We start from the raw sequence: 144179 nt of genomic DNA on the forward strand, positions 1-144179 counted from the left end.
ATTAATTCCTTAGTTACATGGTTAAATATTTTACTGGTCATTTGAGTGATATTTATGGATGTAAGCTGGTACAGCCAGAAAACACTGAAGTAAATTAAAGGGAGAGTTAAGAAATATTATGGGGATAGCAGTGAGACACCCTTAGGGGCAGTGCTAGCTGGCACTGTTCATTACTTATTTATACTTTTTATCCAAAGAATGTATAACTATGTAATACATTTATATATAAAACAGATGAATATACATACATGGGAACGAATGCATGGGCAGTGGAATGTGCAACATAGTAATGTGAGCTCAATGCTGCATTGTGAGATAGTAATTCATAGGATGAAAATCTCTGTGTTCAATGAAAATGAAAGAAGGCATCTTGCATGTGATGGATGTCAATTACACCAAAAGAAACTAATTTATATATATATATATATATATAAAATGACTGCTTGTTTATAGCCTTTTCAGAATGTGGCTTGTTATATTAGAGAAATAAACAGCTCCTGCCAGGAATGTCTGTGTCAAATAGATTAAGACATTTCTAAAAATCTCTCTTCTCTTGAAAAATTACATTTGAAAGCTTCTCTGAACTCCATAGCTTCGTACAAGCCAATACTCTTAGCTGTTCTGCCAAAACAGTATCAGCACAATACTAATTTGTGAGAGTCAGAGAACGTCCGCCTCACAACAATTTTTTGATAATCTGAAAACCTGATAATCTTTCCCCACAATTCCACAGAAAGGTCAGTTCTGGTGGAGAAAAAACAGAGCAGTAAGAAACCAGTGTGGAAATGATTGAGATGTTTGCACAGCAATGAAGAATTTGATTTACAGTTTTGTTTTCAGACTTTTTTTTGGTACTCTCTTAGTTTTGCCTTTGAAAGGATTTATTTCCAAAGAAACTAAAGAGCTCTTCACATGCCATCATTGAATTTATATCAGGGAATTTACATAACATATTTTGATTTTAAATTAGGCTTTCAAAAGATACTCCTTGAGGATATACAACAGTAAATGTGCTGAATTAATTTTTGCTTTTAAACACATTTTATGGGAGAATCATTGTGCCAGAGAGATTTTAACAAGTAGCGCTGTGGTTTTGCTAGATATTTTATAACTGATTTCTGTTGGCAGTATCACAGTGGGGGTGCTGGGCCCTAGTGCTTGCAGGGAAAACATACTCCAACTTTTGCCACTAGATAATGGAAACATGATAATGAAAACATGGCCCTTGTCCACAGCTTTTTTATAAAGGCAGCTGTTTGCCTCAAATACGTTATACCTCCATTTGTGACAGATGCTTACATAGCTTGTGTAAAATGTATGTGTGATGTTTCCTTCAGCTTTTGATGACACGTTAGCCGAGTGGTACATGAATGCATGGGCATCTTTTCACAACAAAGCATGAGAGAACCCATTACTTTAGGAAGCAAAAAGAACAAAATTAATTAAATCAAACAATTTATTGAATAAGAAGTTTGAAGAGACCTGCTTGACCACATTCAAAATTGATGTCATCTGTATTTTAAGGAAACAATTCAGTACAATTACTTTTTGCTGGCAGAGATTTTACATATAATGAGATGCCAAATCCTTTGGGCCATATGCATGTTGGTACTAATTGAATTCAGTGGAGGTGTATTAATTTATAGCAGAGGTGTTCTTCTAGTTTACGCTAAGCTAAAAGGGGCTCATCCAAGTGCTTGAGAAGCTTTTGATAATGTATTCTGTCAGCTGAATGATGCAATTGGGAAGCAGGCATGCTCTTGCAAGTAAAGAGATTTTTCAGGTCTGCAATGAAACTGGAACTTAAAACCACTTGAGATACCTCATTTGCATGTCAATTTGCCTAACAAAGAAATGATCTCTCCCTGCAGACTTTGCCTTGCTTATGCCCCTGGCATATCAGAGCTATCCCTAACTTCTGTAGGGAAGTTTCCCGCCTTGCAGGTAATGCTGGTGGACCAGTGCATTCTCTTCAGTTTACACATGGCTAAAAATCCCACTAGTTGTCTGTCTCTACCTCTCAGAGACTCCCTGAGGCTATAAAGTTAGTGGTCGAAAAGGCAGACATCTAGTCTAAGCTCATTGTCTGGACTCTTGTAGACGAGGGTGAGACAGGCACCTCCAGTGGGCGAATCAGCCCATTGACTGATGTGACATGGATCTTTGCCTGGCATGGAAAAAAGCACACTTTTGTTCTTGGAAACCTTTTTCTGAACAGAAAGGAAATGAACGTTGAGTTGCTTGTAACATATGCTTCTTTAGAATAAAAGACCACATGTGTGTTTTTGTGTGTCACATACACACATATAGACAATGCACTGTATATCAAGTAGAAAACTTATGCAGGTGTTTTTTTAGAGCAAAGGGAGTATGAACAGTTAGTTATAAGGGACTCTTTGAAATAACCTATCATGTTAATCTAAACCAAGTTTGAAGTTACAAAATACCAGCAACAAACTCAGCTCAGAATTAGGAATCCTCACAGCCACTCTCTTGATTTATTCCCTTTTTTTTTTTTTTAAAAAAAAAGGCAACTTCCCTATTTGGTAACTGTATTGTTTGAAAATCAAGTCCGAATAATTGCCATGGTCCCAAAATCCTTGAAATGTAAATAACAATTAGCAGAACAGAAGTGGTTCAGGCAAAGCTACTCTTAAGGAGATTCTCATTGTCTTTCAAGCTGTGATTCCATGGAAACCATCAAAATAATTCACCTTAAATGAATCCCAGCATCCGCTGTGATGTAGATCCCCAGCAAAGTGAATGGATGAAGAGATCTGTTTTAAGCACTGGATCTTGAGGAGGGAAAATGTCCCCCTTGTCAACAGTGTTGCTTTATGGCAGAGTCTTGCGGCCCTGCTTCAAGAACTATGTAAAACCCTGCAGTGTGTTTCCCAGCACTGTGTTTCCAGCAAGTTTTGACTCGGTAATAAACACAAAGGTTGTATGGGATATTTCTAGTTTAGAAGAAGCAGCAATGAGCAGCTAGATGTTACAAGTTTCACGAAGGGCCACACAGAGGAAGGGACCAGTCTTATCCATGCCAGCCATTAGACCCGGCTCAAGGAGTGGAAAAATAACACATTGGTTGCAAGACAAAGGTTGAGAAACACTGTTGTGGCTCCACAATCTGTCAAGCAGTTTCAGTACTTAAGGGGGGCCTACAGGAAAGATGGAGAGGATGAGGGTTAACAGTTTCAAACTGAAAGAGGGGAGATTTAGATTAGCTGTAAGGAAGAAATTCCTTACTATGAGAGTGGTGAGGCACTGGCACAGGTTGTCCAGAGAAGCTGTGGCTGCCCCTTCCCTGGCAGTGTTCAAGGCCAGGCTGGATGGGGCTCGGAGCAACCTGGTCTGGTGGGAGGTGTCCCTGCCCATGGCAGGGGATTGGAACTGGATGGTCTTTAAGGTCCCTTCCAACACAAACCATTCTGTGATTCTGTGATTGGCAACAAGAGATCTTACTCCTATTTTGCTTCTTCTGTCACAGAAACGCTTAACAGAAAAAGAAATGCAGATGAGATGAGAAACGTAATTTAAGATCTCTCACACAGATGATTTTCTTCCATCCATAGTTAGAAATTTACACATGGCCAGTGTTTGCATTCAAAGCTGCTTTGTAAAAGGAAGAATTTAATAGTTCTAGAGCTTAATAGCACAGTAATGAAAGCTTGCTTAGTTTAATACTTGGAAAAAAAAACCCCAACCCTGAAACATAATGACACTAGATTAAGTGTTGCCCTGAAGAGGAGGAGGGGTGTTAATGATAGAAAACTGCAGAAAGCCAGGGGGAAAGGAGAGTGAGTGCAGAGCTGTATCAGAGAGGAAATCGAACAGAGGTTATGGAGCTAAATCAGGAAGGAGCTGAAGGTCACAGACAGAATAAGCAGCATTCAGGGATACAAGCAGGAGCTTCAAAGAGCGTATGGTATAAGGTGATGGTGAAGAAAAAAAACCCAAGGGGGCTGTGGCAAGAGAATAAGGCTGGCCAGCAGAAAAGGCGGTGTGATAAGAGTCAAAGAAGGAAAATCTCTAGGCTCATGTTCCCTTTACCATGTATGCACCACAGGCTAAGGAAAGTACACATTCAAGACCTTTACATGAAATGAAAAGAAATTTGTTTCAAAGACTTTGTCCTTTCTGCACCTTTCTTAGTAACAAAACAGCCGTGCAACAGTTGGGAACACTCTGCTCCATTGGAGGAAAACACAAAAAAATCAAAGATCAGCTTCAGCCCTGGTGAGTATAGAACATCACATGCACGGTGGCTGTGATGTGAGAAGGAGATCTGGTATGTTTATAGCAGTTGGTTTATGTTTGCTATACCTCTTGGGATTTGTGTATGTTGAACAGGATTAGTTGCTTCAGGAACTGAGTTGTGCTTCTGAACCTGCTAGGCAGCTGTGGGATGGTCATCAAACTCTTTGACCACAGTTGACGTAGTACTAGGGCCAATATTCCTGCACACCTCCATCAAAATGAATGAAGCATGCTGGTAGATTTTTCTCATCCCATAATATATGTTCTTTTCTACATGTTTAAACAGCAGTGTTAAGTTCTATAGCTCTGGAGGGATGGATGAGCAAAGAAGGTGCTTCTTACACCTGTAATGGCTCTGGGACAAATATAAGAGGAAAGAGGTGCTAATCATGGGCCTCTCTTAAGGACTACAAGATACCTGACAGAATTGACAGAATGGGATTACTGTAGTGGGAACAGAGATCTCACTGAACTAGTTGGCACCACTTAAAATGAATCAGGGTTGCATTATCATCAAAGATACACGGATAAACAAAGTTATTTGTACTTCGTCTTCATACTGACTGAGTCTGACAGCAATGAATCCAATTAACTTTTCACTGAAGACAGTGAAATTAAACCAAGTATGACTTTGGCCTTTTGGCTCTGAAATCTGTGTAACAGCATGCGCTTCTGCTGTAAACATATGCTTTATTTTTTTATTTCCTTTGTATGACAAAGGTCAACACAGGGTATTAAACCAGAAAAGAGCAAAAACTTTTCAAAGCAGTAGACAGGGAAATCACAGAAGTACTTCCCCTCATAATATGTTGAAGACTGGGTTTTTCGTTTAGTTGTGTCGCACAGCTTTTATTTCCAATAGTTAAGGTGGGGGGAAGATATACCACTGTCATTTTTACACTACCAGACTGAATGTGATCCCAATTTTAAGTCCTACAACTTCTCCAAAATTCATAGCTTTTTTTTTTTACAAGTACTGCTCTTTATGTTCTTTCAATTACACTAGAAATAGGCTTAAGTGCACCTTGTGTTCTTCCTAAATCTTATAGCAATAAGTGAATAAGAATCACATTGAATACTACTGGTGAAGCTGATGTCTCAAGCGCTGCCTTTGGAAGTATGTCTGTGAAACTCCTCCTGGAGGTTTACTGTTCATTGTGCGGTTGTCATGGTTCAGAATTTAGCTATATGCATTAGTCAAGTGCAGACAATCTTTTCAAAGCTGTATGATGTAAATATCTATCTAAATTAACATAAATTCTTGAAGATATAGTAATAATTTGAAAATCATACCTTCTTGGACTAGATCTGATTTAGAGATATGTCAGAAATGTGTAAAGGGAAAGAAAGGTTCTCCCAGAATAAAAAATAAAAAGAACTAAAGACAAACAAAACAATTAGTGGTTGGCCAATTACATGCCATTTGAAGTAAAATATTTTAGTGGACATGTTTAAAAGATTGACTGATATCAAGTTTTTAAATTCAGATTAATTTTAATATAAAGTCTTAAGATACTGTACAAAATTCCTCTATAAGCTTATCAAAGCATGCATAATTATGGGATGATTTGCATGTTTGACTGAAGAAAGTCTGCAAAACAATATGGATTTAGGAACTGACTGTAGGGATAACCCATCATTGCACTGAAATACGGTACTGTGACAACTATAGTGTGCTACCTAAAGTGAAGCACAGGACGAATTTCCTTATTTCTGATTAAATTCCTTTCCCTTATTCACTGCTCCTACAACTTGAAGAACAAAGTTTATGCCTTTGGAATGCAGCAGATTGCCCCAAGTGTATTTGGTTTGGATTTGTTTTGTTTTGTTTTGTTTTTTTTTAAGTTTTCCCCTTGGGACAGAATGCTTCTGGGGATCTCTTGTTTCCTTGACAAACTGCACGATTTGATTGCCGGTTCCAGCATAAGATACGCAGTTTATAAGAGCAGTGCATTCTTTTGCTCACTAAAAAGTCTAAGGAAAATGCCAGATTCCCAGGAAATAAAAAATTCTGCCTCTGTGTGTGCGTGTGTGCGTGTGTGAAGTTTAATAGCTTTTGAATTAAGTGACATTTTTATTGCTTTGAGGCATACATGTATTGCAATAGGTTTTATTATTTTGGAAGATGGAAGTGTGAAGAAAGAACCTCTAAAAAAGAAAGATAAAAGTGATGTTACATTGAATAGAAAATATTTGCATTTCATTTGTTTAAAAATAAGCTATTAAAATGCATCATGTAATTCTTCACATGTCAGCCCGGACAAATGAAGCAAAGATGCCGTCTTCTTGAGAAAGTAGGTTCTCAGGCGTATCATATTCTAAAATGTTCCCTCGCTTCATGACGATGACCAGGTCTGCCGTTAGGATGGTGTGAACCCGATGCTGCCGTAAAGAAAAGCATACAGAAGTTTTCATTATGATAATTCTCACTGCAGTTCATTAATGTGCCTAATGCAAGGCATACCACGCTGCTGAAAGGCTATCCTTGTTTACTTGGAGTAGGCCCTTGTACTATATCTTTAATCTGAACAGCTCTCCAATTACTTTACAGCCTCTGCCACCAAGCCTGAAAATACTGAAGCATGCACTTCACTTTCGGTCTCTTAAGTGCCATTACGGAAGCACAGCTGTTGGGATAAACCCTACAGCATCACTGAAATACACCTTCCCCTTTAGGAAATATGGGCAAGAAACATCCTGGGTATGCCTGCGCTGTCAGGTGGCTTAGCGTCCTGCTCCGCTTCTTGGTCTCTGTACCCTGACTGTGTACTCTGCTCTCCTGGGCTGTCTCCTGTAAATGAATTAGCTCCCTCTGAGATTAAATTTGAGTGTGCCACAGGCAATAGATTAGCCCCATAGGCAACAGGAATGAAACCAGGCTGAGTGCAATTTCACTGCTGTATGAATACAGCCAGTCAGGTATAGACTGGGCGAACTCTAAAAGTGTGATATTTCACTATATAGGCTGAAGGTCAGGGATTACTTTATGGGGCAGGTTCCTTTGACATCAAACATTCAATGTTAGCTGCATGTCTAAGTTTAGTTAAGTATGATTAGCACAAATAGTCATGAAATTAAACAAACGCAGGAACCACACAATAAACACCTTCTTGCACTGTCATCTCAGAAGCTGTGCAGCAGAAAGGAAGGAGAGTGAATGAAAACTATAGAGGTAAAAATAACTACCAAAGAGCCAGAAGTCTCGTGAACAGTGGGGACTGAGAGAGTCTACTTGTGAGTCTTCACCAAAGTGGTGAACAGGCCGTCCTCTTTGAGGAGTAAGTTTGAGGCAGTGTCACATTCAACTAGAAAGCCCTCAGAAAAGACTAGGACAATATTGGCGTCCAAGATGTGAGATACACGATGCTGGAAAAAAGAAAAGAAAAACAGGTGGGTGAAGGAAGGAACAGCCGTGAATGGAGAGAGGAAGGAAATGAAGCCAACTCTGTGAAGAAAGCTAAATATTAATCTGTGCTATTTTGCTTGAGACACTGACTTTGGAAAGGCAAAGCAAAAGAAAAGTGAGATTCCAGTCAGAAGGACAATACTGACAATTTGAATGGCATGTAACTGAAGGAGAATATGCTTACCGCTAGTATCGTCAGCATTTACACATCCAAGAACCTTAGAGCTTATTGTAAATGAGCTAGGTTAAGTGGTTTGCCTGACACAAACTAGTCACTGACAGACCTGCAACCAGAGTCCCGGAGGCATAACTCTAATCTCTAACTGCAGGACTGGATTCCAGACAAAGCAAATGAAACAGCTGTTGAAATGCGTATTTATCTCGTGCAGAAAACATCTGTTTGTTGACTAGCCTGCCGTCACAAGGTGAAAATTTTTTAGTGAGAATGACTTCAGATTTTCTTGGAGATGGTGTAGATGCTAAAGTTCCATGTAAAATCCTTCTTCAGATCTAAGTGTTTTAGTTTGGCCCATTTGATAGCAAGATAGCATTAACTGCAAAATTTCAGGTTGATAGTATGTGTCTTGACCTGTTCTAGTATCTGGAAATATTCTGACATTGTGTATTAGTTTTATTTTATGATGTTTTTAGTCTTCTATAGTGATGTTTAACCGGTGAAATGTGAGGTAACTGCCTGAGGAATGAGGAAAGAGAGCCTCAAGCTGGCATCAATACTTACCGCTATAGTTACAACTGTGCGGTCTGCAAAGGCAGTCATCACCACTTTCTGCAAGATGTTTTCCTGTCAAAGGAAAAGGCTTACTTCAGTTACTTCATCCTTTTACATTTTAATTCATGTGTCTTCCAGCACATATGAGAGAGGATCATATCCCATACTATTTCTGATCTGTGCACTAGATTCTCAGTAGTGACGTCACACCTGCGAAAGCAGGGGTTTTCTAAAACGTTTTGTCTTTTTTCCCCGCACCACAGGCATCAATCCCCAAAATACATCAACAACAATGGCTGAAACCAAACACAAGAGAAAAGCAAAAAAGCTGTCGGGTTTGTCTGCTGAAGAGATCTCATGGCTGACATTTAGGGAAGACGCCTCTTCTCCTACTAGATCCATGCATCAATGGTGCTAATTGCTATACTCACTGTGGCCATGTCAATAGATGCTGTGGCTTCATCCATAATAAGAATGCTACTCTTGCGGACAAAGGCTCGGGCCAGACAGAAGAGCTGCCTCTGCCCTACACTGAAGTTCTCTCCTCCTTCTGTGACCATTGCATCTGTAATAAAGTCAGTTACTTTGAATGTCATATCACTGAAATACTGTAGATTCATACAGTCACGACCCAATGATTTTGAGTGGGCATCGTGAAAGCTCTGCTTGTGCACTATTCCAGCGTCAAGCAAAATCCCTGTAAAAGCCAATAAGCATAATCTTGACTGAACACTGGAATGGAATGATACCAAGAAAAGTGAGCACAGCTCCTTGGGAAAGGTGCAATATATCATTAAGCAAATAGTTGGCACAAATCTGGCAGGCTGCAGGATAGTATCTTGGTAATATGAAATACACTTAATATGCAAGGCAATATGTGAGTTTCCTTCATGAACCAGATCTGAAATGATAAGAAAAATGCCCTGTCAGTGTTCTAGACAAGAGCTACATCTTTACTGGCAGAGCCAGCTTCTGCTGAATGAGTGGAGGTAAAACTGCTCTTTTTTAACTCTTTGCTGACTAGTCACTCCACTCTGATGCTGAGGTGCTGCAGGATTTTTCTGCAATGAGTGGAAAACCAGACTACTATTCAGCTTTGTAGTGAGAATATTCTCTCTAGCATAGAGACAGAATATTCATTAGATGCCTGACAACTCCCACATGATGGTTCAGAGTGTGAGATCCCATGTATCTGTTTATACGCGTGCATGCTCATGCATGCATAATTTCATTACAGGCTTGTGTTCCCAGAGACTTGCTTCAGACATACCAAGGCCTCCTGGCAGTGACTTGACCATGTTCTTCAACTGAGCAATCTCCAGAGCTTCCCAGAGTCTATCATCAGTGCACTTGCATTCTGGATCCAAATTAAAGCTGCAAAGGAAACCATAATGGGAGGCTTGTTACTGCAATTACAGTTCATCCAGGTCTTCTGCAAAGGAGCATTTTGGCATTATGCATGTCACTTGACTTCCCTTGGACAGACTGTGTAGACAGATTGGGCTGAGCTGGGAAGGTTCCTTCCCTTTTCCATCCCTCTCTGTTCCACAGCACCCGTCACAAATATGCCACGCAATGCTGCTTGTCACCCCCTAATGGCATGCACCTACCGGATGGAGCCACTGAACAATATTGGATCCTGGAGAATAATGGAGAGTCTGGAACGGAGAGTATGAAGAGGCAATTTGCTGATGTCTATTCCATCAATCATTATCCTCCCTGTTTAAAAGAACGTGCAGAAGACATGTGAGGGAATCGCACAAAGCATGTGATCTGCAGGTAGCAGACAGAAAGATGAAACAGCTGGTTTCGGCTGGGCTCCAGATGTTGAGGCAGCATGCCTCTGCGATCTTTCAGCACTGTCATACAAACATGGGGAGGGTGGAAGTATGTAGTAACACAAGCCGGAGGGAACCCAGCTTATTAGGGACACCGTTGCCTTGCTCTCTTTATTTTTTTTTTTCCCTCCACCCTCCATTAAAGGAAATACATGGCTTCCATGCTGTGTGATTAATGATGGCACCAGAATGAGCTAAACAGCAAAGAGAGTGAAAACAAGAGCAATTTATATAATTAGCCATGTCCTGTGCCTTTCTCTGTTCCCCTCAACTTTAACTGTTGCAGAAGATACCTGATTTGAGATTGTGCACAATTTCTTATGCATAATATATGTATTCAGTCCATACATCAGGAGCCAAACTGTCCTTCAAACTCCAGAAGGAATGGGGTAGCATTAAGTTTTTAACAAGGGGCAGATCAGAAAAACAAAAAGGCTGTCCAGCTCCAAGACATTTTAATACTATTCCTGCTGGTTCCTACAGCTCAATTTCATTTGAGTATTTGGTTGTGAATTAGCCACATACTGTTCTGCTAGCATAAGATTAGTGGAAGCAGTCACATTAATCACTCCTTAACCTAGTAGTTCATTCCCCGACAAGAAGTTGCTGCAACAGCTGGGATACTTGGTAAAGTTAAGAGGATTTTTCCTTTTCTAGTCAATAGTTCAGGTCAATGAGCATATGGATCTCATCTGAATGTCTGATTTATGATGTGCTGGGTGTGGCAACTGTGATATTCAGGCAAGGGAGATGGGGGAAACGTACAAGAGAAACTGGTTGGCTGCTCTGTAAGTAGAAGAGGGTGAGAAAAGCAGATGGAATCTCTTCCCTTGAATCCTCAAACAAAAGCCAAGAACTATTGACCCCCCGACTTTCCCTGGACACAGAAACTTCCTCTGGGTTGTGGGGAAGGGATAGGCCAGGGCAAACTGAATGAGGATATGGTAAGGGGTATGCTCACCAGGCTCACTTCTGCAGTTTCCCTGTGGATTACTTCACTGGGCAGCTGCACTCCTCCCTGTGAAGTACCTAACATTAAGTTCATCAGTTCTCTCTCCCAACAGTGAGAACCTAACTATGAACTGGCAAATGCAGGGATATCCAAAGCTGTGCATGTATGCCTCTTCTGTCATTCCCAATTGTCATGATACTATATTTTGTAGGTTACTCTGTGTGCCCCTATTCCGATGAAAGACTTAATCCCCACCTAGCTGGACTACCAATAATCTTATGCTTTTATCAGTCAGAGAAACCAAGATTTCATCTGTTGAATGCAAAGTCCGACTGTTTTCAGACTTTCAGAAAGTCTAAATCAGGTCATAAGACTTCAGCATGAGACATCGGTGGTTTCATAAACGTAAGCAATTCCTTTTCTTCACAAATGAAGACATAAGAGAGGGTTAGCAGAAGATGAGGTGGACTAATGAGAGAAAAATTAATATGGCATGCCTTGGGAATAGGGGAATGCATTTTTGATAGAAGCCAGGGTGCTCAAGGAAAATAAAAGAGCAGATGAGGAGATCTAAGGGAAAAAGTAAATTAGAGAGGAGTTGGGAAACCTGGAAAGTAACGAGGGAAGGCCAAGCAAGACAGAAGAGAAATGAGAGGTAGTTTGAAGAGAGGGCAAGAAAAGCAAACACTAAAGAACAAGGAAAGAAGCGAGAGTAGGGGAACAAAATGGAACACATACAAATTTGAAGAAATAACAGAGACATAAGGAACCAAGATGGACAACATGAATGAAATCTTGGCTCTAGTAAAGTTACTCGAAGTCTTGTTATGTAACTTTTATTAGAGCCAGGACTCCTTCCAAAAGTGGACCAGCATAAAGGCCAAATATGAGAAGATTAAAGTAGAAGGAAACTTAAAGTTGGCCATAAACATAATTATTATTTATTTGCACTATTTATATATCTAGGAACCCCGGTCATGAATCAGAAATCTATTACTATAGATACAAACAGGCACAGAACCACAACCAAAGTTAAGTATTAGCTGCATCAGATTTACTTATCCTCCCGCATTCTACTGGGGTTTCCCTAGTAAATGTTCCATGGGCAATAGTTAAATTAGAAACATGGAAATCTTTGAAACAAAAAGTTGACTTTCAAGTAGGTTTCCATATCCCTGCGACAGTACACATGTATATGTATTATAAATGCCAGGATGCATATCGCTGCATACTAGTTCATGCCGATTAGCTGGGAGAGTGAAATGCTGCAGGAGTGAAAACATAGCAAAATGCTTCCAAAACCTTCACTCAGTTTCTGCTGTAGTTGTGGGAAACCACAATAAAATAAAAAATAAATATCAAGGGAATGGACTTGTTGAGTTCTAGTTTCTATTCTGCTAATATTTGTCAGCTATCATAAGTTACTACAGTTATTCTTTAGGGAGGAATTTAGAGGCTCCAGAGAGTTGCATATTTTTTCCTCCTGACTTAAAAATGGTATATTGTTTTGTCAGAGCATACGCAAAGAAAAAATTAAAAGAATTAGAAGTATAATCTGTGTGTAACATTTCCTGGAAGAACCAAGCGCTACTCACAGTAGGACACTTTGTACTTTGAAGTATCAGGCATAACAAGCCCCATTCTAATAAAGTATCTTCCGAGCCAGAGAGCTAGGATATAAACTATCAAAACCTCTTTGCTTCTTCTTGAAGAAATAAGCGGGGAGCAGGTCAGGAGTGACAACATACTCCCGTGAAAACTAACCATCAAATATGTCCACCATTCTGAAGAACGCCAAAGACAGGGATGACTTGCCACTGCCAGTACGACCACAGATCCCAACCTGCAAAAGAAAGCAAGATATTACTTACTTATAGAGGGGAGCTGTAAATCAGACTTGCAGTCCTTTTGGGAAAGCTGGACTGGATTGCCCTACTGGTGAGCAGGAAGGTCCTTCCCAATGGCCAGTGGCAGACACCACGGAAAAACCAAACTAGCAGAGCAAGTACACTCCTCGTTTCTGCCTCTCAGGATCTTGAGGATTTGTCCCAGGAACATTTTTGAAACCTCAGCATTTTGACCTGTACTCCAATGACACTATATGCTGAAATGTGAGATATTCTTGCATTGTTACTTGGTTCCAGTCTGGTGTTCATCTAATCTCCTCTGGCCACCTAGGCTCACTATAATTGAGGGAGATGGACTTGGAAAGAAGTGGGACTGTCAGAAGGAAACCTGATCCCAGACAAGAATAAGATGTCATCAGTGTAAGTTTCTTGACCCATGCCCAGGGACCTCAGAGAGGACAATGATTGTATATAGCTGTCACTGCAAGTTGTTATTCTTGCTCTTCTGCCACCTTAGAAAAGAAAAAAAAAACAATAAGGAAGGATCTGCTCCAGAATGAGGATGATAGGCAATTGCTTGACACGGTACCTTTTGTCCTGGTTTGATATATGCCTTTACGTGCTTAAGAACAGGCTTCAGGTTGTTTTCATATCGAACACACAAATTTTCAATCTTGATTTCCCCCTCCTGGGGCCAGTCTTTAGGGACTTGAGAGGGATCTGAAATAGTTACAGAAAAGAAAACCCAAAAGAATGCTATCAGAGGGTCCCCCTTTCTGATATACTCCTTTCTCCCTCTCTCCTGTCTGGGTACCTTCCTGAAGCCACTCAAGAAATGGGTGTCCCAGTTCCCTGCTAAGTAGGAGCTGGGAACTGCCTGGCAGGCACGTTTGCATTTAGCTTCCAGATTTTGACACATAAGAAGAGAGGGCAGATGCTAAAGTGGCTCTTGGCAATGAAACGGGGAGAAGCCAAATGAGCAGAGAAGAATGTAATGTCAGCGCAGTGTTAACATGCTCTTCGGTCAGTAACCGGCACAGGAAGGGCAGTGCAAGGAAGGATGTTGTTACTGCCATACAACATGAGCTGTTGACATTATCACAGCTCGTATTTCATCCAGATTTGCAAATACGCAGACAGGTTTTGTCTCCAGACTAAAGGGCTTGGCTTTCCAGGGAAGCTTGCTGACTTGTGAGTGGTTTTGGTCTGCACTTCAAGCACTTCTAAAATACCAATCAAAGCCAATTTGGAATATGTGGAGTACGAACACCGATATGCAGTTCAGGAAAGAGTTGCTGAGATCTGACTGCCAATGTGACCCTGTCCTGTAGTCCCCATTTGCTGCAAAGATCAGAGATTTTGAAACATGTGACTGACAGTGCATTTCTAATTTTTATCCATATTTTTGTTTTCTAAATAGCTACATGGATGTTTTGCTCATCCCATCTACAACTGTCTCCTGGTACTTTCTGATCGTACTACAGGGCCACGCTGTCTCCCTGGCATTTGATAGGTTGGGGTTTTTTATGTTGGCTAGCATGGTCTGCATATCTCATAGCTGCTTTTGGCTATCCTTGTCTCTCGGATCAGTGGGTGTTCCTACACGTCAATGAGAACAGATTTTGGGCAAAGAGGCGTATACATTTTGCATGACCAAGTCTACCATGCTTTCACATTACCACATTAAAACCCAAAAGGATTAGAGTGCAATACCCAAGTAGCCATCATAGTTCTCCGACTCCATGTTCAGGAAGCTGTGTACTTTTTTTACTGCACCCATCTGCACCTCCAGATCAGCCAGATTCCTCACCACCCAGTTCAAATAGTTGGTTATCTGCATCACAAAATGAAAACAAGGACAAGGTTCAACCTTCTGTCTGTTCGTCTACCTGTTTGCAAATAACGGTTGGATAAATTTATAAAAGTCTTTGGCCTGACTCAGCACAGCAAGTCTCTTACTGACGTTACAATGGTTCAAGGCTCAGTGCAACAGCGTCAAATAGGTAATAAGCCAGTCATACTCCAACATAAACAACCCTGACATAGTAATTTAGTGCTCGGCATTCTCATCCATGTTTTTTAGAGGAGAACTATGGAAAGGTTGTGCCTACAGTCTGAAGATGTGATTGATTAACGGGATCTTTTCTTCTTAGCATCTAGTAATCAGTACTGAAAGGCATCTTCTTTAAGCACACAAACACAGAAAAAAAACAATTGGAAATGCTGTTTGGCAATACTACATTTTCTAATCTTTCAAAGACCGCAATTAAGGATTGAGAAAGTTCACTATTTGCCAATATATTGAAAAGATTTGGTGGGCATTTAATTTCTGTTTCTGTCTGTGCATATTTAGATAATTAATTTATCTTTGTGGTAAATGTGAGGGGGTTTAACATAGAAATATATGAGAAAAAATGTATTATCAGCTCATTGGTATTTCCTTCTTGGTTTTTATTCCCACTTGTAATGAAAAGGATTTGATCAATAGTAAAGGTATTACTTGTAGTAGATAATAGTTGACAATTGGTTGTTTAACAATAGTCAGTAGCTTAGACAAAGTGATCTCTAGTCAGGACTGACTATTTAAGGCTGAAAATTGTAAAACAATTTCCTAAACATTTCCTAAACGTTCCTAAGTCTATATTTAGGAGCTCATATAAAAAAGAAAAACTGATCTTATTAGGAAAAGTTGATTGCCAAGCACCTTTAAAAAATGAGAAACTTTACACACCCGAATAAAGGTTTAGAAACTTAACACAGTGAAAACATCCTATACACAAACATATTCAGAGAAAGGTTTTGCCATTTATTTGTGGGAGATTGCTCAAACTGCCAAATAAGAAGTTTATTTTGAATAAATCACCCAGACCCACTTCTTTTCCACTAACCTAATACTGATGCAATAGGCATACAGTAAATAATTTTCACTGAGCTTCATCAATAACATTTGTCAATTTAGAGGATTGGAATAAAAAAAAATTTGCTTTTTCCTTAAGACAGAGTTACTCGAGGGGGTATTATTTTCTTTGTTATTCAGAAACTTGCTTATTCAGTGTCCAGCTTTTGAGTCAGGAAGTTACAGAAATGGGTACGTTTGCAGATAAACTAAACACTCTGCACAACTGCTGCTTGCGGAGTAGCAGGCTGCAACCATAGATCTGGCAGATTTGATAACAACCTGCCATCCAAAAGGCTTTACTCAGTATTTCAACCTTCATTGCAGTTGTGCAAGGGAGTTGGCAGTGTTTATACAAGGGGAGAGAATAAGCTTATGGGTGTCTACTGTAAACACAATGTTGGTACAAACAGTTTGCTCTCATCCAGATCCAAACACCAGCCCTCTCTTAGCTCCAAAGGGAAATGATACAAAAGCCTGTGTCGGGGGACACAGGTAACGATCCACCTGCATTCAAACTTTCATCAGTGTTACTGTGGGGCAGGAAAGAGACAGGTAATCACCTAGTGACTACAGCATTTTTTTTCCTCTACTATGCCAGGCTTCAGCACATGGCTAACTTACACTAATGATCTGTTTGCAAACACAGACTAAATACAAAGAAGCCAAAGATGACGCAGACATCCTGGCGCTTCCAGATCTCTGCTAATGAAGCAGGATTACCAAGAACATTTTCAGAGTGAAGTTGAAGCACTGGGACTGATTCTCTGTTGCTTGCAGATTCTCACACTGCTGCAACAGCAGCACGAAGGGGATCTAAGGCCACCCTAAGGCAGCTGCCAAGAACTTTCTGTTATAACCGTCGGCTCACCGGCATTTACGTGCAAAGCCAAATCCTGGTGTTAGACTCATACCCATATCCCTCCTCATGGCAGTGCCGTAAAGCAGCCAGATTTTTGCCATGCCAGCCATGATTTCAAAAATTCTTCCTGCCACTATCCTCATCGTGCTTTTGTCCCCACTCTCGTGGTTAATTGAGTGGTATTTCTACTCTTTATGGTTATCATACTCATCCTGTGCTCATGATGCATTCTCAGCCTCTCTGACAGCCTGGTACACTAAAACACTGCTCCTTCTCCGTGACTCAGCTCAAATAGCTCAGTGCTAACGATAGTGTCAAAATGAATCGGCTAGTGTGCCACGAAAATCTCACCGTTCCTAACCCCATCTCCTCTGCTTTCCTAATGCTACCAGTCATGATGAACCATGCCCACCAGCCCCAAAGGTCCCAATCCCCAAATCTATTCAGAATTGCATGGACAATATTGGGCATCTGAGTATTTCCCTCCAGAGGCAGAACTGGTATTTCTGGTTCTTAGCAATTATTTTATTTGATCTTTGGTTAAAGATTACCCAGGTTATAAGAGTCTGTGGAAGAGTATTTTCTGGCAGGTTTTGCCATATACAGGCGGAACCGACACTGTGTTGTGCAAAACAGAGTGCACAGCAGGTCCTCTTACGCATTTTTAATTTTCCTGCTCTGCTTGGGAGCACGCAGGGCCTGGGAATGGTTGTGTTTTTTTAATTGGCTCATAAAACCTGAAGCAAGTCCAAGTTGCCCTGAACTCTCTCAGCTTTGGCTCAAATCCATTATTTGCGAGATTGTTTTTTTCAAGATTAAGAAAGCTGGAAGATAACCATGTATATGTATTTTTAAAAATATTATAAAATTAATACATTGGTCTGAAAGCTCTTATGCTTTGCCTTGGTACATACCGTCAGAGCGTATAGGAGACCTAGCCCCACAAACCCTGAGTTAGGTCCTTCAGTGATGGAAGTGACAGCTGCAGTCAGAACTATACAAGCACCGAGGTAATCCTGGAGTGAGAGAGAGGGAGAGAGAAAGACTCTAGGCAACGTTAAAATGCAGCAACAAGAAAAAATTTCTTTAGTTGCAGAGTGGGTTCACTCTATTATTTCTGTAATGACACCTAGTCCTCAATTCTGGTTTGTTTTTCCTGGAAAAGGTCAGGGGTTGTGTTGCCCAACCTGAAGCACTCTAAAGGAGCTTGCTGAACACAACTGAAACAGGCCAGTGTTTTCTGCAAATACGTTTCGGCTGGGGTATCTCGTTGTGGCCACCCCAAAAAGAGCAGGTATGAAAAAATCTAATGAGCGCATAAAAAAGATAAAACTGTAAGAATGGCATAACGATGACACCCCTAATTCCTACCCCTAAAACAAATCAATTCCACTCTTTCCACTCTCCTTCAGGTCTTCTCAAACATGGGCTTGCCTGCCCCAAAAAGAAAAGTATCAGTGACTTCACACAGTCCTTGAAGAATTTTGGTGGCATTTATACAGGTCATGCACCTGTTTTATTGGCTCAAGTGGGCAGACTGACATACGGAGTCTGCATCATGAAACGGGACACTTTGCATGGTGAAGGCATCCCTAAGCCTGCTATACGCTCACAGCCTGCAGTGAAACACTGTGTGTGTGTTGGCAGTGTGGACTCTGAAAGCAGTATAACTGTGTAGTTGTGGTGCTGCAAACGGGCTACTAAGCCTTGCTTCTGCCACAGCACTTTGAGTTTCAGAGTGATTCTGTGGGAGATACCTGAAGGACCCCAGTTCTGTTGCATGGTGATGATTTGCTTTACAGAAATTGCTGTGGAGGCTGTATTAGAAAGATCTGACTTCTTAAAAGCTTTGCAGGAGCTTGAACCCATCTTCTTGATGTGCGCCTCAATTTTGAAGTGAATGCCACATGTGATCTCATGTAGTTGTCAAGGTGCCTGATTCATGAGACTGCTGCTATTCCCGCTCTCCCACTGCTCCCTGTATTATATTTACTTTGGATTAAGGGTTAGCATTTTCCATTCATTTTTTTCCTCCTGTCTGATAACATCCTGCCTGGAATCTTTCCTTCTGAGATTTGAGATGAGGGCTGCCTAGTTCATCTGTCTGTAAAAATTGTTGATGAGCAGATGACAGACTTGAACTTAACATCTACAGGGAGGCAGAAGCACAATGGTCTTGTCTCCATCAGCAGTTGGGACAGGACTTCACAGTTGCTATTAACTCCTACAAACTTTTGAGTGATCTTAGTACCACTGTGCCATTAGGCAGAGATAAATGAACTATTACCTTGGCAAGACCACATTAATTCTAATGCTATGAGGAAGCGATGCATATTCTTGGATCAAAGTCATTCTGTACGTAAGCAAGTCTAAGACTGTAAGACATTAACAGGCATTGCCACAGCTTATTCCAGGATTTGCTGTTGCTTTGTTATTTATCTGTCTTTGATTTGGAAGCAAGTTCAGCTTGATCATGGATGCTGTAGGAAGCTGAAAGCTTCATGCACAAGGGGAAGCTTTGCTATCATAAGAAACGGAGCACAACTTACTTTGTTGATCTGCCAGCATACCAGGAAATGAAGGTGAGGATACAGCCTTTGATGTGAGGACTAATCATGCCTGTTACTATTTGTGTATAGCAGAATCAGGTCACTGCTCTGCTTATTCACTGCTCTTTTAGCGTCAGATGAATAAGGAAATCATAGTGACTTTTCTTGCCTCTCCCTGCCTTGCAGATCAGGAAAGTTCTTCATGTGCTGTCCCTGGAGAGCCCCCATAAAAAGCCAGGAGCCTGTCTCCCTGGCAGTGGCTGCGTTGTGCCCTACTGCCACTTGCTTCTCAGTTGGAGTCTAGTTCTGACATCTTTTGTGATATTGAACAGTAAAATCACAAACAGTATGGCCTCACAGCCGCAGTAAGGGCACTGCAAAGGAGGGGTTTAAATTACAGCTGTGGGATTAAATCTGTTGCTGGAGAGAGACCTCAGGACCTGGAAGCTCAGTGGTGCCTAAAACAGCCCTGCAGAATGATGGCACACTTCACAAAACTACTAAAAAGCCATGTTCTGCTTTGAAAGTAGTTCCTGCTGTGGCAGGTCTGCAGATGCTGAACAGTAGTAGAGAATGCCTTATTTCAAGTTATGTAAACATTTGTTCTTGCACTCTCTTCAGACGCTAGACATCACAACAGCAAAAGATGAGGGAGACTTGTGTTTTCTTACTCCTGGCCAAGAAAGCTGTAAAAGCCCTACGGGTTTAACATAAACAATCCTGATCTATTTTAAGGAACAGTGTGAATAATCTCATCGCAAGATTAATTCTCGTTATTATCTTCTCTGCATCAGGCAAAGTCTCTGTTTGCTTCCAAGGTTTCAAAACCATGGCTGGGATGAAACCGAACGTACCGTCCTGACCTCCAGCCATCTGTTGGCAGCCGATAGAAATAAGTAGGCAATGTTGTTCGTGTCCGTTAGTTCCAGCATACGTTGTTTAAATCTGGCTTCGTGCCTGCCAAGAGCAAAGTTGTTATATTACAACACATTACACAAGGATGAAGCATTAAACTCTTCTCTCCCTCCCCTCCACTGAAACCAAAACTTTTTGCCCTTCTGCTTCTGCCAAACTTTGGGTTAAAAACTCTTCCCTAAGGATCCGTTTCTGCTGCCAGGGCTCTCCTTAACCAAGCAGAGCTACACATGCAATAGGAGGAATTTGTTCGACAAGCAATTACATTGGACTAGATTTAGGATCAGAGCCTGTCCCCTCAAAGAGACAGCAATGCCAGGGTGCTTGGGACAGGTTTTACTTCCCAGAGCATGTCGCTTTTATAGCTGTGGGCTGTGGCTGCTGCTGCCCTTCAGTCCTCTCAGAAGCGAGTGCTGCTATGGCCCCTCGCTTCTTCCTCAGAGGCCACTAGCAAGAGCAGAGGGCTCACCTGTCAGCTTAAAATCTGATTTCAGAAGTTACCTGGCCAGCTGCAGGAGTCTCCAACAGGAGTGACATCTCTAAGCTTTCAACTAATGTAGACTGTAGATTGATCAGTAGATCAATACCTTTCAGCTACTCAGCTCAGCCGTTTTCTCAGCTAGTGACATGTTGCCTAAATGACTCAGAAAACTACAATGAGGGAGAGCTATTGATCATTTCTGAATCACAAAAATGAGCCATGTTACCTCCAGGGCCACTTGTTTCTCTCTCCCTCACGTAATGCCTGTCACGTTTAAAAACCAGTGCAAGGATGTCAGAGCGCCTAAAAGCTGAGGTACACTTTGGGAGAGGAGGGGGAAACCTCTGTTGGTATAAGTGTATTAAATTCATGGTGCCTTTAGGTATGACCTGCAGTCAGGTGGAAACCATTTCATTGTTTCCTATTCTACCGTCTGTTAGATACCCTCACTTGAATAAGCTAGCTGAACTTCATTCAGCAGCTTATCGTGTGTTTTATCACTGCACGCTCTTGCATTTTAAAGTCTCAGGGCCCTGTGTGAGGCACCTGTAACCCCTGTTGTGCCAGAAACTTCTTTCTTCTTTTTTTTTTCCCTTTTCCCACTGATACTTTATTTCCCTCTTCACAGCTTGTAAACATGACAAGCAACGTCCCTGAAACAACTGGTAACAGTAATGACGCAGGGAGGAGCAAAGATACACCGACTATTTTGCTCATCTGCCTTTCTGGCAGCAAAACTCCTGCTTTCCTAATGGAAAATCTGACATGCTCAATCTGTATCTTTTCATCCACATCCAGCTGGGCAGTTTTAGACTTTTATCCTGTCAGATGACAAACAGCAAAGGTCACTGAAATTGCCTTCTGATCCAACTGTACTACTTTGTGGTAAGTTATGTGAGGAGCTGCTGTATTTTATCCTGGAACATACTGAACTCAAACTGCAGAGAATGACTAACAGGACTATTAGTAAACATGAGCTTGCTGACAAAAACTGCTGGAGACTACAGGTTTGGTTGACAGTGGAGCACAGACGGAGAAATGAAATGGCTATGATTAGCACCAGAGATCCTGGAAAACTCAAGTGATGGTTACGATGCCTAGCCCCTCCCTAGGGCTGCCTTTTGCTCTCTGCCATCCAAGTTCCCATTGCCTTTTTGTAAGGTAAAGAAGAGTTGAACCACTCCCGAGAAGTGCTAAGCTCCTTCATCTTTCTCAGGAGATAACGTGATGAAAGGCCAGTCTGAACCTCTCAAGGAACGCTCAGCGTACATCAGCATCAGGCCTTAATTATGACTTACTGTTTCAATACATCATTGCAGTTGATAAAGCTTGTTAAAACATTTCGTGTTGACCACTGGCTCACATCTCTTCAACACAGCAACATTTTTCCATGTCCTGCCGCAGTCCTTACTGTACCACTCTGTACTAATAGCCTAGGTCCTAAGCTAGCTTGAAGTGATGAAACAGATGATCAATAGGTGTGTAAATAGCATTGCAGTGAGATCTGCACTGGTTTGAAGTTCTACATTGTACAGAATGAGTGCAAGTTACACTTACTGGGGAGCAGCATCAAGCTGGCACTTTGTCAGAGTCATGCTAGCTATAATGTATGAGGAGAATTTGTCCTATATTTCATGTAGTAACTAGAGAAAAAAAAATACATGCATGGAAAGTTGGAAGAACTATCTGAATCTTCTGGAATTTATTTTTCAGTTTTGATTGACCAGGCTAGGTTTTACAATACTAAGATCAAGTTCTGTTCTGCTGTAGTTTTCTTGGAAAGTCTCTCAAGTTGCCTACTGACATTCAGTTGGAGAGTGCTACAATGATGTTTCCTTGCCTGAGGAGTGGGTTAAATACAGAAATGATTCAAGGTCACTTGGATAGCACAGCTTGTAGGATATAGCAGGGGGGTCTAAAGGAGTGGTGCCTGTGTCTGCCTGGCAAAGGAGATCTCCCTGCTGTCCAAGGAAGGCATGGTTAAACTAGACACCTTAGAAGTTTAAATATCATATCCTAAAAAAGTCATCATCTTTAATTCAGTGGAAAACCAACACAGATAAATCGGTGTGTTACTGTAAATATGGACAAGTGTTTAGAGGCATGGCAAAGCAACAGGAAAACAAAATCTCTTCCCTTTTTTGAGATGGCTTAATTAAAGCCCACCAGATCCAACAATTTGCCCTCAGACATGCTCCAAGCAAGCTGCACGGGCCAGACCAAAACCCAAGCCTCCTCTAATCATTTGTTTTACTGACCTGAATGCTCTAATGGTGGTAAGGCCTTCAGCTGTCTCAGAGAAGTGGCAGAGTAAAGGTAGCTGGGTGCTGTCATCAAGTTCCTGGAGGTCTCTGGGAGTACGAAAACCAACTGACAGTCATTACAATGCAAACATCTCTGCAGAAATTTTACTGCATAACAGAGAAGAATAGCCATTTTATATACTGCACATATTCTTTTCAAAATCACACAAAATAGTATTTCTATAGTATAGAAAGACACTGTCATGGGAATATCACACTTCTCTTTGCCATAGGAGCCTTTGAACCATCTCCCAGACACCTCCATGACCTAGCTTTTGGTCACAGCTAAGCTTCTCTTTGTCCCACAGTGATAATGACATTATCATATCTCTCCTGCCTAAAAACCTGCTGTCCATTTTAGCCAGATCCTAATTATCTTTTATTCTCAAACATTCTAATTTATTAATATAATTAACTTAAATTCAGAACAGTTGATTTTAAACTTTATAGCATGTTATCTGTGGTTCTTAGGTATAAAATAGTTTGTGTATCTGCAACTTTATCTGTCTTATTGCAAATGTATCAGCTGGCCTAAAAAAAAGGTGCCTTTCCATGTAAATGTTGCCTCATTTTGAGTATCTGTAAGTACCACAACATGCTGAACAAAGAATATAATAGACTACAGCAGACCTTCTATTTGTGGTGTTAACATTATCACATTGGTTGAAATAGACAGGACTGACAGAGAAATAATATGAATGAGAAATTTCCTCAATTATTCAGCAATGGGATTTTCAGGACCTGCATGGAGCAATGATATTTAAGTCTAAAAAGTTCCAGTCTCCTGAAACAGGAATGTTTTCCAGACCACAGAGACAAATACATCTTTCTGTAACACTGCCATTGGCATAGCAGCCAGTTATATAAACAGAAGAGAGGCCAGATCATTAGATATTTAAACTCTTTATTAAAATCCTACTATGTTTGCACCCTGTATTAGATAGGCCAGGAGAAGTAACTGCTCCATGATGCTGAATGTTACAGTATACAGAACTGAATTTGCTGCTTACGTTTTGATGACAAATATGCTCTCTTTCAAATTTATGATGGAAAATACACAGAAGTTTTTGAGAGATGTAATGGAAAATACAACAAAAGGTCAAAGTGCTGCAAGAAATACTGTAAATATTTGCATTTCTAAAAATTAGTGAAGCTTATATGACTGGAAAGTACAGCATGCAAGTAAGTTACAAATACCAGCTGAAGCTATTCCTTCATCCTACATTTCCCAGGACTATTTTTTCTAGAAATAAATTGGATTTATTAATTTCTGGTGTGAATTGAAAGAACACAAGTGAACCCTGAATGCCTTACAAGCGACTTAAAAGAATTTAATTTAAACAGATTTAAAGAAAAGCACTTGCTGATACACTTTTGCCCAGAAAACTGTTATGGAATTAAATGAATGAGGTAGTTATGGACTTGCAGAGCCAATGGATGCATATGTGTGTGTGCTGACTTACAGGGGTGATCAACCTCATGCTAACTTGCATGGAGTGGCTATTGGTACAGCATGTGGGAAAGTCAGGTTTGGAGATGGATGGAGACTTTGACATATAGAATACGGAGAGAAACTAGTATTTCCTTGGGGTCTAAAACATCAGATTTTGCCTACTCTTGTGTATTTTAAGCAAGAAGTTTAATCACTGTGCACTACTATAGGTAGCAAGACAGGGTGATGCTCAGAAGACCACAGTGGATTTAAGAATGAAAACCAGGTCTCCTGATTCCTCAGCCACCCTGAGACTTAGTGTACTGCCATGTGCAGCTTTAGTTTGGAAACCTGGTGGGGAAATAACAGGATTTCTGAAAAATCTCAGAGAATTTAAGCAAATTATTTCAAAATTAAACATCTTTGGTTTGCGAATTCTTATTATAGAGTTTTCTAATGAATAAATCTCCTTGGAAGTTCTGAGACAAGCTGATGAAACGTAGGGTAAAGTGAAGGTAAATTGTTGATATGTTGCTCTTTGCCCCTCCTGCTCCATTGATTGAAGGGGAACAACTGACATAATTCTTTCTCAGGCTACCTAAATGAGAGTATCATCTGTGAAGCCAACTGTACTGGTATGCTCAGTTGAAAATCCCTGTGTCTCTTAACTTGATGCTACAAACCAGCAGCTAATGCTTTACCATGTGACTACTGCAAAGACAGGGCCAGAAGTGACAGTTGCTGATGATGGTAGGTTGTTTTGGCCTTCCTGCAGGTCAGCAGGTGCCTAGATTGGATATTTTTAAGTATCAGAAAGTGCAGTAAATCCAGCCAGAAATCTGGCTGATAAAAAAAACAGAAGCATGACTGATTGAATTTAAGAAAAAACTTCAAATGGCTTGCTTAAGGTGTTTTACTAAATTATATAATGAATTTAGCACTAGAAGCATGACTCTAAGAAATCATGACACTCTTTTTGCTGAAAAATTGTACTCTTTGTAACCAGCCAAACCATTCTGTATATGAAATGTTGCTGAACAGTAGAAATGACTTTCTGTGGAGTTTTTTTTTCCCAATACAAAGAAAAAGCTGTGACTGATCATAGAATCTAATAGAATCATTTTGGTTGGAAAAGACCTTTAAGATCATCAGGTCCAACTATTATCCTAACACTACCAAGCCCACCACTAAATCATGTCCCTAAGCACCACATCTATGTCTTTTGAACACCTCCAGGGATGGCGACTCCACCACTTCCCTGGGCAGCCTGTTCCAATGTCTACCACTCTTTCAGTAAAGAAATTTTTCCTAATATCCAATCTAAATTTCCCCTGGCGCAGCTTGAGGCCATTACCTCTTCTCCTGTCATTTAGTTACTTGGGAGAAGAGACCAACACCGGCCTCACTACAACTTCCTTTTGGGTAGGGCAATAAGGGCAATAAGGTCTCCCCTCAGCCTCCTCTTCTCTAGGCTAAACAATCCCAGTTCTCTCAAGCACTCCTCTTAAGACCTGTTCTCCAGACCCCTCACCAGCTTTGTTGCCCTTCTCTGGACTCGCTCCAAGACCTCAACATCTTTCCTATACTGTGGCGCCCAAAATTGCACACAGTACTCAAGGTGTGATCTCACCAGTGCTGAGTACAGGGGCACAAACACTTCCCTGCTCCTGATGGCCACACTATTTCTGATACAGGCCAGGATGCTGTTGGCCTTCTTGAAGTTAATCCAGGAAGTTATTTTCCATTCTCTACTAACCCTCAAAAGGTCAAAGAGGAGCTTTGACCAGATGCGAGATGGCTCAGTTGATTAACAAACTTCATGCTCATCTGACTCTATAGCCAATAGTGTACAAAAGTGATGCAACTAGTGTTACTTCCCCAAATAGGCCCCATTTGTAGTCAGGTCAGCTGGAAACATCCTCCAAAGTGATCTCAAACTCATACCTCATGATCAAAACCAGGATGCCATGGCCATTTTCCCCTTATACTAGCTAGTTTAACCTCACATTCCGACACAATTCTTTTAGAAGAAATTTTCAGGACAGTTTTTAAATACATACTTGGAAGCAACTCTGAAGTATTTCTGGATGAAATAAAATGCTATCCCGAGAGGCACAAGGGCAACAAGGAACCATGGAGTAGCATAGGAGATCATTCCGATGGCTGACAGGCAGAGTAAGGTGGACCGGGTAAGAGACTCCAGCGTAGGAGGAATGTGCTGGAGCAAAATAAAAACCATATGTAAGGCAAAAATCACCAGTAGTACCACTATATGCCTTTTCCTGTAGAGGACCATAGGGAAAGTGGAATGATACCGCTGTGCACTCATTGATACTCTCCTTATATCAGGAGCCTTTATGTGTCTGTGGGTCTACTACTCAAATGTGTGGAGGTTAAAAAATGAGTCAGTAGGTTTTTTCCTAAAGGTCAGTGCTTCAAAGATCATGAGGAAATAGGAGCCATTCCCACCTCTCTTATACAACAAGGAAAGAAAGAGAAAATTTTTCTCAATATCCCAAATTTTTATAGAAACAGCATGCTCTTTCTCAGAGCCTCCTAATTTTCCTTCCATGTTCCCATCACCCTCACACGCAGGATTATCACTCATCCAAACATTTTAATTCACAGCCATAGTGAAAGCATCCCTTCCTCTCCCTGAATGCTCTAAATTCAGATGTGCTACAGCCAGGATGGAACATCTATTTGTCATGTCTGCTCCCATATAGTTAAAGTTAATATATTCTACCCTATTTCCTGTTTTGAGCCCAAAATCTGGTGTTTTGCTAATCCAGATCTTCCAACAGAAGCACCAGTCTGCATATGAAGAAATTAAGAGCCACCATCTCCCACCATGTTTATTCTAACTGTTACCTGCCCTCATTACTACAAATGTTTGTACTTTCTATTTTGAGTTTGTCTGTTGTCGTTCCCAGAGCCTGTTTTTGCTATGCCTTTCTTTCCTGAGTATTTTAATACATCACCTTATTCAGTAGATAAGTGAAAATTTACAAAGCCAAGACGTAATAAAACAGAATAGATTGATAGGTCTACCTGATCGATGATATTTGTATCAGCAGAGAAGCGATTTAAAATTAGCCCCAAAGGAGTCATATCAAAGAACCTGTTGAACAAATTAAAACCAAAAAGTTACCTGAAAAGGAATTCCAGTTTTGGATAACAGCCCAGTCAGACAGAACACAAAGTTGTGTCCAGCCATTTTCTAAAACCAAGCAGTAAATATGAATAACACAACAGATCATAATGTCTGCATCCTGACTATCTAAATGCTTCTTTTTGCATTTCCTGCCCCCCCCCCCCCCTTTTAAGTCTCCTCTTCCAAAAACCTGCCGTCTTACCTCCTGCTCTTTCATCCATGCTCCTTCAAGATTTAAGATCCCTCTCAAAGATCACAGCCCGTCCCTGGCTGCTACTCAACCTCCTGCATAGTACTGGGCACCAGGACCCAGTTGTTTCACGAAAGCACCATGATAATTGTATTTGTTATGCAGGCGTCCTTCTGGCCATCCTGCTGCTTGTGAGAGACTGTGGTTATCATGCACAGAACCCGTGCCCAGCCGTCAGAGGGAGTGTGGTGTCCACGTCGTTTGACACCTTGCCCATTGCTCAGAATCGGAGGTGGGTGCGCTGGAGCTAGAACTGCACTCAAAGCCATCCTTGACACCTCAGCCTTGAAGGGGGTGCCAGCTATCTGACATTTCAGCCAGATAAAAAAGGGGACAGAATTTCACAGCTTCTGACATGGAATTTTTTTCCCCCTCATTACCTCAGTAGTTATTTTCACTTTCTGAGACCTCAAAGGAAACAAGGCAAATACAAGAGCTTTTCATAGAAGTATGTTCCCAGTTACAAACAGGACAGGTTTTGACCATGTAGCTTTTCAGGAGGAATCTTATTTTTGCTGTACCTGATTGGTCCAAGGATGATCTTGTTGAGGAGATTATGGTGTAGGTTCTTGGCTGCTGTAAGGCCCATCCACTCCACAGTCAGAGATGTGATGAGGCAAAGGACAATCCCTGCTCCAGAGAGGATGCTGAAGACAGCTACATGATAAGTCTAATAAAATGACAAATACATCAATCCTAGAAATAAACACCTTTCTCTTTTCTACTAGAAAGTTCCCAAGGTACCTGGTGCAATCAGCTATTATGTCCACATCACTTATATTACATTGTTATATTAATATAATCTTTGGGAAATAAAAGAACTATGACGGAACTGCATTCACATAATTAGAAGATCTAGCAGTTCTGAGATCCCTCAACCTACTGATGAGTACCCTTCAAGACCTTGACATGATAGTACTTAGAACTGTGAAGATAGACTAACTGGATAAATACAGAAGTATGCAAATTTTTAGCCAAGAAACTCAGACAACCAAAGTAGAACCTCTCAAGAATTAAGGCATTTGAGAGATGTTGGAAAGTTCCACTTTATTAAGTTCAAGCACCACTAAAATCCCGAGAGCAAATCCTAGATTCATCTGCCAGGGCTATAACACATTTAACTGTGTTATTACTTCACATAAACTTCTGAAAGTTTACTAAGTGGATTCCAGCGAGATATTTATATATGAATCAAATTTACAGCTATAAGCAGATTGTATTTAAGTAGTACATTTGAAGATTTTTTTTTTTTTTTTTTTTTTATACTGGTAGGACAGTACTGGACAGCCAGTACTGAGCAAAATGGGGTCATTGACTTAGGTGTTAAAAATCCAGATGGAAAATTTTAGTATGAGATTCCTTCCTTTGAAAGGTCAATAATTTTTCTAACCTCAAACATGCTTCTGTTTCAGTTTTGCATGTTCGAAAAGACTGACAACATTTGAATTGTCTTGTGTTCAAGCGTGAACAGTTCACCCATCCTGTATAACAATTAATCTTACTATATCTGTCTTTCCAATCTAGCTGGCTTCTAGATGAACAGCAAATAATTACTTTAGAACATTCTTTCCTTTTTTTTTTTTCCCCTGTCAAACTCCAAGATATGGCTCACCTTATTTGTACTCTTAAGATCATCAACGTTCCTGACTTCATTTGCATTGTCCATGGATGTCCACGTAGCAAGCCAGTAATCTATGGCCACTATAACTGAGTGTTTCAACAACTTCGAGAAAATCATCAGAAAGAGCAAGAAAAATCCTCCAGAGGTTAGATATCTCCAGCAGGTTTTCCATGGCATCTTTGTCCTGAGCCTCAAGACAGTTGACATATTATCATCTTCATCTTCTTCCTCTTCTTCCTCTGTGACTCAGACATTGATCAAGTTAACTTGGATTCAGTAGTAAGAATTACACCTGGTTTTACTAGATTTCATCAACTTTTTTTTTGTTTTGAATATTAATTTTAAGGGCAAGATTCAATTTGTCATTTAAAACCAGCAAACACTTCAGACATATTTCCGTAAGACTTCCCCTGTGCTCTTTGAGCAACTCTATAGACTGTCAGTCTTTGATTTGTTACAGTTTTGTTAATAAAATATTTTTGTAAATCAGGTCTTCAGTACTGACCATTTAGAGACTAGGCCGTTCCCAACCTGTTCAGCTGCTTTTATTATACAGTCAGCAGAGCACTTTGGGTCACATGGAAGGTTCTAGAAAGCTCTCCAAAGCTTTCCATCTAGAGGCTCTGTCATCTGTTGCATGAAAGAGTTCTATTTTCTCTTCATTCAAGATTACTAAAGTTTTGTCTATGACAAAATGATAATTGTTCATATTATACTGAAATAAAATTGGTGGAAGACTTCTGCTGTGGGAAATATATATTTCCTAAGTGCATAAACATGACATTTAAAAAACTTTTTTTTCCAGGTAATAAAAATATACATCTCACTGCCTTGCAGGCTGCACTTCAGGGAGAGAAATGTTGTCCTGCTCTTGACAGTCCTAAACTAACTGCATTTCCACTCATTTCTGATTTTGAATATTAAAAAAGAATTAGTAAGTGATTTCTTGAAAGTTGCAATTCTACACTTTTGGGGACACAGAGACTTTGTGTACATTCCATAGGTCACATAATGAGTACGGATGACCTAGAATGCAATGTCAGTTTATATTTCTGCCCTGAAGTTACTGACACGTGGTTTTGATCTGAATGACGTCTGCTTTTTGCAGGCACTCTGTGGACTACATGAACATGTCTTTTTTCCCCATGTTTTCTGTCTTACCCCACAAAGAAGATACAGGTTTTTGGCAAAGCTTACTTGCACAGACCAAAAGGAGAAGCTTGGGAATGACCTCAATTTAAACTTTTTCAAGAATTTAACTGATAAAGTATACTGATGACTGCACATAGTAAGAGGTTTTCTGCTCAGCTCTGCCAAAGAAGTATGAAGCCAACATAGTATTTCCATCTCAAGGGCTCTGGGGTCCAGCTCTGCCTATTGTACAGTGTTTGGGAATTTCTTCAAAATGGAGCAATCCAGGACCTACTGATCTACGACTTAAGATGACAATCCATCATGAGCATTGCCAGATGAAACACAAGGCATCGATAAAGAGCCTGTTAATAGCCAGTGTGCATTCTGCAATCGCTCCAGCCAACATTGCCATCACAATCCGTGCAATTAGTGCTCCTATTGAGTTAAGGTGAAGCCTGCAGTTCACCTCTTCTCTTCCCTGGCACAAACATACTGCTTGCCAGGGCTGACTACTCCCTTTAGTCCTGGTCTAGCATCCCAGGTATGTTCTTGATGGGTCTTGTTGCCAGCTGCCAATACCCAACCATTCTGCCCCCCACCCCACTTTAAAAGTGATGTGAATCAGAATCTGGACCTCTAAAAACACCAAGACCTGGGGGGCACAAGAAGCTAAGCTTGAGAACAAAGCTTCTCCCATATATAATCTCAGCTAGGAAAATAGCAGGTTAACTCCATATCCAAGAAGGAACTGAAAATTACCAGTTTGATCACATGGTGATATTTCAAAAGCCCAGAACAGACGATTCACAGATATCTCATGAGGGATAGCAGTACAGCTGATCTAACATTATTGTGCCAATCACTAGGCTACCCCAATGACTAGGCTACCCCAATTTATTTTAATTACACTTCTCACTGTTGTTTTACTTCTATCTCACCCCTCAATACCTCCAGGCAGTATGAGTTAGCAAAGAAATTAACTTGGTTTTGTACACCCTTATCCCCGCACAATGTTTAGAGAAATCCATGGAGAATCCCTTAAACAGGTCATATTGTAAACAGGTTGAAGTATTGGACTTTCCACTGTTATTACCAAGTGTCATCAACATCTTCATACTTCGTTGCTAAGAACTGCCAGCTATTCCAGTGGAAAGGCAATGAAATATGAGTAAATAAAGTGAAATGATAAAAGTTACCTTCATCTTCATCTTCCAGTTGTGATTTGGATTCTCTGGGGTACATAGCCCTTCTGAGGGTTTTTCTCTCAAGAGTAGTCTGGTCAGCTTCCATATCCTGCAATAAGAAAACTTATTTATTAATTTGAGAGCTTAGCTGTCTGCCACTGTGGTAGCACCAACAGTAATCTTAAAGAGACTTTATTTGGATCATTTAGCTCACAGAATGAAAAAGCACAATGTTTTAGGATTTATCTTTCATAAAATCCTGCTTTGTCCACTTCCTTCCCTCTCTCTTTCTTCCATTCTTTCATTCCCTGTCTTCTGGAATGATAAAAACTTCAAAAATAGTCTTTAGAGAATCCTAAATGCTCATGGCAATAACAGAATAGAAGGCTAAGAGATACTTTAGGAAGTCCCTTAGTCACTCCCTTGCCCCAGCAGAAGATCAGTTGTGCACTGCTTTTCAAAAAGATGTTTGCTTAATGTGTCCTTACAAGCCACCCATGACAGATACACCACACACTTCCTAGACAATTTATTCTCGTCCTTAAAGTTCTTTACAGTTCTTGAGTTTTTTCCCTAATGTCTAGTTTACAACTTGCTTTCTGACATGGTTTGGTTTTTTTAGAAATTAACTGAAAATTATTTATTTTCAGAGTGGTCATTCTTGCCCAAATGCTCCTATTTACCTTTTCCAATTCTTGATCTTGGCGATTCATCAAAGTTTTCCAGTGTTCATATAGCTCAACGTCCTTGTTTTGGATATCCTTTAGTGTCCCTTCTCTAAGCACCATTCCATCCTTCATTGCTATGATCTAAGGGAGAAAGCATCCAACAGGTCTACTCAGCAACATAGATACCATAATCAGCAACCTGGATCCTACATGTCTCAGTATTGGTGAGATTATCATTATGCAGATTTATGTGTTAATTTTATTCAATATTTTATTAACAACTTCTTAAGTTTGTTGACACAGCTCATAAACTGAAACTTCTATAAGCTGTGCTTACCTGTACGTGCAAAAAGCATGGACAAGACATAATAAGTAATAGTCATATTTGCAATCGAATCATAATTCTCCAGTGGCTTTCAATCAAAAAAACAACGTAAAAATAGAAACACTACACAAACAATGTAAAAAAAAATTGTTCCTTCTACTATAACATCCATATTATGTAAAGTGGCAGTTAGACACATGACATACGGAATTAAGAAGGAGGGACTCAGAGGAAAGCAGTGATCTCATTAAGCAATATGGTGCTAACTGCAAGTGTATGTTCATCATTAGCAAAGCCGCGTGATGGTATCCCTTCTCTTACCCAGTCAGCATGTGGTAGATATTGTAACTTATGTGTCACCAAAACAAGAGTCCTCTTGTCTTCCTGCAGAAACTTCAAAATCCCTTCCTGCATTAAGTGATCACTTAAGTGAATGTCCAGTGCAGAGAATGGGTCATCCTGCAATTAAATAATATTTAAAAAATATTAGAACGCGATAAAAAAATTAGTTTTATTTCTATCAAGACTTTTTTAAAAATAGAAAGCATCTACCATTAGTAGCATTTAATTTCTCTCTAATGACTTAGACCTAGCCAGAGGGCTGCACTACAAACAGTAAGCTAGAATCCATTGCTCTTAAGTTCATAGCCAAGGGCTCAGTTAATTTTTTGTGTCGAGATGCATGCAGTGCTGGTGCCACACTGACAGCGTGAAGTAATCCTGATCAGGAACACCAGAACTGAAATTTCCCATCCAAATTTGAAAATGCCAGGATCCAGAGCCAAGCTTGGGCCTAATTTTGATGGGAAACTGGCACAGGGAAGTTAAAGCAGAGTTAGGAACTGTTCTCATTTCCTCCAAACTAAACTGCAGATGTGCTTGGTCTTCACTTTGAATGAGTGTAGCTAGCAACAAGACATCATTCAGATGAGGATACTAGTATGCAAACACTTCCTCCAAGAACAGAAGTCCCTGGTTAATTTTGAATAGGCTCAAACAGCCCCTTCATGAGTAGTAGCCTCCTGAAATTCCTGATATGTCTTGAAATTAGTGACAGAGAAGGGAAAGTTTGTCCAACTCCCCAGCACTCTGCAGGAGAGCGCTGAACCCTCAGTCTGTTCATTGTTCCCAAGTAGGTGCATTATGGTGCTTTTCCTTATCAGAAGTCCTGCTGATTTCAGTGGGACTGTGTTGATAGTAGGTCACCACTGAGAGCAAGCAAAAGTTAAACAATCTGTTCTACTCTTCCAGTGTTAATCTCTGTAGGTAATCCCACCTTCATCAGTCTCCCAGTATGTTTTGATGCTGCCTCTGGTGGATGTTTATTTCCTATATCTATAATTTGGATTTTAGGTTGAATACAAGTCCCAACAGTTTTCTAAATCTAACATAAATTTTTCTAAAGCTAAATATAAGGAATGACTGGTTTATTACCAACTTTCCATGCTCCATGTGAGAAAGAAAAATCTTACCAAGAAGACAATGTTGGTGTTCTGATAGAGTGCTCGAGCTACACAGATCCTCTGTCGTTGGCCACCACTTAAATTAATCCCCTAATGAGTATAATGGATTAGAAATATGCATCTTTGAATAAACATTATGATAGGACTTTGGAAATGTGATTTTTTGCAATTACATAGAGTTACAATTAAAAAAAAAAGCTTTGTTAAAATGCTAATCCTGTTGATAAACACACATAATCCTCATATAATATCAGAAGAAAAATGATTATTCAGCAACTAATCATGGGTAAATGTAAATTATGAAGAGCTTCTCTAAGCACAGTAGGCTTCTTAGATGGAAAAATGCAACCAATACTAGCATCAAATTCTGCAAGCAAAATACAGGAGACTTTGCTTAAAAAATCCCATTTTAGAAACAGCTGAAGAAGGAAAAAAGTTTTAACTTTTTTTTGCAGTAACCTCTGGTGAATTACAGTTGTTTACCAGGCTGGCAGCCCAATATAGACTAGATCTGAGTGATATCAGAGAGTGCCTTCTTAATACATAGGCTAAGCAGAAATAAAAGCATTCATGTTATTTACCCTTTCTCCAATTTCTGTCTGGTCACCAAATGGTAGTAAGTCAATGTCAGGCTGCAGAGAGCACGCATCTGTAACAGCTTTGTACCTGTAAAAACAAGATGGTCATTGCAATTATTTAACAGCCACTTGCTTTGCTATACACAGAAACCTCCAGCTCAAATTCACTGCTAAGTTATTATGGCTCTGTGATGGTTGGATAATTGCAAAACTAAGCAGGGCAAAATGATTATTCAGCAAGTGATCATGAAGCATTTTAAAATAAGCATTGTAAAAAATGATCTATTTGTTGTAGATCTTTATTGGCAAGCCTACTTTTTAAAGATCCAATTACGTAAATATTGAGTACGTTCCTCCCTATCACAGAGCTGTTTTGCTGGACTCTGGAGTATTTGAAGCCATTTTCCAAGGAGTTATTATTCTTCCCCCTTTAGGTGCCTCTTCATTTACTTCAGTGGGATATTACAGTGCTTCTGATCTTGCCAGAACCAGGAAACCACCTGCAAAAACTTGAAAATTGTTGTGAGATTTCTAGCTCTGTGGATTATCGCAGATGATCTGCTAATAAGCAGCTGGGATCAGACTATTTGAGTGGTGTAATTCAGCCTTGCCCCTTTCATATGAGTGAAATAGGCTGATGGATGCAGTAGACGAAGAATCCAGTCCCTGAAATTTTAGACGCTTATCTGGATTTTGAGATATTTGGTCATTGCTAAGTTTTATTAAGTGGGAATGGAGTCATACATCTTAACAAAACACACACTGAGAGGAATAGGATGTATTTTTAATAAACCAAAGAGAGTATTGCCTTGAAAACATCAGCAATTTGTTTTCCTTAAGTTGAGTCACTTTTTCCATTGCATTTGTTAGCTGACTTTTTAGAAGGACACAAGAAGCAAGTGCTGGATAGGCACAACAGAAGCTGTGAACCTCAGCTTTCATGATCCCTCCTCCTGTATTTCTAAAGGAAGAATTAAGGTTATTTCCTTGAGGCACGCCATCTTCATACGTGCAGTGTTTTTGTAAAGTGGCTGTTCCAGTAACTTGATCACAGCAGGATTAGCACATAAACTCAGTGGAAACATGCCTAGAATCCCTATTTTCAGAGTCCTCTGGCAACCTCAGGCTGCATTAAACAAAACAAAAATATGTCGGTAGTCTCCAAAGATGGGATTCATCTCACCTAACTTTAGCTGCTTGGAAACTACACATATGGCTTCCACTGTATTCCGTGGAGAGCCACTGCCGCTGTGTGATTTCTTGCAAACATTTTAAATATGCACTCTGGTTAGAGAGGGAGCCTTGAAAGATTTATTTAAAGCCTAGTTTAAAACATAAACCTTCCTTTGAGATGGCTGAAGTCAGGTTAGCTAAATCCACCCCAGGGTTAATGTGCGTCGATATTTTTCAGAATCTACAAACTTCCTCCAGAGGCCAAGAACTTTTTTAAAAGAAGGTTGATATTTACCTCTGTTTATTAAATGGGCTTCCAAAGATAATGTTTTCCTCCACGGTTGCATTCAGCAGCCATGGCTTCTGAGCTGCATAAGCCACCGAGTATCTGTTTCTACTGTAGACAGATAAAGAGCATTAGTTAAAAGCAAAGCACCCACATTATGAAAGAGAATCAGGTTTTTTAAAATTAATTTTATGCATGTGCATTCATAAAAATACAGGGAAACACATAGGCAAAGCAACTGTTACAAAAGTGAAGGGAAGAATTTTAAATTAGATGCTTTTGTTAGAACAGCACCCACTCTCTCCCCTGATGGCAAATTCTACACTTTAGGTTGTATTCTATTCTACTGTAAATGGCTGGTATATACCTCAGTCTAGTAACTGCAATTTCCATCCAAAGGCAAATTACAAATAATCAAAACTATTAAATTCTCACAAGAATAGTTATTTGGTATTTTTTTCCTCTAAAGTCAAAACAGGTGGTGAAAAGACACGGTTTAAATGGCATCAGTACACTTGACTTGCTGCTTTCTGAGTTTTGGATTATTTTACATGGCCATACACATGAAATACTTTTTTCTCAGGGAATGGTTTTTTCTATTAGATCCTCAGTGGACTGACATGATACTGGAAAAGAGAGCTGTTTAATACAGATTGGGAAGGAATCACTATTTATTAGACATAATATAGACATAAGACATCACACATAAATTTGTATAAATACCTAATGACGTGTACAATAGGGGTATGAATGTTTTTTTACTTCTGGCTGTTTTGCCTATGTACAGTGTCAAAAAAGGTTATGTAATTTCAGACACTTTCTGAGATGCCCAAGACATGTGAGGAAGGAGGCATGAATTGGTACCAGCCTGTGGATCTGAACACTTATCTTCATTCTCAGTCTCTTTGGCGGTGTTGCTTCAAACCAAACATTTGATATAGCTATGTGTGTAAGCATCTAGGATTTGCTATTGAGAGAGAGGGTGCTAGGGTATGAGAAATAGCTGGTTAGAAACAGTCAGTAGTATCCCCGAAATTTTAGGAGTTTTAGCAGTTCAATAGGCGCTAGTATGAAATATGTCCTCAGGATTATCAAGTAGCAAATCATGGTGTGGCTCCCAACCACAGCTATGTGTGCCACTACTTCTCTATCATTTATGACGTGTTTTTAGTTTCGCTTGTCCTTCTTTCAAACCTGCAGGCCCTTTCCCTGTATCGGGGGGTGAAGTCACTGCTTGACTTCAGCTGGAGCACAGCCGGCTCCCTTTGCACGCTGTGCGCCCTGCTCCATCACACAGGGCCCTGCTCCATCACACAGGACGTGCAAACACATGGGAGGGTACACGTGATGATGTCTTAGATCTATAGGCCTGTCTTGCAAGATATGGAGCACACTAAACTCCCAGTGATGTCAAAGGGGAGCTGGGAGCACTGAACATCTTTCAGACAAGACTGAGGTAGTGGTACAATGGCTGGAGAAGATTGGGATCCACTGGATTTAACATAATCTGACAGTTAATCCTATGGTAAATGATTAACAACATGGTAAGAAGACACAGAGATGGCTGAAGGGTACAAAGATGGAGGTTTGAGAAAATTCTGAAGAATTGAATGAGTGTATTATGATACACTAAAACAGAAATAATACCTTCTGGATGCTTCAAAAGAAGGTTCAGTTTCATTTACACTGCAAGTTATGGTAAATTACATTTAGTAAGCAGGAAATACAGAGAATAACATTTTGTGCAAGTTTTACATATAGGGAAACATATTTTAAGAACTGAACATCACTTTGGGTTTTTTGGCTCTTAAAGGGAAAATAAACAAGGTCTAATTGAAGTTATATAACTTTTCTAAATACAATAGTTTCATATCTATAGAGTGTAGTGGCTAAACAGGCAAGCTATATTGTTAGAAAATGTATTAAAACTTAAAAGTATTGTAAAACCTGTTAAAAACGAAATTATCAATATTGCCTGGGCAGATAAAAGGTTGACAAGGAGTAAGTTGGCTTCTCCACACAGTTCTGTCAATGACCTGCAAAAATTGGTAGCTACTCTAATGTCAAATTTCTCCTGGACCAAAGACAAGCTTTGCAGATATGATTTTGCAAAGTACAAATGCACTTTGGAATCAGAGGAGATTTTGAACCTGTTTATAGCAGTAAGGCTACATCGAGCCATGCATGGCACTACAACGTGCAGGCTTTTCATGTCAACCTCCATTTCTTAAGAATCATATCAAGGAAATACATTTTGAAGAACATGCAATGGCAGTAATGAGTGATTTTGCAGCTCCCTCTGTTTGTTAATTGACTTATTAGCAGCGTCGAGGGCATGGAATGGAGTCAAAGCAGTTCTGGACCAGCAATGCTGCTCATGTCCAGGCATGGCGACACATCACTGAAAAGTGCAAAACCTAAAAGACTAAGTTTTCGTCAGGTAAATGGAAACAGGCACTAGAAGGGACTAGAAAAATTATATTAATGTGTTATTTGCCTGACTTTTAAAAAAACCCAAACAAACAAATCCTCCCCTCCCAAGCCTACGAATCCTCCAGATGAAATATTTTACTGCTGAGACAGAAATGTCCGCTTGCCTGCTGGGATAGCAGTAACTGCAGCTGCATTCATAAGCAGAGGATCCAAGTCTGGCAAAGGGCATAAAAATCCTAATAGCAAATCCCTCGTAATGCCAGACTCACATGTTAAGCATCTTCCCAAAATGCCAGAACTGAGACATGTTGCTTTCAGTGCTGCCCATCAGCTCTCTAAGAACTTTGATAATTCATGCCTCCTAAAGTGCACAATCAGTGTGTTTCCTTCGTGCACCTATTGCCAGAGAATATGTTACATCAGGAGTGAATAAGCCCTGCTGATTGTTTCAGAAGGGTCAGAGAGCCATAAATTGAGGCTCAAAGCAGACTTCACCAGAGCTGGTCCTTTATTCAATAGAAGCTTCCAGTCTTCTCTACAATGGAAAAAAATTACATGAAAGCAAAAGATGGAGTCTAATGAGAGATTAAAAGGAGGTCAGAAATTAGGTCAAGCCAAACAAAAAAGAAGAAAACCTAAATTTCCTCTGTTAGAAACCCCCAAACTTTTATCAGCAGAGAATTGCAATGGTACAGAAAGGGATAATGCTTTCATGTACACGTTTGGGAGTGCCTTCTGAAGTACAATTTAAGAGAAACTGGGCAGAAGCCTTGCAAGACCCCTTGCAATTCTATACCAGATTTAATATGCTTGCCATTATAATCAAATAGATTATCTGAATGAGCATGGACTAATTTTAGGATCTCATTTTCTTAAACTCTTCTTCCTTAGTTAGAAAAATTCATTCCATGCTTAGCTTGACATTAATTCTTCCAAATTCTAAGCGTGATTTCTGTGAGAACCCACGTTCATTAATAATCTCATGCATAAACACACATAAAGCCTTTGCTGAGCTGGAGCCTTCACAAACAAGGGGATTAAGTATTTGGTCTTGCACTTTATTACCCTACTGAATCTGAAAGAGTGATGCAATTGCAGGGCATGGGAGTGGGCTGAAACTGAAGCTCCTGAGATTTCTAAAAAGAGTATTTTATTTGCCTGCTGGGATTAGTAATCTTTGTTCTAATTTCTTTATTTATTGAAATGTGGCTATTTATACTGATTTTTATTCTGTACTTTAAAATACACATATTCCCTAAAAATGGGGCATGGTAAGTTCAAGTCTGAAATGGTAGGAAAGCCCAAACTGAGTAGATCAATTACATATTTTTATAAGATTTTGAGTATATAAACTGATCTGTCAGAAATGTATTTAAACCAAAATTTTAAGGAAAAGTAAAAAAGAAATCTTGTTGAAGTTTGGCTAAATCTGGATATGTTAAAATAGACTAATGCATCTCTAACCAGGCCCAAATTCCCTCAGACTACAAAATGAAAATGGAGGAAAAAAAAAGTGATATGAAATCTCTAGGATATTACTGTAATGGCAGAACGAACCATTTCCTCTGCTAATACAGGCAAGAGATTTGAGGCAAGATAAGGACCAAGCATCTACACAAATTCTAGCCAGCAGTTTGGAGGAATTTGTTCCCATCCCTGCACCAGCCATAGCAGCACAGCAGCCTTAGTGGGTATGCTGACTTTGGCTACTGACATTTATCTGGCTGACCATGTATCCATCTATGGAGAACACCCTTCAGGGTCTTCTATGAGCTACTGTGGTTGCAACCTTTTGGTAAGCAGTTGTATTTGGTAATCCTCCTGAGGGCAGCACTGACTCTTCCTAATTTTCTTGAAGCCTTCCGTAGCTTGAGGGCAGAACAGGCCATTTAGGAGAATCTGTTTCATGATTCTTGTGTTTCCCATGCTTTTCATTTAGTACACAACAACCTGTTTGCACAGAAATCAGTTAAATGTACAGAAAATGTGTACCAAGTGAAGGGCTTCCACTTAGCCACTCTGCTTGGCGATCTGAGAAGATGGTTCTGACTGTTTGGCTTGATGTGGATGAAGGGAACATATATCTCTGCATATTCCCCACATCTGTCCCTGTATGGACTTAATAGCTCAGATCTGAAACAGGCTGAGCTGAATCACTGCATCCGGATAGCTTCATACTTCAGTGTTTAAGAAGTTGCTCTAGCTAATTGCTCACTGGGAAAAAAAAAAGCCAACTGAGTTCTGACCCGTAAGATTTGCCCTGACCAAGATCTCTTACAGAAAGATACACTAACACACTTTCTTTCCAGACCAGTGACAACCCTGGCAGCAGAACATACAGCTCTCACTGCAGACAACCACAACAGCAACAGGGTATTCAATCCTCGTGAGGGGTTTTCACAGTGATGCACTGCAGGATTAGCCCAATATAACTGGGGCTGAAATGAGATCCATCATTACTATTACTATGTTGCTATACCTGAATTTGCTGGGGAATTCACCTACCCTGCATTTCATCCCTGGATCAGTAGCTGCGTTAGTCATGCATGTGAAATCACATGGAAAGGGACTTATGAGAGTAAATAGGACCTTCATTATGGTTTTGTGAATGATAGGATCCACTTAGTTAAATACCTGAAGCGTCATTCTGTATTCATCTGTCTGTCAGGCAGTCTGAAATTATCAGCAAAACATAACCATGTTTGCATCAGCTATATCACAATACCAAATTACAGTTTGTAATGAAAAAAAGTCACTTAGTAAGGCCTGAGATGCTTGCTAAAACCTGAGTTACCTGTTCAGTTATGTGCAGACTGCTAATCAGATGGCAATATGATCTTAATCCCTCTTGAACAATGTGAAACTTAAATAGTATTTTATAATATTTCCTAGTATCTTTCTAAGATTTCTTTTTCGTCTAATCTTCCTAAGATTACATATCCTTCTCTAGGACAAATTCAATTATTTCTCAAATATACCTTTGAAAACAGCTGTGTGAAAAATTTTAAGGTACACTCTACTCCTTGTAGGGGGACTACAGGGGTGGATTCTGTGAGAAGCTGCTAGAAGCTTCCCCTATATACTGATACAGCCAGTGCCATCCAGCTCCAAGACGGACCCGCCATCAGCGATGGTGGTGGTGCCTCTGGGATAGCACACTTAAGAAAGGGAAAAAAGTTACTGTGCAAAAGCAAGTGCAGCCGGAGAGAAGGGTGACAATATGTGAGAGAAACAACTCTGCAGACACCAAGGTCAGTGAAGAAGGAGGAGGAGGAGATGCTCCAGGCACCGGAGCAGCGATTCCCCTGCAGCCTGTGGTGAAGACCATGGTGAGGCAGGCTGAGGTTAATGGTGCACCAGATATCCACCTGCAGACTGTGGAGGACACCACACCAGAGCAGGTGGATGTGCCTGAACAAGTCTGTGACCCTGTGGAGAGCTTGCGCTGGACCCGGCTCCTGGCAGGACCTGTGGAACCATGGAGAGAGGAGCCCACGCCAGAGCAGGTTTGCTGGCAGGACTTGTGACCCCATGGGGGACCCACGCTGGAGCAGACTGTTCCTGAAGGACTGCACCCCAGGGAAGGGACCCACACTGGAGCAGTTCATGAAGAACTGTAGCCCACGGGAAGGACTCATGTTCTTGAAGAAGTTTTGGGGGGGACTGTTTGCCATGGAAGTGACCCCATGCTAGAGCAGAGGAATAGTGTGAGGAGTCCTCCCCCTGCGGAAGAAGGAGGAGCAGAAACAACATGTGGTGACCCGACCACAACGCCCATTCCCCATCCCCCTGTGCTGCTGAGCGGGGAGGAGGTAGCAGAGCTGAGCCCAGGGAGAATGGAGGGGTGAGGGGAAGGTGGTTTTAAGATTTGGTTTTATTTCTCATTACCCTATTATGATTCGATTGGTAACAAATTAAACTAATTTCCCTAAGTTGAGTCTGTTTTGCCCGTGACGGTAATTGGTGAGTGATCTCCCCATCCTTATGTCGACCCCCAGCCTTTTGTTATATTTTCTCCCCTGTCCAGCTGATAAAGCAGCTTTGGTGGGCACCTGGCATTCAGCCAGGGTCAACCCACCACAGTCACATATTCTTCTTCCTTCAAAGCTTAAACTCACATATGGTAAACTAAAGTTAGTCTTGACTTGGCTCCAACTGTACCTGCTACTCCAGTGAGATCATACATTTAGAATAGCAGACAGTGAAATATGTCAGGGGAACAAAAAATGCCACGCATACTAGCACAGGAAAAGCAAACATACTCAGCCTGCAACACTGCTGTAAGAAAAAGATGACCAAGGAGGTTACTAGTCAAGGGATGGGGCAACAAAATACTGGTCTCTGTGACAAAATCCTGGATGTATTACCATGAAGAGTAACACTGACTTCCATAGGCGAGGCTTGGGCCAGGGAAGAGGAAAAGCGTTGCTCTTGTGTTATTATATCACCTTTTTTTTTTTTTTTCTCTGCTAACAGCAGCATCACCAAGTGGGAAGGACAGCCTTTCCTGCATGCTGGTACCCCACACATACTACTCGACTGAAGATACTCCAGCCTGTCATGCTTTCACTGGTGTGTACAGTAGCAGCATAACAACACTGACTTCAATTACAGTAAGTACTGAAGATGATTTGATAACAGGAATAATATATGCTTTCTATTGAGGTCATCTGCTAGGGCTAATATATTACATATTAATTGCCAGACTAGCCTCTTTTCCTTCCAGAGGCACTCTGCTCTGCCTGCTCTGAACCACGACAAAACAGCAATGAAAATCCTTCATAATTCACAGGTGATGCCTTCCAGAGAGGATCTGGGTGATGATAATATTTCAACATGAAGTTCTGAGACATGAATTTTACATTTCTGACAGCAAATCCCAACTACCTCCTTCTTAAATGAATACAGCAATTAATAGCTATATGAAACGTACTTGCTCCAGTGAACTTTTCCCTCCAGCGTCTGCATCTCTCCCAGTATAGCAAGGAGAAGTGATGACTTGCCACAGCCAACTTGACCCACAATCATTGTCATCTGACCTATGATAATAATAATAACAAACACATTTTCAAAACAGAAAAAATCCAGTTCTAATCAAGTCCACAAGACCCAACTAAATCCAGTTCTAGAGCACTTGAACTAGTTGGTTAAATTTGTTAGCATCTACTACATAAATAGGCAATATTGCATATATTCATCTATGGAAATGTACATTAATGGACAATACAAGTACACACTAACCTCCAGAGGAATGAGACTATTGGTTTGACATACATTATCATACATTGTATGGGACTGTCTTACTTTATGAAAGTTATTTAGGGTCAAATGATATAAAGTGGGGAGTGATTATTCAGTCTGGGGTTCCATGAAAATTTGGGCCACTCTAATAAGTGACTGAAACTGAAAGAAGATCCATTACTGTTTCCTGCTTTGCTGTACCCCTTCCCCTCTCTGCCCTCCACTTTCCTACCTGCAGTTCCTACTCTGTAATGGCAATGGTGCTTCTCAGATCTTCCCACAAACTAACTGAACTCACTAACTGTCCAGCTAGTGCATTTGCTAGGTAAGCTTCTCACCAGCTGGGGCATTAAGGGTCTTACTCCTTCCAAAGGAGGTAAACTCTTAGACTGGCTCACCCTGCTTATGAACCCATGGCCTTAGATGGCAAACTCCTTGGAGCAAAGACCTTCTGCTGGTGTTGTATGTGGCACTGGGCCAGCACAAAGAAGTTCATCCATGTATAGAATATCTAATGCTACAGTGAAAAAAATGATGCAGACTTTGGGATTACTTAATAACTATGTGACATCTGAAAAGTGTCAACCTAAAGTAATAAGCTGTTTTAAAACTAAGCATGCAATAAGATATAAAAATAAAATGTAAGACTATTTAATAAACATGAAATACCAACAGTGTTAGGAATTTTACAGTAACAATAACAAACAATAACAATAACTTGCTACTTTTTGCACTTGCTATGTAAGATTTCCAAAACAAATCAGCTTTGTAAACCTGTGGAACTCCTAGCCAAAAGATATAAAGGATGCAAGAAATTACAGGAGCTCAGCTGGACAAAGAGATATTAATTGAAAGAGAAAATAATTGAGGATTTCTTGACAGACAAACTGCATGAGGCTCTGGGAATTCTCTGAGATGAAACTAGTTGTGAACTGGGAGACTGTAATGTTGAAGAATGGCAGGAGAAGTATGACATACTAGTGCTGTGTCCCTGTGCACCATCCACTGCTGGAAATAAAATACTGAATTAGATAGACCCTTGGTTTGAACAAGTCTGGCGTTTTCCCTCTTTCTTTTTTAAATTTGTCTGTGGAAAATAATAATGACTTTTTTTGCAACCAACTTTTTCATATTTATTCTTACTCTTGACTTTTTTTCCTGCTATTATAAAAACTATACAAATGATATAGGTATATAAAACCATGTAATTTTTTTTGTTTATTTATAATACTTCAGGTTAATGATACAGATATATGACCAACACAGTTCATGATCTTGTATGTAATTTTAACTTTCATTTTTTCTTATAAAAATCTAAATGTGTGGTTTTGTGCTTTTAACAACATAAAGAAATGGAATTAGTAGTGATTTGACACTACATTTAATGTTTAACATGTGCATTTATCCTACCTGTTGGGATTCTGATGTTTATGTTGGACAACGTAGCTAAACCACTTCCCCATGAAAAGTATCCATTGGTCACCTGCAAAAAAATTACCACATGTCAGATATATAAACACATGATTTGGAAAAAACCAGAATGCCTAGTTTGGATTTAAAATATGTTATTGAAACAAATCTGTGGTTAATTCATATGGTGAGGTATGCTCATACACAAAAAAGTAAATCATTTCAGTAAAGATTGCCAAACTCAGAAAAGTTTGTGAATAAGAAAAGTTATATACAAAAGTATACATATTGTATGAAATGCAATAAAGGGATCATCTTGAGTTGAACTCTACCAAATACTTTAATTCTGTCAAGCATAAGATTAAAGACTAAGAATAATGATCACAAGATCTCACAGGTGATAATCTAAATAGCATAGCTTATCAAGGAATGAATCATCCTGTGTATTGTGATATATGGTCTCTTGTGAATGGATTCCCAAAGTACAAACTGAATACTCAGAAGGTTTATGCTGGCATGAAAAAAATGTTCCCCAGTGTACACTAGCCTTTTTGTACTTTCTTTGGAGTTGACAGGCCCATGAAACATTCTTTGCACAGAGTTCAAGGACATATGTGGGGAAAATTTGGCCAATGTGAATTAAAACAATGTCATAATAAATGACATGTCATAATAAACGTCAAAAAATGATTCAAAAGTTTTGATCTTGGTTCTAAGCATGAAAGAGAAGTGCATGAAGGGAAAGCCTAAAAAAATCTGTATTAATTTCTGCATATGAGATTATCTAGTTTTTGTTCGTTTAGACTCATGATGCCTGTTTCCTGAAAGACATAGAGAATCACTATGAAGAGCTGGTCTGTAACGAACTCTTCTCACTTTATTTTTGGCTAAAGTGCTAATTTATTTAAGGGCTTGTTCTTGCAACGGACAATTTGCCTTGGAAGAACAGAAGCAATTGGGCACTATCTGGTACTGCTGCAGGAGGACCTGATCCTTGTAAAGCATGAGACAGTTTTCAAACCACCTTGATTGCGATATCATCTATCTCCACAGGACGTGTTTGCTTCCTTGTTGTCTGGTCATAGCTTTCAAGCTGATACCTCAAGGGCTGCCTCCTGTTGATGGCCTTGGTGTGCTACACAGTGAAATGAAGAAAGGAGAAAAGTTGGAATTCTCAGGAGATGACAGTATTCGGTTCCTTATGAAACAGACAATACATTCCGTTTGTTACCACCATTCTAGGTCACAAGAAGAAACCAACGCTTTTCAATGTGTGTAATAATAAAGACACACTACTGTGATGCACATATTGTAATGTTTCAAACACTCTTAACTGAAGCACATACTCATTCCAGATTTCATCTCTGTTATCCTCCTCAAACCACTAGGTAAGTCTGCCCTACCTAAGGTAGCTCCAAGCAAAGCTGTGTCAGTAAAAGTGTAATGATACACAGAGTTACTAGTTTGGTTTTTGGAAGCAGAATAGCTGCAGGAGCGAGAAGCATATCAAATTAGCTTGTGCAGAGTACCTTGCTAATGCATAATAGTGACTGTGGAGCTAGCTCATTCAGGGCTACCTGTGGTATTAGTAAGTGCCACTGTATTGAGATGAGTTGGCATAATCTTAGTGATTCCTTACAGCTGGGCTGTCTACAGTGAATGATTTAACCTTTACAGATACTGCCTTTATTTTTCCCTCTCCCCATCATCTAGATTTTCTCTATCTGTCTCTATGGGCCTGGGCAAAATGTGGACAAGAGAAACAAAACAAACACTGAAAAAAATTCATTTTTGTTTCGTTATAATTGTTAAGCCAGAAAACCTAGAAACACATTGTTTTGGGATAGCAAACTAATTTAAATCACCTCAAAATGAAACTTATTTTGTGCTAATCCTTTCTTTTTGTTGCCATCTTCAAGTTTCAGTCACCTTTCAAATGATGTAATCAGTCTGAAACAGTTGAAATATCTAGCTGTAGAAAAATGTCAAAATGAAAAAACCCCACCTATTTTCCCAAATTATCTCCCTTGGGTTTTTTTTTCCCTCAAATTTTACTCAAATTCACTATATGTTTAGCACTCCTGAAATAGCATTTTGGAGTGAATTCCTGCTTCATAAAGTTTGGTGTTTTTTTCCCCACCTCGAATTCTGAATTTACCAGACCAGGAATCAGTCCTACCAAAAGACGCCCAACATGATGGGTTGTACTGGCAATATACACTACAAACCCCATAACCAGAAGAAATGAACCTGGGCCTTTTATAAAAACTGAGAAGGATTAATTTCAACCATGTGTAAATGTGTTGGCGTGAATGGGGTTTTATTACTACTGGCACTTCAGCAATGCTTGCATATGTTTGGAGACTCTTCATGTCATGGAAACAAAGAGATCCCAACACAGAGGAGGCAAAACTGGTCAATGTTAGAGTCAGGCTGGAAGCCAAAACTCCTGAGCCCTATCAGCTAAGCCATTAGCCTTGTGTGGGGCTATATGGCCTCTCTGCTTTGAAATTCGGAGTCATAAAACAGAACTTACAAGTCCTGTGTGCTTCTTACAGGATTCATAAGCTACTGAGCTGTCCCCGCCTCTCCAGCTGTCATCTCCAATCTCATCACTCAGGAGAAACTCATTTAGCTTCTGTACACTTGAAAGAAAACAGGACAGTGAGTTAAATAAACCCAGGTTTCCGTGAGTACATTTCCATTTTTGTGCAGTTCAGCCAGCAGGATGTATCAAAAGTGTTCCAAAAGAAGTTCAAGGGATACTTTTGGTTTCCTATTGGACTGTCTGTCACCCTGATGGCAAGTGAAAATTTATTTATGTGGAAGAAGGACAGATGAAAATAACTAAACATCGTACTGGTAGCTGGGAATGAAGAGAAGAGCTAGTCATGTGAGTGCCACTAGAGCTCTGTGGGAATGGTTTCCATCTGCAGGCTTATCTCTTCTGTGCCTTTCTCATGCCTACACACATTCAGGATGCACAAATGAGTCATTCACCCACCTACATCCTCTGAAAATGCCAATGCACTAGGTGTATTGTGAACACAGCTTTTGCATATACTGCATGCAAACAGGGCTGAATACTGCATAACCTGACCATGGCCAGCCTTGGAGAAATATAGCAAGAGCTCCTTTTGCCTGCTTCTTAAAACTGTCCACTGGAAATACAAAACTCACGTTTGGTTCATTCTTCATCACGGAAGGATCTGATCCTGTTTCTGCCTCACTTCTTTTCAGAGTGCTGTAAGCACCTGGCTCTTTATCGTTCTGGGGAACGGATGAACAAAAGCACCCACCCGTCATGGTGAAGCTATGTTACTTTGCAAAAAGTAAAATCAAGGTGCATTGAGCCAGAGACTGAGAAAGCTGACGGACATAAGACTTCAGATCAGTGATTTGAACATTAATTTGCAAATGGGAATGTAGTCCTGTTTCAAGGCCTGTCTGAGCATTTTATATTAAATTGTCAATACATGTTCAAGCCACAGAGATACTGGTTAGCAAGAAAGCACTGCTATTGTCATTATTTCCTCCTGCCAGTATACCTGTTCCTATCTCCTCTTTTGAAAGGAAAATCTATGTGAATAACTCCCATATCAGAATTTCAGTCGCGCATAAGCGCACCAAGGAATTTGGATGGACCTTGTAGAAGATAAGAGACCTCATTCTGATCATCTGCCTAAGAAGACATCAACCACAACTTTGCATTTGAATGAAGACAGGTATCCTCAAAAGCTTTTATGGTGCTAACTACTCTGTAACATAAAATGGAGATTATGACCAAAGTATAAGTGCTTAATCATAACACAAAGGAGCACGCTCAAATACATGTATTTGATTGATGATAGAGCCATGGAGTGGCCAAGCACACATTCTTCACTCTTCACGTGGGAGACATGATGTTCATGGGAGAAAGATGTTAGGAAATAGGTTTGCCAAAGAGTAAAGTTTGTTTTGGCAAATATGGTCTTTAAATAATGTCCTGTGGTGTGGCCAGCAGTGTTAAGGAAAATGTACACATCATTTTGATATCAGGACTGTGCTAAACATAGTGCAGAGATGTAGAGCCTGGGATGATTTATAAAGGAGCCTTGAGATTTTCCACTAGTCACAAATCATTTTCAAAATGTCTCATGTGGCCCTGCTGCTGCTTTGGTAAAAATAAACCCTATGGATTTTTTTTATTTTTTTTTTTTAAGTGAATGTGCCGCTAGCAAATGACAGCTGTGGGGCCTGAAGTCCCTTTAGCTGTTATTACTTATTATCGTTACCCACCAAAAAGAGGCAGTGACAGCAGCAGTGCAATACCTTGCCAATGTCCCTCAGTCTTGGCAAGAAGGAAATTTGTTTCTGGGTGGGAAGGTTACTTTGCCCTTTACATCTTGCTTGTGCTTCGCATCTGACTTGTTACTGCCAGTCAGGTGTCAGTTTGTGCCTCTTGGGACATCTTGGCAGTGTGTATGTCTACATAAGTGTCCCATGACCACAACTCTTTCCATACAGACCACTGACGCAACAGTCAAAAGTCTGAAATTTGAATTACTACCAACCAGCTCTCTTGAGATTAAGTGCTCTATAGCCCAGCACGAAGGAAGTTGTTTTGTTGGGCTATTTGCAGAAATAAATGCCTGGAACATAGAAGTTTCTGATGAAGAAACACATTTTATTAGTTCCTTTTCCTTTTTTTTTGAAAAATCTTTTCCACTTCATGCCGACTTCCTCACTGTCCTGCCATGTGTATCCCCAACCCTCACAGACAGAACTCCCAAATGTCTGCCTTGCCATGCTTCCTCTCCCAGGTCTCTTTACTGCCATTCAGAGGAACAGCATTTCCTCTATGAGAGAAGTCCTGTAGGGCTCAGTTTCCCTTGAGTAGTTAGTCCTTCAGTGTGCGATGTTCCTCCACCCACTGTCTTTCCTAAGAGAGCCAATGCTAGTGCTAGACAATGAGAGGCAGGACAATACCAAAATCTCGCTGAAAGCCCAAAGCACCCTTTGTGGAGGTTAGAGTTAAGCCAGTTTCTCTTCCTCGCATGAGCAGGGTCAGTCTTGCTAGATAGCTTCATGCCAGTCTCTCTGATCTCCCTCTGTGTGGACAAAAGCCCAGAAAAGTACTAGGTGTGATGGTGGGTGGCCACACTGTGAGAAGGGAAGCATATCCCAGGGAAGGACAGTCCAGCTCTGAATCTGGACTGATAAACTTGGTAAAATTATCAAAAGAATAGAACATTTCTTTGTCTCTTTATCATGCAGTAAAAAGAAATTGTTACTCTGATTTCTCTCACATTTTTGAACATCAGAGGCCCACCTCTAAATTACCACATGAGCAGGTAGAAATAACCTTTTTCTCCAGCACCTTCCCTCTTGTATTACTGTACGTAGGTGTACAAGAGTTAGAGAAACCAGAAGAGCCACTCACCTTATGATAGCCTTGACTGCAAAACGAACAACAGTGGAGAGTAGGAACAGTGGTGTGACCAGGATGTGAAACAAGGACAGTGATGCAAAGGCCTGGGCAGGCTGCAGTGGCTTGTCATTGGTATACGCGTAAGTCACAAAGGTCTGTCACATCAGGAAAAGACACAAAAAATTGTCAGGATAAGGACTCTTGAAAAAGATGGACATGACAGCAAGCAAAATATTTTGCTCAACTAAGTCAAATAACTATAAATCTCAATTTATTGGGCGTTCCGGTAAACTGAGGAGAAAGTTGTCTTCTATTCAAGTGACAAGGATTTTAAAAACTTGCTAGTGATTTCAAGAGATTTACACATTTAAGAATGAAAAAATTGTCTTTGTAAAATCAGGGCATTTTGTTTCATAAAGTTTTGTAATTAACTTCAGAGTTTAAAGGAAACACAACCCAGAAAAATCAGTAAGAATATAATAAATCTTATGGATTTTTTTTCACAGATGCAGAGCTGTGGTCATATTTAATCCAATTCTGGTACATACTGTCAGTGTACTCTGAGTAATGCCCTCCAAATTTGCTCTATGAAGACTCCTTGCTGACCGACATGCCACAGTTCCTCTAGTGCATTAGACTGAGATTTAAACCTGGCCAGAGGACAAGCAAAATTTATTTCTCCTTAAACTGCAGAGTACCCTTTCTTGAATACTGAAACGGTGGCTTATAATGCACTTTGAAACAGGAATGATTTTCACTGCTAGACAGTAGAAAAGCAAAGCCACCCAAAATCCCTTCAAAATCAGAGCTACTCGAAATGGGTCTTCTTTCAAGTTGCAATGATTTTTTTCTTTGTTTCTTGTAGTAAAAATTTATATTTCTTTTTGTTTTTACCAATCCAAATCACAGCTGGTGAAACACCAGCTCTGGGAATGGGCACTTCCAGTGTCATGCTATCCTACGGTTAGGAGGGGCACACTAACTCCTCTGCTGGTTTTATGAAGAATATGTCCTACAATAACAATGGTGTCATTTCTTTCTTTCTCGCCCTCTCTTTTTCTCTCCCTTTTTATAAGGAAAAGTGAAAATAGCGTATCTTACTGCAAGAACAGCTGCTATTGGTATGGCTGCATTCATAAAAACTGTGAAAGAGAAATAAAATAGGCATCAGATTATACGAAATAAGAAAAACAGTTTTACAATGAGTTGTATGGCACTAGAAGAATCCGGCTATTTCCAATTCAAGTAATTAAAACTCCCAAAGGAAAACTGTTCTGCAGGAATAAATTTCCTTCCATGACAGAGAGAGATCTTAAACACACAAACAAATAAACCAAGGAATTATGGCATTTGTATACTTTAGTGAACTGGGATAAAAGGTTTTACGTGCACAATTATTATGCAACACAACAAAAACATTGCCCTCTCAGCCCTTCTACATTACAGAAAATACAAATTATTTCAGACACTAATTTATCTTTGATGTAATCAGAGTTGCTAATATTATCTGGAGCCTCCTTACTATAAAGCAACTCATAACTGTAATGTCATAATGAAAGTGACAGAAAACTTACTACAAAAAACCCAACAACATATACTCTATATTTTCAAGTTTCTGTGTATTTGTCACACCTTTTTATTTTAATCCCATTCCCCCCACACACACAAAAAGGTATCACAGGCACAGCTGTATCTCGTTTTAGTTGAAGACATGAGGAATGTTGACATGAAAAACAGGACCCATTTCCGAGCACTAAAAACATAGTTACTTACTGGAAAGGGATGTATGAAGAGCAAAGGTTTTGAGACTGGTGAGTTCCTTCATTCTTGTTTCTTCCACACTAGTACAAAATATGTGTTCCCAGGCATACAGCTTTAATAACTTAATGCCTTTTAGTATCTCATTGGTTTTCTTTAATCTCTCAGTAGAATAGTCCTTCATTTCAAAAGAAAACAATGATAAGAAATTGATAATGGTTTGTAGTTTTAATGAGAATGCTTTTTTCCCTTCACTTTTGTTGTAAAATTCATTAAAGATTTATAATATTGTTTTGTTTGTGATTTTGTACAGGCTTTCAGTTGCCATACTGAGTAAAACAATATAAAATTCCATGTTCTTTGGAGACATTACAATGCTTACAATCATCAGGGAAAATTAAGTGACCTTGTTCTGAAAAGGAAAATAAACCAAAACATCTGAATCCTTTGAAGAGAAGGTGAAACTCAAGGAGGTGAATTAGTAGGTCAATGGTGTCTGTAACAATACACAGAAGACTACATGTGTGTAATTGCTGATACAAGATTCATTCTGGGATTCATACATACTGATCATGAAAATAAGTGAGATGTTTATTGATATATTTAGTTAGTTGCCCCTCACCAGAAAATCGTAATCATAAGTTTTGGTAAAATCATAATCCGAAAGATATTATGAGTCAGAGGAACTCAGAAAAGAGCAAAAACAAAGATTCAGACTATTTCTGAAATTATGAAAAGATAAATCCTCTATTGGTATAAATATATAAACTCAACAGGATTGAAGTGTGCTGAAGATTAGATCCATGCATGTATAACTTGTTTACTGAATATTAAGATAAGAAGGATCTTTAAATATTTGACAACTCAAACATTAAAGGTTAATTAAAAAAGTTCAAGGATCATAAAAATAAAGTTAAAAATTAGACAAAGTATCAGAAAACTTTTCTAATTAGACAGCAAAATAAACTTACAGCACTGAAAAAGATACAACAGATATTGATCCAGCAATGCCAGCTGATTTTCAGAGAATACCAAAGCTTGGGGTGCAAGCATAAAGTCTCTAGCCATTTCAGAGGGGGGCTGTACACATTCTTTAATGCTGTCCTCCTATAATTTATCAGTCATTTGTACGGTTTGCTAACATCTCATGAATGTAGGAATAACATGTAGGAGTTAGACCCTTTCATGGAACTGAATTCAGTTGAAACTGCGCTAGTTGGGTGAAAAATATTCTCTGCAGAGAGGGCAAGTCAAGGCCCACATACTTTTTTCAGATTCTTGTCTGACACATGTTAGGAAGGAAGAGATACTGAGCCACAGAAAAACAGAAAGGAAGGGATGATGGAATTAAGGGACAGCTTGACCAAATCTCTGCCACGACTGTTCACTAAGAACAAGAACAGAATCCAGAACCCCCGGTTCCCTGTTCTCATTTCTGGATCACAAATGTCACTGAAACAATTTACTTACGAGAGTGCTCTTCTGAGCCTCAGCCAACTTCGTAGCTATGAAGTACTGTATTGGAGCTAACAGTACAATAACAGCAGCACCAACCAAGGCACTCACTCCGAGTAAATTATAGAGTAGGATCACACCCATTATTATCTATAAGGAAAAAAGCAACATAGAAAAAAAAAAAGTGGATTTCAATATGCCAGAATGATAGCAAGAAAAAATATCTGTTCTTCTAATAAACAGTTACATGGTTTATAGGAATCAGTTGAGCCCGTACTTCAGAAGGTCATGTTTGGAAACTGTGGGAAATGAACCCAGAAACCTTTATTTTTGACATTAACCACAGAATCTGTGTTACTGCCTGGTTTTCCTAATTCCAGATGAGGTTTCCACAGAACTAAATGAGCACTAAAATGATGGTGCTTGCCCCAAGGCATTTTACAGAATCACTGGAGTCTTATTTACACTAGAGCTCCTTACATCACTCCAGAAATATTCAAAGATCTTAGGATTGTCATGAATCACAGTTGCATTTTGTCATAGCAGTCCTCTTGCAACTGCAGAGGCCCATCTAAGACAGGCATTGAAGCATGAAGCAGATGTGCTGGGAGTGACAGTACCATGTGCATCAATACCATGTAGCTCTGTAGGAAAATAGCAAGATGGTACCTTAGTCCTACAAAGAGTTTGGGAACACTTCCCACAAAAGTTTACCTGGGAACGGCTCTAATGCAACTAACGTGATTCTGGTTCCTGAGTTAATACAAGCTCTACCACATAAGTATTTTTATTAAAAGCTTCACTTTATGGTACAGAGATATCCTCATTGACAACAGCGTATAGAGATCTAGTTCCCTACTTTGTATTTTTGTTATCTCTTAAGCAAGTCAGTTCTATCTTTTAATCTGCCTTCTTATTATACAATATCAGAAATAAGAATCAGTGGAGCTCAACACTTTGAAAGAATTATTTAGCTTTTTAGGCTTCTGTAATGTAAATTAGCATACCCAGAGGCCATTTTCTTAGCAGAATAATACAAGGTTACAGGCAGCAATTGGTACTTGGCTTAAACTGAAGCCCTTACCAGGGGCCTGATCCTGCAATGGATTTTTGCTCTTGACAGCAGGCTATAATTGGTGGATACACAATGTATTTTCTAAGATTCACCCCAACCTTCGGCCAGGTATGCCTATATTGGGTCATACTGGATGGATATAAGTTCTGTATTTGCTACAAGATGTTCTGCTTGAGGACGGGGCAGCCTTGACAATTTCTGTTTCTTGGGACACCCCTTGAAGCTCAACTCCTTTGCATCAAGCAAGGCAGGACAGTCCTTTCACCTTTTCCAGAGTGGCATAGTTATAATCCAGCTCATAGTTAACAAGGGTTAGTTCTTTCTCTCTTTTTTTTTTTCCAAAAACCAGCCAGGTTTGAGCTTATCAGGCAGAAAGATGTATTACCACAAAACTAGTGCCATTGATATCAGCTGCATAATATTTTGAGAAGGAAATAGTAAGTATTAGCCTTTCAGTTTTATTGTTGGAGCAGAGGTGTAAGGTAATCACTATGATTAAGAGCTTAGTAACAGAAAGAGCCCTGTTTAGGCTTGCCCATAGATGCTCGCGCACCAAGTGCACTCAGCAGGTGCAAATTCATGGGTGATGCTACACTCATTTCCAGCCAACAGTATGGTCAAGCTACCCGTGTTCCCTGTCTCCTGATTGCCTGAAGGTGAACTACAGGAACCAGCAAAATCATCAGAAGCTTCCTCAAACCAACCTTTTACAGTAGCGGTGGGGAAGCCCATTACATTTCTACAGTGGCTGGGACAGAGACTTTATTAGACAAATGAGTGGTGAATTTAGGCTACATGTAATTATTCACTAGCCGCTGCAATCAGACTACCTGTTCATTTAATGACATTCAAAGTATTAACAGCAACACTTCCAAATAAACCTGGATGTGAAATGATGGCTTAAACTTAAACCCTCTCTGCTATTTCTAATTTCTGTTGCCATGTAAACTTTTTTGTCTTTTTCTCCATGAATTCTTTTATGACTCTCTAAACCCCACTCAATCTATTAGTAGCAGTAATATTGCTGACTATTCTAACAGATTACTGATATAGTTCCGGGAATTTCAGCGAAACAGATCTACTATAGAGTGGGTTCTATCCCTTTTTAAACTTGTTTAATGTCAGCGGGATCACCTATTGGTAATGACCACACCAGTCCCACCCCAAGCTAAAATTTTGAAGGTGCTTCAGGAGTCCAAGTTTCATGGAAAATCAGCATGGCTTAGGTCATAAAGTCATTTAGCACTTTTGAAGGTTTCTTTCAGGCTAATAATTTTTGCCTTTCCTTCCTACAGATCTGCCTACAGATCTTTCCCAGCCTTGTTAAGAACCAGATGTTTACAGTAACTAAGCTTGTTTAGATGAGAGCTCCTCCGAGCATTTTGTGCAGCGCACTGTTGGTGCTGCTGTCAGTCTCTGAGCAGGATTCAGTTGCTCTTTGCTCCTGCCACAAAACACAGGCACAAGTGGACGCTGCAAACGCAATACTTAGCACTGGTCAGATGCCTGTGCTGCTGCCATGTGGCAGAAATAAAAGCAATGACTTGTATCAGCAGTGGAAGAAATATGAGCAGGAAAAGGATGACAGGACATCATTCTTAAAGTCACAGACCACATCCATGACACAGAAGTCCTGCTCAAAAAAATCCTCTGTCTTTACTGAAGATCCTCGCAGCACTCAGAGGAGATGATTGGCCACGTTTCTGCTTCTTAGTCTTCCTGGGAAATGAGAAGTCCAGGTTCCCCTCTGGATTTTGCAGTAGTCTCACAGACATATACTCTTTTCAACCAGGTTGGAGGATCTCTGAAATCAGGCCCTTACTTTGATGCTCTACCTGAACAGGCATTGCCCACAGATTTGGGCACAGGAACAGGAACCACATTAATTGATTTGTTTCTATGGCAACCAAGTTATTGATTTGTCCCAGCGTCATCTCTCCCATGGACAAGTTGGATGTAGAGAGCCTCAGGATCTTATTATATATCATTGCCTGTAGGAAAGGAATAAAGTGGAAGACATGAAAATGGTATCATTATAAAACAACAGTAGCAGCAGAACGTTTCAAACTGTGCTATCAGTCTTTACCTAAGACAGCCCTTCTCCCAGTCTCTCACCTGAGACAGAGAGAGAGACGGAGACAGAGTGAGAGAAAGCACAAGAGAGACAATTGACTTTAAAAAACTCCAATTCCTCTTAAAAGGTTGGTTGCTTAACGCAGACCTAAAATAGAACAAAATGACAACAAAACATCAAAATTTAGGAGACTAGGCAAAGATTTTTTTTAACAAACATTTGGTGAGCCTGCTTTTCTGGGACACTGTCTGTCAAAAAGATCCTTGTTTCTAAGTTACTTAAACTCATGCCATGAATTTTGAACAGGGTGGGTATGTATCCTTTTGGGTTTCTCTCCTTTACCTGGCCATCTATTTCCATAAAATTTGTGGGAGCTGAACAGGGTTTAAAATAAATGAGGACTTATATCTATCTTATATTTTAAAGACAAATATTGTGACCCAAGTTTGCAGGTATGACCAAATATCAAACACTGCAGCTTCAAGGAATTTTTAAAAATAATTTGTGCTCTTTGCCCTGTTTTGTCCAGGAGCAAGGTAGATCCTGTAGAATTAATCAGAAATGCCTACAGACCATGGTGAATTACATCAGCTGCATATGGTCCTAAGAGTCCCCATTTTAGCAAGCAGTAGTCACAAAAGCACAAGGAAATAATCAGGTACTCTTTCTTCTACCAAGTCTGTACCGTCTATCTGGAGAAGGCAGAAAATTTTTGAAACAGCTACATCAATCACAGTGCGCACAAAAAAAAAGAAGCTTCCACACTGAGATGATATTCCTGTGGTTAGTTACACCTGGCAAAACATCAGTTCCAGCTTCTGTTTTGCACACAGTGCTACTGCTGTCTGTGGAGCTTGGTCTGTGGAGATCCCTGCTACAACCCACCCACGTGCTGAGCTGGAGCTGCTGGCTCCAGTTCATAAACACAACTTTCACAGAGGGTTAATGGATGCTGGTTTTAGAGACACAGTTTTGCAGATGAATCATTTCTGTCCCATCCCACAGGGCTCTGTGCGAAAGGGCAAAAATATTCAGCATCACCACTCATGATACATGGACAATGTTCCTGTAAAACATAGCTCAGCCAAAGACAATCTGCAGATGACTGTTCACAGTCATCAGAAAGTAACCTTATAAGCAAATGAACTAAGCAGATGCAGGGCCAAAACGACACTGCTTATCTTCAAACACGTAACGTCATTTGCAAAGATTTGTTCTTACATGCACAGAGCGAGTATTAAACTACTACATGTTAGTGTGATGGGTTTAGCTTTTGGCAAAAGGAATTGCTGCCATCAGTTTGGCTATGTCACTGATACAACTTTTTCCAGCTTTCTGTATAAAAGTACAGTGCATATCTTCTCTCAAACAATTGGTAACTGAGTCTTCTGAGGTAAAGAACAGTTAAAGAACTCAGTTAACTGAATTAACTGAGATAAAGAACAAGACAAATGAAAGTACAAAGCTGGAGCTATGATTAGTGAATTTCTTGGCAGATCACAGGAACATCTTTGCTCACCAGTAAAGCACCTCGTAGGTTGATGCCAGTTTCTGTGGTCACATAGTAGGATGCCTGCAGAAATGTCCTCTGCAAGATAAGGGCCAGGAAGAGAAGAACTGCCAAAACGTAAACATTCCTGAGGAATTCCTCTGAGGAAAGATAGGAATTTGATGGATCCTTCACCTGAAAAGACAGGAAAAAATGATGCAAGTGGCATAGGAGTGATTGTATACACTTGGGATACTGGAAACAAGGAAATGAAGTCATTGCATTAGAACAGTAAATATTGATGGTATTATAGAAATCAGATTTCTCACTGTCCTATGTATCAAAATCATTTAGGTACAAATTAAATACTCCACTCATGTTCCAAAGACTTAGGATCTTAACTTTTAGCAGTTCTAAAATGAATTGGTTTTCTCAGGAAAGGAACAATGTGATCACCATGTCTGCCATATCTTGAGTTTCTCCATTGGATTCTGATGATTTGTAGGATAGAAATGCTACTCAGTAGAAAATAAAGCTCATTCCACCTGCACCACAAAGAAGGTGCAAGAAAATATTTTTTATTATATAGTATTAGTTACTTATGTTGCATTTGCATATTATGGAAACAATTCCTTCCAGAAATGTAGTCTATGATATCTGTGAGTTCTGAATAAAATAAGAATATATGTACTAGTATTCCCCACAAAATGAAGTTTAAATGCCTCATCAGGGAAAAAAAAATACCCATTGTTTAAATCACTTGATTTGTTTTCATTTTCTAGTTTTAATATTCACCGTGCTGTTCTGTTTCAGGCAGAAAAGGAAACAAATGTACCAAAATACTGCAAGGAAGGCTATTCCTTTGGTATTTCCTACCCAGCTGGAAGCAGGATGTACTGGAATTCTTACCAAAAAAAAAAAAAAAAAAAAAAAAAGAGAAGAAGGAAAAAGCCTGTTCTACTGAAATGCCCAGCCTGTCTCTGAGATGAAAAGTTGGGGAAATATTGGAAAGTAAGCCATGTACCTACCCACTTGAAGATTTCATCCCTCTGATTACTGTCATCTGCCATGAGACTGCAGGCAGGAGAGAGGTGTTCCGAGCTGTCCGGGCTCACTTCACTGCAGTGACCCCAGCCTCTCCACACCACACACTCCTCCCTCTGCCACAGGCAGCTGACACCCAAAAGGTGTGTATAAGCACCTCACTGTGTTTTCCAAAGGTCCAATGTGTGTAAAACATATAAATCCCACTGAAATAATAGAACTAAGTGGCTCAACCAGCCCAAGGCTCCTTGAAACGAGAATTGATTAACTGCATGACTGGCAGATAAATACATTTGAAAACTCTTGTCTTAACGTTCTGCTGCATCTAACTTCCCGATGTTTACACAGTGGGGTTATTAATAACAAAATAACATTTGTAGATACCTTTATCAATGTACATAGAGCTCTCAGGAATTAAGGGCGACTAAACATAAAATTCAATTAATTCACATTAATTGAAACTAGAGAGAATTTAAAGGAGAAACACATAATAGCAAGAACAACCAAGAGAAAGTTTATCAAAATCCATAAATCAAAAGCAAATGTATTCTGAAATGTTTCCAAGAGAAATAGTGACTGTCACCAAGTCAGGCTCTTGGAGCGGTTTCAAGTTCTCCAATGATTTTAATCTTCCCTGTAGGCAGTGTTGATTAAAACTTAAAAAACCGCACAACTAAAACCACCACACTGAAGAGTACGAAACATAAAGGAAGCATACAAGGTACAGACTCCTAAATTTGAGATCCAGAAATTATAATTTTCAAGCTAAAATACCTCGCTTGTTCAACATGCAAAAAAAACCCCATTTTTGAGGCAAAATACTCAGTTTGCCTTTTAACTCTGCGGCTCAAATCCAACACGTGGAGGTTCAAGGATGATAAAGAGCTTTATTTGATAAGGTGCCCAATTAAAGTCTCATTCTTCAGTGCAATGGCTGAATGAGAATCTAAAGCCAAATTCAGATCATCAGTCAAGAAAATGAATGTCAGGAGCAAGCAGCCAAGGAGAAGATGTTTGGACAGTGATGACAGTCAAATGCTGTATCTGGAGGGGAAAATGTTACTCCATTACATACCTATCTGCTCATTCAAATACAAAACACTCACTGCATAAAGTGTATGGAGATGTTTCTGTATCAGAAGACAGATGTAGGAAAATTTCTTCATCTTGTCTTCTCTGCTGTCTGCTAGCAAAATAATTTTACCTGTTACTAATAAATTCTTTTTCTTATAATCAAAAATGTTCAGTATCAGAGGCTTGCTCAGTGCTTAGAGGTGGTCTCTGAAAGTTCAGTCTCAGTGAAACTTGAAATGAGCTGTGAACTAGCATCTTTTGTGCATCTTTAGTATCAAGAATGCCATTGAATAAAGTGGATGCTTTTCACTTTCTCATATGTGCCAACGCATTTCATCACAGCAACGAGCAGCATAATCAGTCACAATCATGGAGTGACTACTCTTGGCTTCCCAGTGGGAAACAGACTGAAGAGAACTCAAACCTGTCAACAAACCATAAATGGACAGAAGGACAGAAAATAAACAAAATTCCCAGACTCATCCTTGCTGGATGCATCACTGAGGCATCACCAGTGGGTGTCCTGCCTGAAACGAGGAGGCACAGTTGAAGAGAAGCAGAAAAGTTGTTTCTCCTCCCCAGAACTGCAGGGATGACTCCATCAAGAGGCAGACAGCTAGGCAACTGAGGGAAGCCTGCAGTACCTGTGTTGCATTCATACCAAAGACTTCCACTCAGGTTTACGACTTGATGGTCTCTCACAAAAAGTTAATCCATTTGCTTGAAAGAAACAATGACATAATACAATGATGATCATAGACATATAAAAGCATGCAGCAGATGTTAAATACCTGACAGAACTATTACCAAACAAAGTCTTTCAATCCACGTTGTCAGGTTACCTTTTCTGTTGTATTTATATTATTGGTTGTATTCTGGAAGCCCTGGACAATGCCGGAAATGCATAATGGCCCAGCAAAACCCAGCAAGTCAGCCAAGTAACGGAACGTGCTGCTGAGAAGAATTGGTCGTCCAAAAGCACTGTACATGGCTAACCATATGGAGGGACTCCGATTGGGCTGGTCTGCTACCTTTTTCTGGAAAACAGAGAAACAGGTATCATTGCACCCAGAAGAGGCCTCCCTGGCTGTACGCAGCAGCTTCCATTTTGTTCCTGTCTGGATGCCTAAATGGTTCCTGAAGGGTGTTTTGGAGTAGATGAGGTAGTAAACATGTTGTAGATATCAACCGACTTCAGACAATCTTCACAGCAAATTCAAATTCTGCCTCCTCTTGGTAACTGTGGTTCATCAGCTCTAAATCCTAACACTTTTCTGAACCTCTGAACACAGGAGTGCAAGTACAGATTAATCATACTGGCACGTAGCCATTGCGCCTTGTCACAAGTGCACTCAGGAAAAGGTCTGACCTTTCAAGCCCTTGCTCATGTGGGTAATCTTGACTTTCACAGTAACTGTGAAACCACTTGATCCAGTAAAGGCTTCTGATGTGAGAAAGAGACTGATAGAAAAAACAAGGACAGGCACCTGCAAGAATATCGTTTAACCCTATCTGGATTTTTTTCTAACTCTTGGATGCCTTCCAGGAAGATCCACTTCAGCTGATCACTAATTTCTGTGCTCAAAAAGACGAAAGCAACAGGCTATGTTGGGAGTTAAGATTAAATCAGCTAAGGGTCCTTTCTAGCCTTCAGTTCTGTGGATCTATGCAGTAACGCAACTTTTGCCCTAAAACACCAACCAGTGGTTATCTCTGTATCTAGTCAGAGGAGTTCTGATATTTCTGAGGCCCTTTCAGTCTAAAGAAGAAAGAGTTTTACTTAACAGATCCACGGTCTGCAGAGTGCTTCCTTGCGCTTCAGACAGCAGCTTTTGACACTTTAAAAAAGCATCTGTCCTTTTTCAAGTAGCACGGATGCCTGCAAATTGTAATGTTAGCCAAGCCCTCTCGAGTGTTCACAGAAACATTTTAAGTATAGGCCAGTAGTAACAACCCCCTGCCCCAGCAAATTAACCAAAGAAAAGCAAGTCTGCCTGTACCCTGCCTGGCCGCCTCATCTTTTTTCCTCTTTTCACTATTTTTCTTTTTGTGCCACTTCAAGAGTGACATAGAATATGTGCATGGTGCCAAAAATGTACAAGTGCACAGGAGGGCCATATAGCTGCTAACTGGCTTTTAGAGATTAGCCCACGCTGGTCATACCCAATGCCAAGAAGCTTAGTATAGAGAAATAAGCAGCATGGGGACAAATTAGAACTAGCGTTTCAGACAGTGTTAAGAATGAAACTGCTTCTTCTGATGAGGGAAAGAGCACAAGGGCCTCATATGAGTTTCCCACACAAAAGGCTCTGAATTTGTCGCCTAATGGGTTTTGAGCTAGACTGCACTACAGGGGCTACTGTCATCCTCCTCAAATAAACGCTCCGCACCTCAACAGATTGATAGGAGCTAAGCTAACTTATTAGGAAAACACATCTGCCATCTTTTGGAAAAAACTGCACATACTATTCTGGGCATTTAATTAATGGTAAATCTGATGAATGGCAATGGTAAATCCTTATTTCTTTAATAAGATTTTACTATTTTAACAGCCATTTTCACTACTACTACAATTCACATAATTTTCATCACTATATGAAATCTGCTTTTCATTGGAAAAAATACTAATTAAATTAAATTAACTAGTAATCTCTATTGCTAAACACTATTGCTTCTACTTTCTTAATCAGGACTTCAAATTAGCTGAAGTATCTAGTGGGGAGGGATGAGAAAGAAGAGTGGATTTTTCTTCTAATCTTAAGCTGTTTTCCAGAATGGTTCTTGAGGCCTAGTGTTACGGGCTAGCATGTTGTATGTGCCAACCCTGTCCTTCATTTGGATGCTGAAGGATGATCTGTCAATCACTACTCATTATAGCTCTCTGATGACGACTGACATGTTTCAGTACATCCACAATTGAAAGTTTGGTCAATGTCATAAGAATGAAACAAAAAGCTCTGTCTGGGCTTTCTGCATCAGAAAAATGACCACAGTGATTATTTTCTGAGGTTTCCCAGCCCCTTTAAGCCCCTGTGTCTTGGGAAGCCGCCTGAAGCCAAGAGCTTCTCCTCCTGGGCATGGGAAGTTGGAAGGATGTACCTTCCTTTTAGAAGGTGAGAAAACGAATCTTAAAACATAATGTTAAAAATGATACAGTTACAGAAAAGGAGGAGAGCTGTACTTAAGACAGAGAAGAGCTGCAACAACACAAATGTGAACTCAATCAGTTTACACAACTATGCATCTCAGTGTTTGTTTAAACTTGTGAAGATTATTTTTGTTGATATGGTTGGTAGAATTTTTTATGTAAATTACCAGGCTGGACCACTGTTCTCTCCTATGGCACTTGCTTAGATTTTCTTGTCTTTGTCACCTCCCTTTTAAATCACTGTAATTTTCTCTACCTTGGGCACTCAACAGTTGAAATAAGGGCAGTGAGACAGCACTTGCTGGTAAATCAAGCCACTTATAAGGTTTGTCTCAGTGTAGAGAGCAATCTGACTGTTCCCTTAGTGCTGGAGCTGACAGTGTTAGCCTGATGCTGAAGGGCAATGCTCTGTCGCAGTGATTTCTAGCTGTCTAACACTTTCTTTCCTCTTCTTTTTGCCATAACAGGTAAGATCAACAGTGGCACATGAATAGCAGGGACAGGAAATTCTGATGGTCCTTGGCTTTAAAAATTGTGGTTTCTAATACACCATCCCAAAAGTAAAACTTTCCATCAACTGTCAGAGCAAATTACAGAGGATTTTGGTTGATGTGGTAAACCAAATGTAATATCAATGTGTTAATGTACTTTGGGATATGTGATATATGGTGCATTAGTATGTATTTTGAAATATCTATACCATTTGCATAGAAACCAAAACAAAAGCCAAGCAATATCAGAAACGGAATCAATTTTTTTGAGGGGGGGAGGATTATCTGACAAGTACTACCCACATATAGTATGTTAGTCCCAAAATTTGGCTGCGAGCGTTTCATTGCATATTATTAAGGACTTCTGTATCTTCTTAATCTTACTAAAGAATTCTTTATCTTCAGCCAAAATCTCCACTAACATAGTAGGAACTGTGAATGTGTATTAAAGAGAATATATGAATTTAAGGTCATGAGTCTAACCCTATGGGTATGATGTGCATCACTGCTTATTCTGCAGGAGGAACCTTCCTATCCACGGTTAGAATTTCTCTGGGATTCTTAGAAAGGTATGATTAAATATTGCAAGACAAGGAATTTCTGTTTCTATAGGAGACAGTCCAGAAAAGCAAGAAAATATAGCAAGTCCATCTTTTAGAATATTTACTGATGGCAGGAAATAATGAGATAAGGAAAGCCAATTGCAATGTGGTTTTTTGGCAATACTTTGTTTAGGAAAAAAACTCAAACAGCACATTCAAGTAAGAATAATTATCAAAAGAGCTTGTTTTTGCTGTAGTTTTATAGTATCTTCTAATTTCAAGGAACATATACTATGTTGCTTTCTTATGATATGCTATGTTATGCCTCGTTGTCAAACACGAACTACCTATAAAACCACTAACAAATGACCTATAACTTAATGTAAGAGTTGGAATGCCTTTTGCAGTAGTGACTACCAGACTAATAGCCAATTAGAATGTCAATCACCAGTTATTTAGCCTTGTATTGTGTTGTTTCATATTACTTAATATTATAATAAAATGACTGATAACTGGCTTTAAAATTCTATAAAATACTGTGTAGCATGAAAGTGATATTAAAATTAAATTACTTGATGCTTTGAAAAAATTACTTATAACTAAAGAATTTTGAGTAGTGAATATATTCATAATGCTAAGAACTGCTTGATGAAAATATGAAAATGTAAAAAACCACAGAACAGAATAGCAAATTCAGATTTGTCACTGAGAAGTGTTAGCTTAGGTCTCACATCAGTGTGCAAACCTTCGTATTGTAGGAGCCAGAAGAATTCTGTCTAAATAGTTGAAAATGGATTTCAGGAGTTGTCCACTGACATCAAAGAAAAGGTTGAACCCAATGTTCACAGACTTCATGGTTATGCAAGTGGCAATATGCTGTTTCAGCACAATATAACAGCCATAAAAAGTGAATATCTCAGACCCACTACTTTACACCCCTATAGGCTTGGGAGACAGGTTTGGAAAACAGTGATTTTGAGAAAACAATCATCAAAATTTAACCTGACTCATTTCCTCATGCTATTATTTGGTAGAAAACCTCCGCTGCTTTCAATTTTCATATGGGATGAAGGGATAGCAGGACAACATCACGTGCGCTATCTCAAAGGCATTTTACAATACAGAATATTCATGGTCATGTTCAGCATCTTTCATCAAGGCGTGACAAGAAGGGTCTGGAAAGCAGCAGAAGCCTTCTTTCTGCAGGGCCATGGAGCACAGCTGAGATCAGCTATCTCCAGGCACAGGCAGGGATAACCCCACTTAATCCAGAGGATGCTGGGGGGCTCCCATCGCCAGCTGCAGTTTAGTGTAAAACTATCTCCCTGGCAGCACAGTGACATATAATCTCTTCCAGACTGCAGACCACACTTCAACCTGAAGAATTTTCCTAATTCTGTGGCTGTTTTCTGGCCCAACCATGCACAAGCCAACACATTTCTCCGTGTGGGTGAACTGCAGCAAGTTCCACTGCCTGGCCCTTTGGTTTACTTCAACTTTATCTATGAAGTATCAGTTTACTTTAGGGTTACAGCCTGTTTTCGCATATTAACACAAACGTGCTAGAGGCTGTGGTAGTCTCAAGAATTTAAACAGCTACGGAAACCAAAATATCTGATGCAAGCCAGCTTTGTAAGTGCAGGTGCATGTAACTGCATGGGTATGTTTATGCAAGTCTTCATATGTGCATGATGCACGCTTAGGGAAAGCTACACACTGAAAGTTTGCATTCACACACATGAGCAATAGCACACTTAACTTGCCTTTTGGCATCTGAACTGCATATTTGTGTAGGCAGACACAGTATCCGCAGATGTAACTGGGCTACAGACAAATGCTTGCACCCAGTCATCATGCCTGTCGTTAAGAATGGCATGGAGACTCAGATCCACGGGGCATGCAGGTGCCTAAGACTCTTTGGTCTCTTTAAGTAGGATTTAGGTGCCAAATGCTTCTTTAAGGAGCTGGCCTAAGGGATGCACTTCTCCTTTGCTGCGAAAAAGTTCATTTCCAATGTTTCAGTCATTTTCTGCTTAAAGCACCAAGGTCTTAGTCTCTAGTCTCTGTAAGCATTGACTACAAAAGGAAAGAGAAGCAACCTAAATCTATTAAAATAGAAACAGTTGCACCGATTATGGTTTCATTTCAGAGGGCATGGAAAGGAGCCTGCAGCTCCATCATTTGCTGAGAGCAGAGAGCTGCTTCTCCTGGCTTCCCCTCACACTGCAGTTCTGAACTGTCCACTGCATGAAAAACATTTATCTGGTGTGTGCAGTACCAGGATTTGTGCGCTTTTGTCCTACGTGCTGCATTTTCCAAAGTGGCCTCTGAATGCCTGTATTCTCTCTGTTTATGTTTGAGAATTGATGTGTATGTACAAATCAGGGAGGCAGGCTTTCGAATGCTTCCTTCATTCTGCAAACAAAATCTTTTTTTTTTTTTTTTTTGGCAGAAATCACTGGCTTTGAGCACAAATGAAGCACCACACTTTTGCCTAAATGCATACAGAAGTTTCAGTGGAAACTCCTACCCTACCCAGTGAGTTTGCTCAACCTTGGTTTCGTACTGGGTCTGATGGGATGGATTTAACTTTCTTCACAGCAGCCCATATGGTGCTGTGTTGGATTGGTGACTAAAACTCTGTTGACAAGACACCAGTGTTTTGGCTGTTCTTGATGTGGTTTTTTTGCTATTTCTCTTTCTGGAGAAAAAAGTGAAGTTGAGTGTTTCCAGCTGAAACTATGGACAGAATGTCTTCTAATTTAAGATGCTGTCACAAGTAGCTAAGATTTAAACAAAGCTTTCACTTTTAAAATGAAATCTAGCAAGTGACGAGTCTGTTATGGTTTTAGTCTCCAGTTGCTCTCAATCTGGCAAATGTCCCCTGCTGTAAATTCACTTAAAACCAAACAGTAACCATTGGATTGGAACTTCCTAGGCCAAGTTTCACCTTGGAACAAACAGTCCTAAGTTGAAAATTCCTAAAACAAGGGTGTCATAGAAGCACAAAAACTTCGAAGTGACATTATAATTTCTAAGGCCAAACAGTGACATGAACCTCTTTGATTACCTTTTGTTCCTCATACGCCTCTTTGAGACAAACATAATTTGTCAGTGCTCTCATTGCAATTGGAAGCTTTCCAATTGCCTTCAGGTCCACAGGTTTCTTGTGAGCAGATATAATAAGAGTATTCATCCACCAGTAAGTCGCCTTTGAGAGCAAGTTGACAAACGGCTGGAGAAACCTCACCCCCAGGTCCTGTAGATCCTCTGGTGGCTTTACTTTCTGAGGGTTCATGAAAAATACATACCTCTGGAGAGGAGAAAATAGACAGCATGTGCTCAGGAATTGACTTATTAATGGCAATTTTTACTAAAAATTATGTGTAATACAACTGCAGTGTCATATTTGCATTTAAAGGTAATTATACATTGAATTTAAATGTAAATTTGCATGTAAATAGGAGCATTTCCATTTTGCCAGCATAACTGGCAAGAAATTGAGCAATATGGGATGTGGACACAGCTCTGTAGCCTACCAGTACCACTTACCTCTATCTGAACAACAATAAAAAAGACTTCTTGGGATATAATTATATTTTAAATTATCATGGGTAAGAATGTATGCTAACTTACACATTCACTACATATATAATTTATCTGCATTAGCATAGCATATACTGTATAGATTACATACACACACATATATACCCTTACAGGCACAAATATGCATGTATATCTCTCTATACAAATATGTATGTACCCTCTGTGTGTATACATATACTCAGGCACACATACATACCAAGTCCAGGGGACACATCAAGGGCATATATTTAAAGATGTGCCGGCTCCCATTGATTTCTATAGAATTAACCAGACATTTATGGCTAAGCTAAACTTGGGCCTAAACTTGTCACAAGCCAGAGTTACTGGGACTAAAGACACATCATCTTTCCCAAGATACTATTGATATTTTTTCAGATCTTGATAAAGAAACCACATACCCTCACTCGAATGACATTGATCTCCACAGCCATCAGCAGCCCATAGAGAATGACCATAATGCCAGTGATGCAGAAACGCAGCTGTGAAAAAGGCACACCGTCCTGGCAATATCTGACAAGCTTGATCGTTTTGGTGACAAAGGCCATTATCCAGTAAAGAAAGAGAGCTGTAAAACAGGTGCACATGCATAATTAAAAAAAAATAACTACACCAGTACTGCAGAATTTCAGCGTGCTCAAACAAAAGTATTCCATGGCTTAGTGCAATGCAGCCATGGTGATCCTCTATATCACCAGCCTGCAGGCTAGTGACTGTGGTGTCAGCCAAAGTCAGGAACTCAGGTTCAAGAGATTTGCTTTGCACTTCCTTTTCCCAAGTCACTGTTTTCTTTCCTGGGCCATCATCCTTCGAAGAGATCCACAATTTTGGGTCTTCCCACAATTATAAAAGTCCGCTGAAGGTAATCTGAAGGGGAACTTTCTTGTTAAGTTGAAGTCACTTAACTTGACAAATACAATGTTGCCTCTTTGAAGAAGCAGGGTGCATCCCAGGTGAGCATATGGAAACACGCTCATCTTGAAAAAGAATTAATATAGTTTATTATATCCTGCATTCTGGCTTGTATCTGTTAATGGCTCATTCAGATTCTTGACTTACAGGTAATTTGGACAGTATACTTCTATGCAACATTATCCTGCAATGTCCTGTCAAATTCTTCTGACCTTCTCCTGACTGAGATAGTAGACTGGGTAATCTCAGAATCAACTGCAAAAGATGCTGAGAAACAACAGCCATCTGCACAGGAAGGTTTTTGATCAGAGTACTATTAAAAGTGGCCTTTTAAAATAGACCTTTTGAATAAGACTGGTTTTAGTCTCAAAATAGTGAGCAGTGTTAAAAAAATACCTAAAAGCTCATGCTAGAACTACAATAGGCATACTATGCTTTCCGTCTTGTGATGATTTTTAAAAATAGTTTGCAATGTGTACCTTATAAAAGATGCAATAATACTAGTTCAAAGAGCAGAGAGTTAGTCCTCTCTCTTTTTATATTCTCATGCGTTTCACAATCCTCTTCAATCTAAGCAAGCTGACTTTGACTAGACTACTGGATTTTGTAAGAGTACATAAATATGAGATGTAAACTTACCCAACAGTAACTTCGGAAAGTTAGATGTTTCAATATTATGGTAATAGACGATGGATACAGTAGCAGCCACAAATCCCATTATAGCTGGTAGAAAGAGATGCAGATGGCGAGATTTCATTTGACTAAAAAGAAATAAGGCATAAATTAGCGGATTTGGTGTTTTTTTCCCCCGTTGTTACATTCCCAGATGTTCTGCTAATCTATTTAAGGGGACAAATACGACTTTCCTAGAGACAAAAATATTTTTTCCATGTGAATGCTTTAACTTTTGTCAATGTTTACTTGTCGTTATAGCTTGAGAGGAGAATAACAAAGTGCTAAGAATAATCGTTTCACCTTCATCCCATTAAAATCCAGACAGTTCATGAAATGGTGCTCCATCTTTTTTTCGGGAAAAATTCCATACACCTTAATAGCCAGCCCATCACACATTGACAGTATGCATTAATGAATGCAATTAGCTTGGCTATCCACCAAACACTGTCACACTTACGTATCGGAAACTATGCCCTCTGCTATTTCACACACATGTACGAACAGGAGTGTGAATGTCAGGATCCACCGCAGGTTGTGTCCAGGGAAGTGCAGCCAGGTATTGTGGTGAATCTGGACTTTGGAGCTTTGGCTTCCCCAGCCTGGAAAATAATGGTAATGAAAGATGAAGGTTATCACACAGCCAGCCAGTCAGTGATCTGCTTATCAATTCCCTATTCTAATCTACTAAGCTCACACTTATGAGTATATAATCAACACAAAAACCCTACAAAGCTATGGGGGCTGTTGTTACTAATAAGATGACCTAGGAATGTCTGAGTTGCCATGTAGCCCCTCATAATTTAGATCTGACCCTGTAGACAACGGGACAACAGACTTCCCTAAGAGAAGAGGCCCCCGGACAAGAACAAAGATGAGAAAACCAATAGAAACATCTGAGAATCTCACTCTCATGCAGCAGGGACTGACAGATCTTAAGAGAAGGTGTCACTGTGTTTTTCCCAGTCATGGACAAGAGTGGGCAAAGCTTCCAGCTGGTATAAAAGTTGCATCCTCCAAAGAGGCCTCAAAGAGATATATTTACTTCAAACCAATACAATTTATTATCTCTGTCTCAGGCCTGGTTGGGAGCGCTGTCTCAGGGGATGCTGAGCAGCCATTTCCCAGTCTCCTCTGCTCAGGCACAGCCCAGCCTCCTTGCCCTGTACATTCCTGGCATATTAAAGCTCCCAGAAGAGCACCAGGACTCAGCTGATTTAATCAACAAATTAATCTTGAAGCCTATTTCCATATCATCACCTCAGATGGCACCTTCAGAGAGGCAAGATCCTCTCTGAAGCCAGCAATCTGGCAAGAAGTGGGCCACTGAGGACCTGATGGGTGTGACAGTGCTGGGGGGAGCTGAGGACTGATCAGAGGTTAGCCTCTTGTTATGGCGAGTCTTGTCCTGCATGTTCTTTGGCCTCTGTCCCTTCCCACTCTGGTACAGGGCTGTCCTGAGTCAGTCAGCTCAAATGGCTGTACATGTCCCTCTGTAAGGCAACTCCCGGAATTCCCTGGCAGACTTCCCGAAGCCCATAGAGAATCCCAGGGACAGCACATTTCAGGGAATTAAAGAACAAACCAAACCAAAACCAAAACTGAAGTTGTTTAACTAGGGCAGTGAGCATTGTATCTGTTTCTTTCAGTAACTGCAGAATTGAGTTTAAAATCCAGGATATGTTTTTGATACACAAGGATGCAGCATCTCATTGTGCCTAGAGGCTCATCAGGTGACTCAGAAACACACAAACCAGAGCCCAGGTTTATTCATTCTTGGAAACTGTCAGGATTTCACCATTTCATCCTTGTTTAATATGCAAAGTACTGCAGGAACCAAATAGTGTCTCTTCTCCGTATCTATCTCAAGCATTTTCTACAGTTTCCTGAGATTATCCTAATCTAATGTAGCTTTCTTTGACCTTGCTCCTATCTTTGTCTTTTCCAAGCTGCTTTTCATTTTCATTTCCTCTTTGCCCATACATCTGCACAAACACAGTTCATCATCAGTTTTCAGTTTTGGAGTCAGTCAATACTGTGGACTCCAGTTGGCTTCTAATGCTCTGTTCAACAACTATTTGTCCTGATAATCAAGGTCCAAAATAGAAAAAAAAAAAATAAAAATTGCATACATATATACACACATACCATACAATTTAAGCTATTATGTTTTTTCCTAACATTGTTAGAAAATAGAGGGAATTTTCAGTGGCTGCCATACTATTTCAAAATTAATTCATTAATACCTGTAAAAATATTAAAGCAGCCTGCTACAACTTGATGCATAATACAGAATGTTGTAAAAAACTATCTTTGCCCTCAGACCTTGCACCGAGTTTCCATCAAACACTTCTGCAAGCAAGCGCTGTAATTCAAGGAGGACTTGGATCTCGTCTCAAAGAAAGAGCCAGCACTAATGAAAAGATCCAGCACTGTTGGAGAAAGTTCTCCATAACCCTTGGGTTTTTTTCCAGTCTTTAGTTATTCTTTTGTTAGAACTTGTTTCTTATTCCCTTGCTTAGTTATTTAACTAGTTTTCAGTCACTGGATCTTGTAATAGCTTTAATTGCTATGTACTGAGTGTCTTAGCCCACAGGTTCCTGTAGCCTATTATTCAATCATTTCAGATTCTTTTTGCATACTGGAAGTCCTTAAATCTCTAGTTCAAATATAGTCCCAAATGCAAATGATCTTCATAGAAGAAATACATGTGTACATATACACAACACCAGAAAGGTAACATGGACAAAGTCACAAGCCATTTCTCATGCAGTCACCAGGAGAATATTTATTTTTATTAATACTTATTGCCTTTTTGATGGTTATTCAAGTCTCTTTATCTCCTACGATCAGTTAGAATGTCACTCACAGCTCTGGAAAAGTATTAAATTGTATTTACTTCCTTACTGCAAATAACCAGGATAAAGAGACGACTAGAGAGAAAAATTATCATTAGAGTACTAGTTAAGATGGGTTTTTTTACAAGAGCATGTAAGTTAGAGACACTCCGCTGTCCTAAATTCTTCAAGAGAGATTTATCATTTCTTACTTTCATTCCTATGAAAAATAATTATCTCCTTTGCTCTACTTCTGTTTACAAATGTTGGCAAAAAAAGTAATTCAGTTCTATGCTTCTCCTAGTCTTAGATCCAAGTTGCACATCCTGGATGTTCTCTGAAATTCACATAACTTCAAGGGAATTCAGACCCACGGTCCTAATCTTCTAACATCTAATAATAGCTAAGGTTGCAAGTTGCTAATTTCAAATCTGAAGAAAACTTCTTGAGAGAGAAATTTCAGAGCATTTGGATCTGATTTCTCTGGTTCTCATCCATCTGTTCATGCTGCTTAGTTCAGATTTGCATCTAAAATTCCCACGATTTCAAGCAGGTTGGCTTTGGGTCCTCTGCGTCAAGTCACTCTCTTCCTTCTTTTTTAAAACTAATAAATACAAAGCATCCAGCAGTTTGCACCACAGGCTTCCAAGCACATATAAACATGACTGAATATAAATACATGTTCAAATGTTTATAGGATTGCACAGCTCCGTGGAATAACTCACCAATGAACAAAATTGGGAAGGTGATAAATAGCAAGAAGACATGGGGAACCAAGTTGAGGGCATCCACAAAGCAGACATTTCTTAGGACACCAGCACTGATGTTGTAGGCTGAAGCATTGTCATTACCACAAAATGCAAGCCTCATCGCTTCCAGAAGTTCAGACTACTACAAAAAAGAGAGGATAGTTGACTACCAAGACTGCTAGCATTCCCTTTAGTTAAACACAGAAACAAATAAAATATACTGAAGGACCACACTGAACAACCCATACAGAATAATTTAGCTGTATTTTGAAAATTCTTTTTGGCTCTGTCAAGTATAAGCACATTGAACGAAGGCTGTGTTTTTATTAAATGTACTATTTCTCAGAAGTACTATTTTTTACACGCACTATACAATATCTTCTAGTGTTCATTATGTGCATAAATGTTATGCTGCAAGTGCTCTACAGGAATACAGAGAAAGAACAAGAAAGTTTTGGAAAAAAAAATTATTTCCATTTCTCATAAGAAAAGTCAAAAGCACATAAGCTGACTCCTGTGTTACTGCTGCTTTGATAAGCCAACATTCTCTGTGCAACATCTCTGTTCACATGATTCGTTGCACTAAATTTTCAGTGCAACTCCGAACTTTTGACATTTGTGATTCAACAGCTTTGCATTCACTGATATTTTTTATTTCTTCATTGTCCCATAGAACAACAATGGTCCTGTACACTAGTCATTACCGATAATTGCCTAACTCTTAATCAAAGTAGGTTGTATTGAAGACTGCATAGGCATTAAATCAGCATTTATGCTTGATCCTGAAAATCCTTATGCACGTGCTTAGCTTCATCTAAGCAGTTCTCTGACTTCCATGATTTCTTATGAGATTATCTTTGTACACCAAGATAAGCTCGTGTTCGTGCCTGCAGAGCGTGGGCCATATGGCCCAAAGTTATGGCCAGCTTCTGGCTTTTATCAACCGGTGCCTAGTTTATTTACTTATTCTTCTTTACAGGAAGATGAAACAAGATTGCAAACAAAATGTTTCCTTGCTGGTTTCTTTTCCAGAGACTTCCACAAAGCAACACAGTGCTGGATAAACCCATTTGCTCACATCTTTTTTTCCAATTTTACATACTGGAAAATAGTATCTTTAATTCAGCAAATATATGTATACTTTGGTTAATGCATCTTTCTGCAGCAACATTGGTATTAATGAGCTTTGCAGAATCAGAACAATATAGACATACAAAAAATGCATGAACGCAGTTTAAAAAAAAGATAGTTGAATGGGGAGAAAAAGGCTTTCCTTCTTTCCTCAAACAGTTCAGATTAGTTCTATGAGCCTAGTTGTTTAAACAAGGTAAGCATAACAAGGTAAGCACAAACTACTCAAGCACTCCCTTAGAGAGAACAGAAACATATAGGCCATCAAAAGAATACGAGTTCAAAGAGGCATTTTGAACCTCTGCTAAACTCCCTTTTTGCTTTTACTTAACTTTTTGCTGGATCTGAAAAGCATAATCCATATTGAAATACATCCGTGAAATTTTTAAAGGAGATTCATTGGAAAGAATGTGATAAATGCAGTCACTTTTCCAAACATATCAGCAATTTATGGTCTGAGATTTGCCAGAAGTTAAGCATAACTCAGAGTCATACGGTGGAGCACATCCTGCAAAAATACATACATGTACTTACCGTGATGCAAAAGCTGATGGGCAACACACTCAGTCTTCAGTAAAACACAGTTTGATGGAGAGTTTGGCCCGTTTTCTATAATGAATAGACTGATATAACCACTAGCATTCTATAATTTTATTTTCACATAAAAATTTATTCATAAACGCACAAGACTAGTAACACAAAAGAAAGATTATGTTAGTATGAATTCTGTCTGAATAAACTGAGGAGTTATTAGCAAAACAAATATGGAACTCTTCAAAAACATACAGGGATTGTTTGGTTTTAATTTGTAAAAGCTTGACATGTCTCCTTTAAGAGAAACATAATGGTAACGATAATCTCTTGAAAGTCAAAAGTGCTGTTTCCTCATTTTTATCGAAGGTCAGAAGTCCAAGGGAGTTCTGCTGGGAATTTTCCTCCCTTTCCCACAAATAGGGCTCTTTTCTGAGACAGCGTAAGATGCTATTGTGGTCTAGTGGTTGGATTGGTATCGAAAGGCAGGAGTACTCTGGGTTCAAGAAAGCACTGAATCATTGACTTCCAGCATAGCTTTTGGCTCCTAGTCAAACATAAATCTGGGGGAAAGGACTAAAACCATGTCCAAGAGAAGCTAAGGGAACTGTTGGGGTTTTTCCATTTTTCTGGAAGGGAAATGGAATATAGACAGTAGATGTTCCCATGGAAGAAAGAACTATTAGCTGCATGGAGAGTGCTATCTAGTAGCTAGGACCTACCATCAGTTTGTAGAGGTTTCATATGATACCTCAAACAGTAGTCCCTAAAAGCTGTCAAGAAAGATGCATCTTTCAAGAATCACATCTGCATCTTCACAAGAATCTGTGCTGCGCCTTGTTTTAAACCAACTCTTAAAACCAACGTCCCTTTGCACATTGGCAGGGCTGAGGGAATAATCTAGTCCTATTGTTAATACTGATGTATAGAGACAGTGTCCATCATACTGATGATAATTTTCAAGAGTAGGTACAAGCAGTCTATTCGCAATACTATTGTTACAGGTTTGTTTCAAAAAAAGAGGTAGAATTTAATTGTCGTCTTTTAAAATGAGTTAGAAAAGCAAAAAGCCTAGGTTGGGTAAGTTTTGAAAAGAAACAAACACCCAACAAACAGAAAATCAAAAAGATTGCATTGCCAACAAAATGAGATAGGGTAATTGACAATAAATTCCCAAGTTTTTAAATCAGAAAACACTTCATCATTGATCAGCACGTCCAGTGACCATGTTCATTAAACCTTCACAGCCTTAAAATCTATCAAAACATTCTGATCAGTGTCATGATGTTCTGCTCACCCAGTGCAGCTTATGATTTGGCCTCATAAAACGTTCACCAGGTACAACTCCCCTTTTTAGCAGCACCCACTTCAGGACACACACAGAGTATGGCACTGATAGGCAATAGAAGAGATAAGAGCCACAGAAGCACTAATAGTGCAGTGATCCTTCCTCCCTTCCTTTCTTCTGTCCACTTGTCCATCGCCACTGTGCTAGAAATGAGCTATGACTGGAGGTGGAGGATTCAAGTTCTGCATCTGTTAATGTATGCCAACTTTCCTAAACACTTTCTGGTGTTTACATAGACAGGCTGCCAGTAGTTCTCTGTATCTTCAAGAGTGGCATATGAAAATACACTGCAGTACATTAGAGCTCTAAGAAACAAATTTACCTCCAGTGTGCTTCACAGGAAGCAAGAAACCACTCTATCATTCCCTTCCCACCCATTTCTGGTGCAGAAGGCAGATCCGATACATGCTCCACAGTTTTGCCTATGTGACTCAAACCACTGGACCTTGCTTTGGTTTTTTGGAAAACTTACATGCATAGGAGGCTCTTACATGCACAGGCTCGTCATCCCAGGCATAAAGCATGACATATAGTTTCTACTTCTTTGCTCAAGTTTCACAGATAGGGGAAATGTATTGGATGAAATTTTACTGACATGTAAGCGAGGATGATTTGCATTTACAGTCAATGCAAGTGAGACTCCCATTTGGTTCAAAGCTGAAATTAGCCATTACTTTCTGCTGCATCAGGGCATGCTTCCAGAACTTCATTTTCATTGGCCTCAAGATTTAACAAGCTGTGTTCATTTCCAAAGAAGGACGGAAAGAAAAGCCCCTGAGGCAAAAGAACACATCCTTGATTTCTCTAGACAGTGTGAGGCATTTTACAACAATGCTTGCGCAGATCCACCAAAGTTAACAGGAGTTGGACCATGACAGGTTTCCAGATGCAACTGCTCATCGAAGGAAACGGTGTAAACTTCAGTCCTCTTTAAAGGAGAATTTGACAATATAACAGCAAAATTTCTCATGCCCACACTGAAATCCCATCCTTGCAAAGTTCAGCGTAGCTACAGATGAACACAATCTTGGGGGTGCAAACAGTGCAAGTAGCATGTTCAAAAGCCTTGGAATAATTTGAGAGTCTAAGTGGCATTTTCAAACAGCATTTCAGCATTGGGAGTTAAGGCTAAAGAGATCTTTAATAATTCTAAAAATTTTAAAGAGTTTTAAAAGGCCTCAGCTATACTGACTTCTGATGAGTCCCAGTTTTGAAAAATTTCACTCAAAAAACTAAGCCTGGAAATGCAGATAATTTGGAAGATCTTGACTGCAGATAACCAATGAAAGGCAGAGTGAAAAGGCACTATTCCCTCCTCTTCCATAAAACCGTAAGATTTCATTTTACAAAATGAAAATATGAAATGGAAAACTAACAAATTTAGAAAAAAACATGAAGTATTGCAGTTGTGCTTACTGTTGTAACTCATCAAAAACTGCAGCTGGATTTAGAAAGGAAGATGGAACACTTTTATGACTGATCACCAACCAAATTTGGTTCCCTTACTAATAATTAAACTATTCTTCCACTGGCTTTAATTCTTCCAGTAAGCCAGTGCTGGGCTTCAGTCAGAACTAGGTCTGTAGAGAGCTGAATACGTTGTCTATGTGAGAAAGTGCAGCTTGTTTCGATCAGCGCTAGCACTGTGCAAGTACATAATTAAATACACTGAAGACCTTTCGTATTTTTCCTGAGCACCAGTTGTTGATCATTGCTAAAGACAGTGCTGACCACACTGAACAACAGTCTAACCCTTTAATAAACAGCCATGCTGAAGACCTTTGAATTAGCCACAAGCAAATCAGAATACAGAGCTGACTCAAGGTTTCCCACAGTGTAGTCAAAGGTGATTTCTTCCTTACCAAAGGTGAGGAGACAGACTTTTTAGGCCACTGTAAGTATGCAGGGAGAGATTGAAGAGGAAAAACTGGGCTGCAGAGCCACATGAGGAGAAATTTGAAGACAATTCTGTTGTCAAGGAATGGAAGAGAGAAAAGTAAATGCTGCAACTGAAAGAGGTTATCACATTCCATAGAATCTATTGCCCTCCTACACCTTCCAAGAGCCCTCCCTTGGTTACACCAGCAGCAGCACAAAGCTGGGCTTCCTGGAGCTGTACATAGGTGAATTAAGCAGCAAAGCCAGATGGTTTTATCACCCACAACAGTCTGCTGCTGTAGGCAGCTGCCTGCTTCACTATAGGCTACACAGTCTAGTAGAGAGCCACGCAAATATTAGTTCAGTCTCAGAATCAATGGTCTTAATCACCATGATGCTGTTCCCAAGATAAGAAGCGCTGCTCACAGCAAGCTTGACATCAGTGCTGAGTTGCTGCAGTTGCCCTACTTCAATTCCAAAGGACCCATGAGCCATAGAGCATAACAGCAGAGAAATGTCCACTAGTTTCTTAGCAGATCTTTATCTACAGGTCCCAAAGGAAGTCACTGGAAAGCAAAGTCCTCTTCTTCTCCCATGGATTGCCAAGACCTTTTCTCTAAGCTCATGTTCATCTTGGAATCTTTGGAGCTGAAAGCTTCTTCACAGGCAGATAGTTTTGTCTAGTGGATAGCAATGTCTGCAAAAATTGGGAGCAGTCCAACTGTTGTATTAAAACAATAAAATGCATAACCTAAACATAAATATTCAGGAGAGAAAAGATGAAAGGGTAGCAAGTTGTTTCAAAATTTATTGGTCATCTGAAGTTATTGACCACTGTTTCTCATCAGGTAGTAGCAGTTTTTCAGAATAACGGTTAAGATCCTCATATACTCATTTAAGAAGACAACATTATTCATAGTTGTTACAAAAAAATGGCCTTCCCAGAGATAATTCCGATTTCTGTTGAATATAGTAGGCCACCAAACTATGCTGGGGTGATTACACCAAACTGGGTGACTACACCGAAGTGAGTACATCACAATATAATTGCTTCACTACTAATTATAGCAGGAATGTTATGCTTTATAATAATGTTGCCAAGCATACTATGTTTAACTTAGCATTTCAGTCAGGGGAAATGCAGTGATGTGATAAAGATCTTCAGATAACAAGCATGTACTATCTGAGGGCACCAGCTACATTCAGCACCCCAATAAGGGTGCCAAGTACCAGTTAATTTTTTGTTTTAACACTTGTAGGCTGAAAGGCCTTTGTCCTTCAAAGTTACTGACAAATTGCTCACTTTAACTTCAGTCTTTAGAAACTTTGGAACTGGTCAGAAATTTTCAAAGATGGCTTTTCTTTCTCCCTTTGAAAATGGCCTTTGCTAAGCAGTCAGCCACAAGCTAAAGCCACAACCAAAACTTCACAGAGGAGAGGAATGGAAAGAACAATCAGGAGGATGGGTCCGTGATGGTACCAGTGCAAGGCAAGTTTCAGCTCTCCTTCACATCATTTGGGAATCTGATTCCCTGTTGGTTTGCTTTAATGAGGATGTGAACTATCTGAACAGCAGTTCACCCTGCAATGAAATAGCTAAAAAAAATGATGTCCTTTAAGCATTTAAATTTTCATGCTAAAATCCCCATCACTGGTAAATTGAGACTTTCTGGTTTTGGGCTAAGGCGTACAGACATAGTCATAATATAATAAACGAAAACCAGTACAAAATAGATCCAGGAATAAACATTCACTGTGAAGAAGAAAAAGGTTTGGGGAAGGAAAAAAATAGGACAAAGTTGTAAACATTGATATGATGTAACATTGAACCTAAACACCTACAAATCTCATGTTAACAAGCATAAATGGGGACTGCCAGGGCACTAAGCCAGTTTCTGAGATATATTTTCCATAAGCAATTTTGAAGAAAACAATGGGAAAATGGTAGATAATTTAAATTTCCATAAAAATTACAAGGACATCATCACTGAGTGCAAAACTGTAAGACTTCTAGTTAAAGACATTTTAATTACCTTAGGGTCTTTTAAAGTGGGCTTAAAAGTCATCATATTCAAGAGTTTCATTTTACCTGGGTTATCACTCTGTTCACCATGCCCTGCAAGACACTTAGGACTATAAAGAAAAGCGTATAAATACACTTCTCAGGTGGACCTTGTTTGGGGGAAATAAGAATACTTTGAAAAACATTTATTTCAGCAGTTCTGTTGTCTATATCAAAAAACCCCATAAATTAATAGCTGTACTTCCTAATTAAAATATATCAGTTTACAGAGCATACTTAGTTCAGAATTTTTTTTCACGAGGCTTACATATAATGTGCATTATATGCCCATATATGCATATATATATACATATATCTATATAGGTATGTATATGCATACAGATGCAGGATGGAGAAAGTACTCAGAGTTTTACAAAAGTTGTTTATTTTTATGTTCTGAATAATTAAGTCATTACAAAAGCACAAATTTGTCTTTCCTTCTTGAATTTCACAGAGAAAATTTTAACTAAGGTCAAAATATGATAAGCACAATGGAAGGCCTAACTCAGAGTTCTGCCACAGATTTCAGGTTAGTGCTCTGAATCTTTTTCCTTTCTAGGTATAAAGCTACTAGTTTGTTCTTAACTTCCTAAAAGCACTGGACTTAATGCAATCTAGGTGATCTACAGTCTATGCATCATTTGTAGAGTTCTGCTAAGGTAATGGCAAAAAGTTCTGCCCCTTTAAAATCTATTTTATCAGAAAATATCATGTACAAAATATAATTTTCCTTTTTATTCCTATTGAAGCTGTGACCAGCTATTCTAGATAGACCCCATTTCCTTGCTAAGCACTGTCCCACTTACCATGGGCCTTGAGGTAATGAATTACCTCTGATACTTGTCAGCATTCACATTGCTAACTGCCATACACCAGCAGCCTGATCCAAATGTTACTGAAGTCAATGCAAAGGATCTCATTGACTTCAGTAGGTTTTTGGATCAGGCTCCAAACACAGAGAAAATCACAACAGCAGTGGTGCTAAACAGGCTACTAGCACTGAAAAGCGTTTCACACAAACATCTGCAGTGGTCTCACACATCTAATACATTACTTTTTTTCTTTTTTGGTAAGCTTCTTAACACAATGCGATTTCCAACATCGGCATGCTACGCTGCCTGCTGTAAAACCTTCGACTTCACATGCCAAGACAGGACAGTTTAAAAAAAGAAACGTAACCCTGTGAACAGCAGCAAAGAAAACATCAGCAGGAGGGGATGGTAAAGGCTGAGAATGCCTGCAAATGAAAAAGGAAAAGGAAAAAGAGATTGGAGTTGTAATCCCAGGAAAGAACGAGGAGCAGCCCTGTCCCACAGATATAAAGGGAAGGAGGAGGAGGTGGTTAGTGGCAGATAATGGGGGAGGGTCACCGCATGCCCCGTTTGGTTGCTGAATGTTAGATCAAACCCTGTAGCTTACCTTTGTAAACACAAAAACAAAATACCAACCCAAATTGTCACTCGGTTGTGCTATGTGATCAATATCATCCCGATGGCAGGATTTTCCTCCACTTAGTGAAGCCGCTCCAAGCCCTGGAGTGGATTATTTTTAGGCTGGTGATGGGAAGATCAGCTGCTGCCTCCTATCGAGTTTCCAAAGTGCAGAAACTCTTCTTGTCTTTCTCATATGCTGAAGGGGGCAGGAAACTAGTAAGAGACAGGCAAGCAAAAAGCACCAATTTTTCGCCTCCTGAAGCTACAGTCCCCTGGGATTTCTTCTGCTTGCTTTTATTTTCATTTTTCCCTCTCTGAAGTAGTAAGATTCCAAGAGGCTGTGTTACAGTGAAAGGGCTATTAGCAGATGGGATTATTCTGGAGTAATTGATTTAGACAAGGTAGTCTAACTTTTGGCATGCTTGCAGAGATCCAGCTTTTGATTTCTTTCGAATTAATCTTGGATAATTTGAATTTGACAACATGATTTTGCACGTCTACCATCATCTTGAGCAGATGAGAAAAGAGAAGTCGACTCAGATATTTTATTTTACCCTAGATCCCTCCAGACTCTTCTGCTTAAAATACAGACCAAATCCCACTTTTTGATCACACAGGTCTGTTTCTTTTGAAACAGACCTTTTAAAAATTGAAATAAAATTCAAAACTAATTTAATGCTCAGATCAGCAATATAATTTTTAATGCTATAGCCCTTATTTACAAGGGATAATATTTTTTGGCTGCAAAGTGCATTGTATATGTTTACTTAGAGAGAAAGAAGTCCTGAGAGAGCCTACATGCAGTTGGTTGGTTTGTTTGCTCATTTTCTTTCAGTGCCGTTGAATCAAGATATACCAAGGTTCAAATTTGCCATCACAATAGTTTCACTCGAGCCCTACAACTCTAGGCCACTGTCCCATCCCACTTGGTGGGACCAGGGGAGGGTGTTTTGAATTTCTGTGCAGCAATGAGGAGTAACGACAATTACCCAAATGTTCAGAATTCCAATTAGCTTTACTCAGTAACTTTAACATTGGCAACAACCGATAATCATAATGAGAATGATAAACGAATTGAGAATTGGCAAAGAGAAGTACAGTCCCGACACTTATTAAAGCCAAACACAACCGCAACACTTATTAAAGGCAAACACAACCACAACGGTCCTTAAAGCAAACATGACCACAACGCTTGGTGAAGTCAAACGTGGCCACAACGCTTGTCGCTGGTAATAGTTCAGAATGAGAGGAAGGAGGAAAGAGAATGGAAAGAGATAGAGTGTAAGATATCACCACCCTTAGATCCTGCATCGGTGAGATGTGGCTGGCAGGTAGATCCTCAGGTGGTAGGCGCGCATGGTCTCCTCACCTTGTGGCCTTTATTTAAAAATAAAGTCTCTATCCCTGCCCCTTAGAGGCAGATTGACAGGCCACTGTGAGCATGCACAGTCTGAGATGGGAATCTTCTAGAAATGAGTCAGGGGGCTACTCTGGGGCATGCGCATTTCATGGCAAGAACCCTCTAGAAATGGGTCAGGGAGTTAATGGCATTGGGCATGCGCACTTTGTGGCAAGGGTCCTCACCTTAGTGACCGATGACTGACCTCGTCCGGTGTGCAAGCGCAGAAACAGAACATCGCTGAAAGGGGACCCTGGCTCACAAGGACCCCCACCCCATCTCCGCAGGGTTTTGCCTTCGCTCCCCTTCCCTTTCGTCTCGTCCAGGCAAGGCAGGAGTTTAAGACGTTTCACAACATCTCTGCAGTCAGATGCCACAGCCACAAACAGCAAAGATCTGGGACTTGGTGGTACACCACAGGATGACACATGGAAGCACAGGGTGGGTTTGCGCATGGCTGTTCAGCTGTTAGGTACCAGAGCTGAGGGCCCTTGGGACATAATTTGCTTAGACCTTACAGAATCCAGGGGTTGCATCTAGATCACTGGACAGCAAATGGTTTCCAATGGATTGAGGTCAAAGGTGTTTTCATGCCGTGAAAGGACTACAGTGAGCTCTGAGATAAGAGTGTAGTTGGACGTCTGAGGCCAAACACTGGCAGGGCTCATCAAAATCTTGGCAAACCCAGCTTGCTCCTTTTTGTCTGACGTTTCTTACCTTATGGTTGTAAGGATAAGAAAGTGGAAACCTCAGATCTAAAGAAAATTAGCACCTTTTGACATCTCCCATTGACTTGAAATGTCAACACAGCATTACACTGAGCAACTGAGACAGTGCTCAACAGTCCTCCATGGCACTTGAAATCTTCTACTTGCATTTACCTTTTTTTTTCCTTTTCTTTTTTCCTTCCCTTTCATATATTAAAGTTCAATGCTTTAGAAAAAGAAATTGTGGATTGAAACTTCTGAGTTCTAATATAGATCTATGTTTCATTAAGATAAAAAATAAAATCTTTAACCCATCTAATCATCATCTAAAATAGCATTGTCATGTGGTATTTCTGAAAATATCTATAATTTCAGACAGAAGTGAGTAGCATTTATGCTGAAGATTTTCTTCACCCAAACATGAAAGTTTGGTTCATTGTCATTCAGCTCTGTCGTTTCGACCAAAATGTTTAAACAGGAAGGAAAAAAAGGAGGTTAAATGAATGTGGAAGCAATCAGCATGTTTCATTCTGCTGTTTCTAAATGAAGTGCTTTCATTCCTCTACATGACAGGCTACAATGTTTTGAAACGAATTTTTAAAAGGATCAAGAAAAACCGAAAAGCTCTTGAACGTCAGAACACATTTGGCTCTGATCTGAAATGATTTTTTTGTACCATCTGGACTTTTCGATTTGCCGGGGGGGGGGGGGGGGGGACGGGGACGGACACGGGGGGGCAGCAATAACGGGAATTCAAAATGTTTCAGGATATGTCTGGACCTGCAAGTGAACGGAAAAAACGGCGGGCCGAGCCCCAGGTATCCGCATGGATAATACGTCACCGATTTTCCCACGTCAGCCTCCAGAAGAGCAGCGCTCTGTTACCGCCATCTCCCGAAGCCGGAGCCGCTTGGGCTGTGCGCTGGGAACCAAACCCGGTGCCAGCACCGCCAGCAGCGGGGCGGCGGTCCCGGGCCGCAGGCAGCCGCTCGGAGGCGATGCGCGGCGGCCGCCGCGGCGACACGGCCCCCGGCAGCGGGGCGGGACGAGACACCCCCCGCCCGCCGCCCGCCCCGGCCCCGGCCCCGGCCCCGGCCCCGCCGCTCCCCCGCCGGGACTCACCGCGCGGCGCCAGCGGCAGCGGGGCTCCCTCCTCGGCAGGTGCCCTCCCCGCCCCGGGCCCGGGAGGGGCGGGCGGCTCCGGGTGGTGCAGGGCATCCCCCCGGGCGCGGCCGGTCCGCCCGCCGCCCCCCCGCCTGCCCCGGAGCGGGAGTACGTGCCCGTGGCGGACGGGGAGCTTAAAGGCGGGAGCTGCTTTACCTGAAGGCTTTGGGGGGGGGGGGGGGGCGGGATGTGTGTGCAAAAAATTCTAATCGGATCTTAACGAAACCGCTGAGTTTTGGCTCGTCGCGCTGAGGCACAAATTCCACAGCCTACCTGGCAATGATGGACAGGCTGTGGTGGGCATCTGTCAGCTTGACCGGCTAAAGCCAAAGGAATCTACATGGTGGAGGGACAGTGGGAGCGGAAAAGGGGTTTCATAAATTCGGGCTCACCCGTGTGAGGAAAATGACCCGACAGCCTCTGCGGGTACGGGTTCCTTTGCCGTAGCTCCCAGCTGAGCACTCTCCGCTTGGATTGTCATGGTTTGTTTAGCTCACCAAATGGGAAAGGAAGGGTATCTGTGCTCCGGGCAGCATTCATATAACAAATTCTTCTGGTTTCAGCTGACAACAGCTCGCTCTGCCATTTTCCATATTGCAGACGAGTCCATAGGTCTCCTTCTATGCATGCTATATGGCACACCAACACTAGCTGTCAGGTCCCTGGGCCATAACGAGCTACCATGCGTTGGCCAAACTCAGGTAGCTTCATGCAGGCTCCTAGCCTCTCCCATTTCTTAGGTGAAGAGCCAAAATCACCATCGTTTCACTTGCATGCAGGTTATTTTGTTTGAACTGTTGGCACTGAAGTAGCTGTTTTGGAAAAAACCTCTTGTGGATACTGTGCTAAGCAAGTTGGGATAAAGGAGTAAATTACTTGTCTTATTATAAACCTACATGTATCACTTATACCAGGGCTTCATGTTAATATAACATATAAACAAATGTCCAGAGTAAATTACAGAAGCTGCAGTCCATCAAGTCTTTATTTTACTTCTAAATTTGTCATAGTGACAAACCCTCATAGTGCTGTGTCAGAACTCGTGTCATCATATAAAAAGATCAGACTGACACAGCTTCAAGATCAGTTTTATTTATGCTTGAAGACCTATAGAAAAAAAGATTTGCTGTATTTATTTTAATTACACATTGCTCATTTTATCTTAAAAAAAAAAAAAAAAAAAGGGTCTACCAAGAAAATATTAATGAAGTAGCAAAGACTCCTTTTTTTTTTTTTTTTTTTTTTAATGTAATGGAAAATTCAGCCTGGTCTTTGAATAACTTCTGTGTCCCTTTTAAATATTTATTGTGATTAAGCTTGGAGGGGGGAAGCAGTAGAAGCTTAGTATTATTTGAAATATTTTTCCACAGCTTTTTTTAAAGCTATTATTCCTGGTTTCTATGGGGAAAACTGTTGTGGAAAATATATACAGCAAAAGTTCAACAGAGCAAACTAAGCAGAGAAGAACTCTATATGCAGAACTACGGGAAAACCCCAGCCCTCAGAGTACATCGCTATAAAAGGTGTATAAAGCCACAGGACTTGAACATGGATTTACAAACCTTCTGATTTTTGATGGACAACTGCGCAGAAGTGGCGCAACAGTGGAGTCTGAGGCACCAAACGCAGTGCTATGTTTTGTCTTGGTAGCCCTGAATCTTGTCTGAATCTGCGTGCAAAGTGGCAGCTTAGATACTACACACAATGTAACTTTTCAGATCTCCAGTTTTATTTGTTCTGTTTGATAAAGATTGGTTTGTGGTGTTTTTTTTTAAAAAAAAAAATCAGTCACATTGGCAACCAAATACGTATGTTTTGGATTCTGCTCTTTTTTTTTCTTCAAAAACCCCACAAAACCTGAGAGAGATTCTTTTAATATTGGAGGGCTTTTTGAAGCTGTCGAGAACAATGTAAGATTTCCGCATCCTCTAAGCATAGAGGAGTTTCATCCTAAATATCATCAAGTAGACTTTTGGCACTATAATTTAAATTCTCCCAAACCTATAGATCCACTTGTATTATAAACTACAATGATATTGTGGATTTTGCATGTGTGTCTGTGTGTGTGGAGCTGGAAGTAAGGCTTGTCTTTCTGTTTTTATCTGTGCTGTATTGAATTGGTGTTCTCTAGGCTGACACTGGACAATTCAGACTATTCTTGTGTTTGCCCAGAAAATCTCGGCTTACTTCTAAGCCAGCAAACCTACCAGTCAGATTTTATCCTTTCTGGAGACAAGACAGGACTAAACTGGGAACGAGTTCATTTTCTCCCATTGAACTCAACAAGGCGCCTACGTTATTTAGTCCCGTTTACAAATTTTGGCTTTTAGACACCTAGTAGTCAGAAACAGAAAGATGCTTAGGTGCCTAATTTCAGTGTGTAGGCCTGCATGGGGAGTTAGATACTAAACACAGAACTCGCCTCACCCAGGATTAGATGGCAGGTATTTGATTGCTTATGTCTCTGCCCATTGCCTAGGCTCCCTATAGGCATTTGGAGGGAAAAATACACTTTTAGATGATAATTCTTTTCATCCTAAAACAGGTATATTGCTTAGTGGGAACTCTGGATATTCACTGCTGGATACAACTATCTCACCCCATGGAGAAGAAGAGATTGTTATAGGCCTAAGTAATTCTCACATAGGTAGAATGAGCAAAATGGACTCCTGCTGCTATGCATGCTATGCTACATTTGGAAATGAACCTAAATCACTGGAGCATTTTTGGAATTTTTACCCTATATCTTTTTCTTTTCTTCTTCTTTGAGGTATGGAAATAAATTTTCAACCTGATATATTTTTCCGTGTATCAACTTTATGTTATTGTGCATAGCAAGAGAATATGATAAAAGCGTAATAATCATGACAAGTATCTTGCAGAAGTCATCCCCACCATTTTTACTGGTAGAACCCACACAGTCCTTCTCCCACATCCCTTAAAATCTCTGACTGTAATTCCAGAAGTTGTCATACTTGAGCACTGCTATGTTCTATGCTGGGATAAATGTATAGTGTAAGGAAAGATGAATCATCAAAACTGTAAGAAATCTCTTTTATAGGAAAAGATGAAATTCATTTGCCTATACTAACCCTGAAGTCTGACGTCCGCTGTATCCAAAATACAGCATTTTTTTTATCTGCACCGTCTACAATACATTCTTCAAAAATCCACTACCATAAGAGGATGCATTCAACCCTTAAGAAGATCTGTATCTTCTTTTTCAGGCAAGATATGTAGTGCAGTTGCCTTTCTTTTCAAAAAAAACATTAAACCATAAAGGGTCCCCCATCTGCCTTTTATCTAAATCCTCATACTGCAGTCTCTGAAGTTGCATATCTCAAAGCTGGAAGCTTTTTAACAGCTTTTAAGTCTCTGTTCAGGATTCTGGGAACAAAAAAGAACTTCTATTAAAATTCACTTCCATAAAAAAGGTAAACGCCAAATACATTTAAAAACATCATGGTCACTCTTTATGTGGTATTTCAGTCAATAATATATGTCATCTGGGTAATTTAACTGCTGCAGTATAAGTGTAGTAACTGAGGCTTTAATATGCACTGCCCTGTCCTTTGCATTATTAGCTACCCCTGTATTTAGTGGGTATTAAATACTGATGTCCTGGATCTCTGATCTTTCCTTATTCTGTTCTTGCTGCTGCCACCTGTGACCCTTGCTGGAAATCAAGGTAAGTCTAAAGTTCATCTTACGGCACACAGAACTTTACTAAATCCCACGCTTACCAGGATTAAAATCTGGAATAAAAGTTAGTCAAAAGGATCATGATTAATTTAAAATAACTCTGCTTCTTTACAGTAGGACATGCCAATGGCACTGTAGTGGAAAGCAATATCTTAGCAGAAGACACAAAAGCGCATTAAGGAAAACAAATAAAACCTTCCTAAATTATCCAGCAATCAGCAGACTGCAGAAACTTTATGTCACAAGGAACCGTGCGCCCACAGACTGTCCTGAAACACTTTCTGAAGCTCCTTGGTAGGATATAACTAAGGTACTTTTGTAATGCTCCACCATGAGCCTGTGACTGCAGTCTGATAGCACGTCAAATGGTTTCTGTAAGTAAAGAAAAATTGCAATAAAATGTTACAACACAACTTGGTCCAGTTCCAAGACAGCAACGAGGTAATACCATATGATACAAAATTATAGAAAATAAAACAGCCTTTGGGGTGAAAACAGCAGTTCCTGTAGAACAGTAGTAGTAAAACACCACCCTGTTTAATCCTTCAAGGCAGACTCTTGGCAGACAATGTAAGATTTATTAATGTGACTTCAGGGAGATTTACATCATATTTGCTGTAATAAAGCAAATGTTCTGAGAAATGTAACAGGGAATTAAACAGACTTTCATCAGTGTTCATCCTCTGTTTCACATCTTGTCCTAGCAGTCACGGGCTTGACAGGGAGCACTACCTCATTTCAAGTGGACCTACGGATTCTTGTATAACTTTGCATATGAAATGCTGAAATGCTGAGGCAATCTGGAGATCGTCGAACAAATACAACCAGAATCACACTAGCCAAATTTTCAGTTTGTGAATTGGTATGTAAATTGACTGCACAGGATCCTGCATTCAGCTATTCTGATAAACTAATTTATCCCTCCTCCCAGTTGTCTCAGGGATAGGAAGACCAAGCTAGTACATGTGCGTGAGTGTGTTACGTGTTAAGTAATGTATTGCTTATCACTCCAGCTGCAATTAAAAATGAACCCCATCTGCACAACTCAGATCCAAATCTGGTCTGTAAATGTATCACCATCCAACAGACGTTTCAAACTAAAGGGTTGTTTTTTATCTACAGTGAGACAGATTCTGTGAGCCAGCTTGCAGCAACTAACTGCTAGATGTGGCTGAGGGATGTCTGAGAGCAGACAAAAATAATTTGGTTTAGATTTGAAACATAAGGCAACAGCCACTAGTGATAAGAATCATATACATATGGCATGTTATGTCTGAACAGATGAAATGATATCTTCAGGAAGGCAAATTCCCATTTCCCTCTTCAGAAAATCCTAGATGGAAATATGAGTTCATGAAATGGGAATACATTATGTCCAATATGCATTTCAAACATTGTGTTGTGCCCAGAGCAGCTGATGTGTATGTGCACTCTTATCTAGACTAAAAAAAAAACGCAACTCACTTTATCTGTTGCTGTGGCAGTATTATGTTGCTGGAAAAAGTAGCTAATGAAAGTAGCTAATGATATTCTGATTTGTGTTGTTCCACAGAACAGAGAAAGAAACTGTGAGAAAAGGGGACAGGAAGAGAAAGGAGAGACACTTTAGAGGATGTCTCCAGGAACTTTTGTGTCTTCAAGGAAAAATACAGCTGAACATCCTTCTTACCTTCATTGAGCAGACCCTGTTGTAAGACAAAGTGGCTTCATTTGAACTGGATATGTGGCTAAAGTATCTCAAAGGAGACCCAAGGAAAAAAGAGAGGAACCTGGTCACTTTCAGGAAGACGAACAGGTGCATTGCGGGACAGCCATGTTCTGAAGTTTCTCAGATGCATATGCTGCCTAATCCTTACCACTCAGCCCAGGTACCTAGTGCTTAATTAAGATGGTTCAATTCCAGCTGATAGGAAAACAATGACTAGTAGAGTTGGTGGGAATTTTGCTTTGAGAAGCTTTTGTCTTCCTCACATAAAACCACAAAAAGTTCAAAGTATTTTTGTAACGTTTTTACTTATGAAAACTACAGACTTTTTTTCTTATTTCTATCTTTTTTTGCCCTCTTTTATTTCCTCCCTCTTTTTGTAGCAAAACGGAGAGGAAGAAGTTGGAAAACCTGTTAAATAGATTCCCACTGAAGCTGGGAGGAGATGCAGATTCCTGACACCCCTCAGAATCAAACTTTCTGAGGAAATTTCTAGAGTTAAAAAGAGGGAGTGATATTAATTGAAGTAAAGGAATGTATGGGATGGTGTAGTTACTTAATGTACTAACACATTTTATTACGTCTGGGGGAACGCATTGCAGTGGGATCCTGATAAATAAACCAAACTGAAATACTATTTTATAATAGATAATATTCCCACTACATTTACCAGAGTTTCTGGACACACTTTGAACAGTAGAAAACAAGATTCTTGTTCAGAAAGTTTTATGGTGCAAATATGCATTTCAGCTTTCACCATGGAAATTTATTCATAATGGAAATTTATGAAGCTTGTTACAATGGCAGAATGGTTCCCTTACCAAAACATTCTGTGTTTCATTATCAGGTATAAAATAAAAGTGTTGAATACAGCATCCATCATATTATCTAGGTATCTACAACAACATTCTCCTGTAGTCCTTTTGATGTTGCCGGAATCTCAGAAGCTAAAACATTATGTTCATTGAAAAAATACAAAAGCATTAACAGTCTCAAATTTATAAACTTTGTCTTGCATAGACAGAAGATGATGAAGTGTCCCAAGGAAGGTGAGTTTGCCTACTGCTGCTGTACCTTCCTGCAAGTTCCTGGCCTGTAACTGTTGATAATGATCCCACTATAATTTTGAAACAACCTCCATTTCATCCACAGTTTGAAGCATTCAACACTGGTACCGAAACAAAGGCTACCAGTATTCAGGCACCTTCCATCTGTGTATGGATCTGTGGAGAAAGGAGAATGATACAGGGGAACGTTCCTCCTCCTTATCAACAGTGCTTGCTACCTGACCAACAGGTGTCATTCCCTCTGAGCCCTAAGGAACACATCAATGAAGACAAAAAGTTCTTGGCTTGACCTAATGCAGTACTTGATTAGGGAAAATGGGAAGATAGACAAGAAGAAAATTAGCCTGCCATGATATTTACATGATCAATTTAGCCTGATGACAAAAATGGTTGACAGAACAGTTGGATGCTTGTGGTCAGCATGGCCATGGGCAGCACCAGGAGGAGCTCCAGCTCCAGAACAGTATCCCCTTGCAGCTATCTCTGCACTTTCTGCCTAAGCACAATTAATCCAGCCTAAGAGAAATACTTATTTCCATGTCAAAGACAAATATTTAGGTAGTTTTCACAGTTAGTGGCAGCTAAAGGAGATGTAATCATTTCAAATACTGTAACTGGTAAGAGATCTAACTGGCACCATTCACTGGGCAGGTCCTTGCAAGTGCTGTATTGTCAATAGTAATGTTTTCCAGGAGTCCTTTCCTTAGAGACAAGGCACAAGAGTGAGGTCTGATTTGCCTTAGACTTCCCAGGAAAGCTCGTTTCTGCACATGAACAGAGATCTTTGTTTCAGGTCACTTAGAAGAAAATGGTGAATTTCCTAAATTGCAAGATGACTAGATAATGCCTGTCTCTATAAAGCACAGGTTTCTGTGTCCAACACAGTAAGGAAAAAGTCCAGAGTACATGAGTCACCTTTAGTCACCTCTTGGTCATAATGGTCACCTCAGCTACCTGTTTCCCCTCGGGAAGCACTTCAATAAAAATTGCATGACTGAGGCTGGGTTTTTTTTTTTAAAAAAAAAAATATTAGAAAATCATTTTATATTACAGATACTTTGAATGTTCTATGTCTTCATCGACAAAATAAAATAATTCTTTACTCCACAATCAGCATAATGCTACTTTCGAGTAGGGTTAATGAAAAACCCAAATTTGTCATAAATGTTCTGTGGCTGTACATCTCTACAAATACGTATTCAGTGACTTGCCTTCCCAGCAGCAATTATGAGTGAAATGTGGCTCATGCTCTTGTGTGGGTAGTCCAAAATGACCATTTGCTAAATGATTAGTTAAGAGTGTGAGAACCATCTTCCAAAAATTTCCACTGCAGTGAAACAGGAAGATTGTACGTGCAGACCTGAGCTCTGTAATACTCTCAGCGGTTGCGTCAAGGCAAGTGACCTTACAGAAATGTGGCAGAAAATATCTCTGGGTCTGAGAAGACAGTTAAACGGGAGCACGAAAGCAACCAGAACTTTCTGACTCTATTGGCCATTGCACAAGCAGTGGAGAGCAGGAAGTAAATTTCCTAATAGCATGAATTACAAAGGTAGTATCAGGAGACCCTGATCTCTGCCTGATCTTTTGTACAGTCTTCTGCGATTCACATGCTCATAGAGGAATTATTAAGAGGACTATTTATCTGACCCCGCAAAATTATGTTCAGGCTGTGCATGTGCTTTCTATCTAGGGTTTGCTCCGTGGGTCATCAGCCAGCAATGAGATTGGAAATAGGAACCGGTCCAAACAACAACACTTTACTGTACTTGTTTCCCATCCAGCTTGAGGCCTCGACAGAGGGAGGGTGCTCACATTGAAAGGAAGCGGAGCAACTTGCATGCACAAGGGATTCAATTCACTTAAAGGGAAACCACCATCTGCTCTATACCTCGAAGTCTTGCTCTGTGAGGAATAGGAATTCCAATTCAACATAACCACAGAAGAAGCAAAAAACACAGGAATTAGAACCTGCAAGCAGTAACAGCATAATGGCATCTGCAGAGGCTGTTTCATGTGCAGTAATCACAGCTAACTGTCTGGAAATCTATCTACAGTAAAAATAGCTGGTGATTTTACTGAGTTCTCCATGGGCGCATTTTGACATCATTGTTAGAGTAAGAAGGGTAATTTAAGCAGAGTTCTTATTGCACTTCTGATGATGATTTTCTCAGTTGATTACTGCTTGCTTCTGTACCACATGGTGTTAACGCTGCTATTACAATGGCACTAGATGGCACTGTTCCCACCAGCTGCCAAAATGCCACGCGGATACTACTTTGGGTTACTGATTCTGAGTTAGGCAAGGTTACACCGGGCTATGTTACAGAAACAGTTTCAGAAGACACAGCAGACTATGAGCTGTATGAATCTATAATTAAATCTACTGCCTTAGATACGAGAAGGTATAAACTGCTTTAGCCTGGGTAGAAATAAAGCAAGCTCTGTTCTGATTAGGCCACAATTTCAAATTGTGGATTTCTCTTCTACTGCGAAGCAACGTTGAAAGCCTTGCACTTGGCAGACCAAAACAATTAGCAGGAGTCATGGATGTTCAGTGTCAGGGAAAAAGGAGGCAAAATATACACACTTCTGCGCTTCAAGTGAAAGAATTTGTTAATGTGTAAAAACCCCATGCATTTCGTAAATAGTTTTGACATATATTGTGGGCAAACAGCAGCAGCAGATCAAGGATGTTTACGGACTCAGGCAGATAAACTGTTTAATGACCCAGTGCACAGATAAAATGAGTAAGCTGGCTGCTAAACTTGTAGAGATTTGTAACAAAAATATATTAGGAGTGTTATGAACACAATATGAACTGAAACATATGTGTGTGAAAGCACCAGATGAGACAGCAGAACAAGGGGTAAAAGAAGAGCCTGTACCAATAATGAAGAACACCATTCCCTTGACACTGTTCCCAGAACATTGTTCTCAGCAGTAAAATTGAGTAATGTGATGTTTAGGTCAAGCCCAAAAGGCCTACACTCAAGCCCACAGGACAAGATGACTTGTCAGCAGAAGATGCTGCAGCCTCGCCACAGGAGGATGGCAACAAGGCTGCAGCATATGACATACAGCATTTCTTTTCCCATTGGTCTGTTGGAAAAACAGACATACATTTTAAACAAACATGAAAAAATGGGCAAAACCAACAACTTTGCCTAAGATTCATGGAGGCTGAAGTAAGCAAGAGCCCAAAACAAAGGACTACCCTATAACAAACACTGATTCCTAAAGGGTATCAAAGATCTGTCAAACAAGAGCATTGTTGCCCATTAAGAAGCCCAGAGAAATTACGAACACGGGGCAGACAGTGTGCTTTGCTAGCTATGTTGCACACAAGTGATCCTTGCCAGGGAGACACATGTACGTGCCTGTAACCGTGATATGGGACTGTGAGTGAAATATTTGAGGGAATGTTAGTGCATAACATCAACTTACATAGAGATCTATCTACATAGATAAAAAATTCTCTTTCTCTAAGATCTAGCACCAGGTTTTGTCATGATGAGCTTTCCTTTTTTTTTATTTTTAAACTTACATTCCCATGTCCCTTGACTGCTTCACCTCTTTTAACTCCTCTCTATTGTAATCTTCTCTGAGACTTGTCTATGACAGCGGGTTTGGGGTTCTTCTCTCTGTTTTCTTCATTAGATGGTCTTCCTTGCAAATAATAATTTTAGTATAATAAAGGGAGATGGAAGGTCACCCAATGGTACATAGAACAAATCCTAACACTGTGTCAGCTGCTGATGAAGGAGATGTCAAATCCTGCCTAAGCAATGCAGGGGTAATCGCCCTTCCCATTACCATTTCTAATAGCTGGCCTGAATATCCTGTGATGTAACTCAAGCTTGCAACTTCTCGGTCTAAGCACACTGACATGACAAAGGTTTTTTGTTTTTTTTTTCTTGCAGCAGTCTTTTACTTGTGTGATGATTACTATCACATCAAAAAAAAAAATACTGCAAAATGCCAAACCATGAAATTTCCTGACACTATAACAAGACACACAAGTTGGAATCAAAAGAATGAAAAGCCACCAACTATAGGAAGAAATTATCATTCATGTATTAAGTTCCTTAAGTAGGAGGGAACTTTTGACAAAGGTTTTAGGAAGGTTCACAACTAAATCACACTACAGAAGAAAATTTTAAAAACAACAATCAAGATAACAAAGGTCTTTGCAAGTCTGAACTAGGGGAAAATGTCTTTCTGCTTGCACATCTGGCTAAAAGCTTAACCTTGTCCATGTAATCAGGACACACTAACCTGGCATCCGAAAAAGCTGAATATTGTGGGATAACTAGCACTGTTAAAACTCATTTTCCAGTCGGGGAAAGCTGCTGATGTACCCTCTCTGAGGGCAATCCAAGGTTTAGTTGCCTCCAACTGTTCTCTAAAGCTACCTTCTGAAGGATATTTGAACTATATACTTTGGCTATACAAAGAACCTGAGGTATGCAGGCTTCCAGCTTACTGCCTCATTTAGATGCCTGGATTTAGGTAGGATGAATCTAAGTCATGGTATCAAAAAAGATGTGTAAGTGTAAATGTCTGCAACATTGACTTGATTTACGAAGTTGTTTGGATTCTTTTATGGTAAAAATTAAATATAAATCAGTGTTGTTATTATAAGAATTAGTAATTATAGCCAGACAGGTAATGTCAACACCATTTGTCAAATAATATAATAGTCTTGGTAATAATAATAATAAAGACTTCACTTCAGCAGTTTGAAATAACTTTTAAACATACATCTTTCAGTTCTCTCTTCTGTGTACATGAGATTGCCAAAGGGAACCAATCCATCCAGCAGGCATTCAATTAAACACAATGCATTTCAGTATGCTGCAGCAGTTTGCTCCATTTCATTTCTGCAGAATGTCCAAGTAATACACCAGGTCGAGTAAGCTCCAAGTAATCATATTCCTTGCTATCTGCTTTTAAGAAATCTCAGACCCGTGAGCACTTCCTCGGCCTTTTTTATAAAGACATTAACCTTTATTCACCTAACTCATGTATGGACAGACTATACTAGCCCTAGACTTTCACAAAGCTTCCAATAACAGGAACAGGTAATTGCTAGACTTTCCCAGGCCCATCCCTTATTTCCTTTACACTGGTTTGACTCTGGCAAAATCCCGCGGATTTCACTGGAGCTATCCATGGTTCAGGGCCAGGAAAGGCGATCTGGATCTCTGAACTTCCCTGTTGCTGCAGAGGGGCCTGGAAAGAGTAACTCCCAGTTTACCCAGATGTAGCATATCCCTGAGGTTTCCACTACATGCTTCTGTTGGGTCTTTCTTATCTGTTTCTGTAGCTTTCATCCAGTTAGCTGGGTCGTGGAAAAAGACAGGACCCTGCAACTGGACCCACCTGCCCTGTTACTTATGAGGCCCTACTAACATAAACCAAATGAGACTCCATGCACACAAAATTAAATCCTGGCCCCAGTTAGGTCAACAGCAGTTTTACAATTATTTTTCAAGGCATTTGGCTTTGACCAACACACCACAAGGCTCTGCTCGTAAAGCTCCAACCTGAGCTTCAGAGAATCACTATTACATACTTTTTCTGTCTACCAAGAGCATTGCGACCAGTGTGAATGTCAGAAAGGGCAGAGCAGATCTCAAGAGCGTCAATTCAGAAGATGAAAGGGCGGGGTAGATCTCATGCCTGGCAATTCAGAGGGTGTTAGTTTGAAAGCAGACCTCAGCCATCATTACCAGTGAGGTTTCTTGTTCAGCCATGCCTGATACACATTAATAACAGTTACATACTGCATAACAAAACATTTCTCTAACTAACGGCTGAAGTTCCACTATGTGCTCCTTGTTAGATGATAACCTTTGAACAGTGATCACAATAACGCCTCGGCACAGACCCACTGAATGCCTCCAGTTCTGTTAATTTGCTCTTACACACAGACTTGAATGAATGGACTTCTTTCTTGAGAGAAGCTGCAATGTAATACTTTACAGCCACTGAACGGTGGCCAGGGAGGAAATTCACGGATTTTATTATCTCCAATGGAATCATATGGCATGGAACATGTTTTTAAAATAGATTTATTCCCACTAATTTTATGAGTATACCAGTATTTCCTTGAAATGAGCCAGTTTATCCCTACTCATTCAGGGATAGTCGGGCATGATCACACGAGGGGCAGGCAGGCTGTACAGTCACAAGACCTTGACCACGTTATGTGATGTGGGAATGTGTGCTGCACTAGCTAGTGGTGATGAGAGCGCTGAAACCCTTTCCTCCATGCTGGGAATCCTGCGCCTGCAGGGCACTTCATGATTACATAAAACAGGGTACATGTTCCAAAGAAGTGGAAAGCATTATATTCTTTGTTTTGTTCTCCGCTGCTCTATTATTAGAATAGCAAATGTTCTTATCTCACTGAGTGCTGTTACCCACACAGTCCCTTCAGGAGCAAGACGTCAGTACAAATATGGGAGAAACGAGACAGAATGTACTTAGGTGAGTAATATGCACTCAAACTAGCTCTGAGCTGCATTTCATCCTTGGATACTGAAGCAGCTGGATGACAAAATCTCAGAACCAGGTAGAGCTATCAAGACTAGAAAGCATAAAATGCTCCCTATGTTAAAAATGGGGGGAAAGGAAAAGCCTGGGAACTGTCCACTATGTCTGCTTTAGCAAGTAGTGTGACACAGTCATGGTTTACGTGCTTCGAGACTCAGTTCAGAAATGCACTCTTGATCTGAACTTAAATTTTGATACAGATGCATTTGAACCATTAGTTGAACACTTGATCCTGGAAAAAAAAAATGCTGGAATAAATAATCAACAAGTTTTGGTAAGCAGATACAAAAAATCAAAGCAATTAACAGTAGTCAATAATAATTTACCTAGAACAATCAGTGTAATTTCAATCTTCAAAACCAGATCTGTGGCTAGAGGGAGATGGGTAGATACCATGTATCTTAAGTTTGGTAAAACTCTGGACAAGGTCTCACATAGCTTTCACGTAAATAAACTAGAGGAACGTGGTTTACATGGAAATATTTTAAGATGTGGGGAGATCTGGTTGCTGTAGGAATAAATGCAAGACATCGCAATTGGGCAGATATAGCCAGATGCAAAGACAGAGGCTGGAAGTACCTGGCTATGTACCAGCTCTTGCAGAAACAATCTTAGGTCATAGTGAACCACTGGCTAGTGGTTCCACATAGTGAACTATCATGTCAATATTGTGCAAGAAAAAGTAAATTATAGAGAGATGTATAAATGAGAGTGTAACCTTCAAGGAACATGAAGTAGCAATCCTTCTGCTTCACTCACTTTGTTTAATTTTGAGTACTATATTATAAGCAGTTCAGAGGAGATTAACGGCGATGATCAGAAGTCTGGAAGATTTGAACTAAGAGAAAGACTGAACTAATGGGTATGATCCTGAAAGAGAAAAGTCCAAGAGTTGAAATGGTGCCTGTTTTCGAATACGCATGTGCCTGATGAAGAAAGATAGGAAATACTGTATACTCTGGATCTGTTTTGGATAAGACAGGAATTAGTGGACTTCTATTACAGAAAAGAAGATTCAGTAAAGATGAAGAAAAGCTTTGTTATCACAGGATTCTCTAGATTGCCTGGACAGGTTATGCAGTCAACATTACTGATAGTCTTTAGGACTGGGTTAGACACGTCTATGAAGAAGGACAAAGGTATTTCTGATACTTCCTTAAGGACCATTTCAGTCCTGTGAGTGAAAGATTTGCTTTTGAGGTAAAGAGAAAAAAAAAACAAAACAGGTTTTAATTACGCACAGACTTGTAAAAAAATTCTTACTAGATGGACCCCATCTAGATCTATGATGTATGCCAGATCTTCTGCTGTCATTTTTTTCCTCTATAAATGAAAGTCAAATCCAGACTGGGATATTCTTGAATTATGGGAAAATATTGAACTGAATTATGTAGCTGAAATATTATTATTGATGTCACCCAATTTTCACAATGTGATGAACCAAAATACAGATATTTTTAACTCGTTGCTACTTAACAGTTATGTTTTTTGAACATTGTAACAATTATCTAAGAAATTCTGAAAAAGATTTAATATAGCATACGATTTCTTATTCTCCAGTTGTTAAAAGCCTTGTATATTTTCTTTGTAACATAATATGCTATACGGGTGCCATCTCTGGCTACTTTAAAGGAATTTCTCAGAAACCTGCACAAAATCATATGATTTAGAGCAAAAGTCAGTTCATAAAACTGACCTCAAAAGGACTTTCATCTTTCTTCTCTACAAAAAGGACCTTTGTTTGCAGCAGAAGTGCACCATTGTAGCTGTTGTGTTTGTTCAGAAGTTTGTCAGGCATTTGATATTCCTTTTTGTTATATCTATGTCTAAAATGGTTTACAGGCGGGATGTAGCAAACTAGTTGTGCCAGGTTACAAAGTTAGCACTTTTCTTTAGACCCTCCTCGAAATTCCTGCCTGTAGAGCAGAGTCGGCAGCTCACAGCAAGACCACCAGACTTTGCACTGAAGTCAACATTTTTCAGGCACGTGTTTAGTTGAACTCAGTCTGTTGTGGGCACAGCAACCTCTGACAGAAGCATACTGCTAAACAGGTAGGAACTTAGATATGACAAAGGGTTGAAACTCCAGAGTTAAAAAAAAAAAATCAAATTAAGTGCATGGCAAGTGGCCTGCAGGAAATATGGTGCTTAGCAGCTTACGGCTACTAGTTTCAATCTCATCTAAAAAGAAAAGAGGCCTGAAAGGTGCTGCCTTGATCCGCGCAGTAGAAGAGCAAGCCGTCTGTCTCTCCTGGCTTTCTTTGAACAGATGTCCACTTCAGAAAGAAAAAACCCAGCCCCCTCCATTGATTCTTCTTCTTAAACACCTGCCTACAGCTAGGAGCATTTCCTTTGGCAGTGGTAGGTGAGATCCTTTTGCTCTGCAACACGTCTTAAACAACCTGCAGACAACGTCAGCGAACTGTATGTGATCATTTTCCATTACGGACTGAGACCCCAAGTCTCCAGGAATGACTTTATGATGCTGTTCAATGGCCTCTACTTTCTGTTTTCCAAATTCTATCAAAACCCAAATTCCTGCGCAGCCTTATATTGGTATGTATTACTCCGTTTTATCCATCCGCTTTCTATACGTAAGCTTGTACAATGTAACAGCGGGTGTTTTTATGCTTTAATACACGTTTCGGGAGGTGGGAAACTGAAGGGAGGAGTGAGGGAAGGTTTCCCTCCCAGGTGAAGAGGCTGCGGTGTGACCACTCTGCCCCCTGCCGGGACTCCTCAGGCGGGAAGGCCGTGACGCAGGAGGAGCCACCGCTGCCGGAGGGTTTATGCCGGTGGCTGACGCGGGAACTGCTCAATCCGGTCGCCGGTCGCTGGCGCAGCTCCGCGGCCGCGGTGCAGGCTGGGCTCCCAGCTGCCGGGGCTCGCCGGTCCCGGAGCGAAATCGCCTCAAACCCGCGTCCGGTGTGCCGGCAGGGAACGCGGCTGCACCCGAGGCGGGCTGCGGTTTTTTTAATGTGCATTAAGTGTATTACACAGAGGTGCCCGGCCACGTTCCCAGCGCAGGGCGCTGCGGACCCTCCATCCCGCCCCGAAGGCGTTACCTGAGGAGAGGCTCGGCATCCCCCCTCTCCCAGCCCGGGACAGCGCTTTGCGGGTACCCCGTGCCAGAAAGGGGACCGCGCCCTCCCTCCACAGGCAGGGAGATAGGCATCTGCCCCCCACCTCGTCCAGACTGGGGGGTACCGGGGGCTAGACCCCTTCGTCCTCACTATAAGAGGCGCACTGAGGTGCTAGAGCGTGTCCAGAGAAGGGCAACGAGGCTGGTGAAGGGTCTGGAGAACAGGTCTTAGGAAGAGCGGCTGAGGGAACTGGGGCTGTTCAGTCTGGAGAAGAGGAGGCTGAGGGGAGACCTGATCGCTCTCTACAGCTACCTGAGAGGAGGTGGTAGTGAGGTGGGGGTCGGTCTCTTCTGCCAAGTACGAAGCGATAGCACAAGAGGAAACGGCCTCAAGTTGCGCCAGGGGAGGTTTAGATTGGACATTAGGAAAAACTTCTTCACCGAAAGGGCTGTCAAGCACCGGAACAGGCTGCCCAGGGAAGCGGTTGAGTCACCACCTCTGGAGGTATTTAACAGGCGTGTAGATGTGGTGCTTAGGGACATGGTTTAGTGGGCAGGGCGGTGCCCGGCTGACCGCTGCACTTGATGATCTCAGCGGTCTTTTCCGCCTTTAATGCCTCTCCGCACCCAGACCGCCGCCTTTTGCCGCCGTCCCCACCCTCCCCCTCAACGGCCTCCCGCCCTGTGTGCCCGCCCCCTATCCAGCGCGCAGGCGCGGCAGAGCGGCCGCCCCGCCCCGGAGGCGGACTACACTTCCCAGCATACACGTTCGGCGGCGGGGGGGGGGGGGTGGGAAGGGCGCGCGGCAGGGAGCGCCCCGGGGCGAGGTGAGGGTTAGGAGATGGACCGCGGCGCGGAGGCGGGCGAGGGGCGGCCGCGCGCCCACCTGGCCGCGCTGGTGCTGGCGCGCGGCGGCAGCAAGGGGATCCCGCTGAAGAACATCAAGCTGCTGGCGGGGGTGCCGCTCATCGGCTGGGTCCTGCGCGCCGCCGCCGACGCCGGCGTCTTCCACAGGTGCGCATGCGCCTTCTCCCCCGCCTCCCCTCCGGCGGGAGGGTGGGCTGCGCGCCTTGGCGGGCGGCGGGTCTCAGACTGGGGCGGGGGTGCTGAGGGGGCACACGCACACCACCCCCCCACCCCCCCCCACCCCCCCCCGAGCGGGGAGGGGCGGGCGGGGGAGCGGCCCCCCCGCCTGCAGCAGGCTCCCCGGGCAGGTCTCCCTTCGCAGCCGGCTTCTCCCCGGCAGGCTCCGAGGCTCGGTGGCGGCGGCCGGCCGTGGCGGTGGGGCGGTTGGTCTGGCCCGGGGCGCCTACAGCCTCGCTGGAACTGCTCCCGCGGGTTCGTGAATGGAGGCGGGTGTGCGGGAGGAAGCCCGCCCCGGGGACCGGGGGGCGCCGTTAACGTGGCGGCAGGGCGTGGATCGGGCTGGGCGAGCAGGCGGTGCCCCGCCGTGAGCTCCGCCGTGCCCTCCCGGTGAGGGTGAGCGGCGGAGGAAGGAGGGAGTCAACGTCTTACAGCACAGTAATTTGAAATTAAAGTTCTTCTGATTGGTGGTTGGGAGCCACTAGTTGATGATGATTGCCAGTAAGCGTTGACACTTTGACTTTATTGGCTTTATTGACTTTATTGGCTGCATTAAATGAAGCTGACAGGTGGCAGGTAGTCTCCCATGAATCATTGAATCATAGGATGACTTTGGTTGGTGGTCATCTGGTTCCACCCATCTGTTTCCGCTCCAAGGCTGTCATCTGTTTCCACCCACTGGTGGTCATCTGGTGCCACTCCCAAGGATGAAGACCCCACAGCCTTTCAGGGCACTGGTTCCAGTGACTGATAGCCCTCATGGCTGAAAAAATTGTTTTGTGATTGTCTAATTGGCACTTCTGTTCTTGCGGTTTGTGTGTCCTCTCACTGCACTCGTCCAGGAAAAGTTTTGCTGGTTTTTTTCTACCTGCCTACCAGGTACTTGAAGGGGGCAATAAAGTCACCCCTTTGCATTCTCTTCATAAGACTGAATGGAGATGGCTAGCTCACATCTCCTGGCATGCACGTGCTCCCAGGCCCCAGTTGTCTTGTTGGCTCTTGGCTGGGCTTGCTCGAGTTTTTCTTTCTTTCGTCAGGGAGCATTCACAGCTGGACACAGCCCATCAGAGGCAGTCTCCTAAATGTCAAGTGGAAGGAAATAATCATGAGTGCCCATGTGACACAGAACAGAAGCTCAGTTTGTGGCAAAGCGCGCACAACCTTGGTAGCAATAATTGGGGCTATATAGAAACAAGTATGTTGTGAGTGTTAAGAATATGAGCGTTACAAATTTCTTTTTTACGCCAAAATAAAATGGGACACACATACTGATAAACTTAATTAAAACCAGTGCATGGTTAGGATGCACTTGGTACGTAGCATACCTAGGTGCAGGTTCCCAATGCAAATCTACTGCATTATGCTCAGAGCAGGGACTTGATGTAGTCAAGTAGAAAAGTAGCTCAGATAGATTCAGGGCTAGAAGTAAGCACGAGCCTTCCGTATCTCATAGCTGCTGTACCATTATCTTTTTTACTGTGTCTGAAAAGCAGAGGAGGCATCACTGACTTGGTTCCATTTTTAATAAAGAAGTAGTCAAAAATGCTTCTGATTTAGATTACTGATAATTACTTAGTGCATATGAATCCCTGTGCTTAATGACCTGTGTTGGATACAGGGCGACCTCCTCGTTTTGGCATCTGAATTTGCCCACCAGGAAGCCAGTTACGGTAATGTAGCCTAACTCAGAGGCATAGCAGGTGTATTAGATGGAAGTGCGCTAGGTGCTCTAGTCACCTTTGAAACAGCTGTGCTGACAGGGTACATGTTAAGACAACAAAACTCTGTTAGTTGAATGGGGAGTGTATGTTTCAGCTAAACAGCTTAAAGCAGTTTATGGAAAATACCTCTTCTGCATTTGTTCACATGGGTATGACTTGACCTTGTGGACGCTGTCATACATATTTTTATTCTGATGATCCTGTGATGTCTTTGGATGAAAAAACTTAACTAAAGCACCATTTGCTATCTACAGTGCATTGAGAATGCCAGGGTTGCTGAGAGAAGGGTTGTTTTTCATCGTTTTTTATATCTCACATGCTTTTTTGTTAAAATGATGGCAGCAGCAGTAGCCTCGCAGTGCTCAGCCAGTGTTTATCATCACGCAGTATTCAGACTTAGCCCTTCCTTTTGTAAATGTTTGTTATCCCTGAACAATCACAATCTTGCTTTACCAGTGTTGAAGGTTTTCTGTGCCAAAACATATGTGGTTGTAACTTGAACAGCTCTTACTTAGGGATTGTAGGGATCCTAATTAACACATTTTAAAACACTTGCAGAATAAGCTAATCTTCTGTGGTTTTACTTCTTGTCAGCCTTGTTTCTGAACTCCTGAATTATTTTTGAACGCCTCATTCAGCCCATTCGCAATTCATCGAGCTATTAAAGTGTGTCACAAATTGTGGCGTATTGATACTGGATTTTTCTGGTAACATTCCGAATTTTATGTTGCTTAAGCTTCCTACGTGGAAGGTGGTAGATCAAGCACCCTACAGTATTAAACTGAAGCGCAACTCCACCTTGAGATTTTACAGTCTGGTGAATGTGTGTACTTTATCCCTATTGTTAAAAGTTAGAACTAGTTCCTTTCATCGCAAGGTGTAGTACACACGTAAGCAGGGGTTAGATTATGGCAGGCAAGTCAAGGGTACTGGGATTTATTCTTTATATTCATTTCGGTCACTGTCTGCCAACAGCATATGGGTTTCTACAGACCATGATGAAATTGAGAAGGTTGCGAAGCAGTTTGGCGCTCAAGTTCATCGCAGAAGTCCCGAAGTTTCTCAAGACTCCTCAACTTCTCTAGAAGCTATCAGAGAGTTTCTTAATCATCATCATGGTAAATCAGTAATGAAATACGCTGAGCTTTTACGTTGTGGCCTAGAGGGATGATGCGCTTATTATTCAGAAAAATAAGTAAAGCCTTTAGTAATTAAAAGCTAGAAAGGTTCTCTTTTTTTTTTTTTTTGGTGGCATCCGCTCATACCACACTTTGCAATTGCGTATATTAAAAATATTCATTGTTTCATAAATGTTTCTTTCTTTTTCTTTAGAGGTTGATATTGTAGGAAATATTCAAGCAACATCTCCCTGTTTACATCCCAGTGATCTTATAAAAGTGGCAGATCTGATCCAGAAGGAGGGGTTTGATTCTGTCTTCTCTGTTGTGAGACGGCATCAATTTAGATGGAGCGAGGTAAAAAAAGGAGGTAATATTTAGCTGTTTCTGGTTACAGTTATACTTAATCAAACTTTTTTTTCAAATTTTTTTTTTTGATACCCATGGTATTTACATTAGGAAGTGATACCAGAGGCAGGGGTTGAGTTCTTGGAGAGATGTGAGATGGCTTAGAAATTCCTTTCTAAGTAGTGCTGTTTTGAATTTACTGATCATTGCTTAGCATTTCTGTAATTGTTCTGTAGAAGTGGTAAGGCATTAAAAATTAAAATGTTATTAACTTATCTAGGCTCCAAATATAGCTCCCCAAAACTTTACATGTTAACTTCTGCTTGGTGGGTATTCATATGTATGTAGACATGACACTGAGGTCTTGTCTTAGGTACTGCAGAGTAAGAACAAACACTCTCATACTTAACAAATGGCAAATAACGTGAGGTAAAGTCTTAGTGTAGGTGAGATGGCAACCTCTTAGCCTGGAGACTTAGGGTTTGTTGCAGCCTGGTAATTTGGCTGCCAACTTACGTCAAATTGCAAACTGCCTTTTGAGGAGTCATGAGGGCTGAACTCACGTTAATTAGCTCATACAGAAGAAAACTACATTTTCCCTAAGAAAATATGCCTCTCAGCTACAGCTGCCTAGATGACTAAAGACTGAACTCTTACAACTAAAGATTGTACCTTGTTGTCGCTATAGAAGTACCTTTTGTCCTGGTACAAAGAAATATTCCAAGTATTATCTATGTTGGTTTTGGTTTTGTGATTAAAGCAGAAACGTTTGCTTCTTTTTCTAAAAATGATTAGTTCGGATACTGTCACATTGTTATTTTCATTTTTTAAACATGAACTTGTTAGTCAGACATTACAGTTATCCTGTTGAGATATAAATTGCTTCAGATGAAAAATTTCTTTGTTTGCAAAGCATCATGCTGTAACAGAGCATGTGAAATAAATGAAGCTTGGCATTAGAGATGGAATAAAAGTTAGGCCCTGGTTTAGAATGAACTTGAACATTCTCATTGTTCCTCATAAGAGGAAAAATAATGTGACACAGTTCGTTCATAAAATGTAAGAGGAGTATCAAAATCGTGGATGGCAGTTTCTGATCCTTTGCATTGCACTTTAGGCAACCAAGTGAAAGACCACTTCACATCTTGAGATGCTAGAATGGACATCTGTGAAAGACTAAACCTCATTTGGATGTACCACGTGGCTTTCTGAAGTGATGGTGTGCCACCTAGTCTCTATAGGTAGATTATTAGAATAAAAAAGCCTCAAGGCCTACCTAAAAGAGCAGATAATTCTTCAGTATCAAATGTCATCTAAAGTCTTTTAATGTGGTGAGAGATAAAGAATCATTCAGTTGCAAGAATTATATGCAAGAGGAACAAGGAACACGTTGTGCAAATATTAGCAGCTTAGCAAAAAGCAAGTGGCCTTTCAGGAATGTGGTGATTCAGGTGACAGTGGTTTGCAGGCCCTTTATACAGTTTGGTATTGTACTTTTTTTTTTTTTTTCTTGTTTTCCAGACAGCTTTAAAGTGCTGATCATGTTAAAAGAATTTTATATCTTTTCCTGTGTATTTCTGTTGTTCCTTCTGCATTAAGGTGTTACATTGATGCACCCTAAAAGAGAAAGGTGTCTCTCTGACTGGAAATATTTCCTTCATTGAGCACAAAGCTCCAGTGTGTTTATGAAATACAAGGTGTGTGTAAATACTAAAGCCTCAAGATGTTTTGGGTGTTAGAGAATGCTCTCGTAACTTTTTCATGGTTACTAGATCATGAGACCTGGTTAATTTTAGCTGCTTTGCGCATGTGAATTTGGGTGGTGTAAGGACAGAGGTCTCTGGTCCTTGGTTCGGTTTCAGCTACGTGCACTAGTGATGGTGATAACTATGGGAACTTATGAGATCGTGTTTGTTCAAAGATACACATTTGCTTATTTGTGGACATTGGTTAAACCACTTATGAAAAGTTAATATCATGTGTATCCTTAAAGAGGAAGTATTTTGGAGAAGCGACAAGACGTTTTCACAGGCAAAATTTCTTCTCGCATGTTCTCTTTTCACCTTTCAGATTTCAGGTTTGTCTTCTCAGTTCTTGGAGTTCATTCAGGGCATTCCTGGGTTTAGGTATAGGTAGTTGAATGGGGGTTTTTTGCGTTTACCCTCACTGTGAGTTAAACCCCTTCCTCTTGTGTACTAGGAGATAGAGTACAGAAAGAGGCAAGGACAGTCTAGAACGATGTTCCCCCTACTCCTATTTTGGTGGGGCACTGGCAGCATTCAAGGCCAGGCTGGATGGGGCTTTGGTCTGGTGGAAGGTGTCCCTGCCTATGGCAGGGGGGTTGGAACTAAGTGGTCTTTAAGGTCCTCTCCAACCAAAAGCATTCTGTGATTCTAGTAACCAGGTTTGGAGCTCATGACTTCTCAGGTTTGTTTTTTTTTTGTGGATTTTTTTTGTTCGTTTTGTTTTATTTTTAAGGTGGAATGTAAAATTTCCTTTTCCTCTGCTAGAGATGCAGGGCAGTCCTCTGGTTTGTTATCCACAGTTCCAAGAAGGAGCAAGTAATTCAGCAATTCTTTATAAAGTTAAACAATGACAGGCAATAACAAAAGATGTTGATGACTGAATTGTGTCCTTAATTTTTCAACAGAAGGCTATTTAAAGATAGTTAAGTGACTCTGAACAGAGATTCTGGAAAACTTAATATGTTTTTTTTCTCTGTTAACAGAAAACAAAATGACAGAACCCCAAAACCTGAATCCAGCAAAACGGTACCGAAGGCAAGATTGGCCTGGGGAGCTGTATGAAAATGGCTCATTTTATTTTGCCAAGAGGCATTTGATTGAGAAAGGCTATTTGCAGGTTAGTGCTTCTGTTTTTCATGCTGTTTAGAACAGCACACCTTTTACACTTGTTACAGAGTGTTCTGAATTCAATAATGTATTTATATTTCTGATGCAGTCAGTATGAAGTTACAGCACTTTGACATCAGGACAGTTTGCTTATTTGTAACTTAACAGGGCTAGCTGTAGCTAGGGCAGTTCCAGTAACAGCATCCTCCATGGCAAATACGTTTATACAAGCAATATTGAGTAGTAAGTAGCTATAAGCCTAAAGCAATACAGCCCTGACTATCACATCCGTTCGCCAGGGTGTATGTGCATATCTTGCATTTCATTTTAGTGGTACTAAGGGTGTGAAACTGGCCTTCATGCAGCGTTGTAGGCTTCTCATATAATCTATAAATTTGTGTTCTTGGCCAGTTTAGTCCTATGGCAGTTTTGTACTGTAACTTAAACAGGGGTTTTTTACCTTTCCTGATGTTTACATCCCAGTGTATTAATGCAGAACAAACGGATTTACTTCAGCTTTTGTTTTGTTTGTCTACAAGAATGGTGTCTTAGTTTTCTCATGCAAGACAAGCTCTCCATCTTACAGAACATTTCCAGTATTTGTCAGCAGAACTGAAAAAAAGCCCAGTGTAGGTTATTTCCATATTTCTAACGGGAATACTTTACTAGGTACATCAAGAATACCAGGTTCTTCTTGCTTTTCCAGATACCTCACTAATGCAGAGATTATAGATTTAGATCTCTATAGTTTGCACACACCCATGCAGTGCCAGCTAGTGCCGTGTGGACTTGGAAACATTGATCTGAATAGTATAATTGTGTTGAATTCTACATTTTATGAAGGCTGGGCCACTAACTCTCTGAGGATCAGGGCTTCTAATTTTTTTTAATTACATTGGGGTGTGGTGGATATTTTTCCAGATGAAATCAAGTCTTTGTGTAGATAGTGAACAAAAAATAAGCACACTCTTACTAAGTGAATGCTGAAAGTATTACCATTTTATTGTATTGAAAGACCTAGTAAAATCAGTGTTACATAATGACTGTAATGCATAACATCTTTCTTGCATGCTTTCTCTAGTTGTAAAATGAAAATACTTATTAACCATTGCCTATAGAAAGTTGTTTCAAGTGCTTGGTTCTTTGTCACTGGCAAAAACATCGTTGTAGATGGTTCACTTTTATATAAGCTGTGGTGACCACTGTGTAACCAAGTACTTCACTTTCATTACATGGTATTAAATTGTACAGCTTTCTGTTTGTATTAACCCAAGCAGAAAATTTTAATGAGTTCTGTTTTATTTAGGGTGGTAAAATGGCCTACTATGAAATGCGTGCAGAGCACAGTGTGGATATTGATATAGACATTGATTGGCCTATTGCGGAGCAGAGAGTATTGAGGTAAAAGCGCTTTTTATTCCTTTATTGCTTTGATATCGCTCAGTGTTTCGAAGTGTGGTCATGCGTATTCATAAAGTGCGTAATGTAAGTGATCAAAATCAAAGATAATTGGACAACTTTATTTCCACCCATCATTTTTTCCTATCTCTGTTGAAATCATCTGAATTGCCTTTGCTGTATGTGGGTTTTTTTGGTTTTGTTTTTTTTTTCAAAAGTTCAGCTTGGGGAGAAGTGTAAGTTCCACTGTACCATAGCAATGTGTTAGCATCATCTCTGGCTTTTCCAGCTGAGTTATCTCAGTCCTAGGCTTCCATGGTCTGCACCGCACTTATGGATGCACGTTACTGAGAGCGTTAGTGTAGGAGGAATGAGCTGATTACATCTTGCCAGCTGCCTTTTCTTTGCAGCTGCTCTGCATCTCTCTAAGGAAATAATGGGCAGGAATGGAATAGGTTTTCTGTGCCTTTCTCTTCTTTCACCCCATGCCGGTTTTCCCCCAGATAAGTGCTACAGAACATAACCTTTTATTCTAAGGAAATAAATCTCATTCTAATTTTTAAATGAACAACATAACTGAGCTGTCTTTTGGATCATTCTGGGTTTTTTTTGAAGAGGGAGAATATAGTCGGAGAGTGACAATGATGAGAAAAGACATTAGAAAAAAAGAATTTCAAAGCGAGTTCTTCTGTCTGAAGATCACAATTGTACTTGAAATATTTGGGTTTGAAGTCTGCAAAAACTTCCATTCTAAAAAGATAACTTTTTTGTCTAGCTTTGGATATTTTGGCAAAGAGCCGTTAAAAGAGGTGAAGCTATTGGTTTGCAGTGTGGATGGATGCCTGACAAATGGTCGCATTTATGTGACAGAAGATCAGAAGGAAATGGTCTCCTATGATTACAGAGATATTGTTGGTATCGATCTATTAAAGAAAAGAGGAATCCAGGTAAGTGTTCTGAAGTGTGAGGCTTTATGTCTGATGTAACCTGAACATTAAGAGATTCTAAACCCCTGCAGCCTATAAGCTTAAGTTTCTGCAGAGTGCTTGTGATCAGGCAGCATAATACATTGATTCAAGTTTGGGACAGATGTTGTTCTTGGATCCCTTAGAGGAAAATAAAAGTGTTTTGAGAAAGTTCTCAATCTCATTCACAGTAGCTATAATGTCTTTCTCTTTGTGTACTGGAGAATGTGGGAATAAATTTTTATGTTGTTTTGCTGGCACCAATCATGTCATTCTGTGTAGACTAGAGACACTCATTACTTGGAAGTCAGCTTTACTGAGCAGGGATGTGTTGGTACCTCTTGGCTATAGAAGAGGAAGAAATACGCAGGCAAATTAGCTGGTTCATCCTAGATCACCTGTGATAGTTGCAAAGAGGGGAGATCAAATTCCAGACACTTCTGTCTCCCTAGTTGTTTCAACCATAACTTATGTGCTTTGAAGTTGTAAGAATTCAGTGTAAATGAAAAACTGAAACAACACAGATTGTAACATGGCTACTTTCACTATTATGATTGATTTTTATTTCTGATACTAAATTCTGCTGGTCTGAATCTTTGCTTGCATTTATGTAAAATTAATCGGGATATTTTCTGTCTGTGCCACTGGCTTTGATAAAGCTAGAAGAATTTTTCTGGAGTAAGACCTAAGTACAGATTTAGGCTGCTGTCAAAGAGCCTTAACTCAGTTCCGTTGCAGATAGAGATAGGCATGGATAAGACAAAGGTAGCTATATGCCAAGTAGAGTTCTCCAGATACGTTTTTGGAGTCTCTGTTGTAGGATCTTTTTTTTTTCTAATGCGCTAGACGAGACGTTCAAGACATACTTTGATGCAGCTGTTGCTGCCGTGGGGCAGTGAAATGGAGTACGTGGTTTTTCAAAACTTGCTCAGCTTCATTTTCTGTGAGGCGAACGGGGGAGGAGGCTTGTAATAGTCATTTTGTTGCCCGTGGTAGCCCATTTCCGTACTTGCCGTGACTTAGAATCTTATGTTAAAAACCTCCTGGTCTTTGTGCTGCACTTCCTGTATTTCTAGTATATGTTGCTGATAGGCTCTTTGTGCACCACTCCTGTTCATTTTGTACTTAAAATCCGTGCCAAGTATTTGTTAGTATTTAGAAGCAATTTGGGAATGTAAGCTTGTCCACAGCTTGGACAGAAAACTTGGAGGGGTTGTGTCTGAGATTTTTATAAATCCTGCTGAATAATCTTCTTGGTTTAGTTTACCTTGTACATTGTTTCTGAAACTTTAAATTTGGAATGAATTTCTGGAGGTTAATGTGCTGTGCTACTTCCTTCTGTTTAGTGTTCTGTTAATGCTCTGAAGTCCTACTGCAAATAAAATGATGTTATTAGGTAGAAGAGTCACAGAAAATGGTTCATAATATTATCATGTAACACAAATATTACATAAATCTTCCTTGGGAATTCTTTTATTCCCTACCGTGGCTTAATTAGATGATACTGCACTAGGTAGTCAGCTTGGCACTGTACTGTGGTGTCCAGTATTTTATTTGGTACATGTTGCATTTAAAGAGACAAATACAAATTTCTTGTTTTGAACCTCAGGGAAGCTTACAGGATGGTTTTTCACTTTCTCAAAGCAACTTCAAGACTGTAATGTGGTTTTGGACGTTGATCACTTCTGCTTTGAGTTTTGATTGAAGCAACCAGTTATTCAATGTTTTTCTGATATCTGAGAGAGAGCTTCTATGAGCAAAATTTCTGCTGTTTTTTTAATAAATCAACTACACATCTTATTTCTTTGCATGTAGAAATTATTCTGACTTGACTTTATTTGAATAGGTTCGACTCATCTCTGAAAGAGATTGTTCAAAAACACTGTCAGCCGTGCAGCTGGGATGTATAGCAAAAGTTAGTGCAACAAATAAATTACAAGTCCTGGAGGACTGGCAAAAAGACATGGATTTGAGCTGGAAAGAAGTCGCTTACTTAGGTCAGTTCCTTTTTTTGGTAGTAAAATCTCATATAATATACATGAATACAAACTTCATAGTGCTGCTCAGCTTCAAAACACTTTGCTTTGTTAATACACTGAACTTAATGGGACTGATGTGCAAGTTACAGTAGACAATTGCCAGAAGCAGGTATGTATTTTATGGCTTGTTAGGGTACAATCTAAATATTAAAGGCATTGATGAACCTGTGTCTAATTTGCTAAGAGAAGTCTTAGCTGTTTTTATAATGAGATTTAGGAAAGCTTTTGATATTACACAAGCATACAGTTACAGCTTACAATTTCAAACTTATTCTAGTTCAGTTCAGGTGGAGATTGTATAGATTATCTTCTGAAATGGAAACAAGAAATGGTCAGAATTAAAAGCCATATGATTCTGTAGAAAACTGTATTTTGGTCACAGCTGAAGTGTATAGTGCTGTAAATGCTTATTCAGTTGCTCAAATAATTTTACTGCTCTTAAAAGTACCATTCTCTTGCCTGAAGACTATGTGATGTGTGATCAGTGTTTACATGTATCACTAAGATTTTCCAAGCACTGACTCACATGTGCAAAGTGCTGTTGAGCTGCCGAGATGAAAACTGTGGCAAGAATACAAATTTAAAAAAACAGATTAATCTGTATGCAGAAAAGTATTGAGTTTGCTCAGTTTTTCCCCACTGTGATATTTGCCTTGTCTGTCATCTTTCTCAATAGGAAATGAAGAGTCTGATGTGGAATGCCTGAAGAAAGCTGCCATGAGTGGTGTCCCTGCTGATGCTTGTGCAGTTGCTCAGAAGGCTGCTGGTTATATTTGTAAAAGCAACGGTGGCTGTGGAGCTGTCCGGGAGTTCGCAGAACACATATTCCTGTTGTTAGAAAAAGTGAACTCTGCCAGGAAGCAAATGGAAGAAATGAGTTCAGCAGGAAAGGGAACAGGGGGAAAAGAGAACAGCAGGAGAGGAAATGAGGAACTAATGAGAAAAGAGTGACACAGTTGGTCACTTCTGCTTTTCTTCCTCTCTCAGTAAGTCTGGATCCCAAAGGATGGCTTATCTTTCAGGTTTTACATTGCAGTAGAGTTAAAAAGATGTTTGCCTCTAATTTAAGGTTCCGCTTTGATTAAGTGCTGATATTCATGATTGTATGCTGATAATCATGATCATATTCATGATTATTTTAAAAGCCATTTAAGTGCAATGGAAGGAACGCTATGAAAGGTAGCGTCCTGTAAATCTACTCTTAATCATTAGACCTGTCCTACAGGAATAGTGTGTCTTTATTTCATAAACCAAATATTTTCAGATGATTTTGTATCACACTGTGATTTGTAATTCAGACTCTCCCCCCCAAAAAAAATTCTGTCAGTTTTGCTTGTTTGGTTTACATTTCCTCTATCAAATGTTGACATGATGTAGTGTTGTGCTTGGTTTTTACAAGATTCGTCTCTAGTAAGGAAGAGTTTTAGCATATGCTGGAGAGGTCAGGTGTAAAATAACTGACACTTCTTGCTGTATTTTTAAAAGACAGCTCAGCTACTGTAAAACCAGTTTAATATTAGTATTAGTTAAGAAAAGCACTTAAGCATGTGTTCAGTTTTAAGCTCATTAATAATTAAATGGCATTTGGAATTGTGCCTCTTATCTTTGAATCTGTTTATATTGGGTTTTGTTGAAGTGCTTAAATTAACATACCCAAATGCTTTGCCATATTTGAAGTTAATGGGAAATTTAACTTTGAGATCTTTCCTTTGCAGAAACTCCGTTTCGTTCTATGAAGGCTTTATTACAACCACTGATGAGGAAAAAAAAATCTTTAATGTTTGTTGTATAGAAAAGTCATTTGTTTAAAAAAAAAAGTAGTTGCTGATTGTGGATTTATATAAAATACATATTCAGACTGTATTTAGCATGTTAATTTAAAGCTGCTATATATGTATGTTTGTATTTATGGAAAATACAATTTCTACTGTGTCTTGATTTAAAGAACTTGGTATCCGTAAAAATTTGTAGAACTGACACTAAACTTATGCATCAGTTTTCAATCCTAGTATTTATCAGTGAGTCAAGTTCTGCCTTGGGTTATGCTAAAAAATAAAAAATACCTGTGGTACCAAGTTATTACTGAGGTGAATAATAATGGCTTGTCATTCTACTTTGTTTCTCTACTAAATAGACACTCCCAATATAATATCATGTGATATATTGCCCTCTGATTTAGCTTTGTGTTTCTTTCCTTTTACAAAGCAAAATTTTAAATGGAAATTCTTTTACTGCCTGTCTACAGTGGCAAGGTTAACAGGTGGGTAGTTCACTGTACTAATCAGCTCTTAAGTTATCATTTAAGTGATAACCTCCCTTCAGTGAGGCTTTAGGGTTGTGCACTGGATAAATCCCATGGACTTTGATAACAGGAGAGCCGTATTTTGGACAGAACTATGGACTTTGGTGTGGGTAGATGAATTATTTAAGTTGTATAGACTATGTGGTAAAGCTTCAGAAGTCCAAATTGGATAAACAATTCAGGTTTGATAATGTCATATAGAATTGGCCAAGTTTTTAGTTTCTTCACCTTGTCATTGTCAAGTAACTTGCTGACTTTGATTTCAAGAACAGTTTCCTGTGAATAGATAGCTTAAAACAAGGTGGCTGCGATGAACTTGTTTCCCATTCCTTTTATGTTAGAGGCAGCAAAAATATGAGTTAAGTGCAGTTATAACAGAAATACGAGTTGGCAGTAGTGTGTGTAACTTACAGTTTGAATCAAGAACTCTCCTATGTTTCAGCTGCTGTCTGAATGTGCTGCATATACATTGGGTCTCTACCCAAAATTTCTATGTGTATCAAAAATAAATGCAGAAACACTTTTGTATGAGTGTTGGTAATGAGCAGAAAGAAACAGTAGCTGATATATATGTGTTTTCACTTTGACAAACTCTTGGTTAGAAAAACGTAGTATAGTCTTACATTGAGCATATAGGAAGAATGTGGAGAATAAGAGAGCTGTAGAGACTATTTAAAAAATAAAGTATGTGTGAGGATATGGGACGTGCATGATCTGTTGCCTGAAAGGTTCAGGTTTGTATTGCCCACACTGTAAAGGAAAGCCTAACTATAAACTAGAGTAATATGAGGGATATCTTAAATACTCCTCTTGATTTTATAGAAGATCCTAAATCATATGAAGGATCTAGGGGTCACAGAGGCAGAGATAGCAAGGATAACTCTAGCAGTCACCTTAAAGGGGAAATCCCAGGTCCTGGGCAAGTTTCAAAAGTGTAATGTCTTTTGCTGATGCCTGCTGTGTCAGTACATATCCTGGCACCATGGCTGCCTTTCATTAGAGATGTGTAGTTCACTCAGAGTAGATTTCAGTGGTCATTTTTGTTATAGTGGGCTAATTTTGGAATAATCTCTTTTGGTCACGTGAGCACTTGGGGTTTTTTTACTTTAAATTGCCTAGTATATTCTAAAAAAATATCTTAGTGGGCTGTTTTATCATAAGTTTATGAAACTGAAAAAAAGTAAATTATGTAATAATTTGTAATAAGCTATTATGAAAAAAAATAGCTGATTACTTGAAATTTGAAATAAACAGTTTTCTTTAACCTTTTGAATATAGAATGATTATGGGGTGATTGATGATGAATTTGTGTACTGTAAATCACACTTCCCAGTTCATGTGCCACACAAATGGATTATATCTGATGAAGGTGGACAACTTTAATGCCCAAGTTAATCATATGCACACACAGTCAGTTACTCAAAATCTTCATCTTGATCTGGTCTTGGAGGCAAATGTGTCATTATGCTCTCTTAAATAAGCTTCTTTGCTTGCCTGCATTCCGTGTTTTCAAGTAGCTGGTTGCAGAGCGCTGTGTGCTTTGTGCCTGTGTTTGTGAGAAGGTGGGAATCATCTCTCTGTTTTCTGAGTTGTCAAAGCCAGCCCAGTATTGGGATAATCTTGTAAACTGAACATATTGAGAGTCACTTGGCAGGATGTTCTTGGAGAGAATTCCTGTTTTAGTTAGGCCTTGATCTCTGCTGGTTCGGGCCGTTTGGTGGCTTTTGCCAGGAGAGTTGAGAAGGATAGACAGTAATGTGTTGTCATTATATTTGCTGACTTTGGCACAAGGGGTAGGGGTTAGCCCTTCACCTACTTCTGACTCCATTTTTTTTTTTTAATCTGATCTTTGTCCTATTCGATATACGTTTCTTTCCAGTTCTGTGCTATTTCCTGTAGGGTGATCCAACGTGTTCTGACCTTAGTTCATTTCAAATCAATATGAATCATATAAAACTCAGTCTTTTCAGGTCAGAGATTTTGTAATACTCGGTGATTTGAAGTTCTTAATACTTTTAAAAGTTGATCACACATTCATTACGTAGCTCTTCCAGAGCCCATGTGGAAGTTGGGTTTTTTAATTATATTTTCTATTAGTATTCTTTTAAAACACTATTTCCTGTTTCCAGAAATAACTCCAAATGAGTCTAGTTACACCCAGCAGGATTAATTATCCTAAATGTCAGCATTACAATAGCAACAGTAAAGTATGTCCGGTGAAAGAAAAACACTCTATTAGGCATGAACCTGTTGCATAAATGAGTTAGAAAAACTTGTCATAATGCGCTTGTCTGAAAAATTTGTGGATGGTCGGTTTGTTTCTTGTTCCTGGACAGATTTGTCTATCCCCATTTCTGATCCCAGATACGTTCATGTATGTGGCTCTGGTTTAATAGAGATTTCATGCTGCTAGAAATACTGGAGGAAAGAGAAACATTTGGGAGCAGTCCCATTCTATAGCTGTCTCACAGACCTCTGTAGCATTACAGACCACTTGCCCTAAAAGGGCTGCATTATTTTCTTTTTGCAGAGGGAAGGGTTTTTTTAATTGTAAAAAAAAAAAAAAAGGTGTTACAGGGAATAAGCAGTCAGCAATGTGGAGGCAATGATACTAAATTATCCAGGTTAGTAAAGAGCAGGGGTGATGATAATGGATAGGTATATATAATAAAATGAGCCTAATAGAAAAAGACATATATAAAAAATATCCATTTTCTAATCAAGAAAAATATCTGTTAGTTTGAAGTGTGTGCTAGCAGTTAAAAAAGCAAACTGAGTTTTAGGAATTATTAGGAAAAGTGTGTAGATTAAGAAGGAGAAAAGGAATTAATTATTCCACTCTATAAATCAGTGATTTGCATGTATCTTGAATACCGCATGCTTTGTTTCTTACGTGTTAGAAGGTTGTAGCACTCAAAAGATTTGTGGGAGGATAAAACGGATGATGAAGAAATTGAGTTCAGTGTGAGCAACAGCCAAGTAAGAATTCTTCACTTCGGAAGAAGGATGACTGAAGGGAGTTGTGTTAGGTATCTGTAAGAGGGACAGGGAGCTAGGGAAAAACCACTGAAGAAACCAGCAGTGACCGAAAGAAAATGCCTAAGGATTAGAATTTTGCCAAGTTGTATTTGGCAGTGCTTTCCAGTTTCCCTGTGGCCTCAAAACATTTGCAGCTCATGGATTTCCACAGCTGGACGTGGCTTACAGACATTTATTAAACCTCAGCACACCTGAAACAGCATTTGGCCATATGTTCCAGGAGTCCGACACCTGATGTGGTTCCTCTGGTTCTGAACCTTGATTTCTTCCTCCTGTTTCTTGTATGGGAAACACCCAAGTGCATTTTTATCCTTATTTCACACTATACATCACAGAATCACAGAATGTTAGGGGTTGGAAGGGACCTCAAAAGATCATCTAGTCCAACCTCCCTGCCAGAGCAGGACCACCTAGAGCAGGTCACACAGGAACACGTCCAGGTGGGTTTTGAATGTCTCCAGAGAAGGAGACTCCACAACCTCTCTGGGCAGCTTGTTCCAGTGCTCTGTCACCTTCACAGTGAAAAAGATTTTCCTTATGTTAATGTGGAACCTCCTGTGCTCCAGCTTGCACCCGTTGCCCCTTGTCCTGTCATTGGACATCACAGAGAAGAGCCCGGCTCCATCCTCCTGACACTCGCCCTTTACATATTTATAAATATTAATGAGTCACCCCTCAGTCTTCTCCAAGCTGAAGAGACCTTCGTGGCTCTGCGCTGGACTCTTTCAAGCAGTTCCCTGTCCTTCCTGAACTGAGGGGCCCAGAACTGGACACACTATTCCAGATGGGGTCTCACCAGGGCAGAGTAGAGGGGGAGGAGAACCTCTCTCGACCTACTGACCACACCCCTTCTGATACACCCCAGGATGCCATTGGCTTTCTTGGCCACGAGGGCACCTTGCTGGCTCATGACCATCCTGCTGTCCATCAGGACCCTCAGGTCCCTTTCCCCTACGCTACTCTCTAACAGCTCAGTCCCCAACCTATACTGGTACATGGGGTTGTTCTTTCCCAGATGCAAGACTCTACACTTGCCCTTGTTGTATTTCGTCAAATTTCTCCCCGCCCAACTCTCCAGCCTGTCCAGATCTCACTGAATGGCAGCACAGCCTTCTGGTGTGTCAGCCACTCCTTCCAGTTTTGTGTCATCAGCAAACTTGCTGACAGTGCGCTCTGTTCCCTCATCCAGGTCATTGATGAATATATTGAATAGTGCTGGTCCCAGTACCAAGCTGTGAGGGACTCCACTAGATACAGGCCTCCAACTAGACTCTGTCCCATTGACAAGAACTCTCTGACTTCTTTCCTTCAACCAATTCACAATCCATCTCAATACCCGATCATCCAGACCACACTTCCTCAGTTTAGCTGCGAGAATGCTGTGGGCGATGGTGTCAAATACTTTACTGAAATCAAGATAAACCACATCCACTGCACTACCATCATCTATCCACCCAGTTATGTCTTCATAAAAGGCTATCAGGTTGGTCAAACATGACTTCCTCTTGGTGAAGCCATGTTCACTGCTCCTAATGACCCTCTTATCCTTGATATGCCTAGAGACAGCACCAAGGATAAGTTATTCCATCACTTTTCCAGGGATGGAGGTGAGGCTGACCAGTCTGTAGTTACCCAGGTCCTCTTTCTTGCCCTTTTTGAAGACTGGAGTGACATTTGCTTTCCTCCAGTCCTCAGGCACCTCACCTGTTCCCCATGACTTACCAAAGATGATGGAGGGTGGTCTAGCAATGACTTCTGCCAGCTCCCTCAGCACCTGCAGGTGCAGCCCATCAGGGCCCATGAATTTATGTATGTCCAGCTTGCTTAACTGATCCCTAACCCAGTCCTCATCAACCAAGTCAAACTCCTCCTTTATCCTGACTTCCTCTGGGGCCTCAGGGATCTGGGACTCCTGAGGACACTCTCCAGCAGTATAGACAGAGCCAAAGAAGGCATTCAGTAGCTCCGCCTTCTTTGTATCCTCTGTCACTAGGGCACCCACCTCATTCCACAGTGGGCCTACATTGCCTCTAGTGCTAGTTTTGTCTGCAATGTATTTGAAGAAGCCTTTTCTGTTGTCCTTGACTGTCATGGTCCACTCAGTGGACTCACGATGGTTCATTTGCTGTGATCTCTAAGTGCAAAATTAAGGTGACCACACCAAAGGGGTTTGCTAAAATCAAACAGTGAAATTTTATTGTTTGCCTGTGAAGCAGCGTGCGATAGGTAAAGAGGGTGAAAGGAAAGGGGAAAGTAAAGTGAAAAGAGGAAAGAGACCAATAGCTACCACCATGGGTCCAAGGTGTACCTATGGTCCCACGTCCAGGCAGTGTCCCGCTGGTCCTATCGATCGTCGTGATCCTTGGTGGGGGAAGCTTCCAAAGTCCGGGTACTGAGGAGCCCCCTTTTATGCCAAATAGCACCCCTTGCTCCTCCTCTGCATCTCCGCCTCTTCTTGGCTCCATCGATGCTGATAGATCCTTCTTGATAACAGTTCTCAGGCTTGTCCCTGGCACTGGAGAATGGCACAGCACTCTTTTGCCAAAACAGAGCTGTCTTGCCTCTACAAGGCTCCCTCCTTTGGCTGTTATCTCCCCCCACAAGGTTTCTAGAAGGGAGAAGCAGATAGCAGCATCTCTATCCTTTTGCTGTTTCCTGCCAGATGCAGCTCTTGTCCTTGCTCTGTCCAGGGTATAATGACCTTACAAGCCTGGCATTCCATTCCCAGGATCAGCAACTACTTTGCAGGCAGCCTGCTGCAGACTCATGTGAAGATGCTAGTCTAACTTTCAGAGTCCATATTCCTGATGACAAGGTTGAGACAATGCTGGTTTTGGACCGACTCTTACATTGACCTCCCTTGCAAGGCTTAACTCCTTGCCAAGGAGGCCTTAGCTTTCCTAGTTGCCTCCCTACATCCTCTGACAAAGTCTTATATTCCTCCCAAGTGGCCATCCCCTCCTTCCAAGATCTATAGACTCTCTTCTTCCACTTGAGTTTGCCCATTAGTTCTCTGTTTAACCATGCGGGTCTCCTGGCTCCCTTTCTTGATTTCCTACCCACTGGGATGCTCCAATCTTGAGCTTAGAAAAAGTGGTCCTTCAATATAAACCATCTTGGGCCCCTTTACCTTCTAGTACCCTGTCCCATGGGATTTCCCCTAGCAATTGCTTGAAAAGGCCAAAGTTGGCCCTGCTGAAGTCCAAGGTTGTGATCTTGCTTGGTATTCTGTTCCTACTGCACAAGATCCTGAACTCTACCATCTCATGAGCGCTGCAGCCAAGGCTGCCCTGCTTGTTAGTGCGTATAAGATCTAGCAGCGCTCCTCTCCTAGTTGGCTGATCCACCATTTGCATCAAGAAATTATCATCCATGCACTGGAGGAACCTCCTGGACTGTGAATGGCTAGCTGTATAGGCCTTCTAGCAAATATCTGCATAGTTAAAATCCCTCATGAGTACCAGAGCCTGTGATTGAGAGGCTGCTGTCAGCTGCCTGTAGAAGGCCTCATCAACTTCCTCATCCTGATCAGGTGGCCTGTAATAGACACCCACAACAGTATCTCCCATGCCTGCCCCTTGATTCTCACCCACAAACTCTCAACCTGCTCCTCATCCGCCCCTGGCCAGAACTCGATACATTCTAGTTGCTCTCTCACGTAAAGAGCAACTCCACTTCCTTGTCTCGTTGGCCCGTCTCCCCTGAAAAGGACATAGCCATCCATGACCACATTCCAGTCATGTGAGCTGTCCCACCACGTCTCTGTAATTGCCACCAGACCATAACCCCTTGACCGCATACAGATTTCTATCTCCCCCTGTTTACTCCCCATGCTGCGTGCACCAGTATACAGGCATTTCAGGAAGCGAGCTGAGCACACTGATTTCATCCTAGGGGGATGGAAGGCCTTCTGGTCCTCATTAATACTAGAACACTGCCCTGCTGGTGCAAACCCAGCTACAACCCCATTTGCCTTCGAATCTAGTTTATAGCTCTGTGTATGAGCTCTGCTAATTGTTGCCCTATAACCCTTTTCCCTCTACAAGATAAGCCCTTCCCACATATTAGCATCAGGTCTGCTGTCTTATAAAATGAGCCATTATCAAAGAACCTAAAACCCTGCCTGTAGCACCAGTCTCAGGGACAGGTATTTACGGCCTGGATCCTTCTATTGCTTCCCATATCATCACCCGCAACTGGAAGGAGAATACATCGTAGAATCATAGAATGGTTTGGGCTGGAAGGGACTCTAAAGCTCACCTAGTTCCAACCCCCTTGCCATGGGCAGGGATACCTTCCACTAAACCGGGTTGCTCCAAGCCCCATCCAACCTGGCCTTGAACACTGCCAGGAAGGCGGCAGCCACAGCTTCTCTGGGCAATCTATGCCAGTGTCTCAACACCCTCACAGTAACGAATTTCTTCCTAGTATCTAATCTAAATCTCCCCTTTTTCAGTTTGAAACCATTACCCCTTATCCTATCACTACCCTTCCTGATCAAGAGTCCCTCCCCACCATTCCTGCAGGCCCCCTTTAAGTACTGGAAGGCTGCTATATAGTCCACTCTGGAGCCTTCTCTTCTCCAGGCTGAACAATCCCAACTCTCTCAGCCTGTTCTCCCAGGGGAGGTGCTCCAGCCCCCTGAGCATCTTCATGGCCCTCCTCTGGACCCACTTGAGCAGGTCTGTGTCTGTCTTATGCTGGGGGCCCCAGAGCTGGACGCAGCACTGCAGGTGGGGTCTCACCAGAGTGGAGCAGAGGAGGAGAATCACCTTCCTTGACCTGCTGGCCACGCTTCTCTTGATGCAGCCCAGGATGTGATTGATGGTTCATTCTAAAACGTCGATATGTAGCTCTGACACAGTGAGGACCAGGACATGGCATTGCTATTACCAATAGGAATTAATTACCTTGTCGTGGTTTGAGCCTACTCAGCTGGCTACAAAAGCATCAGGCAGCCGCTCACTTACCCCTACCCCATCTCCTGAGAAAATGCAACCAAAAAGACTTGAGGGTCGAGACAAAGGACAGGAAGGGATCACTCATCACTTATGGTCACAGGAAAAATACAGACTCAACTTGGGGATAACAATATACATTTAATACAAAACAACCACCACAACCAGGTCTTAAATACAACACACCTTCCCCCCCACCCCCCTCCGGTCTTCCCGGGCTCAGCTCTGCTCCCTCTTCCCCCCCAGCAGCACAGGGGCAGGGAATGGGGGTCACAGTCCGTCCGGCACAAGATGTCTCCGCTGCTCCTCCATCCTCAGGAAGAGGCCCTCGCAGCCCTCCCCTGCCCCACCGCGGGGTCCCTCTCCCGGCAGACAGCCCTCCAGGAACTGCCCCAACGCGAGTCCTTCCCGCGGGGCCGCAGCTCCCCAGAACCCCCCAGCGCGGGTCCCTCCCGGGGCTGCCGCCCTCCCACCCACGGGCGGCTCCAGCGCGGCCGCAGTCGCGGCTGCTCCGGGCCCGGTCCCTGACCCTCCGGCCCGGGGCCCTCCGCGGGCGGCAGGGCGACCTCTGGGCCGCCGCGGGGCTCCAGGGGCTGCAGGGTCTCAGCCGCCACCCCCCCGCGGGCCGCAGGGGAACCTCTGCTCCGGCACAGCTCCCCCTCTCCTGCCTCACTGACCGGGGTGTCCGCAGGGCTGACTCCCTCCCACCCCCTTTCCCTCACCAACACAGACAGAACAAAGAGACGCAATGAACCGCTTCTTTCACTCTTAAATAGTTATTCGCAGAGGCACCATTGGTCTGGCCTTGCCCAGAGGCGGGTCCGAAATTTGAGCCAGGGGAGCTTCTTGGAGCCTATTACAGGAGCTGCTTCCGTAGCCTCATCCCCCACTGCCAAAACCAGGCCAAACCCCTGCCAGACGCCAAACTACCACACACCTTATCTTAAAAACTCTTTGAAAATAAGGCAAAAGTGCACACAGAGCTGTGTAAGACTATGATGACATCAGTTGAATCCGCACTCATCAGTCATAGATACTACTGGTAAATTGCTTAGGAAGTCCTTGGACAAAATTTAATCAGGGGTTGGGAGAATATGAAGGAAAATATCACAGGCTTGTACTGTTTGTTAGCGTACTCTTGCAGACAAGTTTCTGGGCTAAATTGACATAAATCTGAGCTATACAGCCACTCTTGAATTTAAGTTAAACGTGGAGACAAGTCTCTCCAGGGATGTAACTTTTAACTAACACTATTGTGCACATTTATTGCCTGTACAGTCCATGTAAGGGTTTGACTATTTTTATTCTCACACCTTTTATTCTGGTGATGTCTTGTCTACAGCAACACAGTCTCAAGTTGGAAGGGGATGCGTCAGTAGCCACTGATCAATGATGCCCAATGATGCCCAACGGAAACACTGTGATTAAGTGAAGCCTGGTCTAAAAAGCTTGAGAATGGGATGAAGTAATCTGATCTAGATGAATATAAAACACTGCCATTCATTTGACTTAATGAACTTAAAGATTTCTTCAAAATGTTTATCGTGATCTGCCTTTGGATTCATTCAATTCTGTGAATGCTGCCATGTGTTCTCTTAAAGGACCTGGAGCTACACTTGCACCAGACTGGAGTATGAGCAGGTTTTATGGGCAGTAGTTCTGATGACTTGGAAACAAGCCCTCGTCCTGACTCACCATGTCCGTGTATAAATATCATTGTGTCTTTGTGCACTTGCACTGTAAAAACCGTGGGCAGTCTGCAAACCATGCTGCTTTTTACTTCTTGCTCCTGTCTGCTTCATATGCTGCCAGGTTTTTACCATCATGTCATTGAGCACTTGCAGCTCATAAAAGCAAGGCTCCCCAAGTTTCTTATTTGTTCAAAGAAAGCAGACGTTTGATTTATAATGAAAGCCAAGCGATTTCAGAGGTTTTCAGGGTAAAGTTGCAGGCAGTGCATGGCAATGTAGAGATCAACGAGCTAACTGGATCTGTGCCTTGCTGTGCATCTGTACCAATGCCCCTGCTGAGAAGCAGGGGAACTCAAGTCTGGACTGCTTCAGTTAAGCTGCTGTCATTGGTTTCTGAGCTTGGCTAGCACAGAGATATATGAGCTAGCTTTATATTGCATTTCATTCATCTGCCAGGAAGTCCTGCTGTGCCTTTTTTTTTTTTTTTTTTTTAAATTGTAATATAGGTAAATCCTCAATTTAGCCAGTAGGCAATGCTGTAGACTGATTAATTCCTCATCTGTCTTAAGTATCTAGGCAACTAACTGCAGTTCGAGCAGCACAGTGATACTTCCTGCCTGGCTGTTGGATTAGGTCTAAGTAGTTTACCAAGGTCATAAATGACAGAGAACAGCAAATCAGAGTTGTCCTTTGTTTTAGTGAAAGGCCTTCTTGCAGGAAGAAAAGGACAACCTGCTTTTCTTACTCCTAAGCATCAATATTTGCTTACATGAGAATGCCATCATCTGTCCCATCATCCTGTCTCTATGGTGGCCGCTAGTAGAGTCTCAGTGGTGCAGACTGATCACTCCCAGGTACATCCTTGCAGACACTGGCAGTCAGAAATGAAGGACTTAATAAGCAGGCTGTGTATCAGGACTGTCCCTAGGTACCTAGAGATAGACCTGCTCCCCTCAAACCTGTGTCAGATTCCCTTCAGAGCCTGCTTCTGCTTTTGAGCCCTGCAGCATCCTGCAAAAATCAATGCCTAATTCTTGTGCAGAGCTTTGCAGTTAAAACACTGCGGTCAATAGATGTCAGTGAAGAACAAACATTTCTGTTCTTTTTGGAGGCAGCACTGCTTCCCTTTTTACTGGCAGAAAGCCTGGATGGCTGCTGAGCCTGTGCCAGAGTGGACATGTCTCTGGTGGCATGGGGTTGAGGTCGTTCCCAAGATGGCTATTTCTCCACTTAGCATTGGCCTGCGGGACCAGTTTGGAAAGAGGCCAAAAGGAGACACGGCAATGTAATTTGTGACTCCATGCTTTTCTGTCGCTGGGTTTTTCACTGGAGCAGCTGTCGGGTGCTTCCACTTGTTCCCTGTCAGGGCCGCAAGCTGCCGCCTCTCCTCTCTGCTTGGCCAAGGAGAAGCCTCTTTTGTGGGACCCCAAGGAGGGCAATGTCTCACTATGCGCGCCCACTGTCTTTCACTGACTTTTCCTACAATTTATCCTCAGTGGTATGCAGGACAGGTAAAAAGATTCAGGAAAAGCGGAGGACTGTCTCATATCAAAGTTAATAGAGAAGTTGCCTCAGAATTGTCTCTCAGGGTTGCTGGCCCATTGAAAGAAGGTGGACTGTGGTCACTTGTGAGGCTGGAACTGGTGAAAGAGTGAAATGGCCACTCAGTCCTTTTTCCGCTTTCTGAACATGGTTTTTCAGCAATCACCTTCACCCCCACACTCAGCCTTTTCTGTCAGGCTTGATTTCCCCTGTCCCATCCCCACTAGGTCTTTGGAGCAGGAATGTCCTTGGCTCTTTGTCTGTGGTGTGTGACTGTCCTTCCTCCCTCATTGGCTGGCCATGAAGCGAGCCCCATGGAAATCCCTTCTGGTCCTCAATGTTTACTTTTCCAGCTGACAGAATGTTGCAGTTAAACCTTTGTCTTGATCCCCTGAGGATCTCTGCTCTACTTAGACCTAGTGCAGAAACCCACCAATTGATCTCTTGCCCTGAGTCTCCTATTTTCCTGTGACTTCTGGCCTCAAAGATTACCAGAACTGTCTCAGATTCCTTCCTCTGCCTGCTCTTCCACCTTCACTTCTCCAGACTCACTTGCATCTTCTGCAAGGCTTTCCTGAAGCTATTTGAAGAGATTTTTTTCACCAGACTTTGTTTTCGTCCAAGAAACTGCTTTAGGCATCAAACTCATTGTATCAGAACTAATGTGACTTAAAGTCAGGTTGCTAAGATGCTTACCTTGCTTTTTGTTTCTGAGAGCTACTTCAGAAGATAGTTGCATGATGTTGTCAGGGAAAAGGTCCTTGAAGCAAGGCCTAGAATTCAGGTATTCCTCTCACATGAGTTCTGGTCCTCCAAATGCTCTTGCTCTCTTTTTCATCTGACCCAAAGGCCAGGTAAGCCTGGGTAGCAAGCAAAGCAGGCTAACTTCGACAAGAGAGGGTAGGAGCCTCACGTCTCAGCTCTGATGGCATAAATGTTTAATGCTGTCCCCTCTAATTAAATCTATCTTGAGAAGAGTCCTTACTCAGGAAGATGAAATATATTACCTGAATAGGAAAGCAGTATTGTAATCATTTACATGTAATAGAGATTGCACAGGACTTCGCTTCTTCCAAACCTAGTATTGCTGTGGTCTATGTACATTTTGAACCAGTATTTTTATATTTTGTAGGGCTGAAATTTCTCCCTCTCCAAAAGTTTTAACTGCCATAGAAAAAAAGAAAGAAAAACGGAGAGGGGAAGACACTTTTTTACAACATCTTACTATGGAAGTTTTGAAAATTTTTTAACATCTCCATGACCTGCCCATATGCCAGATTAAAAATTCTTTGAAAAATTCAGTTTGAATCAGTCTGCTACAGTCATAGATTAAGGGGAGGGGGAGTAGCAGAACAGCGGGGAGACCAAGAGAAAAGGTGATGAAAGAAATGGTAGGCGTAGCAACTGCTAGGAGACCCTGGTTGCCGGTAGCTACCATCACATACCCCCTTCCTTTATTAACAGTGCCCAGCCTAGCTTTCTGGACCTCCGATGTAGGCAAGTTTTGGTACGCTCTCCGCAGCTGCACTGGGCTAGGATTCTGCACTGTGCCTAGGATGGACCTGCTACCCTGTAGTTTTACTAGCAGAAGCTGTTTTCTTTCTCAGGCTATTGCTCCCTGCCAGCCAGTTGCTGCACTCTACCTCAGGTGTGGTTGCATTGTGTAAAGCTTGAGTAAAGCTACATTTGGAGATTAAAAGTGCTGTATGAGTACAAAGAGATACTGAGAGGAACTTTATTTTAAAAGTCCATTTAACTCTGCAGTGCAGTGCTAGAGGTCAGACAGCTGGCAAAATGCTCGCTACCTTATATTCTAATGGTATTCCTTCTGCCAGTTCAGGGTTGTAGGCTTTAAACCCTTAATTGGTCCACATGGCATGTCCTCACCCTATCCCTTCACACAGAGTTTCATATTGTGAATATATATATAAATGCTGTTTACAGGAATCGTCTTGATGCAGTTAATAAACTCTCTTACAAACTTCATTTTCCCAAGGACCCTTTGGCTTTTTTCCATACTCAAAGGGGTAGAAAAAATAAGTCATTAGGTAAAATGTTCAGGCATCATCATTAGCTGATCTCTTGCCATTTATTGATGGTGGAAGAATTACACCTGAAAGGAAGGCAGCTATAGTTCATGGCATTTTAGAGGGAGAGTGATTTTACTGTCAGAAGAGCAAAGCAACACAAACAAACTTCTGGTTTCTAAATGCGTCGTTTGCATAAAACGGCGCTCAGGGCAGCATCTCCCTTAAATTGCGTTAGAGTTGGTAAATAGCAAGGGACTGCTATTGAACAGGCTTTTCTCTCACTAATCTCATCAGCACATAACTTCTGTATCATCTGTGCAGATGCAAAACCGGTAGGTAATGATGTCAGCTTGCACAAGCAAGGTATGAAATGAAAGGGCTGTGTGGCAAGTGTGAAATGGGTGGCTAGGGAGAGGATTAGTGCTCACTCTAAATGAGGCCATACCTAAGCTTTTCAGAAACCACACACCCAGAGGATGAGCTTGCGTTACACATGTGTATCTTCAAAGCACACAGGAGTCAAAGCAGAGTAATTGTGCTTGTCTGCATGAATTTCTTTTCGATCAGCTTTTGCTATGTTTTTTTCTGCCTGCTGATACCTTGGAATTGTGTGGTGGGGGAGAACTAGTTTGGGGAGAGATGTCCTTAAAGACAGCCTGCACAGCAAATTGAAGGTGAGGACAGCAAACACTTCACAGAATACATCAGGAGAAAAATCTTTACTGGATTCGTAGAACAGTCCCTCAGATGTGAACATAGACAGCTGATTCTTGGAAAATGTGTCTTATCAGAGCAGGTCAAATAAATAAGTCATGTTCAGATTAAACTGTCTCTGAGTAGTGGTTTGTTTGCCACAGTGGAACTGGAGTTCTGTTGCACAAGGACTGTGAAGTAAAATGGTACTCATCAAAACACTGGAAACAAGTGTTTTGCAGGAAGAAAGTCAAACAGAAAACCCCCATGTTCATAGATCCCCAGTATATGATGCAGAAATGTACATGGGTTTGCATCAGTTGCATTTAAACCACAAAGACTATACAGTACCTAACCCAGAAATAAGTTACATCAAAGAACTACATATGGGGGGGGGGAAAGAATATTTTATAAACAAACTTCACTTCAGGTCTTCAAATGTACAGCTGCAGTTTTCAACTTCAGCATCAATAACAAAGTCTGATAAGATAGGCACCTTCCAAATCACCGTAGATCAGGGAGGGAGCAAGTCTGGTGTCAAATCTTCAGTCATTTTCTTATGATATATTTTTAGAGTTCTTATATATTCAGATTCTTGTGGGTTTGTTTTTCGTTTTCTTTTCTTAACATCTTAGGTAAAATTGCTAAACCGGTCCATTTGTATCCTTCTAGAGCAAAAAATAAATAAAGGATAAATTGGATTTGATTGTAGAAAAATGGGTCTGACACCTGACTGTATACGTCAGCCCGCTGCAAACTGAGTTCAGCTCTGGCATTATGTCAGAATTTTCCTGCCCTCAAAATCTCATGTTTACAATCCTTTCTATTGGGAGGATTGTAAACTGACTGCGAGCCCCCATTTAGACTTCCCTGCCAATTGCTGTATCTGTGTTTGTTAATAACTGGCTACTGTTCTTCACATGGAGTCAAAATTCATAGGTGAGACTTTTTGCCATTTTGCTGAGTTTCATTTTCTCATTAAATATCTCCTCAAATCTTCGATTCTGTTTTGGAGTGAAATGATTCTTCCAATCACCAACAGCACCTAGGAGAGCAGGGGCAGAAAAAGAACAATGAGGCCAGCAATATATAGTGCAGAAGATTATTTAAAGGCAGTTTTGTTAATGTTGCAGCTGGCACGAATTATTGATATATTATTAATCATAGTTTCTCTGGTAGGTCATGATCATGAGTAATTGTTTTATTGGTCTGGTGAGACTCTGATGGAGGCAGCTGTATCATCATCTGTAAAGGGTGTTAAAACCCTCAGCCTCAGACTTGGTTAGTGCCAACAACACTAAGTGGTATGTGAAGAGCAGCAAGTTTCCTAGACAGAATTAGAGCTCTTGGTCATCAGCAGAGAAGCGTCTTGCCATACTTCAGGTATGTGCAGTTAAAGGTCTCTGCCTGGCCTCTTTCACAGTCAGTAGAGGGAAATGGTTACTCCCTGGCTGAAATTCATCTCATCCTCATCAGCATCTAAAACACATCAAATGAATGGTGCCCCCAAAGCAGCTGCATCCCTCCATTGACTAAAGAAGACTCCTAAAAAAGGAGCCCAGAGTGACCTGATCGATGAATCCCACCCTCACACCCAGTCCTAATCTCTCGGGCTTGCTACAGATGAGTGTCCCACTACTTAAGTGGGCAGTTAACTACTTCTGGGTGACCATGCACACACATGTTCAGTAAAGTATTTCAACTGTTACCCAGTTTAAGCAAACAGGAGATTGTTTTTTAAACTGACATATTTTAATGAGACAATGCTTAGTTTCCCCTCATGTGCATCTTCTAAAGACCCTGCATCCCAGAACTGCTGACTAAGCCAGCATTCCAGAGAGCAAGGACGAGAAAAGAGAATGTGAAGAGTAATATAAACATGTAAATCTTCTGTAAACTGGCTGAAACTAGCTAAAACCCTGGGATTTGCATAGGAGCTGCTTGGAAGTGAAACTGTTGGGATTTTTCATTTTTCAACATAGCTTTGTCAAAGTTCACCAGCTTAGAAAAGTGTATCTGAGTCTTTTTCTTTTTCTTTGCTTTTTACTGGCAGATTGTGTTTTGGCATTTGCTTCAGCTCATTGGTAAAAATATTCTGAATTAGAAAAATGTACCATTTCCGTATTTATAAATGAAAACAAGTTCTTCCTAACTGAAACAACCCTTAGTTTTAAACTGTTAATTATTGTTCAAAAATTAACTAAGTAAAAATAAACATCATGTTTTTGATTTACTCCTTATTCCATAATGGTTTTGATTTACTCACTATCCAAATCCAAGGAAGTTTCTGAAATGTTAGGGGCAAGAAAACAGCTCCTGCAGGTGTTTTTAAGTCACATCTGAGCTAATCACTGTTGAAGATGTTACTGTGGATTCCAGCTTGGCCATGGTCTGAAGGCTACCTATGAGGCCATCGGGTGATGGGGTTCTTTTGTTGTTGGCATTGTCAGCATGTTCCTTTTTCAGAAACATTTCAATAAGATAAGAGGTGATATGGAGGATGAAGGCTACTGGCAGTCTCCTTTGCAAGGAATGTGTCTTGCTATTTCTCATTCTAGTAAACTAAGTGACCTTTGCAGGTGATAACACAGGGGACATGTTGTAAAAGACTGATCTGGTCAACTTTTAGATAAAAAAAAGACAGATAAAGAGTAATGCTTTGTGAACCTTTCCTTTTAGCTCAGAAGCTCCCACAGAGTAATATTAGTCGGACTGTTGTTCAGACGCTTTCATGCTTCTCTAGTACAAACGTGCATTTGCATGCTTTAAGATGGGTTCAAACTGAAGGATCCTGTCACTGCTTCTCAGGGCTGACTCAAAGCATCATTACAGTCTGGGAAAGACCTGTACTGTGGCCTCTGGCTGGATTCCTACTCCTTCTGCTGTGTTAAGCCTGGCCCAGGGAACATACCTTTCCGGAAAATCAGCTTCCTGTTGGATGTCAGTGCACAAACGGTGTGACTGGGATCGCTGTTTATCTTTTCTGTGTCGCTTTTCATCTCTGAGAAAGATGACTTGTTGCAGACATCTTGGACATCATTGTCACTGACGTTTAAACCCAGGAACAAACTAATTTCCTTTACAATATTAGGGAGATCCTGAGGTATAAGAAAAATAAAACTTTTATATTTCTGAGCTGATAATCAGACTTTTAGTTGATATGAAAATGATGCTTTTTATTATATATCAAGTTTATTACACATTTATTTGCTTTCATGCAAAGCTAAACATGTTTTAGACTGTGTAGATGACAGGTATGGTAAACCTGATTCCCCTCTTACCCATACTCACAGAGATGAGTAAATGCTGAGTATGTTATATCAAATATATTTACATTGCGAATTTTACTCCTGGTTCAGGGAAAGTGTTCTGTCTCTCAGAATTATTTCACTGTCAGTAGAGAAATACTCAAAGCTCAGCTTTTGTGTAAGTAGCTTGTTTCACTGGAGATCCAACAAGTGACTCAGGATCCAAAATGGCTTGTTTATATTCCTTGTAGCGGATTTTTTTTTCTTTCCCAAAAAACTAGCAAAACTATTTTAATAGAAACACTAGAGTGTGTTTTCTATTCAGCCAAAAATTCTTTCTCTGAAAGCTAAGGTATGTTGGTGTTTGAGTTTTCTGTGTAGTGATTTCTTTCATAAAAACTTTTTTCCTACCCTCCTCAGCCTCTAATTTTCTTCTTTATTGGGAGCACAAGTCCCACTGACCATGAGTAGTTCTGTTGTCTTATGTCACTTTTTGAAAATTTCACCTGAAATGTCAGACATAGCAGGTTAATGTATGGCCCTCAACAGGTGTCCTTGGTTGGTCTTCCTGTAGGACCAAGGATGAGGAACTTAAAAAGTCTTCCTGTAGTCTGGGGAAAATCATGTAATATGTGTCCCACTCCTGCATCTATGAAATGCAACTCTCACAGGATAACAGCTCACTCATATAAAGTCCTATGCAAATACAAAATATGCCTGGAGACATACATTCACATTTTCCTTCTTTCTCCTTTTTCATTATAATTTACTCTTTGATATTTTAATTATGTTAATTCACAAGTAATGCACTCTGAAATAAGAGCAGAGAGCGTATTTACCTTCTTCATGTCTTCATAGAACAAAAACAGGATGTTTTTGTCATTTGCATGTTCTTCCCAACTTAGGAAATGATCAAACCAGGATCCGCAGACAACTGAAAAGAAAACCCGTGTAAAAGGGATTCATATAAACTTTGTTCATAAATAACTGACTGTATCTCACACATTTAGGGGAATGATCCCTTCTTAGTGTGTCCCCTGTATTCCTCTAAAATTAATTAAATTCTTTTTGTGAAGTGACTTAAACCTACAGTCCAAAGTGGTTGCCATTCTTGTTGGAATTTGGTTTTGTATCAGAGATGCAGATACTGTTCTGAGATATGATTCTGTAGTGGAAACATGCTCCACATCTAAGGAAAGGCCAGAAATGAAGGAAAATGTACTGGTCTAACAAGATCTGAGTATCTCAGCAAACGTCTGCATGTCTGTGGTCACAGGTAGAAATATGATTACCTGACTAGGAAACGAAATAAGGAGTGTGTTAAATGTTGTTAGCTCTATTATGCCCCAGCAGAGGGGAATATCTACTGTTTTTAAAAGTCGGAGAAGAATTATGTAAAGAAGTTATTAAGCAAATACATCATTCAGCCAACAGCATAGATAACTTATAGTTTTATACTTGACTCATAATACTCGTTTTGTCTAAATGCTCCTTTTGGTGAACCATGGGAAGAGAGTTAATTTCACCTTTCTCTTAAAAAACAAATTTCTGACCCTTCTGGTTGAAAGACAAGATGGACTGCACTGAAAGCTGAATTGAAAGATTCCTGTAGGGTGATGAGAAGAGGCTTGGACAGAGCAATCACAGTCCAGAACTGTGACTTTATAACTGCTATCAGAAAAGTATAATGTAGTAATGGGCATCATTTTGGTTGCAAACCTCAAGATATGATTAAATATTTTGCTGTATACTCTAGTCTGTAGCCATCTCCTACATAGAAAGCACTGCCTAACTGCAAGGCATGTGTGCTCCACAGTGTTCAGTGAAACCCTGCTCTTCTGGCCAGCCACACTTGTGTTGTGGCCAACGATAGCATAGAATAGCCCTGTTGGCTTCAGCAGTACAGTATACAGCCTTGGAGACTCCAGGGCTAGCACCACAGCTGTCTCTGTGTGTTCTCACCCTTGTTCTGAACTGAGATTAACTCTGCAGGGAAACTACAGGATCCGAATCAAGCATCACAACATTTATGTGTTTCTATTAGGAGCAAAAATGACAAACTCTCTCTCAGTATTGCCTCTTACGTAAATTTCTATTGTAACCAACATAGTTGTCTTTTTATGCCATGCATAAGTGCTCAGAAGCTAGAAGGTGGCTACTATCTTACAGATAAATGGGAGATGCCTTTAAAATTTAATATAATTGTCTTTTCTTTTTTCATTATTGTGTGTTCAGAGTTGATACTAAACAAGCCAAGATCCTGCAAATCACCGAAGCACATGCCTTAGGGCTGCTCTGAACTAGGAACACAAGATCTGAGCCAAAGCCCTCACAAGCCAGTAGGCAAATTAACTTCTGGAACTTTGACGTAAGCCCATGATGACTGCAATGGCACTTTTCTTTCAAAGTTCTCAGGCCGATCTACTATTGTTGCTGTTATCGTCTCTATGGTTGTATAGCAGGAACAGGAATAATAAAACACTAAAAATGGGAGTGGTAAACTGAAACATGATCCTGCTGTCAGCTTCCATCCCACCACTGCCACTCTTGTCCTTGGTCTTTGGACCCCATTACTAAGACAACATGCAGGCAGAGTGTGTGCAGGAGGGCTTTATGAAAGTGTCTAGACTCTGTTGAAGGACCACCCAAGGCTGCCTTCGAGACTGGAGAAGGCACTAAACCTGCAAGCATAGCTTTCAATGCAGCCTCGGCACGGTGTCCCCATGTGCCCCATTACCTGCACTTCGGCATGGCAGTGAGCCACGTAGAGCTGGCTGAGCACCTTCAACAGGGTGCCTGCCCCACCGGCTTGCTCGCCGAGGACAGGAGCTGGCTGTGGTAAGCCCAGCTGTCCTTACGTCTGCTTGGGAGGAGCTGTATATGCATACCTCCTCTATCACAGTTTAAACATGAATTCTTGGTGGGAAGAAGTCTGTTATTGTGGTTCATAAGGCAAGGTTGGAAACGCCTTAACACAGGCAAATCTGCATCAGAATCAACAAATTGTCAGGGGTTTCAGTGTTTGTGGGAAGAAATGAAATCAGTGACTTGTCTGTGAGAATATGTTTTTAACACCTATCTCAAAGAACAGCAAAAACCTGCAAAGAGCAGTTGTGCTGAAATAGTGCAGCCACTTATCAAAATGTCTTCTTGCAGGGCTAAAGATAGCATCCTATTATTTGCTCTGGTTTAGTTTGGCATTAGAGTTTATCCCAAAAAGAAAACCCCAACTAAAGTCATATGAATAAGGAGTTCAATAAGGAGTTTTCACACAGTTCACATTTCTTAAATCTTTCTGTGCATAGTAAGCTAATGCAAACTGCAAGGAGAAAACATAACATTTATCCTTACCATCTCCCTTTAAGAATAAGTCAAAGAAAACAGTCCAGGTGTCTATAGTGGGGAGGTTTGGATTATCTCTGTAGTAATGATACATGGAAACTGCAGTATCTTTTGGATTTCTGCTGATGTAGATCATCTGTAAATGAAGATATGGTTATTAATGATAATAGCCTTCCTTTATTTTAGTGGAGCTGCATGTGTAAGTATAGCATTTTCACAGGCAGTTTGCAGTGTCAAAACCCTTTCCTTTAGGATTCGTCCTTGGTGACCATGCCATTAAGATGGAAATGCATTTGCCACTGCTCAGGCAGGAGTCAGTAGTGGTTAGTAAACAATTCCATGTAGACAGAGGTGTGTCTCCTGCAGCTGGGTAATGTTTACGTTTTACAAAAGAGGCTGCATTATTTTTAACTCATGAGTCAGCATAGTATCTCATAAACCTAGCGTATGAAACTATTTACTAATTACCATTCTCAGAACAGCTGCAAAACATAAATTTTTGCCTTCTGTTCAAATTACCCTTGTCCCAAAAGCCTGGATCTGGGTAATCTGAAATTTTGAACTTCTAGCCTAAAATCTGAGGCCCAGAGCTGATTTTTGTTAAGACCTCCCACTTTAGCATGGGAGGAACCCAGAACTGTGATCTGAATCCACCTCCTGCATTTCAATTCTTATCTGTTTCCCCAATATCTCCTTTATAGGGTCTTCACAAAGCTTCAATAGGAGGGACAGAGTATCTTCACCCCCAGAATATCCTGTAAGTACCCAAGATAACTATTTTCTAAGCAAGTGCTCCAGCCGCTAGGAAATGAGAACACTCCCCATCCCTAATAATATATTTCTGATTGAAAGATGGTGGTGTTGTATTTTGTGCAGTGCCTGGTATACAAATCACGCAGTGGGTGCAGTGTGGCAGGAGTAGAACCCGATCCCTAGCCCAAGTCTCTGCTCATGTTGCTTTCAACTGCTGGTCAGCTGTGTCTCCAAAATTCACAGCAAACCACTTCTGGAAACTGTAAATAATTTGAAAATTATTAAGGAGCAACAAGACAAAGTAGATTCCTAATAGACACTTAACATTTCTTACTGCTTTTACATCTTTTTGCCTTACCTTGCATTTTTTGTTCTTAAAATTTGAAGGTAACATGTTGTAGTCTAAGTGTGTTGGAATGATTCTCTTTGATGGGACTTTATTCAGTTCCTCCAGTTTGGATATGTCTCCAAATTCAATGGGAGTTGTTAGTGTAACTTGAGTCTTGTAAAGCTTTGTTATAACTCCTGCAAGCCAGTGAGTGCCTGCAGAAAAGTAGTTTTAAGGAAATTTAAAAAAAAAAAAAAAAAAGAAGACAAGAAAAAAAGGAAGATTTGACACTGAGAAAATATGTGGAACATGCATTTTGCATATTGAAACAGCTTGCTACTGCACAAGTGATACTTCTAACTCCCAGATTCAAGAAACTTTACATAACCGAATAATCCTCTTAGCTCCAAATGTACAAATACTGGAAAAATCAGAACTGTAGCCGAAGTACAAAGTAACTCTGTGAGAAGTGTTAATATTGGTACCAAAACAATCCCAGGAGACAAACTGCTTGTCAGCTGAGAGGTGGTTATATTATTTTTAACATTAATTTTAGAATAACCTAGCATTTTTTTCCTTATAGTAATTTGAGTCTGTATATTTGGGAAGTACTCACTGAGCTGCTTCTTTGGTGTGTGCTTCTCTGCATGAGTAAGGCAGAGTGAGAGGGAATAAGAAATTAGTAAAACTCCAGCCAAAAGCCATACAAATAACTTAATACAACTCTTGACTTGCTCATAACCAAATGTGGAAAGTCTTCAGGAAAATCCTTCAAGTATAGATTTTGCTTACAAGAAATAAATATTTATTTGCTTTCCAATATGAAAAAAATTAGGTTATTTTCAATTAAAGAATCAAAATTTAGATAATTTTTTTTTTGGTAATTTGAACACTTACTGACAGAATAATATATTCACATGCTAAACCATCCTTCCCTGTTTCTTCTATACAGACATTTCCTAAGAAGTTTAAGCAGAGAACATGAAACAAACAATTGAGATTTCTTGCAATTAATATGTAAAAGTAGAACTTACCAGATTTGGGATAGGAAACCAAAAGGACATCATCTTCTCTAGCATCAAAAGTATCCAACGATTTTAAAAGTTCTGGAGAAGACCTGGTGGTAAAGGCAATCCCCTTAAACATGTGAATGAGTTCTGCCTCTCTGGGGTTGGACATGTTTGCTTAAAGTCTTGGATTCTTGCAAATCAGATAACAGTGAAATGACAAGAGGATTTAAGAGTCACTTCTAAGTCAGATGGTTTGAAGTGACAAAATGAGACCGAGCAATACGAACTTCATGCTTATATACTTTGTCATACGCCATGGAGTCCTATCAGATATTGATTTTTCCAGGTAGCTGATAAAGGCAACTGAAATATTAGAGGTAACTTGATAAATAACTGAAATGCAGAGTCATGAAAAATGGACATACTTGTCATTTATTAGCTCTCCAGATAAAGTAATGAGGTGATAGTCAAAATGTATTAATTGTAGAAAATTACAAGAATGAACATTATATATAGCCTTAAAATATGCTTAATATGCTTATTCTATAAGTTATACTTTGTTGGAATCTGGTTTAGCTTCCAAGGAAAAAGCTACATCTTATAATACTTTTTGTGAATACAAAAACAATGTCTTATTTCATGTGAGTGAAATTTTTTTGGTTTTGTTTTACCAAATATACAACAGCCTGAATTTTCAGAAGTGCAAATTGATTCCAAATGATTGAATTTTGTGATGTTAAACAACAAGTTTTTCGAACATTTTAAAATTTCAGCCTGAGGCATCTTAAAAACAGACACTTAAAGACACAATCATTTTTTAAGCTGTCATACGTTTCCATAAGAAGAGTACAGACAATAAAAATCACAAATTTAAAATAGATATTTAACATTGGCATGGATCCTGCGTGTTTCATGATTGAAGAAATTTCAGTCTTTCCACAGAATATGTGGATTCATGAAAATAAAAGTCACTTTCAGGAAAGAGGCTGTTCTCAATTAATTACCTGTTTTGAAATGTATTTTTTGAAAAATTTTGAATCTGTGGAAATCATCATTAATGTTTTTCAAACTGAAAGCTCCACTTTTGTTTAAAGTGACCTTAAAAACATGAAAGCATCAGAGTAAAATCAATATCTCAGGTTTGAATCAAATAATTTTGAAATGCTTAGTTTTTTCAATTTTGCTTTCAACAGCCACAAATTAATTTACTCATTTTCACATTCTTTTCCTCAAACATCCAATGGCTTCACTATTCCTATTGAAAATTTCCCACAGTATATTCAGCTGAGGCCCTTCAATGTCTTCAACTCGAAAACCTGCATGCAAATTTTGTTTTAAAATAAAGCAGTGCTTCAGGATTTCCCAAGTTTACCAAGGTCCCCTGTTTTGCTTTATTATTTATGATAACTTAGGTTATGTCATGGGAGCTGACTACCAAATGTCCCTCCCATGACCCATGGTAAGAAGTTAATGATTAGAGATGCCCTTCCAAGAAACACCTGAGCAGTCAAGATTACTCACAAGGAGTAAGGACAGTTACCAGCTTCTGTACTTCCTTCTTTCTAATTCAATCTCCAGAACAGCCAGCATAGTAAGGTTAATTTTTCCCTCCTTTCTTTTCTTTGCAGCATTGCCAGCCTACTAGTCAAAGAGAAGCAAAGTCAGCAAGCCTAGATTTCTCGCCTGTGTTGCCTATAAAGTTGCCTTTGAACAGCTACTGTCTGCAAACTCTGCCCTGTGCCATCAGTAAACTCTGAATTCCAGTTACGCACGGCCGAATGAGGATGAAAATAGTGGAAAATGTGCTCTGGAGAAGTGTTCCTTATTACTAGGGATGAGAGGAGATGGAGGAGTCTTTCCAGAATCAAGTGAGTCAGTGAGGGTGCAAGAAACACGTGGATACTGATGTTCAGGTAGGAGTTGGGAGATCTCTCAGTGGTGAGGAGCTCAACTTTCCTCTTGCTCATAGTCTGAAGACCTAAGCCATTGCTTCATATTTTAGGGTTTAAATCCTTAAAAATCTATCCTCTGTCAACAGTTTTCACTTTGATTACTTCAGGTATACAAATTATGTTTGAAGGTATAATGATTCCTCTTTCTGTGTTATTCTGAACATCTCTATTAGTCTGAATACAGAGATTTCTAAGTTTTATCTTGCAGTCATCGTTCCAGCCATATGCATTTAGTGCAAGCTAATAAAACTGCTTTGCCTTGACCTAGCAAGAAAAAGCTTATTGCAAAATGCACTGCATATTTACTATGCCTTTTCCCTTTGATTTCTTCCTCCATTCCTATTATGTTTTGAGTCAGCACATTTGGCTAATCTAATCACTTGGACCTTAATTAATGATTCACAAATGAAATGGCCAAGGTGTAAAACAGAAGCAATACAGTAGCAAAGAAAATTTCGATTCGCTTAAGTCATCTCAATTGCTTTTTATACTAGGTTCACTTTTCAGCATACGTAATGTTAATCCAGACGAATCAAACTGAAATTGGTCCTCTTCAAACGCTGCCTGTACTTGCAAAATAGGACCTACCCCTGCAAGGATATGGTATCCTAAATTGCAATAACTTAAGGAAAAAGACACTTTTCAGCCCCTTGGAGGAAAAACACCCCACCTTCTTATTAAGTTATTAGAAAAACTACACTAACTACCTTAGCATAAACATTATTTTAGCTACATTATCAAAGAGAGCACAGATTTAAAGAATGCCATGACAAATCCTCCATCCAACTTTAATATTTTCCTTTATCTGTATTACAATACAGAGTGCAGACTACAGCTGATGCATTTTGAACTGGATGAACACAGGCACAGCAAACTAATACCAAAGGATTCCTGTATCTGTTGCCTAGATCTCTGCCATAGGCTTTGAGGAACTTCTCCCAACAGCAGGATGTCCTTGTCCTGCTATCAGTGCAAATGGAGTGCACATTTTACCAGCAAGTTTGCAGATACTTGCTATCAGGGAAGCAATGTTAAATTCGGAGATTGGGGTCTTTCTCTGGTTTGAGTAAATTGCAGCTTGGTAGCTGGACACTGCAATCCTGCTCCTCCTGCCTCTGTATCCAACTTACCTTCTCCCATCTTTATCCCTGTCTGAGCGACTTCTTTCTGTTGCTTTAAATGACTCAAAATATTTATCAGTTTTGTACCTGCCCTGCCAACTCCACTTCAGGCTCACCGTTCTCTTCTCTGGTTGATAAAAGGCATTACCATGTACATCTCCTTCAACAGAAGATACAATACTGTTCCCCGCCAAACACATCTCAGGCAGCACGTACCAAAAGAAATAGTGACATTGTGGAAAATATGCAGATGAAGTCAGGTGTGTTGGTTACAGGAGTCAGAATTTGGATGTACATCCACAGGGTTCTGAATGTTTTTAGCTAGCACTATCAAGCATCAGTTTTCTCATTTTTTTAAATGCCCTAAGGCCATGATAGATTTCAATCTTGTCACACTGACTAATGAATGGAGAGGTAAAAATGACACTGCTGGTCATAAGGTTTTGTTGCTCTAATTCTCCACCAGATACATTGGTCACCTGCAATTAGTAGACGTTATATCCATAAAGATTGTCCCTGTGCATCAACGTAAAATTTCTACATGGGCTCTGCAGCAGTGATGAAGGAGTGACATCTTCCAAGACTATTCTAAGACAAGTGCAGAATATCAAACACAGCTGCTGTTACAAAGTGTGCAAGACTGACCTCCAACACAGAATTTCAGCCAGGAAATCCACTGTTACAGGTAAGCTGTGTAGTCCCTTCCACAGCTCCAACTTCTCTCCACAATGATCCACAGACTCATTTCTGTAGGGATGACTCTGTCCAACCTTTGCTTTCCCACATTGCAGAATAACATCCCTACTTATTTTAATGTTAACAGCTGAAGTGTGTCTTTTAAGTTTATGGTCAATGACTAATAGAGGCAGCCTGCAAAATGTTAAATACAGCATGAGTGCTCAGACTAATTGGGAAATTAGTGCACCTCAGTGCCTAGATGTCAAAAGTTTAGGAACCTAACCCTGGGCTTCTGTGTGCTTTTAAAAATCCCTCAGTCGCATGGTGGATGTAGGGCTGTCCACAACTCATGAAGAGTCAGCTGAGCTGAGTCCCATCTGTCAGGTGATGTGACTTAGCCAAAACTGCATCACTGGGATGAGCATTGCATCATTTTACACTTCCAACAGCAGTCGTGTACTTGGCAGGCTTTCTTGCAGTGCCTGGACTCTTGCAGAGACGCCTCCCTTCATTGTCCCATAGTTCAACACTAATCAAGTGCTGTGATTTAACAACTTTGATTTCAGAAGTCTCTGATGTCATAGGCATTGATATCTGTAGCAGCTACGCCCACATTCAGGAATTAGTAAATTCCTGTGAAGAAGGTCGAATCAACCATGCATGCAAAGTCATGTTGCATTTACGGCATATCAGATTATAAAATTCCTTGACCTTCTTTTATCCCTCTTGCAACAGATCATTTCCTGAGGGTATTTTGTGCCGGATCTGCAACTGATACAGCTAATCATAACAGTCCTATTGCTGCCAGCAGAGCTGTGCCCTTTGGAGACCGGGCAGGCAAATGCCACAGCTGTGAGATTACCACTACCACCCCAGCTCCTGCCCTGCAGTGGCATGTAATGGTACCTTCAAGTCCTGAACACATATGTAACGAAGACATGAGTGGGGGACAAAAAAGAAAAACAAATGAGGATTTGAACGTTCATTGGAGTAAAAAAGCTGATAACGTGTACATGCAGAAGGGCTCAGCCAGGTGAGCACTCTCCCTGGCAAGTGCTTGTCTGTCAGGGTGGGATGGACTGGGGATGTTCCCAGGTCCCCAGAGTGAGACAAGATGCCTTGGAGGTCTGGTTTATTTTCTGCTTGTCTCTGTTGTCATATCTAATGTGGAGGCTTACTGGGATAGGATCAAATGAGAGAAACTGGTTAGAGTCACTCCATTATTGCTAGTGCACCATAGCACTCAAGTGGTGATAGTGACTTCACTGGTGGCTTGAAATGGTTCCACCTTGTTCTGGTTTGTTAGCATAACTACTTAGAAATTGTCTGATATTTTGAAGAACACATTCAATAGTGGGTTATAGTATTCTATAGGATGCCAGATAAATTCCAGCAAAAAAGCCTTTTGAGATATATGTCCTTCAGAGATCTACACCCTGTGGAACATCACTCCACACAGAAAAATCAGAGCGAGACAGTCTGATGGCAAAAGCTATCCTGTCAGTTTGCACACTGACTTTAAATCCAGCAGCTGGGGAAACCAGCAATTCAGCTAACCACAGCTACCCTGGGAAGACTTGTGCACCACAACCAGTGGAAGTGTATCAAGGAGAAGAGAAGCACTTGTTTCCTTATGCACAGTGAGACAGTGCCCAGCATGCAGGTTGCCAGAGGAGCCAAACTTGGCCACCAGGGGATGGAGGTCTCCAGGTCCCCAAGCTGCACACAGAGCTTGCAGAAAGCCTCACACAGGACAGCTGATAGCCCCATTGCACCATGTCTCATTTGCCCATGTCCTTGTGACAGCCAAGGACCAGCTAAGATGTTGCAGCCTAAGTCTGGCAGGTGGCCAAGAGCGTGCACCTCTGATTTTGCTGTCCCTCCAGCCAGCCCACTACGACAACTCTGCAAGCACCTCTCTTCTCCCAGGAGGAAGTAAAGCAGCGATCAACCAGTGCCAACCTCTCCCTGACCTAAGAAGGCTGACCGACAGGCTCTGAGTCTGCATCCTATCAGTTAGGTGGTACCGTTCAGGACATTGACATGGAGCCCTGATAGTGGCTTGGCTGCAGGACCCGTATCAGCAGTACTGACCTCACATGGCAGCATGGCTACTATCTGCAGTGGAAAGGTCAGAGGAAACACCTTGGTCTTAAGAAGGGGCACCTTCACAACAGCTTAGAGGAGTCTGTGACAAACATTAATGTGGCATGTCATCAAAGACTTGCTGTCTTTTGACATTCTATGATTCTATGACATGATGGAGGTGTGGGGTTGTTTCCTCGTGTCCAAGAGAGATTTGGTCATCAGCACCTACCACTTGAGCTACAAACGTACCCTTCAGTCCCATCCATACCTGCAGACTCCTCCCCATAGCAGAGAGCTGAGCCTCACAGCCCCCATGTCAGGATGGCTCCCTCCACCTCTGCCTTCCTATGCAGCAGAGCTTCACTGTCTTGGTCCTAGCTTATCTT

At 40.7% G+C, this 144179-nt stretch overlaps 3 protein-coding genes across 3 annotated transcripts; 1 reads left to right on the plus strand and 2 right to left on the minus strand.

The window, feature by feature from the left end:
• Nucleotides 1–6504: 6504 nt before the first annotated feature.
• ABCC9 (ATP binding cassette subfamily C member 9) lies at nucleotides 6505–73845 on the minus strand. Its single transcript, XM_009949896.2, has 38 exons — nucleotides 73701–73845; nucleotides 70599–70740; nucleotides 70106–70227; nucleotides 68956–69122; nucleotides 68022–68264; nucleotides 61613–61807; nucleotides 58683–58847; nucleotides 56925–57080; nucleotides 54030–54164; nucleotides 52575–52737; nucleotides 51903–51943; nucleotides 50814–50956; nucleotides 47928–48036; nucleotides 46416–46526; nucleotides 45392–45464; nucleotides 43674–43779; nucleotides 37955–37993; nucleotides 36317–36418; nucleotides 34852–34936; nucleotides 34280–34360; nucleotides 33129–33266; nucleotides 32498–32623; nucleotides 31827–31923; nucleotides 29488–29735; nucleotides 28397–28545; nucleotides 27523–27592; nucleotides 26532–26689; nucleotides 22995–23087; nucleotides 20195–20297; nucleotides 17706–17807; nucleotides 14747–14867; nucleotides 13623–13753; nucleotides 12951–13029; nucleotides 10007–10115; nucleotides 9667–9770; nucleotides 8828–8961; nucleotides 8406–8468; nucleotides 6505–6642 (listed from the first exon to the last, which is right to left on the minus strand). Exons 1-38 carry the CDS (start codon nucleotides 73843–73845, stop codon nucleotides 6505–6507), a joined length of 4686 nt encoding a protein of 1561 aa, XP_009948198.1.
• A 28490-nt stretch (nucleotides 73846–102335) lies between these two features.
• On the plus strand, nucleotides 102336–114997 carry CMAS (cytidine monophosphate N-acetylneuraminic acid synthetase). Its single transcript, XM_086466621.1, has 8 exons — nucleotides 102336–102508; nucleotides 105274–105416; nucleotides 105631–105786; nucleotides 108493–108626; nucleotides 109923–110017; nucleotides 110790–110961; nucleotides 112826–112976; nucleotides 113695–114997. Exons 1-8 carry the CDS (start codon nucleotides 102336–102338, stop codon nucleotides 113967–113969), a joined length of 1299 nt encoding a protein of 432 aa, XP_086322747.1. The 3' UTR covers nucleotides 113970–114997.
• A 15202-nt stretch (nucleotides 114998–130199) lies between these two features.
• LOC104347217 (sulfotransferase 6B1) lies at nucleotides 130200–138123 on the minus strand. Its single transcript, XM_009952182.1, has 6 exons — nucleotides 137979–138123; nucleotides 136975–137159; nucleotides 135873–135999; nucleotides 133361–133455; nucleotides 132185–132371; nucleotides 130200–130318 (listed from the first exon to the last, which is right to left on the minus strand). Exons 1-6 carry the CDS (start codon nucleotides 138121–138123, stop codon nucleotides 130200–130202), a joined length of 858 nt encoding a protein of 285 aa, XP_009950484.1.
• Nucleotides 138124–144179: the final 6056 nt, after the last annotated feature.

The sequence above is a fragment of the Leptosomus discolor genome, chromosome 1 (assembly GCF_034619465.1).
Source record: "Leptosomus discolor isolate bLepDis1 chromosome 1, bLepDis1.hap2, whole genome shotgun sequence".
Taxonomy (NCBI): Eukaryota; Metazoa; Chordata; class Aves; order Leptosomiformes; family Leptosomidae; genus Leptosomus; species Leptosomus discolor.

What these genes read in the sequence shown, in the direction of transcription:
- ABCC9 (XM_009949896.2), bottom strand. Translation starts at nt 73,845, where the DNA reads ATGAGGCTTGCATTTTGTGGTAATGACAATGCTTCAGCCTACAACATC. An exon ending in GAGGGCATAGTTTCCGATAC is followed by an intron (nt 70,228 to 70,598) that starts GTAAGTGTGACA and finishes ATTTCTTTTTAG; the next exon opens with TCAAATGAAATCTCGCCATC. An exon ending in AATGGTGGACATATTTGATG is followed by an intron (nt 10,116 to 12,950) that starts GTTAGTTTTCAC and finishes TCTTTTAAACAG; the next exon opens with GGAGGATAATGATTGATGGA.
- CMAS (XM_086466621.1), top strand. Translation starts at nt 102,336, where the DNA reads ATGGACCGCGGCGCGGAGGCGGGCGAGGGGCGGCCGCGCGCCCACCTG. An exon ending in GTTTCTTAATCATCATCATG is followed by an intron (nt 105,417 to 105,630) that starts GTAAATCAGTAA and finishes CTTTTTCTTTAG; the next exon opens with AGGTTGATATTGTAGGAAAT. An exon ending in GAAAGAAGTCGCTTACTTAG is followed by an intron (nt 112,977 to 113,694) that starts GTCAGTTCCTTT and finishes CTTTCTCAATAG; the next exon opens with GAAATGAAGAGTCTGATGTG.
- LOC104347217 (XM_009952182.1), bottom strand. Translation starts at nt 138,123, where the DNA reads ATGTCCAACCCCAGAGAGGCAGAACTCATTCACATGTTTAAGGGGATT. An exon ending in TTAAGAACAAAAAATGCAAG is followed by an intron (nt 136,000 to 136,974) that starts GTAAGGCAAAAA and finishes CTTCATTTACAG; the next exon opens with ATGATCTACATCAGCAGAAA. An exon ending in CTTATTCTTAAAGGGAGATG is followed by an intron (nt 133,456 to 135,872) that starts GTAAGGATAAAT and finishes TTTTCTTTTCAG; the next exon opens with TTGTCTGCGGATCCTGGTTT.